Source organism: Quercus lobata, chromosome 10, assembly GCF_001633185.2.
Source record: "Quercus lobata isolate SW786 chromosome 10, ValleyOak3.0 Primary Assembly, whole genome shotgun sequence".
Taxonomy (NCBI): domain Eukaryota; kingdom Viridiplantae; phylum Streptophyta; class Magnoliopsida; order Fagales; family Fagaceae; genus Quercus; species Quercus lobata.
The window spans coordinates 34,423,375-34,567,553 of NC_044913.1; the positions used below are offsets into that span (position 1 = coordinate 34,423,375).

Below are 144,179 nucleotides of genomic sequence, written 5' to 3' on the forward strand. Positions count from 1 at the left end.
TGTAGGGCCCTTCCTGGAAAGACTAATCTTTACCAAAGCACGTGTTTGGAGTATAGGTATGGAGATGAGAAGGTGTTAGGCACCCAACCCCACCCAACCAGTGGATTAGCTTCCACTCATTATGTTCCATGTCTTAATCTCATTAAAGGCATATTTAACATGTTATTCTAACTCACACACATACTAGCATGCATTTAAGAGCAAACAATCATGGCATAATCATCCCAAACTGTTAGGACATATGTGAGTCACTTGTTAGAAACATATGTCACTATTTTATGTAATTGGCTAATCCTTTGACAAAATGCATTTTACTTGTATTTGGATAGATCTAGGATGTGTTTAATACTTCAAGAAACCTTGTTTCAAGATCAAGTGTTAAAGCCATGCAAGTCTGTCCAAGATTCAAGCTGAGAAAGTGTTTGTCATTAAAGGTCGATAGCTAGCATCTATTGAACTTTAAGAGCTGTTCCAGCCCCGTGGCTTGACAGCAACTCGACAAATAGCTATCTGTCAAGGTTTATGAAAAACAGAGTTTCAGTTCTGTTTTGTCTCCAATCCGTGATTATGTGTTTGGGCTTTCTTTTCTCACAACCCTAGACATACAAAAGGATTATTTTAAGAGCCGTCAAAGGTGACACAAGTTGCACAAGTATTGAGTAAAGTTTGTTCAAGTAAATTGTGACCGGAGACAAAATTTGTCCTAGTTCATCTTTCTTGTGAAGAAGTTGTTGTGTTTGTACACCGTAGGGTTTTATGACCAATAATCTTCTCGATCTTCATCGTCTGGATGAACTAAAGAACTTTGCAGCCAATAACCTTCTTTAACTGGTGATGGTCGCGTACTGGGATCCGCGCAATTGGTTAGTCACGTACTGGGAGCCGTGCATCAAAAGGAGAGATTGTCACTACAGAACAAGTCCAATTGGGTATTGGGGTAAGGGTTCAACTGTAGGTTGGTATAAGGTACTGGGATTCTTTTACTTGTAACCATTTGTTTGATAATAATGGATTCTCAGGAGTGGTGACTTTAAAATCACCTGGTGGGGCTTTTGCCATGTTGGTTTTTCCCATTTGTAAACAAATCACCGTATCAATTTAATTTCCGCTGTACTTAGTTTAATTGGTGATTTGTTTGTGCTACCACATGCTTTGCATGTTAATTTGATTAATTAATAAACGTGGCTAATTAATCAATTGATTAATCACAAGGGGCCAATACGTTTTTGGCCTATCTCAAACCTAAACACACATCTATCATGGCATACAAGCATATATCAACAAGGGCAGAGACATAGTTGAATAGATCTAGATAAGCATGTTATCTCATCTAAACAAAAAGAAACCTTAATAAGCATAAAAGAGTTAAAACAAACAAAATTGAACAAAACAAGGTAAACATATATATACAGCTATGAAAACTAGGTTAAACAAAGGCAAAACATATGAATAAAACAAAGGAAAACAAACAGAAAGCAAATTTAGGATTTCTGGGCATGAGTATGCGTGCACATACATAGGGCATGCATGCACATCCCAACTATATGCATACACATACTACAAGTATGCGTACGCATGCAAGCTGCATGAGCACGCATACACACCCGAAACCCTAAACCCAAAAAACCATAACTGAAAACAAAGAAAACACAAAAGAAAGAAGAAATCTAACAACCTAACATGCTTCAAACACAAACATGAAATAAATCTAAGCAAAACAAACATATTAAAGCATTTAAGACACATATATAAACACAAGATCACAAGAAAAATAAAGAAAAGAGAAGAGCCAAAGTTAGAAACTTTATCTCTATACTAGAACTCTTTAGAGCTTGATTTTGACCATTCCCCACGGTCAATCTATTCACAATCAAATAAAAGACAGATTAGTAAACTTAGAATTCAAAGATCATGACCAGAAGAAGTCCCAATCAAACAAAAATGGCTTGAAGATGTTTTGTGAAAAACTCCTTCTCTAGTTCACTAATTTCTAGTGAATCTTATGTGTTTTTACCACTAGAACCCATCCTCTCAGAGAATGTATCTTTATGACTTTATATTGTCGAAAATTAAGGGTTTAGGGCAGCTCCCAGACAATGTGGGATTCGTTCCAAACTAAGTTTGAATGCAGAAAACTTGTCTTTCATAGTTTCTAGAACCCTAGTACGTGTACGCATGCACATGTATGCACACACGTGTATGCATACACATGCATGAAGCATACATACACAGAGCTTGAGCATGCGTACGCATGCCCTAGGTTTTCCATAGCCTTTCTTTCCCAAAAATAGTTTATTTCCTTTAAAAATAAGTTATATTTTTCATAAAAACTTTCCTCAAGTTAATTTTCATCTCATTGGGCCCTAAACCAAACTTGCCTTAGAATTCTAACATCATTAGGGAACGGGGGGTTGTAAGGTGTACAAAATGTGGTGTCTACAGGCACATATTGTGAGTTGGTAGGATGAACTTCGGAAAGTCTTGGCCCGAATGGAGCCTCCATATTCCTTTTCATCACCAACCATGGCAAAGGGAAAAAAGAACCAAGTGAAAGTGTGTGCAAAACAATATTAAACAAGCCTTTATCAAGATTAAGAAAAGAAACACATTGGATTCAAACTCTCTATCCCCAATGGAGTCAAACTGTGGGCGCAAGCACTTGCAACCATCGTCTTTCATAGGAAGGTACGCCTTGGCCTAGGATGGCCCATGGTAGAGGATATAAATGGAGTTGCCACATAGTTTAGGTTTAGGAATCACAAATATAGCACCCTTATGAAAGGACTGATCTTTACCAGAGCATGTGTCTGGAGTTTAGGTATTGGATGGGAAAGTGTTAGGCACCCAACCCCACCCGAACTTTGGGTTGGCCTACACTCATTTTGTTCCAAGTATTAATCTCATTAAAAGAAAATTTAATCATCCCCAACATGGCATAATCATCCACAAGTCTAACATTCATCTATCATGGCATTAAACATACATCACCAAAGGTAGAAGCATCTCAAGGCAGATCTGAACAAAAAGATCTAAACTTAAAAGCATCAAAACTCATGATATTCAATCAAGCATATTAGGCAACTTATATGTTGGAAAAACATAGTTTGTATTGCATACAAAGCACACGCAGCGGAAAATTAACGGATCTACTCCATTCCCAATTGATAACATGTACTATGTAAATTTCAGAATTTAAGAACAAGAGAGCGTACCTCGGTGTGATGAAATTCAAAACCAAATATTAGAAGTACTTAAAAACACTTTTAATCTTCACTCTAATTCCACTTTTTCCTAAGAAGTGTGGTCTCTCAATCAGTTTACACGTATGTGTTCAAGGGAGGATAAGAGAGTGGCTTACACTCACATACACATCATTTCCATACTTCTGAAAATTCTGTATGTTTCTCTCCTTATATATAACTGATTATCTAATTGGGCTAGCCTTTTGGGCCATTTCAATTAGGGTTTAGTATGTGGTTTGGAGTGGGACCAAAAGGGACAAATAAGACACTAGCACCAATGGGTTTTGGGTTTTTCTGTCAACTCTTAACAAGCCCAAAATTACCATTAATTATATTTAATACTACTATATAAATATAATTACACTCTAGGCCTTGTTAATAAATTATATCCCTAGACTTTATTATACATTCAACCCCTTCATTAAAATATTCGTAGTAATACAAAGTCATATATGTTGACTGCCACTTTGAAGATTACTACATCTTAATCCTTGAGTACCCGGTTTAATCCTTTAAGTTATTTATCATATATTTATGAAATCCAATTTCATAAATATATACTTTAGTAACTTCTTACTAAAGTAGTTAGACCTAACATTCTGTATAACCAAACCCATTAAACTTATCTCAAGGGAATATTTTATATATCCGTTAAGAGATTATGAATTTCATCTCGAGAATATATGTTCCTTCAACATTAAATGTGGCTGCCCAACATGCTAAGGTTTTGATTGTGACTTTACATCTCACTCCTAATTTATCAAAGTAACCTACACTTTATGATTAGGATCATTATTCTCTCAGGATTAGGAGTTGATGTAAATAGAAGTCGTGAGTTTATTATTCATTTGACAGTCGTTAGTAGAATAATAAATCCCACAGCGGTTCAATTCAATATGTCTTAACACTTAAAACTTATCAACATATCAACTAGAAGTCTCCACTTCCATGATCAAGACAAATCATCTTAGTTGATATGTTATAGTCTTCGCAGATGAAATGCCCAATTTCATCACCGTCTACGAAGTAAAATTTTGAGTTTACAAAGAACTTGTGATTTATATCTTCTGTGACTAAATCACATACTATACATCTCAGGGACTATATGATAATGTCCAAATATTCATGCTAACATTATTTTAGATAATAAAAAAAAACTTTATTAATCACAACATAATGTCATACATAGTATCATACAATAGGATTTAAAGGAAACATATCCTATCATTATATTCAAACACTCAAATGTATGTTCATACGTTCTATGCATGACTTACCTCACTGCAACATAGCACCTATGCATCAATGCATGTTCATATTCATGTCCATGTTCATAGTATTCAAACAATCTAAAACCCTAATCAACATTAAAAGGATAAAACTAAACAAAATAAAGCAAAGCAAAAAGACAGATACTCAAAGTACGAAAACTAGGTTAAACAAGGGCTAAATAGGTAAAAGAAAACAAAGAAAAACCTAGGCATAAGTATGCGTGCGCATCCCAACTATATGCATACGCATAATTCGAGTATGCATATGCATGCATGAAGCATGTGCACACATGCACGCTCAAAACCCTAACCCAAAAAACATAACAGAAAAACAAAGAGAGTGGGGAAATCTAACAACATAACATACTTCTAATATAAACATGAAGTAAACCTAAACTAAACAAAACATGTTATAAAGACATAAACATATAAACAAACAACAAAACAAAGAAAATGTGAAGAGCCAAAGTTAGAACCTTTACCACAATATAAGACCCTCTAGAGCTTGATTTTGACTATTCCCCTCAATCAATCTATTCACAACCAAATCAAAATGGGTTAGAAAACTTTATAACTAGAAGACCAAGACTAGAAAAGGTTCCAATCAAATAAAACTTGACTTGAGGATGTTTTGTGAAAAATTCCCTCTTTGATTCACTATTTTCAAGTAAATCTTGCCTATCTTCCCATATATTTTCTATGTGTTTGGAAAAGTACCTTTTATGGCTTTATATAGTGGTACAATACGGGTGTGGGGCGACTCCCAGATGATGTGGGATTTGTTCCAAACCAGAATTAAGTGCAAAACGCTTTCCTTACGTAGTTTCTGGAACCCTAGCTACGTACGCATACTCGTGCATGCATGCACATGCCATAAGCATGCGTACACATGGCTTGAGTGTGCGTACATACACATGTATACGTGCGCACACTTAGGGTTTCCTACAGCCTTTCTTTTCCAAAAATAATTTATTTCTTCCAAAAGTAAGTTTATATTTTCCACAAATATTTTCTCAAGTCAATTTTCATTTGATTGTGCCCTAAACCAACCTTAGGCCTTAGAGTACTACTATCAATGGGGAACGGGGGTCCGAGTCATAAGGAGTACAAAATGAGGTATCTATGGGCATTTTTTAGGAACTCAAGTTTTTGAAACTCAAGTTACATGTCAAACTCGAGTTTTAAAAATGTGATTTTTTTTTCTAAATATTTCACAAACAGTGGTAGATTGTTGAATATTTCAACCAAAGATGGTATTTGGCCATTTTGACCAAGTTCAAGAGGCTGATTTAAAAGTTTGTGCTCAAAACCTCCATCAAATTAAATATTTTTTTAGTGCAACTTCCAATAGTGTTTGATTTGCAAATTGACATCATTTGACCCATGTTTGACTAAGGTCAAATTAAAGTCATGAATAGATGCACAACTTGGGTTAGTGTTAAGTTGAAAAGGGGCAAGTTTTTGAAGTTTTAAGGGCTTTGCTAACATGTTGTTTAAGGATTTCTTTAGGGTTCATTTGGTTGGGTGAATTTTAGGAAGGATGGAGAAAATGGGAGAGAAAATAGTTTTAATAGGTATTTGGTTGGAGAGATAAGAGGACAAAAAACTAGTGGGGCTTAAGGTATTTTCTCCTTGGGCCCACCAAAAATCAATCCCCCTCATTTGGAGAGATTTATGAAAAGAAAATTGAAGTGGGAAGGGGGTAGATGGAAAATGACTCATCTACCCCTTTTTGTGCCCATGTTGGTTCAACTTGGTTGGCTTTATTTATTTATTATTATTAATAATCAAACTGTGCACGTTGATTAAACTATCATGCTCTTTCTTGGTTCAACCACAGTAAGACGTTGTTTTGCTTCTTCTTCTTTTTCATATCAAATGACAAATTTTTTTTTCTTTTGCTAGATGTTTTATTAGTTGTGTTAATTTGTAAGTTGTAGTAATTAAAAAAAAAATGTATAAACTATTAAAATAATTGGTTTTTTATGTAAACAAAAAATCTCAAGTTTGAAAATCAAACAATTGAATATGTTTGACAAGTGTTAATTTGTATTGATGAATTTGTAGGTATGATTCTCTATATTTAGATTCTGATTCTCTATATTTAGATTCTAATACAATGGAATAATCCTCTAATTCGATCTACTTAGAAAAGTCTTCAATTCAAGTATTACATCGATAGTCTTCACTTGAACACAAGATGTCCTCCACATGGATTGCAAAGTGGATTGAAAGATCTTTGGAATGAAATTGAGATGGATCTCTGGTTGTGTGCTTGTCAGATATTTCTTGTTTTTTGTGGGTTCTTTGAATGGTCTTCATCTTCAAAGATTTGTGGTGGAAGTTCTTCAGGACTTTAGAGCTTGAATCCGATGAAGCTTCGATGGACCAAAGTCTTTGAAGTTTCTAGAGGCTTTGAACTTTGATTCCAGTGGAACTTTGAGACTTGGAACAATGATTTGGATGAATGTTATTTGTCTTCGAAGATTTGTAGTGAAAGTTCTTTGGGGCTTTGGAGGCTTGGATCCATAGAGCTTCACTAATTTGTAGTATCTTGGTGTTTATGGAGGCTTTTGAGCTTGATTCCAATGAGCTTGGAGATCTAGAAGGATGACTTGAAAGATTTTGCTTCAAATTTTCTTCATATTCGAAGGTTGAAGTTCATGATGTTCTTGGAGGCTTTGGAGCTTGATTCTGGTAGATTTTCTAGACTTCTGAATTTGTATTTGAATCCCCTTCATAAGACTAAGGAGGTTCTCTATTTATAGGAGTCTTGGGGTGGTGTGATCACACATGATTGGCTAATGAGCAGTGACAAATGTCATAATTTAAATGAAGGGACTTTACGTCTTGTTCTCCATGGGACACATGACATTATTTGATTAGCCAAAGTGTTCTAATTTAAAATAACACATGACAGTATTTAATTTGATTACTTATATCATTTAAAATTAAAATATTAACACGTGTCGACATGTGATTGGCCCTTAAGTATTCTTTGCAATTTTATTTAGAAACGCTTGGAATATTTCCATTGGTCTCTAAATAAAGTTAGTGGGACTTTGAGTGTGGTGAGTGAGCGAGTCTCAAAACTTAGATTTTGATGCTTGAAAGCTCTTTATTATCAGACCAAGACACCAATTAGTTTCTAGTGTAAACTAGGATTGAAACTCAGATCTCTTATTCAACAATTAAAGATTTTACCAATTGAGCTACTTAATTAGCATGTCATGCAATTACAAACCTAGTCCATTATATAACTAGAGCCACTTAATTAGGCGGCATCTTTTGCATTAGGGTCGTATAATTTCCTTGAACATCACTTATGAGAGAGACGGCGGTGCCTTTTGCTTCTTTTGCAAGATTTTCTTTTCTTTTCATTTTTTTTAGCCGCCACCTTCTTTTCATTTTTTTTAGCCGCTTGTTATCGTTCTTCTTTGTTTCTTTGTATTTATTTTTTTATTTTTTTGCTGTTGTGAATATCTGTCTTCTCCATGGAACTTCTTCTTCATCTTCTTCTTTTTTTCGTGATTTATTTCTTTCCTTGATTTTGTCTTTTCCATGAAACATTGCCCTATTTTTTTTTTTCAATCGTCCTTCATCCTCTTCAACTTCAGTATTTTTCTTCTCTTTCCCTGTTTTATTGGAACTTCATGCTCTTCCTTGTTTTTTGACAATTGTTTCTTCGGCGTCTTCCTTTGTTTTTTTGGTTTTTGAATGTCCACTTGGGTAGCAAGTTTGTGATCTTCCCATGCTCAAGTGGACAATTTGTTTTAATGTCCCCTTGGGTAGTAGGGTTGTGATCTTCCAATGCTCAAGTGGACAAGATTTTGCTCTCTTTGATAAAATTTTTTTTTCAAGAGTTGTGATTATCTTGTTAACAGACAAGAACAATCATCAATTCTTGAATGTGGATGGCACCATGTTATGTCTTATGAGCTCAATGAATCTTAGACTAAAACCTTCACTTCATCATTAAGGCTCCTTCAGAGATACAAAGTGACATGTGTTGGTAAAACACATATTTGTATCACATACAAAACATACGCAGCGGAAAATTAACGAATCTACTTCATTCGCAATTAATAACATGTACTATGTAAGTTTCACTCCAATTCCAATTATGCCCAAGAAGGGTAGTCTCTCAATCAGTTCATATGTATGTGTTCAATGGAGAATAAGAGAGTCGCTTACATTCACATACACATCATTTCATTCAATTACCAAATTCTATATGTTTCTCTTCTTATATATAACTAATTATCTAATTGGGCTAACCTTTTGAATCATTCCAATTGGGCTTTAGTATGTGGCTTGGAGTGGGACCAAAATGGACAAATAAGACACTAGCTCTAATGGGTTTAGAGCCTTTCTATCAACTCTTGACAAGCCCAAAATTACAATTAATTATATTTAATACCACTATATAAATATAACTGCACTCTAGGCCTTATTAATAAATTATATCTCAAGACTTTATTATACATTCAACTCCTTCATTAAAATATTCGTAGTAATACAAAGTCATAAATGTTGACTGCCACTTTGAAGATTATTACATCTTAATCCTTGAATACCCGGTTTAATCTTTTAAGTTATTCATCATATATTTATGAAATCTAATTTCATAAATATATACTTAAGTAACTCCTTACTAAAGTGATTAGGCCTAACACTCTAAATAACCAAACCCGTTAAACTTATCTCAAGGGAATATTTTATATCTCTATTAAGAGATTATGAATTTCATCTTGAAAATATATGTTCCTTTAACACTAAATGTGGCTGCCCAACATACTGAAGTTTTGATCATGACTTTAGATCTCATTCTTGATATATCAAAACAACCTACACTTCATGATCAAGTTCATTATTCTCTCAAGATTAAGAGTTGATGTAAATAGAAGTCATGAGATTTATTATTCATTTGACAGTCGTTAGTAGAATAATAAATCTCATAGCAGTCCAATTCAATATGTCTTAACACTTAAAACATATCAACATATCAACTAGAAGTCTCTACTTCCATGATCAAGACAAATCATCTTAGTTATGTTATAGTCTTCGCAGATGAAATGCCGAATTTCATCATTGACTACGAACTAAAATTCTAAGTTTACAAAGAACTTGTGATTTATATCTTCTATGACTAAATCACATAAATCAAATACTATGCATCTCATGGATTATATGATAATGTCCAAATATTCATGTTACCATTATTTTAGATAATAATAAAACAACTTTATTACATAGAACATAATGTCATATATGACATCATACAATAGGATTTAAAGGGCACATATCCTAACAACATGTCCAAACTTCGAAGGCACAAGGAGATGCCAACATGACTTTGAAGATGAGAGATGACACGATGAAGAATTTAGAGATGCGAGAAGACGTCACCAAGACTTTGAAGATGAGCGATGCCATCATGACTTTAGAGATGTAAAGAGACACAAATTTGACTTTAAAGATGAGAAGCAACACAGCCCATGCTTTGAAGATGCGAATTGTTGCAATTCAAAAGAGAGGTGATTTAGCGCAAAATTCATAATTGCAAGGCAACAAATCCATACTTCAGAGATGCAAGGCAACACAACTTAGACGGGTGGTGATGCAATTCGGACTTCAGCGATGCGAGGCAATACAACTTTGACAAGTGATGATGCAGTCCAAGCTCTAAAGATGTAAGATGATGCGATACAACATAGAAGAGAGACTATGTAATCCAAATGAGATGCGGTGTAGACTTTAAAAATGCAATGTGATGCAACTTAAATGAGAGGTGGTGTGATAGTAAGCTTTTCCCTTCCAATCAAAGGGCTTTTCAAAGAAAATTGAAAATCTATGGTGGAATCCTTCAATCATGGTGAGTTTTTTTTTTTTTTTTTTTTTTACATGTGACTGAACTTAGCATGAGATACCAAGTTGCCTACGTACTCATGAGAGATCATGCCATCACGTCGTTCAAAAGAAAAGAGTTTTTTTCCCCTAACTTTTGCCATGGTCACCTTTTTCAAGGTTTTCAACCTAACAAGCTCTTTTTTTTTCTTTTTTTCTTTTTTTGTGCTCTAAATTTTGCTTAGGTCACCTTTTTCAAGGTTTCCAACTTCCAACCTAACGAGTTTTTTTTTTTCTTTTTTCTTTTTTCTTTTTTCTTTTTTAGGCGAACACAATCAAAGGTGAGGGGAAGACACCATGCACATTTGAAATGCCAAGGTGGTCAGTTTAAGCTATTACTAAGGAGCAATCTTGAATTTCATGTGTAGAAGCACTTGAGGAACCTCCCATCAATAGGATTGATCCTCAGATCATCACTGTTAGTTATCTAGTAGATTTCTTGTAATTCATCTAGTGTAGTTTGCCCCCTATCTTCCAATGTTGGTGGAGCATTCTCAATTTCTTGTTGATCTTGAACATGCGACTAAGTATTGTATATGATTGTTCACCTTTTAACTTTGAATGAACCTTCTGGAGTAATGCCAAGAGTAGACTTACGCTTCATGCGTGAGGGGATGCGACCGTGAATCTTGCCGACAACACTTTCCTCTTCTTGGTCCTTAGAACAACCAATGATAAATGCTTTCATCATCCCTAACTAATCGAAGGCTGACCTTCGTGCAAGAGCATTTTGGTTTTGTGTTAGGTGAGCAACACTTAACCTTTTGAATGCTAAAATTCATGATGGTGAGAAGCTTGAAGCCTTACTGAGATTAAACACTGCAATTTGTGGTGGGAATTTTGCACCTTCTTGATTCAAGCCATTTGTAGCTTTCTTTGTGTCCTGCTGAGGGTTCGCAATGTCACCTTTTCTTTTGGCCAATTTTAGCACTGAATTTTTAGGCATCTAACTGAGTGGGTTGATATGCCTGAGATTTGGTTTCGAATTCTCTTCCTCATCATGGATTTCATAACAAGAGACCATATGAACGGTTTCCACCGAATCGTTTTGAATGAGCCTTTGTGGGAAGAAGTCTAGCAGAGTGAAATGATTTTTGAACTTTTGAGGCAACGAATGATCACATTGCACCTTGACCTTTATGGTTCCAAACTTCTTGTATTCCTTCTTTGATTTCATATAAGGCTTGTCTTCTGGTCCTCTTGATTTCTGAGCAACTAAATTTGGGGGAAGTGCTCTTTACTTTAGAGTTGGAAGTACATCATTCGGTGACCACATGCAATAGTTGTGTGGTTTGCTTCAACTACTTCATCATAGTCTAGATCAATCCTCTTTTCTTTGGCAAGCTTCATGATGATTTCTTTAAGCACAAAGCACTTTTTGGACTGGGTGGCTAGTGATGTGGTGATATTTGCAATAGTTAGGATTATCAAATTTCTCCATCTCTTGTTTCTCAAAAAAAAAAATTCTCCATCTCTTTTGGCCACTTGCATTCTGGTAATTCGATTACCTTTGTTTGGAGTAATTCAATTATCAACTTTCTGCTCTCTTTCTATAAGAGTTTAATGACATACGTCTTTCTTTTGCCACCCATCAAGTCTATTGTCCTTTGCTTTTGCACCTCCTCTTAAAATCTTGACTAAGACAGTATTAACAACCACTGAATCTTTAGAGGTATCATTCTTCTTCAATTTTTTTTTGTCTTTCGTCTCCTCAAGTGCAAGAGAATTCATGTTGCAATAATTAGTGATACTCAACTCCATATCATGTGCATGAGTCGCTAGTTCTTCGAAAAAAGGATGTAGAGAAGTCCCCAATGCATACCTTGAATGCAAATTGCCACAACAAATATTTCAAAAATCCTATCTGTGCAATCCAAACTTAAGGAGCGCCATCGGTTAATATAATCAACAATGGGCTCATCTGTCCACTGCTTGGTACTAGTAAGCTCTAACATACTCACCATGCGGCGTGTGCTATAGAATCGATTAAGAAACTCTCTTTCAAGTTGCCTTCAACTCTCTATTGACTCAAGCTCCAAGTCTGTGTACCAATCAAAGACACTTTCTTTATGAGAACAAACAAATTTTTTTGTAAGGAGGTCTCCTTGAGTTCCAGTATTTTCACAAGTTTTCACAAAGTGAGCAATGTGATGCTTGGGGTTGCCTTTGCCATCAAACTATCGGAATTTAGGAGGTTGATATCCATTGGGCATTCTCATGTTGTCAATGCGCTTTGAATAGGGTTTAGATTACATAAGAGAAATTGTAGAAGAACCTCCATATTGTGCTCAAATGGTGTTTGTTATCATGTCTTGGAGTTGTTGAATAGATAACAAAACAACTGAAGTAGGTTGTTTTTTGTTGTAGGGTGTCTTTAGTTCCTTTCCCTTTGTATTCCTTCATGGGGATGAAGTCATGTGAGGACTTAGGACCATAGCTTAATTCGCCAGATTCTTTTACTTTTGGCTTTCTCATTAGGGCTGCAATTTAAAGGTCCCTATCTCTAAGTGCTTTTGTGAGAAGGATGATATTTTGCTCCATTTCAACCATCTTTTCCTCTACAGTAAAGGTGTTAGTCATCATGATTGACACGACTTTAGAGGATGATTGAAGAGAAAGCAAATCCATGTGAACCAAGGGAAATTCAGCTCTTGGCCTTCCTATGACATATGAAGAATCATGTGAACAACTTCTTGTGAAGGAAGAAGGGGGTTTGCCCCCAGACTTGAGGTGCTCCAAGTTGGATAGCTCTTTGTTGAAAATCTTCTCGCTTGTAAGAAAATCCTAGGAGATGACTATCTGTACCTTGGCCTCATCATTCGATTGAAATTGAAGTTGATTAAGAGCTTTAAGTCTGCTACGAGCAATTAGACTAGAATAGTTGTCGATGATAGAAGCACTGAGTCTAATTGAACTTGAAGTTGATGAAGCTTGAGTGTTCTTGGTAGAGGCCATTGAAGTTGATAGCAAGATGATGAAGTTTTCTTTTTTCAAAGTAGAAAGAGATGAGAGGTAGAGATGTCCCACCAAGCCTGCCAAATTTGTAAACAAAAAATCTCAAGTTTGAAAATCAAACAATTGAATATGTTTCACAAGTGTAAATTTGTACTGATGAATTTGTAGGTATGATTCTCTATATTTAGATTCTAATACAATAGAATAATCCTCTAATTCGATCTCCTTAGAAAAGTCTTCAATTCAAGTATTTTGTCAATGTAGTCTTCACTCGAACACAAAATGTCCTCTACATTGATTGCAAAATGGATTGAAAGATCTTTGGAATGAAATTGCAAATGATCTCTGACTATGTGCTTGTTAGAGATTTCTTGTTTTTTGTGGGTTCTTTGAATGTTCTTGATCTTTGAAGATTTTGGTGGGAGTTCTTCGGGGCTTTAAAGCTTGAATCTGATGAAGCTTTGATGGACCAAAGTCTTTGAAGTTTCTAGAGGCTTTGAAGTTGATCATAGTGGAACTTTGAGACCTGGAAGAATAATTTAGATGAATGTTCTTCATATTCGAAGGTTTCTTGATTTTCTTGGAGGCTTTGGAGCTTGATTTCGGTAGAGTTCCAAGACTACTAAATGTTTTTCTATTCTCCTCTACAAGATTGAGAAGGGTCTCTAATTTATAAGAGTTTTGAAGAGATTCGAAGGCACGTGATTGGCTCACATTAGTGACACATGTCATGATTTGAATGGAGGGACTTTATGTCTTGTTCTCCAAGGGACACATGACATTATATGATTAGCCAAAATATTCTAATTTAAAAAAGGCGAAAACCACATTTTCGTCCCAACATTTTCACGCGATTCACACTTTGGTCCCTATCTTTTATTTTCACCGCTTTTACTTCCTATCTTGAAAAACGCATCTCGTTTTTGTTCCTGCCGTTACATCAGATACAGAAAATGCACACGTGGCAAACGGAGTGCACTGTTGGCACACTAAAAACTGACGTGGCCATTAAAATAAGAGAAATGATATATCCACAACATTTTCAAAACTTTTTTACAACAAATCCTAAGTGGTAGGTTGTTATTCTTGGGACAAAAAAGTAATCTTAGTGTTAGGTTCAAATTTGAACCTATAACAACTAGCCACCTGCAATTTGTTGTGAAAATGTTGTAAAAATGTTGTAGACGTAGCATCTCTCTTAAAATAATAATAAAAAAATGTTATTTGGCATTAAAAAATGCCACATCAGCATCTAAATTTTAAAAATTTATTTATTAATTTTAACTAAATAAAAAAATCAAAACAAAAATAAAAATCAAAATTCACATGAATTAAGATCTAAAAGTATCTTGAACAAGAACACCAACCTAGACTTAAGATCTCAAAATTGAAAACCAAAAATAATGAATAACTCAAAAAATAAGATCACAAAATTAAACATAAGATCCACATCAAAATAAACATGAAAAAGGAAGAACATGATCAATATTCCAAACTCAAAACAATCTTTCCCGAACTATTAACAAGGATCTAAGCATATAGAACAACACATGAACCTCCTAGCAAAAGCAACAAAATATCAAACCCCAATGGAGCTAAGATTCAAAAATCAAAGCAAAAGAGAGGGTGAGACACGATGAGAGTTAAGAGAGCTGGAGAGAGGAGAGAGAGGTAGACCCACCACCACCCCCACAACCTAACAACAACCCAAACCACAAAACACTCCGGAATCGACCATACCCACGGCTACATCACACCCACATGACCGAGCAGCCACAATACCCACACCTACACTCACACCCACAACAACCCTACATGATGATGCCACCACAAGCCCAACCTTGTGAGGTGGTTCAAGCCCCACCTCAGATGTAGGCCCCTCAAGCACCGACATAGCACCACCTCCACCACCAAACTCAAGCCCAAACCCAACCCACCAGCATCAACGAGGTCTGCACTCTCTGGATCGGAGACCTCTAGTACTAGATGGACAAGAATTATCCCTTCACCCCACATCACTTTTCTACATGATTTTTATTTGTTTTTGGTTTCTGGGTTTTGATCTGTGAGATTGTGTTGTGTGTTTTGTGAGTTTTTTTTTTTTTTTTTTTTTGGTTATGCGGTTTAGGTGTTTGATTTATTGTCTCTGAGACTTCTTTGTCAGAACGATTGTTTTGTTGCATACCCATTTTTTGTTTTTCGATCTTGTTCATGTTTCTGTTATCTTTTGGTCATGAAAGTTTTGTGGGCTTTACATTATGTGGTGCAAGGAGAAGGGTTTCCCATTGTTCTTATCCATGGAATTTGGTGCCTCCACATTTCAGATCTGTGTGTGTGTGTGTGTGTTTTTTTTTTTTTTTTTTTTGGTATGTGTTCTTAGATTTGGGTTTGTGTTATTGCTGTTCATGTTCAAGACACACTTAAATCTTAATTCATGCAATTTTTGGATTTTATTTTTATTTTTAATTTTTTTATTTAGTTAAAATTAATAACTTAATTTTTTTTTATTTAGATGCTGACGTGGCATTTTTTAATGCCAAAATAAAATTTTTTATTATTATTTTAATATTTCCGTCTGCCACCTAGGACTTTGCTGTTAGGGCACTGACAGAAGGGACAAAAACAAGACGCGTTTTTCAGGATAAGGAGTAAAAGCGGTAGAAATAAAAGATAGAGACCAAAATGGGAATCGCATAAAAATATAAGGACGAAAATGTGGTTTTCTCCTTTAAAATAACATATGGCAATATTTAATTTGATTGCTTATGCCATTTTAAATTAAATATCAACATGTGTCAACGTGTGATTGTCCCTTAAGTATTCTTTGCAATTTTATTTAGAAACACTTGGAATATTTCCATTGGTCTCTAAATAATTTCAATGGGACCCACTAAATAGTATTTGGCACTTTGTGATTGGCTGCAAAATTTCCACTTCTACAGTTGTGTTAGTTTGTAAGTTGTAGTAATTAAAATATATAAAATAAAAAATAAAAAGTTTTTTATGTACTAAGGACATGAGAGTAAATTTATACAATCTACATTTTATATTCTCTCATTTTTCCACTCCTTCAATCAAACACATTGAAGGAAAACCTCTTTTTTTTTTTCTTTTTTTTTTATACCCCACTTTTTCATCCCTCCCCATTTTCTATCATTGTACTTTTCCATCCTCCCAACCAAACTGACCCTTAAGGTTTTAGGTATGATAACATTAATAGGGTATTTAGGGGTTGGAAATGAAATGTGAGATGATTGGATAACTGGAACAATGCAAGTGTAACTGCTTCTAGGGGGATTACCTCTTAAAGAAAAGAGAGACTAAGAGAGTGAAAGAGATTAGTTAGATTAGTTAGAAGGTCCAAATGATGGCTATCTTATGTAACAAGACTAACTAGGAATTTAGTTAGGAAGTTAGTTATAGTAGTCAAATGTAGCACATGCATGTAGTTATAGTAGTCAATTGTAGCACATGCACGAGAATTAAGTACATCCTACATATATAGTTTAGTTAGATTAGTTTACGAGCTCATTTAACACATGCTAAAATGGGAATAACCATATTTAACATGTGCTAAATGAACAACCACTAAGAATAGAGCAAGCTCTTGTATAAATACTCAACTTGTAACCACTATTTAATTAATGAATGAAGTATAATCAAGTTGTTGACCATGTGTTTAGTTCTCTCTATTCTTTTCTCTTTTTTGGAGATAAAGATTCCCTAAAAGCAATCTCATTTTGTCTTTCTCAATAATTCTTAACCTTTTAACACCAAATTCTAGCCATTCAGTCATCAAAAACCAAAATCCCTGACCAAGGAACGCTAACCCCAAGTGTGATCCTTGATGATGGGCAAAACAAAAATTCATCTTACATTAAAAATTCACAATAATTTCACAACTCTCAAATTAACCTTCCGCTTTACACATGGGATATTAAAATAAATTTAAATTGCATATTATTATGTGTGAGGTGGTAGTCTAAATTGAGAATGTTGAAATTTTTTTATAAATTTTTGTTGTATCCGTAACTTTATTGAATTACATAAATTGTCATTAAACATTATCATTCTTAATAATAATAAATTTATTGTTTTCTCTTTCTAGAAAAGAATTTTCTTTGGTGTAACCATGTAACACTAAAGAAGATTTTATTGATTGATAAAGGTCAATATGAATGATTTTTGAATTGATAAGTTATACATTCACTTAGGCAATGGGTCTTGAGCCCATAATCTTCCCCCCTCCACTCTACTATTATAAAGGAATATCCTTCTTCTTCTTTTTTCTTTTTTTATAATAATGGTTAGAAATTTTTGTTGTCCCCTGTAGCTTGACTTAACCCTCCCACCTTGGACCCCCATACACTAAGATCCCGTTTGATTGGGGTGATTTTTGGAGATGGAAAAGGGAGAGAGGAAAACAAATAGGGAGATGTTTTGTTTTTTCCCCAAATTAGGGAGAAAAAGGGGAAAGGACTTAGATGGGAATTTACCCATCTACCCCTCCTCCCTCCTCCCTCCATGTTAACTTCCTTTTCTTCCCCCCTTCCCCTAATGTTAACATTCAACATTTTTCTTTTCAACTAAATAAATAAGTTTTTCATCCTTTTTCACTTTTCCACCCCTTAAACCAAATACACATAAAAAAAAACTAAATCCTTGGTCTCTCAATCAAAACAAACATAAGTGCATGCAAATGTACCACTTTGGACAAAGGAATCAAGTTTATAGGATATTACCCCCCCAGCCCCCCACCACGGGGTCCCCCTCCTTTTGGTAATGACACTAATATAAAAACCTCATATGTAATAGGGCAAATTACAATTTGCTCACTTATGACTTGACTGAAATTTAAGTTATCTACTTATGGTTTGAAATTTGACACTTTACTCACATGATGTTTGACCGAAATTTAAACTGCATACTTGTAGTTTAAAATCTTATAAGGCAAGTGTTACATTGGATTACTCTTTATCTTATTTGATCTTGTGTTTTTATGTTTTTTTTTTTTTTTTAATGTTTTTGGAGAAGAGAAACATAAAAGTTGAACAAAATTACATATCAAGCCCTATTTTTAACAGAGGGGTTATAGAGCTAACCTCAAGGAGAGAAATTGTCAAATTTCAAATCACAAGTAGACAACTTAAATTTCAGTTAAACCATAAGTGAATAAGTTGTAATTTGCCATGGCAGTCTATTAGAATATCTTGATAATTTAAATAGAGCAAGGTTATATCCATTATTAATGTGTCGTTATGGTAAACATTCTCCATCTGTTCTAAAACAATGAACTTACTATTGCTGTGATGATTTAAATACGTGTTCGTGTACAAAAGCAACAGATAGGACAATAGCATATTTCATTTCCACAAGACGTTGCAAAACACCTCGTATCAGTACACTGATGGCATAGCAACAAATGTATGAACCATAGTGTATGTACAGTATAGACTAATCATTTGTTTGGTTGGAAGGAGGTGGAAAGATAGGGAAGAGAGGGGTGAAGGGGTGTCAGATGGTACTAAAATTCTGCTCTCTTCCCCCAGGATCTTCCTCCTTCCAAACATTCCCCAAGGAAAATATTGTCAAATTTCAGCGTATCACTAAAGAGCTCAACACGTGCAACTGAAAAAGGGTTTGATGAAAAATAACATTCCAAAAAGTATAGATTGGTCCCCAAATGGTAAAATTTTACAATGCACAATAATTCTCGTAAAATAATGAAATCTATAAAGAATTCAAAACATGAAATTGGAGATGGGCATTTACCTATGATTATTATGACAAAATACTTAAATGCAACTCTCACTAATCATTAACATGTAAGATCTTTTCTATGTTCAATGCTTGCAGATTCAGACGAGTCTTCATACCTGCCAAAAGGAACAAAGAATCAAATATTTAAATAGGAAAAATCATAAGATTAATGCATCAGAGCACTATTTATTTTAAGGCCAGGAAGGAGGGGGGTGGGGGAACAGATACAGCCAGCAAAAATCCATAAAAGGTCCCAAGGTATCAATATCTGCAGCAACTCAAGAAAAGCCTCCCTGTAATAATTCAAACCAATCTAACATATCAGATTGCTTCAATGATTGTCAAGCACTTTGTATAGTAAGTACACAATTATATGAGTACAGTAACATTGATCCTAGGCAGCACTACAAACCAAAAACAGAAGCATAAAATTTTATTGATCATACAAACATTATACAATTCTAGTCTCTAGACGCACCCATCGAATCAAATCAACAATTGACATGGTCTGGTCCCATGATCAAGTAGCATCACACTCGTGCAGGTTCTTGAAATCAAATCACAGTACACACAAGTACCTCAAGGAAATTGGGGTTCCCTGAATAAGATTTGTCACCTGGCAATTTGTCACCTGGCAATAAAATCTTTCAACAATTTGACCATCACCCACAACTTTAATTTGCCAAAGCAAAAAAAAAAAAAAAAAAGTTTACATTGTTCCTAACTGGCCAGGTTCTATAACTCTACATCCCATAGCTCTCTCTCTCTCTCTATATATATATAGTGTTGCTAATAATTTGATAGTTATAACAATTAGATGGGGATTCAAACCTTGATTCTCCTAATAAAGAGGAAAGCAGGTATACCATTGAGCTACAAAGCTCTTGGCCTTAGCATTCTATAATTAAGCATCCAATAACCTGAACAAAAAATAACACCTAAATAGTAGCTTTTGTAGTCGAGGATCATCTTGAGAAAACCATAAGCACCAATTTTATTGATTATAGAGAAATGTCCACAAAGCACTCACTGCACATAAATTAGTCATGGCAATATAGAGAAAGGGGGAAAATTTTATAAAAAGGTACTAGAGATACACCAAGCCAGTAATAAATGTTAATAATCTAAAAAACTCAGCTGGAAACAAGAAATTGAACACTTTCCAAGTCTTTCAAAAGGAATGAATTTAACAGACAATCTCTTGGGCACACATAATCTCTGGACAATTAAATGGCTAGAAGAGACTTATTATAATGCTTATTGTCTACGAACCTAAGAATGTATTAAAAACGAAAACAACACAAAATCTGATGTAGCTACATATTCCGATATCAAGTTTCAGTAATTTCTTTCAAAATCTGACATGTTAAATGGGTGAGAGAGTCAATGAGTCATATCATCTTTAATGACACAGGGAATGAATATATGAACAGCATTGATAATTTGATTGGTGCTCTAGAGCTCCAGCTCCATTTTGGCATTAAACATAATAGTCAAAATAATAGGTAGGTAGGTAAAGAGAATAATCCAGAAGGCAGAGGCCAAGTGCACTCTAAAAGGGTTGCTAGGAACATTAAAATATCTATATTCAAGATTGCAAGGTTCTTCTAAATCCCTAATCTCTTTTAGCTATTCTCTTAGATCTTACAAAGTGTTTGGTTGGAAGTAATCTTTTAGGAAACCTCTTAGATTTTTAGTTTTTTTATTTTTTATTTTTATCGGTTTTTAGGAAACCTCTTTAGAGTCCCAAGCATTACTTTTAAAAGGTGGGTATCTGAATTCTGGACCACCCCTAGGAATCCTCTTAGATTCCCAAGCATTCCTATGCTTGGCTGCAAATAAGTCAAGAGAATCCGGATTCCCATTTTGAGAGTTTATAGATTCACTTTTTAAAAGGTGTATCCACATTTTCATGGATTGGAAAAATTCAATTTTTTTAAGTGACAATTATACCTACAATTTAATACCTTTTGACTAACTAAAATATAACTTTTTTCTAATTAAGTGTTTATACTGTGTATTATTATCATCTTTTGTATATTAATGTCTATTTACATTATTATTAATGAATTGGTACTTTGGCTAGAGATTAGGATATTACACGAAACATGGGTTTAATTTAATACCTTTCAATAAATTGTATGGGTTTGATTGATGAGCATATAAAAGATATATAAAAAATAAAAATATATTTAATAATTAGATAATGTTGTGTCACTAAATCTTACAGATACCAGTATCGGTGCTTCTTAGATAATGTTGTGTCCCAAGGCCACCTGGCAATAATTAGTCGAAGAAGTTGAATTTGAATAAAATTCTGCAGTAGATTAGGATGATGATTAGGATTTAATTTCAATTTGCATTTAAATTTAAATAGGAGTTAAATCTTATGTTTTAGGACTTGGTTGTAATGAGGTTTATCTCCTTACTAGTATTTATGTACGTAGGAATTATGAATGAAGCAAGCAGAAAATTAACCCAAAAAGTCTATTCTCTCTCTAAGTTCAAGAGATTGGTCATCTCGAATTGACTACATTATCTTTTACATTCAATAATTTATCCCAAGTCACATCATTTGGTATCAGAGCAATGATCCATGGAGCTATCAAGATTCAACAGTAGAGATCCCTTTTGGTGGATTCTCAATGTCAATGAATCCTTTGTCTCCACAACACCTCACCACCACATGGTTTTCATTGCTGCTCCTTACTTAGGTATCATAATTTCCTACTCCAAGAATCACCAACAATTCAATAGATTATTATGTTGGAGGGTGCACTTGCTACAAAATTTTCCTTTGAAGATCAAATGATCAACAAATTAGAAAAGATAGATCAAAGGGATCTTCTCGTGATTTCGAATAGGCCTACCTCAATTCCACACACTAAGTTTGTCATTCTCAATGAATTCAAGGATGTGGGAAGCTAGGTATTTATGTTCCTAGTGCTCACAAAAATGGGCGAATAATTGGCGCAAGTATCAAATATCCAAATTCTTATCTTTCAACACTTTAAAATTTGAGGCTATGTATTCTCCAATTGATGTGAGCAAACATCAATTTCCATGTCTTAGAATCTTGAGAACAAGATTCATCTAAATGGGAAAGGAATATTGTGTCCCAAGACCACATGGCAAATAATTATGTAGGAGTCAAAAAAGTTTGAATTTGAATAAAATTCTACTGTAGATTAGGATTAGGATTTCTGCAGTAGATTAGGATGAGGATTAGGGTTTAATTTCAATTTGTATTTAAATTTAAATAGGAGTTGGATCCTATATTTTAGGACTTGGTTGTGATGAGGTTTATCTCCTCACTAGTATTTATGTACATAAAAATTATGCATGAAGCAAGCAGAAAATTAACCCAAAAAGTATATTCTCTCTCTAAGTTCAGGCAAATTGACTACACTATCTTTTACATTCAGTAATTTATTCCGGTCCACATTAGATAACGTCCCTCTACTGCTCTACCTAATAAATGACTCAAAGCCTCAATGACTACAGATAAAAGGGGGATAATGGATCTTGTTGGTCTAGTCCTCTGGAGCTACTAAAAGAACCACTAGGGCTGCCATTAGAGATAAAAGAGAATTGCATCATAGAGATGCAAAACCGGATCCATTTTCACCACTTCTCCCCAAAACCACACCTCTCCAATAAATAAAGCAGGAAATTCCAATTGACACGGTCACAGGCATTCTCCAAGCCCAGTTTGCATAACACTGCAGGCATGACATAGCAAAAGGCTATGATGGCATTCATTTGAGATTAAAAAATAAAAATAAAATTCCAAAATCTGCCTACCTTTGATGAATGCATTCCAAGAATTGGAAAAGAGCTTCCCAAGTACTGATTTCAGCAAGTTTGCCATGACCTTCATCAAATTTTGTACATACTCCGATAAGGCTGATTAGTCTAAAGTCTTTAACATCAACAACCCAACCTTCTTGGGAATAGGTGCAAGAAAATGGACATTCAGGCTTCACTCAAACAAACTAGCATCATGAAAAGAATGAAAATTGCCCATCATGTCCGCTTTCACCACATCCTAGCAGCATTGAAAAAAGGCAATCAAAAATCCATCCAGACCAGGAGCTTTGTCTCCATTCAAAGATTTTATCACCTGAAGAAATTCCTCTTCATCAATAACACTCTCCAACCAATTCACTTCTCCATCATCAATCATGTGGAAAGATAAACCACCAAAATGAGGTTCAAGGTTTCTGGTTCAGAATACAAAAATTCATAGAAATGAACTATTTCCTCGCATATCTCGTCTTGGTCCTCCTTACAACATTGGACATTTTCCTAATGAAATCATTCCTCCAGTGGGAGTTTGCCAAACGATGAAATAATTTTGTGTTTCTGTCAACCTCTTTCAACCGTAGTACTCTGGATTTTTGCCGCCACAAAATTTCCTCCAGAAGCATGGTCTTCCAATTCCACCCTAGCCTCAGCCCTCTTCGATCTTTCTTCCTTTTCATAATCTTTTGTAGGAATTTTCCCACAAGCAGCAGTCCAAGTGAAAGAAACTACTTTTGTAGGAACTTTTACCCTCCAAATGCTAGCAAAAGAAGCTACTTCTGTGGGAACTTTTACCCTCAAAATGCTTTTTACAGGAAAAAGAATGCATACCTCCAGCATAAAACACTCTATAGGGCTTTACATTAGACAACTGCTTCTTGTTGACATCCAAGGTATTTGGTCTTCAGCATTTCTCTATTCTTTGTAGAATAGATGAGATTAAGGAATTTTGTTAGCATATCCCTCTCCCAATTCTGAATGGCTCTAAAAAAGTAATATCCCAATGATGATTGCCTGCATTCCATCTCATAACATCAGCCACAACAGCCTCCTTATTATGAGCAATTCTGTACAAGTCAGAAGATGCCTCCTTAAGAGTCTTGTCCCCACTACCAGTCATGCCAAAAATGAACATTAGTGCCATCACTGACCTAAAATTTAATGAATCTGGAAAATGTACCCCAACCCCTTCTAATATGCTTCCAAAGAGACACTCTGTAAGAACCCCTACCAATCCTCAAGCACCAACCAATTAAGTGCCAAATTTTTATTAACTAAATCCCTCCAAAAAGCATCTTTCTCCGTGGCAAAACGCCAAAGCTATTTACCCAATAAAGATTGGTTGAAAGATACCAAACTTCTTAAACTCATCTCCTAAAACACTCCATAAAAGATCCCTTTCCAACTTCTCAATACGCATAGCAACACTGGAGGGAATAGGAAAAAGAGAGACAATATATAGGCAAAGTTGATAGCATGCTCTTTATTAAGGCGAGCCTACTTCCGTTAAACTAATAAAACTTCTTCCATCTCACTAATCTCCTTTTCATTACCTCAAGTATGGTTTAAATCTAGAGCCCAAAGGCAGCCCCAAGTATCTTAAGGGCATATTAGATACCTTGGACCCTAGATAAGAGCCAAAGCTTCCACATCAGTCATCAGATTCAGTAGAAAATAAAGACTGATCTAAATCCAACAAAATTAATTAACCTTCCATTCTTAATTCAAATATGGACAAGGCTCTGATAGCCAGAAAAATCATTAATTCTAATTGAAAATTTTTGTATTCAACAACCGCAAGGTTTACCAATCCATTGAGCCGGGCAACAGGCCTACTACTTATGTAAGCTCTAAGGCAACTAGGCAAGAGTAAGATTCATATGCTACACACCTACTGTATTATTGGCTTCAAAAGGGGGCCCATAAAATGAGAACAGGCCTACTTACACAAGACCCATTTATGGACAACAGGGTTGCAATAAAATTCACAACAAAATCAAAATGTCCATGAACAATTTAAAGGAAAAATTACATTTTACCACCCTAAACTATACCATTGACTACACTTCGCACCTTAAAATATATTCTTTTTTACAATTTACACCCCGACATTAAGTTTACTGTTAATTTGGATGGAAAATATGGCACCACATGAAAAGACCTAATTGCCCCCTCTTCTCAATGCTTTAAAAACAAAAGATGAATTACACTTTACCACTCTAAACTATACTCCTTATTACACTTTACATCCTAAACTTTGAATTTCCATCCAAATTAACAACAAAGTTAACTCGGAGTGCAAAGTGTAACAAAGGTCATAGTTTAGGATGCAAAACGAGCATTCAAAAAGTTTAGGTTGCAAAATTTAATATGGGGTATAGTTTAGGATGGTAAAGTGTAATTTCCCCCAATAAAAATTCAACAAAATTATCGTTAGCAGCCAAAAAGGAAACAAATCTTAAGCTTTCATGGACTTTAACATGGTTTTGAATGACAGCTTTAACGATCAGGCCTAATTATAAACATTAATCTAAATCATCTCAAAGAGAAACCCTATGGCATTAGATAACTTCTAGGACCTCATATCCACAAAAGCATTTGATGCAGGGAGCCAAGATTTTATGTTTTAATTTGCAATTAATATTTTCTTTGAATTTGGTTATTAATGTTGAGGGTTTTTAGAGATTTAAATTAGATATTTTCCATATTGGTGTAATCTCCTAAACCCTATTTAACTAGTACTCTTGTAATGGTGAAAGACGGTCGAATTTGAATAAGAATAATATTATTATGAGTTGAGAAATGTCTCCTCCCTTGTTTCCCTTTGTTTGGTGGTGATGCCAAACACCCCTAGGTGGTGATGCCTAGGATTTGCAGGCAGATTTTAGGTGGTAAAGCCTAGGGTTTGTTCTGTTGTTACTTTTGTTCCTTTTTATTTGACATTTTCCTATTGTGTGCTACATTGACTTGGTATCAAAGCGTCCGATCCTTTCAAACCCACTCCAAATTTGTCTAAGCATAAACAGCCACCCACACCCACAAACTCCAACCACCACCAAATCTGCTCACCCAAACCAAACCAAAAAAAAAAAAGCAGTCATACTGTTTTCCAGCACCAGAAACCCAGCCATCACACCACTGCCAGAACCAAGTAGATCTCAGCCTCATCAAAAGCCAAAAAATAAAAAAAATACCTTCCACCGCCACTAAAACACCCCACCCACCAATAGCCGAGAACCCCACCAGCCAAACACTCAACCCAAAAATCTCTACCATTAATCCACGACACTGCCAAGCCCACAACCCACTCAACACGGCTGCAACAACGCTGTACCACTCAATCTGAGGCTGACGCTGTCACTTCAGCCTCGCGCCGCGCTGTAATCCCCTCTGTGCCGTTATTTTCACTCCTTGCTTCCTCTTCGATTTTGTCTAGTTCTTTGAAATGTTTATAGACCTGTAAAGGTGCTGTCTTTTTCATCCATAAGTTTGTCACATGTTTTTGATTTTATTCAAAAAATCAAGAGCCAAAGCAAGATTGTTGGGCCTGATTTGCTAGCGTGTGCACCAGCCCATTGGCCTGATATCCTTTTTACTTTTATGCCTCTTCAAGCCTGCAATCCAGGAAGCATCTGGGTTGATCAGACAAGTCCATCCCAGACTCACAATTTGGACAGCAACCAGCAATGTCATCAATACAGGTTTTGCTATAACTCTTCATTAAAATTTATTATTAATCATGGTTATATTAGAAGCACCTTCTTTTGAAAGTCATCAAGATCCAGGGATCTTCAATGAGTGGTTATATGAGATAGATGAGTTTATTGAACATATAGGTTTGTCATATGTGAGAAGGGCTAGGTTTGCCAAGATGAAACTAATAAGTAGAGCTAGAGATTATTGGCAAGATGTTGAAGACCTTCGCGTTAGAAAGGGTAAGCCTCCCATAACTGATTGGGAAGAAATGAAGGAAATACTCATTGAGAGATATATTCCCCCATCCTATGAGCAAAGGAGAGAGAAATATGTTCATCCTATGAGAAAAAAGAGGGAGAAATATGTACCCCCACCTTATCAACAAAAGAGACAAATACAAGATAACAATCTCAATCAATGGGATAGACCTGCACCTGACCATGTATATCAATTTGAAGATGAGATGAATGTTTGAACAATTTCTAGTTCTAAGCCTAATGCGACTTTTTGTTCAAATTCTAGTCCCAAGCTCAAGGTGAATTTTTGTTCAAGTTTTGGTCCTAAGCCCAAGGTGAGCTTTGGTTCAAATTCCAGTCCTAACTTCACTCCAGTGCTATCTTCCATTGAATTAGAACACAAATTCACATAAATAGAACACAAATACACTGCAATAGAAAACAAAGTAGAGAATCTCATGAAATTAGTTCAAGATTACTTTGCAATGCTCAAGAAACCTGAAGTTGGGTGTGATACTGTAGATGCACCACAAGCCCTTAGTTTCAACGGAGGTTGCTTCACTTGTGCGACAAGAAGAACCTACTAAGGAGCCTAAACAACAAGGTGAAATATCTAAACCATGTGTAGCAGACTTAATTCAACCTATTGAAGTGTCAAATACATTACCCATTGTTGAAAATGATGATTCCATTATCCTTGATGAAGAGAAAGTTCTACAAGTGTAACATTAGAGAGTGCACATGATGCGATAGGGGAAATTGATGAATCTGCTTTTGATCAGCCTTCCATGGTGCATAAGACAAACAGTTTGCGAAAGTAGAGAAAGTGGATACCATGGTGCTTCTAATGGATCAAGATAAGATTATATTGATTCCACACATTGATTTTGTTATTCCTAAAGAATTTACTGATGTGATGGAATGTAAAGCTTCGCTATTCTCTGTACTCCCAAAGGTGCCAGAGAGGTTATCTTTAGAGAAGGAGTTCACGAAAGAGGAAGTCTTCCAGGTATTAAGGGAGATGGAGGGTGATAAAGCCCCTGGTCTTTATGGTTTCACCATGGCTTTTTTTCACAAATGTTGGAGTGTGGTGGAAAAGAAAGTCATGGATTTTTTTGTTTACTTTCATCGGCACTATGTGTTTGAACGGTCTATGAATGCTTCGTTTCTCTGTTTAATTCCTAAGAAGTGTAATGCCATTAACATTAAGGACTTTCGCCCCATCAGTTTGGTGGGTAGTGTGTACAAGCTGCTGTCCAAGGTGTTGGCTAATAGGTTGAGGGTGGTTTTGGATAATCTCATCTCTGAGTCTCAAAATTCGTTTGTTGGCGGAAGGCAAATTCTGGATTCAATGCTTATTGCAAATGAATGCCTGGATAGCAAGTTGAAGAGCAGAATACCAGGCGTGGTTTGCAAGCTTGATATTGAAAAAGCTTATGACCATGTGAACTGGGAGGCCTTGTTTTATTTGTTGGGCCGGATGGGTTTTGAGCTGAAATGGAGGGGGTGGATTAAGCCTTGTGTTACGTCGGTCCATTTTTCAGTCCTGGTTAATGGATCCTCTGAAGGTTTTTTAGGAAGCTCTCGTGGGTTGAGACAAGGGGATCCTCTATCCCCACTTTTGTTTCTCTTGATAATGGAGGTTTTAAGTAGACTCTTGAAGAAGACTGAGAAGTGTAATCTTATTTGGGGTTTTCATGTGGGAGCTGTAAACTCTGTTGGTGAGCGTATCTCCCATCTGTTATTTGCTGATGACACTATCTTATTTTGTGATACCTTTAAGGAACAGTTGTTATCCATTAGGTTGGTGTTGTCTTGTTTTCAAGCTTTTACGGGTTTGAAGGTCAATGTCAGGAAAAGTGAGATTGTCCCTGTTGGGGAGGTGAATAATCTAGATGCATTGGCTAATATTCTTCAATGTAGAGTGGGCAGTTTGCCTATGAAATATTTGGGGATGCTGTTGGGAACTTCTTTTAAGAAAGCTTCGATTTGAAGTCCTATTTTGGAGAAAATGGAGAAGAAACTATCTGGGTGGAAGCGTCTCTATTTATCTAAGGGTGGTAGGCTCATGCTAATAAAGAGTACCCTCTCTAATCTCCCAACGTACTTTTTATCTTTTTTTACTATTCCTAAAGCTGTGGCTATTAGATTGGAAAGTATTCAGAGGAATTTTCTATGGGGGTCTTTTGAGGGGAGTTTCAACTATCCTTTCGTGGCTTGGGAAAATGTGTGTTTACCCGTTGAGATGGGTGGTTTGAGGATAAGAAGTGCGGTGTCATTTAATCAAGCTCTATTAGGAAAATGGTTGTGGAGATATGATCATGAAGTTACCCATCTCTAGCGGAGAGTTATCTCCACAATATATGATGAGGGTCAAGGGGGGTGGAGTACTAAAGTCTGCAGGAGGACTCATGGGTGTGGCCTATGGAGAAGCATTAATGAAGGGTGGGAGAGCTTTTCTAAGCATCTGTCTTTTGTAGTGGGTGAAGGCACTTGTATCCGTTTTTGACATGATAGGTGGATTGGTGATAATACTCTAAAAAATCTTTATCCTAAGCTCTATGTGTGTTCAGCGGTCAAGAATGCTTGCATCTCTGAGGTTTTGTGGGTTCCAGAAGGGGACACTGTTAAAGTGTGGAATTTAAGGTTTTATAGAGCTTTTAAAGATTGGGAGTTGGCTGCATCTTATTCTCTGTTTCAACTTATCCAAACTCGTATTCCTCGGGTGAGAGGAGAGATACTCTTTGCTGGCGGCTAAAAGGTGATAGTAAGTTTGACACCCGGTCTTACTATCATGCGATTCAAGGTGCTTCGAATTCTCAGTTTCCTTGGAAGGGGATTTGGAAACCAAAGATTCCTAAGCGCGTGGCGGTCTTTTTGTGGACAGTTGCTCATGGTCGGATCCTCACTTTGGATAATATAATGCTTAAGGGTCGCCCCTTGGCTAATTGGTGTTGTATGTGTTGTCGTGACGGGGAGTCGGCAGACCACCTTCTTCATTGTCCTGTCACTCATTCCCTATGGACTTTTATACTTCAGGCTTTTGGTATTCATTGGGTTATGCCAGGTTTGGTGGCAGGTTTGTTATCTTGTTGGCATCAGTGGCTTAGGAAGTATAATTCGAACATTTGGAATTTGATTCTAGGGTGCTTAATATGGATTGTGTGGTTGGAACGAAATTGCCGATCTTTTGAGGACAAAGAGAAGATGTTGGATGAGTTAAAGGTTTTAAGCCAACGCAATCTTTTGGAGTGGTCAAGTTGTTGGGGTTTTACTAATTGTTCTTCTCTCTCTGAGTTTATGTCTTCCCTTAGCTTAGTTTCCTGATTACCCTCTTTTTGTTGTGCTGTGTGCTCTTTTTTTTTTCTTCTTGTTCATCATCATGAACATCTTATACTTTTCTCTTATTTTTTTATCATTAATATTAACTTTTTGATTACCTATTAAAAAATATATATATATTGAAGCAAGTACTAAGTATTGGAGTTCTAATCCTACTTCACTTCAAAACTCGAGGAAGAGTTGTCTCCAACTAGAGGAGTATGATGCGGGGCCCAAGATTTTATGTATTAATTTGCAATTAATATCGTTTTTGAATTTGGTCATTAATGTTGAGGGTTTTTAGGGATTTAAATTAGATGTTTTCCATATTTGGTGAAATCTCCTAAACCCTATTTAACTTGTACTCCTGTAATGGTGAAAAGAATGGAATTTGAATAAGAATAATATTATTATGAGTTGAAAAATGTATCCTCCCTTGTTTCCCTTTGTTTGGTGGTGATGCCAAATGCCCCTAGGTGGTGATGCCTAGGGTTTGCAGCAGGTTCTAGGTGGTGAAGCCTAGGGTTTATACCGTTGTTACTTTTGTTCCTCTTTTATTGCCCATTTTCCTATTGTGTGCTGCATTAGCATTCCAACTTATCAATTCTTATCATAGTATATTTTATTTAATATTTTTATTTAATTATTTATTTTTTATTATTTTTAAAAATATTGATGATCCAGCAGTAGAAGTTGCAAAGTAGCATAGAAATTTTTAGAGAGGAAAGCAATTAGCAACTTCAATAAAACCCTCATTATGAAATTTATCTACTTGCAGATCAATCAGTAGACAATTTCATCAAATCCCCTATCCAAGAATGGTTTCATGAAAATCCCTATCTAGGGATGCTTCAACTAGTTGCGAATCAAGAAAGGAGTCCACATATCATGTCCTAGACAAACTCATGCTTCCCACACAGTCAGATTTGCTTGGCATATCCAGAAACTCTTCAAACATTTCAAAAGACAATGAAACACCTTTTTTTAATGGCAAGTTACACATTCTCCCCAAGTGCCATTTGAACCAGAGTTCATTGGCCTCTAGTTGAATCCATCTTCGTGGTAGCTACATAGTAATGTATATTGCGGCTTTTATGTAACTTAAATCTCTCATATGTCTTGGGGGTGATAGGATGTCAATGGAAATTGAATAGGAGTTGCACTTTTGATGTTCGATCTTACCATAAGGCTATCCATTGCATCAATGTTCATTCTTTCCCCTGGAAGAGTATTTGGAGTGTTAAGGCCCCAAAGAGGGTGTCATTCTTTTTGTGGCAGCATGGGGTAAGATTCTTACAGTTTATACCTAATCAAGAGAGGTTTACCCCTAGTGAATTGGTGTGGTATGTGTAAGTGTAGTGTGGAAATGGTGGACCATCTTTTGCTCTATTGTGAGGTGGTGTATGCTTTGTGGAGCTAAGTGTTTATGATGTTTGGGACTTAATGGGTGATTCTAGGGATTGTAGAATCTCTTTTATTTGGTTGGCGAAATTGGTTTGGAAAACATTTGTAAGATGTATCGAATTTGGTGTTATCTTGCTTGATGTGGTTAGTGTTAAAGAAGCGGAATAGTTGCACATTTTAAGGACATGGAGAGATCTCTTGATCAATTGAAATCCTTGCTGATTCATACTTTGATTGGTCTCAGGCATGGGATTTTACATATTGTACTTCCAGTTTTGAGTTCCATCACTCTTTTAGATCTTCTATTTGATTTTATTGTAATTTTTAAAGAAATTTTTTGCTTTCATCATCGTGAACATATAGTATTTTCATCCTCAATAAAAATTTTAGGAGAAATTACAGCAAACCTACCTGTGGTTTGACCCATTTGCACTTTACCTACCCGTGGTTTAAAACTTTGTCCACCTGTGCTTCAATCCGTTAGCTCCCCATTACCCACCTCTGTTAAAATCAAGGGTAAAAATGTATTTTACCTTCCCTTTTATGTCTCTCTCCTCCAAAAACAAAAAATAATAGAAAAACTCAAAGGAACAAGATCAAAGAGGGGATTTTGTAGAGAAACAAGATGCGTATCAAAACAACATCAAATGGACAGGCCAACACATTTGGTTCATCATTTCTTTGTCTCACTCCGATCGTCTCTCTCTCTCAAACTCATATTTCTCTCTCTATCTCACCCTCTTCCAGTGGTCTTTATCTCACTCATCCCTTCTCTCTCCGATGATGGCGTTGAGGAGGTTAAGGAGGCCGATTAGCCACCACAATGAAAACCCTTATCAAAAACCTAATTAGCCACCAAGATCGAAAAACCAAGAGCAAAACCCAAGAGCTAGAACCCAGGAGCAAAACCCAAGACCCAGAAGCCACTCATCCCTTCTCTCTCCGATGTGGCTTGCGGTTTTTTGTGGATTGTGGCCATGGTGGTGCTGGGATGTGGGTTATGATAATGGTTGTGGTGGCTGTGGGTGGACTTGGTGGGGGTGAGCTTTCACGATGAAGGTGGGTATGGTGAATTTTGATTTCAAACGGTGAGTACAGAGGGTTTCTTTGTTTGTTGGTTGTTGTGTTTGTGTTTGTTTGTGGGTTTCTTTTTGTTTTTGCTAGTGGGTGTTGCTACTCCATTCACTGCCACCATTGATGATGATGGTTCTCTTTGGTGTTTGCTGGAACCCCATGGCTGCTTTGATTTTCTGCTGCTACCTTCAATCCGAGAAGGAGGTTGGGGTTTGTGTTGAGTTTGGTTTTTTGGGTTTGAAAAATGAGAGGGTTTTCAGAATGGAGTCCAGGGATTTGGGTTAGTTTTTAAAAGGGTTTTGGACATGTGTAACTGAAAATTTTGAACTATATTTACAAAATGTAAGAATTTTTTTTGCATTTAGCATTAATTTTATAACAATTTCATTAGCAGTCATGTTTAAAAAAACAATTTGGGAAAATAGCATTTCGGCTTTTTAAGACTCAAGTTTGGTGAAAAATCGGGCATTTAACACTCAAGTTTTAGTGTGCTGGCACACAGCTAGCGTGGAAAATGTTCCACGTGGAACTCAAGCCTTTTAGGCTCGAGTTTTATAAAGAAAATCTAGGTTTTTACTAGGTTTGGGTTCTTTCTTCATCTTCATGTGGGTTCCTCTTCAGATCTTCTACGAGTTTGGGTTCTTTCTTCTTCTTCTTCATGTGGGTTCTTCTTTAGATCTTCTTCCTGCAAAAGATTTTCGAGTGGTGGTCATTGTTGGGGGGGGAACGAATTTGGTCTTTGCAGAAAGTGAAATTGTGGATTTCATGATGAAAAACTTGGTGGGTCTGGTTTGATTTGGGTTAATTTTGTGGAATTGAATGGTGGGTCGGTTATGATTTTGGGGTTTTGTGTGTAATCATTGGTGGGTTTGGTGGATGATTCTTCTTCTTCCTATGAGTTTTTCCTTCTTCCGTTTCTGGTTGTTCTTCTTTTCCTTCTTTTGTTTCTAGTTCTTCTTCTTCTCCAACGCTTTATGGAACTCAAGTCTTAGAGACTCAAGTTCCACGTGGATTAATTGTCCATGTCAGCTTCACTGAACTTGATCCTTATAGGCTCAAGATGCTATATTCCTAACCAGTTTTAGAGAGATGCTTACTAATGAAGTAGTTTCCTCAAATCATGCTATGTTGCAAATATCCCCACAAATGTAGTGTTCTTGCGTTCTGGGTTTGAAAAAAAACTTGATTTGAGCCATGTTCTAAGAGATGCATATTCCTAGGTTTGAAATAGCGCGTTTTGATCTTATCTTTTTTTTTTTTTTTTTCCTTGTTTTGGGAGGAGAGAGACATAAAATGGGAACAAAAAGACCTATTTACCCATGCTTTTAATAGAGGTGGGTAATGGAGACTAGATGGAGTTAAACATAGGTGGCCAAAGTGTTAAGTTTTAAACCACAGATAGACAAAGTGCAAACGGGCCAAACCATAGATGGGTTTACTGTAATTTCCCCAAAATTTTATTACTTTTCCCCAAAAAAAAAAATCTCATAAGCATTGAATGATTAAGAACGCAGCAATCTATAATATTCAAGCAATGTTGGTAAAAGCGCACTTAAGTGCAAAGTGTGAAGCGCCAAAGCTCCAATGCTTTTCACCTTTAAAGCGAGGCACATTCAAAGAGGCACGCTTTTTTGTGCTTTTTCAAAAAGCTTGAAGTGTGCTTTTTTATATTTTCAAGAAAATAAACCAAACCGAATTGTAGCCATAGGATCTTAACACTATTGATATAAACCAACTAATTGGTATATAAAATTTAATGTTATGATGTGCTGCACTGCTCCTATATACTTCAATAAGACCCATTTGGGACTGCAATCACTCCACAGTCCACCATTGATCTAATATTGACTAATTCTAATAGACTTATATATATATATTAAGTGATTAAATTACTAACTTAGTAAGTAGTCATAGTGCATTCTGACTACCAGGGATTCAAGAAAGGATATTGATGAAAGTACTCGTATCTAGCTGATCCAAAAAAATAAAATGACTTGACTTGCAATTTTTGTGGTGAAATTGCGAAAGGAGGGGCTTATATAAATATTATATGAATTATATAAAATATTTTATTTCAATTTATATGATTTTTTTTTTATCACTTGTTGTTGTACTACCCATTAATAATTATTTTCAAATTTATCAAATCAAATTTTTTTTTTTAAATGTGCACTTCACTTCAATCAGGCGCACGCTTGCACTCTGTGCCTATGCTTCAAGAGACCTTCGTGCTTAAGAGTGCCTGGTGCTTTAACCAACACTACATTCAAGTAAACCATCTCTACGATGTAGAAAAAGTGACAACCTCTCCCTTCTCTCAAAATAGAGTAGCAACTGAAAACTATGTTCTAAAAGTTTCTAAAGTAAATATTGATTGCTTTGGATGTGCCTAGTAGAATGGGAGAGTACCACAAGAAGACAAAATGGCATGTTGCCTTAATCCTGACCAAGCTAAATGAAACACCTTTTTTTAATGGCAAGTTACACATTCTCCCCAAGTGCAATTTGAACCAAAGTTCATTGGCCACTAGTTGAATCCATCTTCATGGTAGGTACATAGTAATGTATATTGCGGCTTTTATGTACCTTAAATCTCTCATATGTCTTGGGGGTGATAGGATGTCAATGGAAATTGAATAGGAGTTGCACTTTTGATGTTCGATCTTACCATAAGGCTATCCATTGCATCAATGTTCATTCTTTCCCCTGGAAGAGTATTTGGAGTGTTAAGGCCCCAAAGAGGGTGTCATTCTTTTTGTGGCAGCATGGGGTAAGATTCTTACAGTTTATACCTAATCAAGAGAGGTTTACCCCTAGTGAATTGGTGTGGTATGTGTAAGTGTAGTGTGGAAATGGTGGACCATCTTTTGCTCTATTGTGAGGTGGTGTATGCTTTGTGGAGCTAAGTGTTTATGATGTTTGGGACTTAATGGGTGATTCTAGGGATTGTAGAATCTCTTTTATTTGGTTGGCGAAATTGGTTTGGAAAACATTTGTAAGATGTATCGAATTTGGTGTTATCTTGCTTGATGTGGTTAGTGTTAAAGAAGCGGAATAGTTGCACATTTGAAGGACATGGAGAGATCTCTTGATCAATCGAAATCCTTGCTGATTCGTACTTTGATTGGTCTCAGGCATGGGATTTTACATATTGTACTTCCAGTTTTGAGTTCCATCACTCTTTTAGATCTTCTATTTGATTTTATTGTAATTTTTAAAGAAATTTTTTGCTTTCATCATCGTGAACATATAGTATTTTCATCCTCAATAAAAATTTTAGGGGAAATTACAGCAAACCTACCTGTGGTTTGACCCATTTGCACTTTGCCTACCCGTGATTTAAAACTTTGTCCACTTGTGCTTCAATCCGTTTGCTCCCCGTTACCCACCTCTGTTAAAATCAGGGGTAAAAATGTATTTTACCTTCCCTTTTATGTCTCTCTCCTCCAAAAACAAAAAATAACAGAAAAACTCAAAGGAACAAGATCAAAGAGGGGATTTTGTAGAGAAACAAGATGCGTATCAAAACAACATCAAATGGACAGGCCAACACATTTGGTTCATCATTTCTTTGTCTCACTCCAATCATCTCTCTCTCTCAAACTCAGATTTCTCTCTCTATCTCACCCTCTTCTGGTGGTCTTTGTCTCACTCATCCCTTCTCTCTCCGATGATGGTGTTGAGGAGGTTGAGGAGGCCGATTAGCCACCACAGTGAAAACCCTTATCGAAAACCTAATTAGCTACCCAGATCGAAAAACCAAGAGCAAAACCCAAGAGTTGGAACCCAAGAGCAAAACCCAAGACCCAGAAGCCACTCATCCCTTCTCTCTCCGCTGTGGCTTGCGGTTTTTTGTGGATTGTGGCCATGGTGGTGCTGGGATGTGGGTTCTGATAATGGTTGTGGTGGCTGTGGGTGGACTTGGTGGGGGTGAGCTTTCACAATGAAGGTGGATATGGTGAGTTTTGATTTCAAACGGTGAGTACAGAGGGTTTCTTTGTTTGTTGGTTGTTGTGTTTGTGTTTGTTTGTGGGTTTCTTTTTGTTTTTGCTAGTGGGAGTTGCTACTCCATTCACTGCCACCATTGATGATGATGGTTCTCTTTGGTGTTTGCTGGAACCCCATGGCTGCTTTGATTTTCTGCTGCTAACTTCAATCCGAGAAGGAGGTTGGGGTTTGTGTTGAGTTTGGTTTTTTGGGTTTGAAAAATGAGAGGGTTTTCAGAATGGAGTCCAGGGATTTGGGTTAGTTTTTAAAAGGGTTTTGGACATGTGTAACTGAAAATTTTGAACTATATTTACAAATGTAAGAATTTTTTTTGCATTTAGCATTAATTTTATAACAATTTCATTAGCGGTCATGTTTAAAAAACGATTTGGGAAAATAGCATCTCTAGTTTTTAAGACTCAAGTTTGGTGAAAAATCGAGCATTTAACACTCGAGTTTTAGTGTGCTGGCACACAGCTAGCATGGAAAATGTTCCACGTGGAACTCAAGCCTTTTAGGCTCAAGTTTTATAAAGAAAATCTAGGTTTTTACTAGGTTTGGGTTCTTTCTTCATCTTCATGTGGGTCCCTCTTCAGATCTTCTACGGATTTGGGTTCTTTCTTCTTCTTCTTTATGTGGGTTCTTCTTCAGATCTTCTTCCTGCAAAAGGTTTTCGTGTGGTGGTCATTGTTGGAGGGGGGAACGAATTTGGTCTTTGCAGAAAGTGAAATTGTGGATTTCACTGTGAAAAACTTGGTGGGTCGGTTATGATTTTGGGGTTTTGTGTGTAATCATCGGTGGGTTTGGTGGATGATTCTTCTTCTTGTGAGTTTTCCCTTCTTCCATTTCTGGTTGTTCTTCTTTTCCTTCTTTTGTTTCTGGCTCTTCTTCTTCTCCAACGCTTTATGGAACTCAAGTCTTAGAGTCTCAAGTTCCACGTGGATTAATTGTCCATGTCAACCTCACTGAATTTGAGCCTCATAGGCTCAAGATGCTATATTCCTAACTAGTTTTAGAGAGATGCTTACTAACGAAGTAGTTTCCTCAAATCATGCTATGTTGCAAATATCCCCACAAATGTAGTGTTCTTGCGTTCTAGGTTTGAAAAAAAATTTGATTTGAGCCATGTTCTAAGAGATGCATATTCCTAGGTTTGAAATAGCACGTTTTGATCTTATCTTTCTTTCTTTTTTTTCCTTGTTTTGGGAGGAGAGAAACATAAAATGGGAACAAAAAGACCTATTTATCCATGTTTTTAACAGAGGTGGGTAATGGAGACTAGATGGAGTTAAACATAGGTGGCCAAAGTGTTAAGTTTTAAACCACAGGTAAGCAAAGTGCAAACGGGCCAAACCACAGATGGGTTTACTGTAATTTCCCCAAAATTTTATTACTTTTCCCAAAAAAAAAAAAAATCTCATATGCATTGAATGATTAAAAAACGCAGCAATCTATAATATTCAAGCAATGTTGGTAAAAGCGCGCTTAAGTGCAAAGTGTGAAGCGCCAAAGCTCCAATGCTTTTCACCTTTAAAGCGAGGCACATTCAAAGAGGCATGCTTTTTTGTGCTTTTTCAAAAAGCTTGAAGTGTGCTTTTTTATATTTTCAAGAAAATAAACCAAACCGAATTGTAGCCATAGGATCTTAACACTATTGATATAAACCAACTAATTGATATATAAAATTTAATGTTATGGTGTGCTGCACTGCTCCTATATACTTCAATAAGACCCATTTGGGACTGCAATCACTCCACAGTCCACCATTGATCTAATATTGACTAATTCTAATAGACTTATATATATTAAGTGATTAAATTACTAACTTAGTAAGTAGTCATAGTGCATTCTGACTACCAGGGATTCAAGAAAGGATATTAATGAAAGTACTCGTATCTAGCTGATCCAAAAAAATAAAATGACTTGACTTGCAATTTTTGTGGTGTAATTGCGAAAGGATTATATAAATATTATATGAATTATATAAAATATTTTATTTCAATTTATATGATTTTTTTTTATCACTTGTTGTTGTACTACCCATTAATAATTATTTTCAAATTTATCAAATCAATTTTTTTTTTAAATGTGCACTTCACTTCAATCAGGCGCACGCTTGCACTTTGTGCCTAGGCTTTAGGAGACCTTCGTGCTTAAGAGTGCCTGGTGCTTTAACCAACACTACATTCAAGTAAACCATCTCTACAATGTAGAAAAAGTGACAACCTCTCCCTTCTCTCAAAATAGAGTAGCAACTGAAAGCTATGTTCTAAAAGTTTCTAAAGTAAATATTGATTGCTTTGGATGTGCCTAGTAGAATGGGAGAGTACCACATGAAGACAAAATGGCATGTTGCCTTAATCCTGACCAACCTATTTTCTACTTTTGAAAGGTTATAATCAATTTAATTAAAGGAATGCACAATGTCCACACACATCACAAAGTCTAACACAACAATCAATTTCCTAGAGCCCCTATAGATCAAAAAACTCATACGTCTAAGAAGTTAGTCAAGCTCCCAACCACAAGAAATTTTTCCATGCATGACAAAGGCTATCAAAGCATATTTATTTTTTTTGGGGGATAAGTAACAAAGGCTACCAAAATACTGAACCTCTTGAAAACACAAACACATCACATCGAAAGGGACTTATAAACACTTAATTCCATAAGAGGAGCATTTATACAAAGCACAAAAACTTCAAAACCAAACAAAGTCAAAAAACTCAAGCTTTGCCTAGCACCATTCACAAAAGCTCTAGAATGCAGAGTATTATATGACATACATAAAATGACAATCAAAGCAAAGTATAAACCATCCAATTTAGAGATATTTGATACTTATGAACATAAGCAATCAGATAAAAGTAATAAAAGAATTGAAAAAAAAGGAGGAAAGTTACGTGCTTACGACAAGAGCATTTGCATTGGTCCTCAATCAAGATCTTCCTGTCTGGTCTCTGATTGGAAGTTGTTATTTCCTCTATTTCCCGAGTTCCCTTCCCCATCATTGCTTCCACTGTTGTTGCCAGTGCCACTCCCACTATTGCTGGTCTCTGCAGGTGACGCCGGTGTCCTACCAAATGGCCATGGAAAGGGCAATGAGATCCTAAATCTCCTCTCCATAGTCCTTGGGGTTGGTGGGTTTTCTCCAGAGCTCCCAGTCTGATTCTGAATTCCACTAGCAATGCCAGTGGCAGCAGAAGCAGAACCACCAATATTCCCACCTGCTGCAGCACCCCAAGTTGAACCAGTCTGAGTCTGAGCCTGATTGCCGGCACCGGCAGACACCGGCCTGGCAGTGGCAACACCACGATTCCTCTGCTCGTAATCAGGATCATCGGTGGGCAACTCATACCGACACACAGGACAAGAATTATGCAATTCCAACCAAGGCAGAATACAGTCAGCATGGTAAATGTGCTTACATGGCATCTGCTTGGCCTCCTCGCGGAGCTCGAAGGAGTCCTTGCAGACGGCACACTGAGATGAATCCGAAGCCAACAAATCCTGAGAAATCTTAATATCCGGCAATGTCTGGACAGCCGATTTGGATGCCGGGGGTGTACCGTATCGGTTAGGGTCGTTCTCAGCCAGCTGTTGGATCAACTGCTCGAGTCCCGGGCCGAAGAAATAGTCGCCGAGATTGACATTAGGGGAGCCGCCAATACCCATACCGGCACGGAAGGGAGAGTCACCGCCTCCAGAATTAATGACGACCTCAACGTTGCCACCTAGGTTTTGGAGGTAGTTCTGAAGGAAAACAAAGGGGTTGAAAGCATCAGGGTCGTCGAAAGGAGAGGGAGAGGGAGAGGGAGATGAGCGAGTGGGAGCCAAACCGGCGTGGGGGTGAGGGTGGGGTCCGAAGAGGGCGGAGAGATCATTGAAGATTGGGGAGGCGGAAGAAGAGGAGGAGGAGGAGGAGAATAATAGGGGAAGCGCGCCTGGTGCAGGAAGGTCGGAAGAAGAAGAAGAATAAAGAAAGGGATTTTGGAAAAAAGGATGAGGATTAGGGTTAGGGTTTTCCAGTTCTTCAAGAAACCCACCATGGCAAGTAGGGCAGGTGAGATCGGAGGTAGGTGAAGGGGTTAAGGTCACCGTATGGTTGCATTCGTGGCAGAAGAACAGTTGAGGTTGAGCCGCCGTTGCTGTGTCTCCTCCTCCTCCTCCTCCTCCTCCTTCTCCGCTTAAGCCGGAAGAAGACATTCTTATCAAACCAACTCAAAAGAGCGAAAAGAGAGATGGAGAACGAAACGACGTAGACCGGAGGGAGAGAGAGAGGACCTTTTTCTTTTTCTTTTTAAGTGAGTCAAATTTTGATTTTGCGTTCAATTCAATTGCAAATTTACAACCACCTGTGGCGTGAAGTTGTTGGCGATACCACGCGCCGATTTAGCAAATGTGTCCAGCCGCCGATTCTTTTGGTTATTTATTTATTTATTATTATATAAGAAATGGGGAAAATTTGTGCTCATCTCTCTTTACTTTTGATTTTTTATAATAATAATAATAATACTACTCACCCTACCTCTAATTTATATATCTATATATCTCTGCATATTAAAAAATTCAGAAAGTTAATTATGATTTTAAAAAATATTAAAAATACCTCTAATTTAATTAGATAATCTTTATTCTTAAAAAATAAAAAATAGGGTTAAAGTTGTAATTCAACAAAATTCAAAAAAAAAAAACTACTAAAAAAACTTTTTTCCTAAAAATTAGCACACTCTCTATTTAAATATATTTTAAGCATATTTAATACATTTTTTTCTTGAAAAAAATCCAATTAGATTTTAATTGAAATCTCAATCTTGCACCACGTGTCTCATTTATTTTTAAATTTTTTGGTAAATGAATTATTAAGTGTAAAAATTGAAGAGTCCAAAACTAATTAAATTTTTGTACATTACAAGGCATGTGAGAATGCTGACATGGTTGGGTCTGAACCCTACACGTGAAATAGCTGTGAGCAAAGGAAAGGAAATGTTGGCTAAAGGAAAGGATCTTTGGCCCGTGCCAATGGGGTAACTCTCTTGGAGAATATTGAGATTTGCATCTGACATGAACACCCAACACTTGCACAAAAGAGAGATAGCATAGGGATGACAATTTTGCCCCTCTCCACTTAACCCGCCCCTCCCGACTTCACCTCACGCAGGTTTTCCCCGCCCCACAAAGGTGGTGGGGCAAGGATATAGTGAGATTATAGCCCCGCACCATAAGGCAAGGTGGGGATGAGTTTAAGTTTTTTAAACCCAATCTGCCCCGCCCCGCATTGATAATGATTAAATTGTAAATTTTTCATACCCTAAAATTCTACAATTTAAACGAACATATTATCTGCTTATTTTATTCTACCCAATAAGGCTTTTTGCCTCTTTTTTTTTTTTTTTCCTCTAGCGAGATTAGAAATAATGTACTAATTTTAACAATTTCTTTTATCTTTATTATAAACAAATTTATGTACTATTGAATCATTGATTTTGTATTATGAGATTTTTGTTTTTGTTGTAATATTGTCTTGTTAAACACTTTAATAATATTATTCAATTTTTGCTAAAAATTAGTTTGATTTGATGGGATAAATTTATTTTTAATTTCAAGTATATTTTTATTAATGAAATAGGTTTTATTAAAAACAATTGTAATAATTGTAGGCAAATTAACAAGAAATAGAGTTTTACGGGGTGAGATGGGGTTTCGCGGGGCCTTAAAGGGTAGGGATGGGGTAAGACAAAACCATGCAGAGCGAGGGCAAAAAACCCATCCTTCGGACCCGCCCCACCCTATTGTCATCCCTAAGATAGCGACCCCCTATGGTCAAATGCTATAAAACACCCCTTATTGGCCGAGCTTATCCTTTTCCTTGTCCAAGGTTTGCTCCCCACGTAGTAGTAGAGCCACCCTCTGTTCCATTACCCTAACATTGGCATGCTTTCTCTCTCTTCTAGCCTTAGTATAGCACAATAGCTGTATTAGGGTTTGAAATGGGTGAATAAGGGTTTGACACCTGTTTTGATGTACCTCACAACATTCCTTGTACTATAAAAGGAATATGTTATTAAGCAATTAGGGCAAGAACCTAGAGAAAAACAAGAAAAAGAGTAGAAAGTTTGTGTAGAAAAGTGAGTTAAAGAAAAGGATTTCTGCTTACATTAACACAAAGCCCTCTTATCTTGAGGAGATGGCCAGGAAACCTTATCCTGCAAACTACACACCTCCTATCTTTCCTAAGTATAATGGTATGATTGGGAATGCTAAAGAGCATATCAAGAGATATGTGGATGCTCTAACAGCTCACTCCCATGACCATGAGCTGAGACTCAGAGACTTTTCCAAGTCCCTGCAAGGTTGAGCCTTCACTTGGTATTCTAGCCTTTTGCTAAGATCGGTTTTGAACTGGAATGACATGGCTACTCAGTTCATAAAGAAGTTCTTCACTTTGGATGAAAAGCTTACTTTATCAGATCTGTTACAAGAAAGGCAGAGGATATTTGAAAGGTTACTGGACTACATCCGTAGGTTCAGGGACCTCTCCTTGATATGCTATGACCCTATAGAGGAGGAAAGATTCGGGGATATTTGTATTGCTAGCACGCTATATGAGTGCCACCCTTACTTGGAGAACTTACAAATCCCAAGTATCACAAGGCTAGTGGAAGCATTTAGGAGGACAAGCATGTCAGTGAGTGTAAACACCTCATTTTGTACTCGGTTAACAAACTTTAGTCTCCGATCCCAATGATGAGCTTGACATATCTACAAAAGATAATTGAAGTTATTTTGATAGTTTGGAAGTAATCACAACTCAAAAGTGATCAAATCGCTTTGAAAATGATACTGAAAAATGACATTTACTCAATGTTTTGGCCATAACTTTTTATCCACAAAGAATTTTTTAGTAATGCTTATCTCATTGGAAAGTAGACATTTTGGACTTTAATTTGAATACAAATTTCACCTAATTTGGACTTAAATTGAGTGAGTTATGACTATTTAGCCTTACAAAATTTGGAAAGTCTAGCCTTAGTTATGAAAAGAAAAAAGAAAAAGAAAGAAAGAAGAAAGGCCCACTAGGTTGAAAACCTGAAAGAATAGCCTACGCAAAAGTTAGGGCACCTTAAAATGAAGTGAAGAGGAGCAACAAGGAAAATGGTGAACTTACTCCAAGATGGGGGCAAATCATGAATGAGAATGACCAAGGAATGAACATACAAGGGAAGATGAGACTAGCTCCAAGCTAAAGCAACCATGATGAAGGGAAAAGTGACCATACATGAGAGATGAGTTAATTTAAGAGAATGCAAGAAAAAAGATATGAGAGAAGTGGGATATGCATGTTCAAATAAGGACAGTGATCGAGTTGACTAGAGATGATCGAATTTTAAATTCATGTTTGGACTAATCAATGAAGATGGTGGGTAATTCATGAAAAACTAGTTTAAAGAGGATATGCAATGATATGCAAAATCATTTGGATCCATGATCCCTTATTTCTTTACCTCCTTTCTTCAACTTCAAACTTTCTTCAAGGTCCTCTTTGTATTCAAATCACGCTGTGCTCTATCATCTCTAAACTCTTGTTGTGTTTGAAACATCTTTGGCCTAGAGTCTCTTCCAACTTGTTGTGTTCATAAATATTCATTGGTCTCAAAACTTGCGTCGTGTTTAGAACTTCATTGATCTAGAGTCTTTCAACTATCTTTGATCTTCATCTAGAGGTGTTAGAAATTCTAGGGAATTGATGATCATCCAAAGGTAAAAGGTTTATAATAATAACAATGAAGTGAATGAATGATGTGTTGAGTAAATATGTGCTCCCATAAAAAGAAAAGAATGCAATGAACCCCTGGTCTAATCAACTCTTCTTTACTAATACTCTAAAGAGAAAATGCTTTTCTTAGAAGTCCAAAAAAAATAGGAAAGAAAATTTATATATATAAAAAAAAATGTGAGATGTTGAAAATAAAGAAGAAAAAAGAAAAAAAAAATGAAAGATGAAAATTCACAAAGAAAATGAGGAATTGGAAAATGAGAGAAGAAAAAGAAAGGATGGAGATGAAGATGAGAAGAGAGAGAATAAAAGAAAAGATGGAAGAAAAAGAAAAGATGAGAAGAGAAAAATAAACGATGAAAAGAAAAAAAATGATGGAAAAAAAGATTTAAAAAAAAATGAAAAGAAGATTAAGAGGAATGATGTGACTTGTTGTGATTGGTTCTGTCCTAATGTGTTCGGACCAAACCTGATGTAAAACGTTGTGATTGGTTCTATCCTGATGTGTTTGGATCAAACCTGATGTGAAGTATTGTGATTGGTTTTGTCCTAATGTGTTTGGATTAAACCTAATGTGACCCATTGTGCTTTGGTTCTGTCTTGATGTGTTTAGACTAAACCTGATATGATCCGTTGTGTTGATATGACCAAATCATTGTGAAAAATTTAAAAGATTCAAAAAATCTCAAAGTTCCAAAGAGGAGTTCAAAACTTCAAGAAGGATGTCACTTAAGAAAAAAAATTCATAGTTCGAAAAAGACTTTCAAAAAAAAATTCAAGTGAGAGATTGACATTTAAGAAGAAGTTATGAATTATTATCAAAAAAAAAAAAAAGTTATGAATTTCAAAAGTTTAAGGAGAATTTCAAAAGAAAGATTTCAAGTTTCAAAAATCCAAGAGAGATTTCAAAAATGGAAGGAAGTTTTCAAATATGGATGGATTTGAATGATGAATTTCTTAAATGCTTTTGATTTCCTTAAATAATGAATTTTTCTGGAGATAAATGATGTGTCTTGAATGATGATAACATGATGTGTGATGTGTGAGTTTATGAATTTTTCTGGAGATAAATGATGTGTGTCTTGAATGATGATAACATGATGTGTTTATGTGTTTCTGTTGGCTTAGGATAGTAGCCACTCTTGTTGTGTCTATGATGTGTTGATGTGTTTTGTTGGCTTAGGATAGTAGTCATTCTTGTTGTGTTCATGATGTTTGTGGGGTATTCTAATCATTTTAGAGGTTTAAAGCAATTTTGGTCATTTTAGAATTTTTAGAGTATTTTTGGTAATTTTAGAGGTTTTGGGTTATTTGTGGTCATTTTAGAAGTTTTGGGTATATTTTGGTCATTTTAAAGGTTTAGGGGTATTTTCATTATTTCATAGGTTTCAAGGTATTTTAGTCATTTTTTAGGTTTCAAGGAGTATTTTGATCATTTTATAGGTTTGGAGGGTATTTTGGTCATTAAATAGGTTTAGGGGTTATTTTGGTCATTTTATGGTTTCAGGGGTATTTCGGTCATTTTATAGGTTTCGGGAGTATTTCATGATTATTTTTTTAATGTTTAGGGGATATTTTGGTTATTTTTTAGGTTTTAGAGGTATTTTGGTCATTTTTTAGTTTTAGGGGGTATTTCAGTCATTATAAAGGTTTCGGGGGTATTTTGGCCATCTTTTAGGTTTCGGGGGTATTTGGTCATTTTTTAGTTTTAGGGGGGTATTTTGGTCATTCTAAGGTTTCAGAGGTATTTTGGTCCTTTTTTAGGTTGGGGAGTAATTTGGTCATTTACTAGGTTTCATGGGTATTTCAGTCATATTTAGGTTTCAAGAATATTTTGGTCATTTTTTAAGTTTCGAGGGTATTTAGGTTATTTTTTTAGGTTTAGGGGGTATTTCGGTCAATTTTTAGGTTTAAGGGGGGTATTTCGGTTATTTTTTTAGGTTTTCGGGGTATTTCGGTCATTTTATAATTCTAAGGGGTATTTCAGTCCTTTATCTAGGTTTTAAGGGGTATTTCGGTCATTTTTTTTTAGGTTTTGGAGGTATTTTGGTCATTTTATTGGCTTGGGAGGGTATTTTGGTAAATTTTAGGTTTTGGGGGTATTTATGTCATTTTCAATTTTAAGGGTATTTCGGTAATTTTCTAGGTTTAATGGGCATTTTAGTTTTTTTAGTGGTTTTGGGGTATTTTAAAGTTAGGTATCTAGTTAAAATTCAATAAACATTAATGTTAATTGGATTAATATCCATTTACCACCGCACACCCTTACTATGGTAGTTACTCCATATGTATAAATACTTGTAGGATGTGGGGAGAAACGGTTGGGGTTCAAATCTCCAAGAGAGTATATTAGGCTTGAGTAGAATTTTTATCTTGTATAAAAAAAATTTAAAAAAAAAAACATTTAACCCAATTTATAATTGGGTGGGTTTGGGTCTTATTTAAGTGAGTGTGTTTGAGTGGGCAAATGGGATTAGGTTAATTTTGCCACCTCTAGGTATTATGTACAATTTGTTTCCTTGATTGATTTGATTCGTTCTTTCTAAAAATTTGACATTTATTTGTTTTTTTATTCGTCATATGAAAATACAGGTTGGCTCAAAACCACCCGTAGATGGGAGTTTTACACACATATACATTTAAATTAAGTTTTAGTAGAATTTTTATCTTGTATTATAAAATAAAATTAAAATAAAAATAAAAAAACCCATTTAACCCAATTAATAATTTGGTGGGTATGGGTCATATTTAAATGGGTATGTTTGGCTGGGCAAATACGTTTATGTTGATTTTGCCACCCCTAGGTATTATGTGCAATTCGTTTCCTTGATTAATTTGATTCATTTTATCTAAAAATTTGGCATTTATTTTTTTCTTTTTTTTTTTGTCATGTGAAAATGCGTGTTGGCCCGAACCCACCTTCAACCTAATTGGCCTGACCCGTTTAAAATAACCCATTTTTTAACCCAGCCTATTTGACATGCAACCCAACCATTTTCCTTTGTCTACCAGGAGGGGAAAAACATAGAATAACGTAGATGAAGTTATTCTCCTTCAAGTTAAAAACTCCATTTTGCACCAACATTTACAATTTGAAATTAATAAGGAATTAAGAAAAAGCTGGGTTTATTTTATACAAGGTGAAAGTATACAACAAGATTTAGTTGTCAACCTGAGAAGGCTTGTAAGTTACATAAGCTACAACAGCCACCACCACAGCAACCGCCAAGATTTTCACGGCCATGTTGTTCCCCAGTTTTAGCTTTGAAATTGATATAAATTTATTGCTGGTTCCATCCAATGAAGCATTTTCTGGAGCCTTGAGCCCATTGCCTTCCCTTTCGTATACTGTAGGTTTTTCAGCCACTTTATTTTCTTTTTCTTTGATTTCTGTTTTTGGCTTTCCAATCTCTTGAGATTCTTTAGCTTGTGAAAGCTGCTGTTCTTGTTGGGCAACAGAAGGAACCTTCTTAGGCATTGTTACAGTAAGAACGCCGTTACCGAACTTTGCGTGAATATCACTTGTAATACAATCCTTTGCTACTTTGATTTCTTTTTGGAAGCGGCTCCATCTAGTTTCATCCAAAGGACGTTCTCCAAAGATTCTTAGGACCATGTTGTTACTTAATTGAGCCTTTAGTTGCTCCTTTTGGAAATCTGCACTTGTAAGAAGAGAAAAATTAATCACTATATACCACCGGTGTGGTAGAGTCAATTTGATTTCAAGGCAGCTAAATTTTATAAAAGCTAAAAGTAAAACCTTTTCTTTTTGGATTAGTTATCCTACCATTCAAGTTAACTAAATTTTAGTTATATGTGACCCGGGACAATTATTCCATTTTTTGTAATTAAGAATCAATCATTGATGTATTAATTCATCTAAATTTAAATCATATATCACCATTGATTAATGTTCAATAAATTTAAGCACAAAAGGACATCAATCATGAAACAAATTTAAAGCATCTTTTCTTAAATATATAACTAGAAATCTAGGTAATTTTTGGTTCTTATTCAACAAAAAAAATTTGGTTCTTACTAAATTAGGATTATATCTAGGTAATTTCTTTCAATAATTGGAGTTGGTCATCTGGCTTGAGTTTCGAAAATAACTGCTTTTAAAAAATGTACTTTTGACAAAGCTTAAGCCAAAAAAGTTATGGGACTTACTCATCTTCTCATGTGGGTCTATATTGGATTGTACTCATCTCCATGACCGAGGAGAATAACACAATACGGTCCTTTGCTCAGAACCATTAAATAAGAAATTGATTTCAAAAGTGTACCCATTTGAACATTAATTGAGAGTAATGAAGGAACATAAGGTGATTCTGTATAGACAACCTTAACCTGTTTATGTACATGATACATCTTCTTTGAATTTATAAGCTTGGATCCCAAATAGTATCACAATTTTTTGGGTAAAACTTATTTGAAGTTTAAATTTTGCTACTAATAAAGCTTTCATAGGTTATCACCCCTAGATTAACGTAAGTAGTTAGAGGCAAAGCCAGGGAAGCAAATAAAAAGTGATCGTGATAGAGAGCAAGATGAAATATGTATTAAGATTCTTTCCATTTGAAATTGAACCATTTCATTGGTTAGATTAAATATTATAAATCTAAAGATGTATTTAGTGTAGAATCATTTAATATTTAAATGATATGATATTTTATACGCTATCAAAAAATGAAATATTAAAAAAATTTAACTTGAAATAGGCTCTCTCGATTTTAGGTGAAATTGGAGGATCATGTGAGAAAAAAAGAGTGATGGGAATGTACCAAAACTAACATATTAATTCCAACTTCCTCCTCATCTACTCTCCTCCCTCATGTCTCCCTTACCAAATGTACCCGAAAAATGCAATACTAGTCCCCTTAAACTTTGGCTTGTTACCAATTACCATGTATGCATAACAATAAGAATACAAATCTACTCATTTGATTAATATACTTATTTTCTGTAATTTAAAAGGTTAAATTCGAATTAATTTGAACTTTTCTATATGTTGAATTTATGACTGAATATAAAAATCTTAGACGATACTGAATATAAATTCTAACAGCTGTTTTACGTTAGCAAATAAACTGTTTTTGTAAATATATTGAAGAATCGGTCTCTCTCTCTCTCAAACAGACTCCAAGCAAACACACAAACGAGGACCAGTTAAAAGGGAATGATATACTTTACCCTGTAGATGGACTTCAAGAATGTTACGTTCCTCGCCTACATGCCATTTGCAGTAGGGTTCAAAATCCTCATATACGCGCTTAACATGAGCACCATTTTTAGTTTCCATTGAAGGCTTCTGCTCTTTTCACTTTGGTTTTGGAGGGATATATGTATTAAGAACTACTTGATTGAATGAAGGAATCCCTGCAATGCTGTTTAGATTTATATTCATTTGACGACCTAAGATGTTTCTTTTTTCATATTGAAAGAGAATCATTCTTTTTTTGGTTTTCTAAGGTTTTCGGGCTTCCTTGTGTCTTCAACCAATATTCCTTGACGTGTAGATGATCTAATCTTGCATGGGCGATACAATATATTCTATTCTTTCCTTTTTCTTTTTCTTTTTTTAATTTATTGTCAAAGGCATGATTCTTGTTTTATTCACACCTAAAAGAAGAGACGTTTCTTTTCTTTTCTTTTTTGTGTGTGTAAATAAGGCCTTTGATTGAAAAGTTACATGCTTGTAGGAAAGAACTTAACATACATGCCCGAACAAAAAAACGACTAATACTAGAAATACTTCTGCAATATAACTAAATTGGAAGTATCCAACGCCACGGGTGAAAATTTTTGGAGGAGGTTCGGTGAAGTGTAACTAAAAAAACTAGGTCTTGGCTGACGTTGATTGCAAAAACTGATGGGCGATGGTTATTTTCACATACATGATTTAAGAAATTTTTTAACATTGTGTTGGTTTAACCAGGAAATTATGTGGGGGTGTTGTACAGTTGAGGCTTCATGGTTTTTTTTCTAGGGACGTCAAGAAGAAGGTGAATTTTGAGTAGGAGATGAATCTTGCAGTCTACGTAATTTTCTTATTATAAATTTGTCCATAGTGTTGACAAAATAACAAAAAATAAACTATAAGTTCATTGTTCGCTTTTCACATGTTAGAATTAGGGTTTATCTCATATTGTCTTTGTTTTAATGCCATGAACACGCATTCAAATATTCATGCATGAATGTCATAGGTGCTGAGTTGCTGCAAGATAAGTAAGGTAAGTCATGCATTTACAACATACATGCATTTATTTGTGATATAATCTTGCTTAGGTTTGATGATATGATTGCATCCTTAATGCTTTGGGTGATAACATGATTTGTTTGCCTTATTCCTGCCTTAATTTGATGTTCACATGCCTCTACCTTGGATATAATATGATGACATAATGATAGCAACATGCTAAGGTTTATGTTATACCATGCTAGATGAATGCTAGATTGGTTTGACATGTATGCTAGATGAATGTTAGGAGATGTCATGCTAGATAAATGCTATGTTGACTTGATACGCATGATTAGATGTATGCTAGGGTTTGTGATGTGACAACAAGCATGATAGATGAATGATTAGAGATGTTTGATGCATGCCATGTTGATTGTTAGATGAATGCTAGTGTGTGTTTGAGAGTTAGAATAACAATATTGAGTGTGACTTTAATAAGGTTAATACATAAGACATAATGAGATGAAGCCAACCTTAGGATTGGGCGTTTTGGGTACCTAACACTTTCCCAAGACCGTATCTTAATTTCGAACACATATCTCTGGTAGTAAGATCAAAATGGTCCTTTCTCGAGAGGACGTTATATATATGGTTCCTAAACCATTGCAAAAACTAGGTGGTAACTCTCCATTGTGTCCACACCACCAAGTTAGAATGCGCCAACAACCTTCAAGGCTCCTGAAGCCCTGGCATGACATCTGCCTCAAATAGGCAATGAAAAATTTATAGGAAAAGGACCCCCAATCATAGGCCTCTATGACGGACACCACTTTCATGTCTGCCGACAACTTACAAGTCAGCACTGACTGGTTATTGCCCAATAGGCAACTACTAATGAAGTAGAAGAAGAATCGCTTAAGAGTGACGTCGTCCACCTCTGCCATCCAAGGAATGTTCTCCTCCAGCCACCGCATATGAATCTAGGGCTCATTAGTAAGCTCGAAGTACCCTCTAATCATCCTGGTAATAGGGTAAGGAATTCCAAAAAGCTTGCTCACCATTGTGAAGCTCACAAATTCAGTCAAAACTGGCTCCCCTCCAAATCTATGATCCAAGATGGCTCCAATCAAAGGGAAGGATTGCATACTCCCCGCAGCTCAAGTAAAAAGTGCCCGTCTCAACATGAAACCATTGCACCAAAGCCTCAAGAAACCCATGCCTCATGGAACAAGGCGGAATGTGAAGAAAGGCCTCGAGTCCCTACTCCATCAGGAAGGTGCGATAGCGCGCATCAGTAGAGGCATGAAATAAGTGAAGGGAAAACGAAAACAATGCCCCTCGGCCGTGAACCCTATCAGTGCCCTGTGCTCAAAATTAAAGAAGGGCTTTCGGTCAACACACATAATATATATATATACACTAAACCAACAAACGAAAGGGAAAGGAAAAGCGTACCTGACCCTTCCATGCCTGAGCAGAAGGATGCCTCTTCAAATCATGTTGTAGATGGGTGTCCTCAATGCTGTCATTAGTCTCTCTAGTATAGGCCTCTGATCCGGCCTAACAAGGTGGGAACCTCGGTCTACAACTCCTGCACTTAGGAGCGTTAGGCCTAGCCCAGCTGTATTATCAGCCTCCAAGTCAGTATCCACATCAAACATGAGCTCGTCTCTAAGCTTGTTGCCCCTTAGGCCTCCTCCCTCCTCGGCCCAGGGGAACTGTGAATAACCTCCTCTTAAACTAGTACAAGACTGAGATGAGGCACTAGTAGTCTCTGTTGAACATCGACTCCTAGTGCGATATGCTATATGTATACCCCCAGGGGGCGTGGGTCATCACCTCCTTGATCAAAGCACCTCTGAAAGGTCCATGCAACTTGCTCTTTAGCCAAAACAGTGTCATCATCACTGTTGGATAAGTCCGCTTAGGATGGAACAATGATGGGAGCCTTCCCACAATCCTTACTAGATCTCGGCCGCCAAGACATAATTTGAAAAAAAAAAAAATCCAAATTTGATTAATAAGCCAAAAACATATGGCAGTGCAAATAAACAGGTAAGTATGTCTAACCCTAATACCTAACACACATCATGTGTAATGTCCCAGTCAGACCCAAAAAAAAAAGCAGGGGGGGGGGTGCAGATTTTTCAGTTCTCACATGCCTCCCAACTACCCCACCTAACCCCCTTCCCCACCACTCATTTCACTCCTCTTATCTCCTCTTTGGCCGGCTCACTTCATTTCTTTTCTTTCTTTTTTCATTTTCTCTCAACACAACACGAACATTTCTCTCATACTCCCTCATTCTCTCCCATAATACCCACTCAAATCAACATCTCTACCATCATTTTTCTGGCAAGATCATCGGAAAATTGTTGAGAACCCATAAGCACCTTCACATCCTTTTTTTGAGGTAAAAATTTCTAATCTTTTCTGTGGGTTTTACACTTTTTCTTGAGGTTATTTTTATCTAAGCTTTAATAATGATACCCATGTGATTTATAAGCATTAGAAGTGATTTTTATATGTTTGTATGTATGGGTTTTGTATTGGTAGAATTATTTGATGAGTGGGTAAATGGTTTGTGCTAATGATGACTACCTAAGGTCTATGTATGGTGGAAAATTTAGAGGTTTTGAGTTATATCATGTGATGGTTGGTAAATCTAATTTTTCCATTGCCATTGGGTTTATTTGGAATTAGTTGAAGTTCTAAAATTTCTTGTCTTGGAGGAAATTTTGATTTTGCTTTCATGGGTCTCTTAATGATGCAGTGCAAATTTTATGGAAGCTAGTCATAATGTTGGAGATGATATTAAATGGGATCAACTTTATAAATTGGAGTTTATGCCTTGTGAATCAATTTGTTGAGAAACTTTGGAAGTGGGATATATTATTTTTGATGAGATTAAATACTAGGCTTGCCTAATTAATTGCTCATTTGGAAATTCTTAAATTGTAGCTAGATAATATTTCAAATTGTATTCTCATTGTGATAGGTTTACTTGATATTGTAATCTCTTTGGAGCTCGGAGAATTAGGCTTTTGCGGTTGCGAGGTAAGTAGTTTTTTAATGAGATTTTTGAAAAATAAACATGTTGCATAAATGATGTTTTTGGGTTAGACACACTTTTGGAAACTACCTATGGAAATTATATTTTCCTAAAACTATTGTGTCATAACCTTAATATATGTATGATTATATATGAAAATGCATCATATCTAGTATTATATTTGGGGAAATGCATGAATTGTTGATATGAAAAAATGAGCATCTTTTATTTAATCTTTGATAAGGAAATCATAGATTTTATGGTATATTATAAAATTTGAAGATGCTTATCTTGTCTTGTTATGTGGAAAATTGATAGTAAAATCTCTTGACAAGAATGAAGTTGAAACCTTACAAACTTTGTGGAAGTTAGATTATTTAAGGTTTTTCTGAAATTACCTAGACATAAATTATGTGTTTCAAAGTAGATGTAACCTATGAGCTTTATATGGTTTTAACACCATGCCATGTGTGATTTCCTGGTGATCACCCGATTTGGTTTTCGTAGTCTTTGTGACAATGAAATCAAATACAGGTTAGTGCCTTTTCACTTTGGATGATGCATTCTTCCCTGCTACCCATGGGGGGAACAGTTTCCTTAATTGTATATGGATAAGGCTGCTGCCCATAGGGCCAAGAGACCACATGCAAGAGAGGTCCTATTTGACGTGCTCTCTCTGCTGCCCATGGGGGGAGAGAAAAACCTTAAGGTTATGGGTGAGGTTGCTGTCCGTGGGGCCAAGAGTCTGCATACTAGAGAGGACAATATCATGTCAGTTGTGAATGGGTGGATCCCTTGATCGGTCTATATGGTAGTGTGGTATATTTGTGATAATTTATCTTATGTTAGATATTATGGTTTTGGAAATTATATTGTGATGCTCACAGATTATAGTATATAGTTTCAAGGTATTTACTTTGAGAAACTTTGTATTTCATTATTAAATCATTTTTGTCATATTATTATTATTGAAGATGAAACTTGCATTTCCCCCACCCCCATTAAATATGCTACTTACTGGGTTCTATCTCATTTCATTATTTTATAAACTTTTTAGAGTAGATAACGATCTTTTGAGACAACTTTTTGATGGCTAATAGTAGTTAGACTAACTACTTATGGAGGCTGAACTTTGTAATGGAGATTTTAGATGTTGTACATCTTAGAATAGGTTTGACTCATTCTTTTGTATATTATAGTAGTTGTGACGTTTTTCCCACTGATGGGACAAGCTGATGATATGTAATTATTTATTCAGACATTTATTCTTTTGTAGCCATTGGTCCTTGTAATTATTGCTTAAAGTTTTGACTTACTCTGAGATTATATTCAATGGAATTATTATGATAATTCTTGATGTTGGTACTGGATATGATTTATGTGGATTGGATGGTCAAAAAGGAAAAAAAATCTATAGGTACTTTGAGATGTCTTTCTCATGCTTTGGACCCTTTGGGGTTTAGGACGTGAATGGTATCAGAGCTTAGGTTATGATTCTGTAGACTTTGAAAATAGGAATTAATTTTGATCTAAGTCAGAGCATTAGGGGTTTGATGAATTCTTTATTTTGTACCTTTGTTTCAGCTTGCACCTGCTATTCATTTTTCCTTATCTATCTTTTCTATGCTAACCTTCTATGTTGCATTGTGATTTACTTGCTTGTTTCTTGGGTATAGGTATAAGTACCTTGGTACACTATGCCTCCTAAAAAAGAAAGCACGTAAAGTACGGCATGTGGATGAGGTTACAACTCCAGAGCATGGCCGTAGGCAATGCCAAAAGCGTGAGAGATCTGTCACTCCTGATGGTGGTGAGATTGATGAGGTAGCAGTGGCAGACAGGATTTATGCTAGGATTGCTAGAGCAGTCCAAGGTGTTGAACGTAGGAGGGAGGGTTACACTTTTGGGGATTTCCATAAGCAAAACCCTCCAACTTTTGATAGGGAGCCTGATCTTGTGGTAGCAAAGAATTGGTTGCTAAAGATAGAAAAATTACCGAGAGCCCTTGAATGAACTGATGCTCAGAAGGTGATGTATACCACTTTTGCTCTTCAATGTTCTGCTAAAAGATGGTGGTCAAGCACTGAGCAATTGTTGAGGATGGAGTTGGGAAGTGACACTCCCATTACTTGGGATAAGTTTAAGGAAGTTTTTAATGGGACATACTTCCCCGATGTAGTGAGGGACTGTAAAGCAAGAGAATTTTCTGATTTGGTTCAGGGGGCTATGACAGTGGAGGAGTATGCTGCTAAGTTTGTTGAGATCTCTCGCTTTGCTCCTTACTTGATTCCGGATGAGTCCAAGAAAGTGAACAGGTTTCAAGAAAAGGCCTTAATGGTAGGATTCGCCCTCTTATTATAGCCTTTGGAGTGGATACTTTTACTAAGGCTATGAAGTGGGCAATGAGTCTTGAAGAAGACTTTAAGTACAACCCCGTTTCCAAGGAGAGTGAAAAGAAGCAAGGGCCTTCTAATTCTCAACATGGTAAGGGTCAAGGGCATAAGAAAGGATTCTTTAAAAAGTTGGGTAATAGAGGACAATCTTCTAGGCATAGCAAGAGTGCCTATCCTCAGTCTGGTGATAAGAAGTCTTGTTCTCGTCGTGGTAAACTTCATGATGGAAAAAATTGTGATGGGGTCAAGATTTGCTTTACTTGTAAGCAACCTAGACACTTTGCTAGAGATTGCCCAAGTTCTAAGGGCTCGGGTTCCTCTTCCTCATCTCAAGTTGCAAAGGATAATGACAATGGGAAGAAGGTGCAAGGTAGAGTGTATGCCTTGACTACTCAGGATGCTCAGGCCACAGATACAGTGGTGGTAGGTATACTTCCTTTGTTCTCCGCACACGCTAAAGTTCTTTTTGATCCTGGTTCCACACATTCTTTTGTTTCTTGTGCATTTGCTAAAAATCATGACAAGAGCCCCAAACTACTTGATTTTGAGTTATCAGTTTCTACTCCTGTTGGTGATACTTTAATGACTAATCTTGTGCTTAAGTCTTGTATTATTTGTGTTGAGGGTAGAGAGTTATTGGCTGATTTGGTGTTGTTAGATATGCATGATTTTGATGTTATTTTGGGCATGGATTGGTTGGCTTCTTACCATGCTAGTGTGCATTGTTTTGAGAAAGAGGTGGTGTTTAGAACTCCAAGTGAATCAAAATTTCTATTTAAGGCTTCATATTTGCCTTTTATGCCTTGTGTGATATCATGCATACAAGCAAACCGCTTACTTAGAAAGGGATGCCAAGGATTCGTTGCTAGTGTAGTGGATTTACAAAGTAGAGAATTGGAGATAGGAGACATTCCCATTGTGAGGGAATTTTTGGATGTTTTTCCTGATGATCTACCTGGGTTACCCCCGGATCGTGAGATTGAGTTCTCTATTGATCTCTTTCCTGGCACTACACCCATTTCTAAGGCACCATATAGAATGGTGCCCACAGAGTTGAAAGAACTTAAGGAGCAATTAGTAGAATTGCTGGATAAGGGGTTTATTCGCCCTAGTGCCTCGCCTTGGGGTGCTCCAATTTTATTTGTCAAGAAAAAGGATGGGTCTATGAGGTTATGTATTGATTATCGTGAGCTTAATAGAGTCACCATAAAGAATAAATATCCTTTGCCTCGTATTGATGACCTATTTGATCATTTGCAAGGAGCACGAGTCTTTTCTAAGATTTATCTTCGTTCTGGTTACCACCGGTTGAAGATTAAGGGTGAGGATATACCAAAGACGGCTTTTCGGACTAGATATGATCATTATGAATTTTTGGTGATGCCATTTGGATTAACTAATGCCCCTGCTGCTTTTATGGATTTGATGAATAGGGTATTTCATGAGTACTTGGATCGATTTGTCATTGTGTTCATTGATGATATTTTGATTTATTCTAAGAGTCAAGAAGAGCATGAAGAACACTTGAGGATTTTTTACAGATTCTAAGAGAAAGGAAGTTGTATGCTAAACTGAAGATGTGTGAATTTTGGTTGAATCAAGTAGTATTCTTGGGCCATGTGATATATAAGGATTTAATTACAGTGGATCCTAATAAGATAGAAGTGGTGGTTAATTGGGATAGGCCTACAAATGTGAGTGAGGTTAGAAGTTTCTTAGGCCTTGCTAGTTACTATAGAAGATTTGTAGAGGGATTTTCCCGCATTGCAGCTCCTTTGACACAATTAACTTAGACGAATGTTAAATTTGAGTGGAAGGAAGAATGTGAGAAAAGCTTCCAAGAGCTAAAGCGATTGATCACAACTCTAGTGTTAACTATCCCTTTAGGTACTGGGGGTTTTGTCATTTATAGTGATGCTTCTCATAAGGGACTTGGCTGTGTGTTGATGCAAAATGGGAAGGTTGTGGCTTATGCCTCTCGTTAGTTGAAAAATTACCCACTCATGACTTGGAGTTTGCTGCAGTTGTTTTTGCTTTGAAAATTTGGAGACATTATTTGTATGGGGAAAGATGCGAGATTTTCACTGATCATAAAAGTTTAAAGTATTCCTTTACCTAGAAGGATTTAAATATGAGGCAACAGAGATGGTTGGAACTGGTTAAGGATTACGATTGTTCTATTAACTATCATCCTGGTAAGGCTAATGTTGTAGCTGATGCTCTTAGTAGAAAGCCTTCAAGTTTTTCAGCTGCTTTGCTAACCACTCGAAAGGAAATTATTCGGGATCTTGAAAGGATGGAGATTGAGGTTGTTATGGGCCATTCTAAGGCCTACCTGGCTAGTTTGAGTGTTCAACCAACTTTGGTGGAAATAATTAAATTGTCATAGGCCGATGACCCACATTTAAAGAAAATCAAGGATGAGGTGTGTAGTGGAAAGAAATCTGATTTTTCTATTTCTAAAGATAGTGCTTTGAGATTTGGGAGTAGACTTTTTGTGCCAAATGATCCATTGATTAAAAAGGAGATTCTAGAGGAGGCTCACTATTCCCCATATACAATACATCTAGGTAGTACAAAGATGTACCGTGATCTTTGTGAAAACTTGGTGGAATAATATGAAAAGGGAGATTGCTCACTTTGTAGAGCAATGTTTGACTTGTCAGCAAGTTAAGCTGTTGCAACAACGACCCTCAGGTTTGTTGCAACCACTTCCTATTCCCCAATGGAAGTGGGAGAAAATCACTATGGATTTCGTTTTAGGATTGCCGAGATCTCCTAAGGGTCATGATGCTATTTGGGTGATTGTTGATAGAAGGACAAAATCAGCTCATTTTCTCCCTATTCGGATGAACTACTCCCTTGATCAGTTAGCTCAGCTCTATGTTGATGAGATTGTGAGACTTCATGGAGTGCTTGCTTGTATTGTTTTAGATAGTGATCCAAGGTTTACTTCTCATTTTTTGGGTGGTGTGCAAAAGGCCTTGGGTACTAGATTGAATTTTAGCATAGCTTTCCACCCTCAAATAGATGGATAGTCTGAAAAGACTATTCAAACTCTAGAAGATATGTTGAGAGCATGTGTTTTGGATTTTAAAGGGAGTTGGGCTAGTCACCTACCTTTGGTGGAGTTTGCTTACAATAATAGTTACCATTCGAGTATCAAAGCAACACCTTATAAGGCTTTGTATGGGAGAAAGTGTAGATCCCTAATTTGTTGGGATGAGGTTGGAGAACGAAAACTCTTGGGGCCAGAGATTATTCAGAGGACTTGTGAAAAGGTAAATATGATTCGTGATCGACTTTGAGCAGCCCAAAGTAGACAAAAGAGCTATTATGACATTAAAAGGAAGGCTTTGGAACTTGAAATTGGAGATAAAGTTTTCCTACGGGTTGCACCTATGAAAGGAGTAATGAGATTTCGCAAAAAGGGTAAGTTAAGCCCTAGGTTTGTAGGGCCTTTTGAGGTCTTGGAGAGAGTGGGCGAAGTTGCATATAGAATTGCCCTACCACTAGCCCTGTCGGGAATTCATAATGTTTTCCATGAGTCTATGTTAAGGAAATACATTCCTAATCCTTCACATGTTTTGAGCTATGAGCCTCTTTAGATTAGAGATGACTTATCATATGAAAAAGTTCCGGTAGAGATTTTGGATCGTAAGGAGCAAGTGCTACGCAATAGAACTATATCTAGGGTAAAGGTGCTTTGGAAGAATCATTCAATGAAAGAGGCATCTTGGGAGCGTGAGGATGATATGTTGTCGAGATACCCAAGCTTTTTCTAGAATCATGGTAAGCAAAATTTCGAGGACGAAATTTCTATAAGAGGGGAAGAATGTAACATCCCAATCAAACCCCAAAAAAAAAATGAGGGGGGGGGGGGGCAGATTTTTTAGTTCCCATGTGCCTCCCAACTACCCCACCTAACCTCCTTCCCCACCACTCATTTCACTCATCTTATCTCCTCTTTGGCTAGCTCACTTACTTCATTTTTTTGCTTTCTTTTTTCATTTCCTCTCAACACAACACAAACATTTCTCTCATACTCCCTCATCCTCTCCCATGGTACCCACTCCAAATCAACATCTCCACCATCATTTTTCCAACAAGATCACCGGAAAATTGTTTAGAACCCATAAGCACCTTCACATCCTTTTTTGGAGGTAAAAATTTCTAATCTTTTTGGTGGGTTTTACAATTTTGCTTGAGGTTATTTTTATCTAAGTTTTAATAATGATACTCATGTGATTTATGAGCATTAGAAGTGATTTTTATGTGTTTGTATATATGGGTTTTGTATTGGTGGAATTATTTGATGAGTGGGTATATGGTTTGTGCTAATGATGACTACCTAAGGTCATGTATGGTGGAAAATTTAGAGGTTTTGAGTTATATCATGTGATGGTTGGTAAATCTAATTTTTCCATTGCCATTGGGTTTATTTGGAGTTAGTTGAAGTTCTAAAATTTCTTGTCTTGGAGGATAATTTGATTTTGCTTTCATGGGTCTCTTAATGATGTAGTGTAAATTTTATGGAAACTAGTCATAATGTTGGAGATGATATTAAATAGGGTCAACTTTATAAATTGGAGTTTATGCCTTGTGAATCAATTCGTTGAGAAACTTTGGAAGTGGGATATATTATTATTGATGAGGTTAAATACTAGGCTTGCCTAATTAAGTGCTCATTTGGCAATTCCTAAATTGTAGCTAGATAATATTTCAAATTCTATTCTCATTGTGGTCGGTTTACTTGATATTGTTTAGGTTCTAGCTAATCTCCTTGGAGCTTGAAGAAGTAGGCTTTTGCGGTTGCGAGGTAAGTAGCTTTTTAATGGGATTTTTGAAAAATAAACATGTTGCATAAATGATGTTTTTAGGTTAGACACACTTTTGGAAAATACCTATGGAAATTACATATTTCCTAAAACTATTGTGTCATAACCTTAATATATGTATGATTATATATGAGAATGCATAATATTTAGTATTATATTTGGGGAGATGCATGAATTGTTAATATGAAAAATGAGCATCTTTTATTTAATCTTTGATAAGGAAATCATGGATTTTATGGTATATTATAAAATTTGAAGATACTTATCTTGTCTTGTTATGTGGGAAATTGATAGAAAAATCTCTTGACAAGAATGAAGTTGAAACCTTACAAACTTTGTAGAAGTTAGATTATTTAAGGTTTTTCTGAAATCACCTAGACATAAATTATGTGTTTCAAAGTATATGTAACCTGTGAGCTTTATGTGATTTTAACACCATACTATGTGTGATTTCCTAGTGATCACCCAATTTGGTTTCGTAGTCTTTGTGACAACAGAATCAAATCCAGGTCAGTGCCCTTTCACTTTGGATGATATGTTCTTCCCTACTGCCCATGGGGAAAAGAGGTTCCTTGATTGTGTATGGGTGAGGTTGCTGCCCATGGGGCCAAGACCACATGCAAGAAAAGTCCTATTTAACACGCTCTCTCTGCTGCCCATGGTGGGAGAGAAAAACCTTGAGAGTATGGGTGAGGCTGCTGTCTATGGGGCCAAGATTCTGCATACTAGAGAGGACAATATCATGCCAGTTGTGAATGGGTGGATCCCCTAACTGGTCTATATGGTAGTATGGTATATTTGTGATAATTTATCTTATGTCAGATATTAAGGCTTTGGAAATTATATTATTGATGCTCACAGATTATAGTATATAGTTTCAAGGTATTTACTTTGAGAAACTTTGTGTTTCATTATTAAATCATTCTTATCATATTATTATTATTGAAGATGAAACTTGCATTTCCCCCACCCCCATTAAATATGCTACTTACTGGGCTCTGTCTCATTCCATTATTTTATAAACTTTTCAGAGTAGGCAACGATCTTTTGAAACAACTTTTTGGTGGCTAATAGTAGTTAGACTAACTACTGATGAAGGCTGAACTTTGTAATGGAGATTTTAGATGTTGTACATCTTAGAATAGGCTTGACTCATTCTTTTGTATATTATAGTGGTTGTGACGTTTTTCCCACTGATGGGACAAGCTGATGATATGTAATTATTTATTCAGATCTCTATTCTTTTGTGGCCATTGGTCCTTATAATTATTACTTAGAGCTCTGACTTACTCTGAGAGTATATTCAATGAAATTATTATGATAATTCTTGATATTTGTACTGTATATGATTTATGTAGATTGGATGGTCAAAAAGGAAAAAAAAAAAAATCTACAAATACTTTGAGATGTCTTTCTCATGCTTTGGACCCTTTAGGGTTTGAGGCGTGACATCATGCATGTTCGACTACAAGAAAAGAGTCTACTAGCGAGGGTAAAATGCCCTCACAAAAATTCAAATATCGTCGCAAAAGGTTATTGGCGAGGGCATATGGCCCTCAAAGGCCGTCGTATTTGCTCTTGTTGCTAAAAGAGATTTTGCGACCATACCTTCGCAAATAGATAATGCCCTCAAAGGCCGTTGTATTTGCTCTTATTGCTAAAAGAGATTTTGCGACCATACCTTCACAAATAGATAATTTATGAGGGTAATCCTCTATCGTTACTAAACAAATCCTTCTTCACAAATATATTACCAAATGACAAGAAAAGTCAACTTATTTTTAGTGAGGGGAAGTAGTCGTCGTTAACAACTATTTGTGAAGACCTTTATACCCTTGCAATTAGTTATTTGCGAATTTCAAATTGATGACATACATTCTAGAGACAAATAATGACGTCGCTAAAATTTATTTGTGAGAGTTTTTAACCCTCACAACTTATTTTTAGCGAGGGAAAGTAGTCGTCGTTAAGCAACTATTGGTGAGGACCTTTATACCCTTGCAATTAGTTATTCGCAAATTTCAAATTAACGAGACATAATGACGTCGCTAAAATTTATTTGTAAGGGATTTTAACCCCTCACAATTAGTGAAGAATAATAATGTCAACATTAAGCTGTTATTTAAAACGTTTTTGCAAGGGTTAAGGGACGTCACTATTCTATAAATTGTAAGAGGGACTTTGTCGTCACTATAAAGTTATTTATGACCAAATTTTTATGTCATTAGTGATAATATTTTATATGATTTTTGAAATATTTTTTTTTTTATTTTAATTTATTTTATATCATTTTTGTTTAACTATCATATTACAATAGTACTATAATCACTAAAAATTGATACAATAGTACAATAATTACGAAAAATTGATCCATCGAAAGATAAAAATTCATATAAGTTCAAACTTTAAAATATAGAATATACAAAGAAATCTTGAAATTAAACCTTGTTTTAAACTTAACCAACTAGAATTATGACAAGATCTATATTAATCTTCCTTTGAGTCACCCTCCAAGCTATTTTCGACCTCCTTGTTATTATTTGAGTTGCCCTCTTCATCTCTGCTAGTACCATCCTTAAAAATAAATAAACAAATAAAAGCATTAAACATGAGTTAAAATGAAACAATTAAAGTGAATTTGTATTTGTATCAATGCTTCAATAAATAAGTACACATATTACTATATCAAATCTAATCATATAATAATATATCATAAACAACAGTAATAACTTTTTTTTTTTAAAATTTAACAACGACAATAACTTAATTTGATTACTTAAACCACTATCAAAATTAAATATAAATTAAAATAATATAACAATTCCGAATTTATATGCAACAGCCAACATGGCCTTCCACACAATCCAAAGCTTGAAGTCAGGAAAAATATATCTTAGCCCTTGAAGTTAACAAAAGTGAAAGTTCAAGTCCAAACCTAGCCACTGGTTACAACAGGTTCGCCCAATGCAAACCTTGGCCAATACTATTAATTATTGTTAACAGTAATTTTGTCCTAAAACTAAAAGATAGGATAGGCCAAACCATCAAACAAGGATGCTTCTATGATGGTCTTGCAAAAGAAAAAAAAACACCAAGCACTTCATGAACATCAGAGAGTGACCCTTAACAGTGCATGAAGACAAGGGTTCAGAGCTGTGGTTTTACTAGTAGAAACAAAACAAGAAGCAATCAATGTAAACATAACTAATTGCGAGGGTATATCATGTAAACATAACTCATGTCAACATGAGTAATATGCTTTTATATATATAAAAGTTAGGTTGGAGTTATTATAAAAGAAAAAAAAAAGTTGGATTAGAGTTATACCATGTGTACTTAGAACCCAAACCATATATATATATATATATATATATATATTGTGTCCTTAGAGTTATTATATTGTTGATTTCTCTGTTTCAAGTTTTATAATTGATATTTAAGGTAAATTCATGTATAGGCATGAAAATCTCAAAAGCATATTATCTCCATAAGATTGATTGGTAAAAAGTTTAACTTGAATACCTTAACTTATCATCTAACACCAATACATGCATCTTACTATATTAAACCTCTATGGAGCACATAGCATACTCTAGTTCCTGCATATGTACCTTATATACAATTCATAAGCCATGCAAAACCAGGCACATGGTCACGACAAGTAATGAAGATGCACACGGTCATATGTTATAGCACTTGTAATGGTTAATATGAACCAACAGCTTCAATCTCAAATAATCCTCCGCCATCGAAGAACTTCTTTCCAACTCAAAATATAATACATTCAAATTACTAATATAACTTGTTACAAACATACAATGTTCGCTTCCGCAATTTCATTCATAGCAGTACCATCACGATGAGAATATGCCACTTCATACATCTCACCTCTCTCTATTTGCTAGCCATTCTTGTTTGCCTACAATGGTCAGTACATTCGGCATATTAAAGCAAGGGTGTCGATTTGATGGTGTCTAATCACATTTATTTCTACTTCAGAACGCAAAATAATATATGCTTTGTTAATTTTTGCATGTTATTAATATATATAATGTTGTTCTTACAATGCTATCCACCGTCTAGGCATAGCTTCTGGATCCTAGCGTATGCAGCTTCGTTTGCTTTGCACGCTGCTCTTTGTTATCTTTAGATAGGTCCTATGAACATTTCAACAAAGTCACTACCAATTACAATAACAAGCTAATATATAATACTCTTGATCCTAGCGTATGCAGCTTCGTTTGCTTTGCACGCCGCTCTTTGTTATCTTTAGACAGGTCCTATGAACATTTCAACAAAGTCACTACCAATTACAATAACAAGCTAATATATAATACTCTTGAGCACGGAGTTTATAAAAGCAAAATATCTATACTACTGTAACTATTACTACCATGCCTTTCTGAGAAAACCAGTACTCCACCAACACATGAAATTGATTGTCATCAACCTCCGGCGATGATAGCTCAAGTAAAGCTTCCTTAGGAATGCCCGGCTTGTAGTAGTTCTCCTTCAACTTTGCTTTGTGGCCCCTCCACAAATTCCCAATACGTGACAATGCCTATTTCCTCTGCTTGGCAGGTGGGATGAGGTCTGCAGGAATTATCCATCGTGCCTACCATGTGTAAAGTTGAATTAACAAGTGTCACATTCCCAACATAATAAAAAACTTAATTTGATTGGTCATGTTACTAGCAAAATAAAAGCACTTTCTAAAACTAAATATAATCAAACCATATATAAAAATACTTATCCCAAAAAAAAAAAAAAAAATCTAATTTTGATATTTGATAAACAACTGTCCATGTATATGGTGTGTTTAGATTAACCCATTCGGACAAATCCACAATCCGACCCACCATCCACAATCTTCCTCACCAAAAAACAGAAACATAAACCCAAAAAAAACACACCATGGCCACCACCCCTCTGCACTTTCCAATGGCCTCTTCACTTCCCTCAGCTTCAACTTCCTTATCACAGTCCCTTAGGAGAAGAAGCACAATGGGTAGTTTCATAATTTTGAGGACAACCGTTTGTGCCATTAATGCCTAAAACAAATCCAAAATCCCCATTCCTCCATTCAACCTTAAGGACCCATTCCTTTCCCAACTCCCAAGAAATGTTTCTTCACAAGCCTGTCAACTCTGATACTCCTCCTTACTTGGATTTGTTTGACTCTCCTAAGCTCATGGCTACAATTGCCTAACTCAGCTCTAATTGCCTAACTCAGCTCTCTCTCTCTTTCTCTCTCTCATCCCCATTATTACTTTTGTATTTTGCAAGTAATATTTTCCTTGAGTATATACCATTTGTAAATTTGAATTAACAAATGTCACATTTTCAACATAATAACAAACTTGCATAAAACTTTAAACAAGTAATAAAGAAACCCCTTTTATCATAGCTTTTTGCCTAATACTTGAATGGCTTCCCAGCACTGATTCTTGTATTGTTGTGGCACTGAAGACCAACGAACATAACTGATTGGGCACATGTCATGCCTTCTTGCTATTGTTCCCAGCCACCTTGCCTAAGACCTAGCATTTTTCCTGACCGGCTGACCCACTTTATTTACTTGCAAGAACAGTTTTTTCCTCGGTGGCATATTCCAAATGTCATCAAACCAGTTAGGCCCACGTTTATTGGGTACATTGTTCGCTCCAGCTACGGGTACGTCCTTGGGATCTATTAAACCATCAACAAGTTGCATCAAATTACAATGAAACACGAAAGAATGAAATGTCAAGAAACTAGCCATTGGGATGCTTAGATATTCCAAAAAAACATATAAGTTTATATTGTATCCTTATTAGTATAAGGATATTTAATGACAATATTAAAATATATTCAGTCATAATCCTCAAAATGTATTACAAGTGATGAGGGTCAAGTGGGTCTAAATCTCAACTCTCCAGCCACATACAAAAATACACCAACCTGGTGGTTGTGTCTCGTCATCACTCCCCTGGGAATGTTGTCTATCATCATCAGTCGGAGGAGCTTGTTGCCGTGATTGTACTTCATTCGACCCTACACGTGAGGAACTCTCTCCAGGCTCAACAAACTCAAGTCGCCGCTTCTTCCCCATTCTTGTGTACAGTACCTAAACAATATAAGCTTGTTAGTTATAAAAAACATAATGTTACATATACATAAATCGTAGGTTAACTGATCTAAATTTCTAGGAAAAGTAGTTCATTACTTAACATATCTCTGGCTAGCAATATTAGCTAGGAGATAGGGCATAACAGTAGACTACATGAGTAAGCTGTAAGCACAGTTTTACAAATTGTCTTAAAATAGTGGAACTTCCTATGTGACCAAAATTCTCTCTATCCTAAGTAAATGCCCTAGTGAGTAATGTGACTTCCGTGGCTAGCTAATCATATTAGACAGTAAGACTTAGCATATATTTTTAATTTTTTTGTTTCAAAAAGTAATTTGAGGGGTGCAGGAAAAGCATTAGAAAAATCATTACCAGAAGCATCAGAATGCCAATCATAAATGAGAAGAAGAATGGAGCAAAGGCTTTAAAACACTGCACCAAAACATCTAAACCACAAGCAAGATAGTTCATTTTAAATCCAAAATGTAATTATAACACCTTCAATCTTCAAAGCAAGTTAAAGAATTGACCATCCTATGTGGCCAATGGTTCCATAATATTGATCCAAGTAAACTTACATTAAGTTCATATAATTGGATTTAAAATCAAAGAGCCTTAAAACTACTTTGACATCAAGACAGACTTATAAGTAAAAGGTAATAGTTGAGGATATTTAACCTCAATGAAGTAAATAGATGCAAGCAGAAGGTGCAAACAATCAATGTGTAGATCCTTCTTGATGTGGAAGGTAATTGTATTGGGAAGCTCTTGCTTATATAAGTTCTTAAAGGATTTCTAGTCAAACTTATCAAGCTGAAAGAGAGAAGCATAAAAAAGCAATTAGGTATGAACCTGGATATCTTACATGTCATATACTTAATAAACATCATAGTGAAACAAAAATTTTCAATCCCAGGCAGCCGACGCATAGAATTTTTTTATTACCTTGTGATTGATGTAAAAAAGTAATCATCTCTCCATAATTGTAGTGCTTATGGATTAAAATATGCTGCTTAGGAAGGTATTGACTTACAAGCACATATGGCAGCAGCTAGGGACGGCTCAATAGGTGATACAATTGACACAATCGTCTAAGCCCCAAATAAAAGAAGGCCCGCTTGTAAAAAAAAAATTTATATACATAAAATATATTTATTTATATATTTTAGTTAAAAAATTTTTTAAGCATTTTATTGGTCAATAAAATGCATTAAAAATGCCTCATTGTATCCTAAAATGCAAAAAATTTAAAAGGAAAAAAATAGTCAAACTTCAGCTAACAAAATTAAATTTTAGGAGACAAATTTATTACCTCCTTCTTAAAATATGCTAAAATCAAAATTAATAGCAGACAAATTTATTAATAATACAACGTAATTGTCTTGAAATATGATAAAATAGAGATTATAAATTTAAAAAACAAAAGAAAAAACTATCATCTCTCTATCTCTCTACCTCTCCATCTATATTCTTACGGTCTTACCTTTCTTTTCTTCATCTTCATCTCGATTCTTGATCTTTTTCCATCAACTCAGTCAGTCAGTCTAGCTTGAAATTTTTCTTTGTTGATTCCAGCGTACCAGTCGGCGATCACAAGAGGTATTCTTCTTCAGTTCTTCCCCTCTTTCTCAGTTTCTCTTTGTCTTTCCAAAAATAAAGACTCAGAGTCTTCTATTTCTTTAACTTAAATTATATATATTTTTAGTTTGTTTCACTCTTTCACTACACTGCACAATTGTTTGATGGGTTGGGACACGTTTTTTGCTATGATGGCTTTTCTAATTCTGCCCCTCTTTGGACCTTTTTTTGCCATGATATTTGATATTGATAGGAATATAGGATGTAGTGGAGTACAGGCTAGATGGTTCTGACTTTTTTTTTTTATAGGAGCACAGCCCACAAACCACAGTTATAACTTACACGATTTGGTCCGACGGTTTCTCACTTTTTTTTTTTTTTTTAATCTGACACTTTATCTATTATTATAAATTATTATACCAATTAATAATTTGATGTGTATCATCTCAGCTCATTTGTATTATAGTGACACTAATTTATTAAATCATGTATTAAATTAATTTTTATTTGTGCATGTTTAAACTTTAAAGTGGTCACGGCTCTAGAAAATTTGTAATAATCAAGTTCTATTGTTCTATACTTTAAATTTTATTTTTAGTTAAATTATCATTTTTAATTATAAATTATGTTTTATTTATCTATAAATATTTTCTCATTATAAATGTCTACTAGAAAATATTTATCCGGATATGAAAAACTTCTAAAAAAGAGAAAAATTGAAAAACAAATTGAATCTCAAATAGGATCTACGGATAAATTTGTTACTAGTATTAAAAAAACACAATAGAAAGTTTGGGTGAAAATATTACAAATGAACAAGAAATTTATCAAAAAGAGTTGGAAGATAATGAAATTATACAACAAAAAGAGAATAATGAAAATAGTCCTAATAATATTCAAACATCTGATAAAAAGGCCCTATTTAAATTTTTCGCCTAAGGTCCCAAAAGTTGTTAAGCCAACCCTGTCAGCAGTTAGGAAACTAGAAGCACATGACCTCACAGTCCTTCAAACTAGAATCTAGCAACTCCAATATGTAAATGATCTTAACACTCTTACCACTATCAAGTATGCAACTCAGTGGTTTACCAATTATTATTATTATTGAAAAGTTCAAATATGTTAACTTAAGCAAACATATATTGTTTCCTCAGAAGATGATCTTATATTATAATGAGTAATATTAAAAAAAATAATCCTGTTAATCAACATGATGAAGTCCGTCGAATATTTTTCAACAGTTGGCCTCTCTTAGAAAAATTCCTGGCTCCGTCATTGAATATAAATTGTAACATCAAGCGAACCAAACACCCCATATTTGAGTACTAGCGACAAGAATGCACCATGAGGTTTCTCAAGGGTTGAACGAGTGCTTTTCCTTTGTTATTAGGACAGATACTTATTATGGATCCGCTATATCCCCATGAACAAAGTGTTTTCATTAATTGTAAAAGATCAGGAATAAAGGCAAGTGAGAAATGCTCCTTTTCCTAGTGTTGAATATGTTGCTTTGATAACCAAGTGAAGCATTCTAGAGGTTGGTGGATAAGTGCCAAAATTTGGTGTTGACATTATTTATAAATAAACTTCCATAATCAGTTTTTTATAGATATTGCACTCCAACGAGAGAAATTCACAAAATCTTCTAATTGTACTACTTGTAAAAAGGTACTTGTCGGTAAAAATCTTAACGAATTATATTAAACATTTAGTAAAAGTCTCCAAGTTGTGTGAACTATGTCATTTTTATTTTTAGGACACGGTACATTTGAATCCAATAAACAAGGTAGGCTAATATTTTATTTGAGGTGATATAAAATAACTTGGTGTTGCAATGTCTTCAATAACTGTTCTTATGGAACCTTTTCTTTTGACCTAAAAAAAAAAGATAGATGAAAACCTCCCATTAAAACACATCAAGTATAATTAAGAAAACTTCTTTAAAGATTAAATGATAATTATCTTACAAGTTTAACCAAGTAGGCGATAGGTTGGCATCGCAAGTAAGTGCTTGGCTCTTGGCATTGATAGCCCAAACTTCTCACTCATGTCCAAGTCATTAGGCAACATGCCATTAGGGAGCACCCAATCAAAACAATGCAGCAACTGAGCGAGAACATAAGTGACGGTTGTAAGACCTAATTGTAATCCAGGGCAGCCTCTGCGACCGGATCCAAATGGGATAAGCTGGAAGTCATGTTCCTTGAGGTCTATATTATTATTTATGAACCTTTCAAGGTAAAATTCTTTCACATTATCCGACCACACATAAGGATCTCGTCCAATAGCCCAATAATTTATCATTACTCGTGATTTCTTGGGTATGTAATATCCATTAATCTCAATGTCCTCCATTGATTCACGTGGGACTAGAAATGGTGCAACAGGATGTAGTCTGAAGCTTTCCTTAATCACCCAACCCAAGTAAGTTAAATTTGCTAAATCTGTTTCCTCCACCATCCTATTCATTCCAATTACACGTTCTAGCTCATCCTGTACATGTTTCATTATCCGTGGATGCCTCAAGAGTTCAGAAATGGTCCATTCAATGCTAATAGCTGAAGTGTCATATTTAGCAGTAATCATGTCTATAATGATAGCCTTGATAACTCTTCGATCAATTTTACATGAATTCTCATCATGGGCATTCATGGGTTGATTCATCAAAGAAAGTAACATGTCTATAAAGTCCTTTTCACAACATTGTGGACCACTAGGAATTTGTTCATGCTCCTGGATAATGTTCTCCAATACTACATCAAGAGTCTTGCCAAGTTTCTTAATGCGCGACGTCAATCCCTGAGGGCAATGAATGGTTAGAACTTAGAAAACTAAGTAAACAATACCATTTCCCGAAACGGAAATCGTTGAGGCAAACGCCGCAAACATCTTGTCTAAAGGATAGAAAGTGTTATAATGTCACCAATTTTGCTAAAAACAAACCTAAGAAACTGATGTGGTAATTATTGATTTTAAACATTTTATTGATGAGATAGTTATTGATTTCCGATTATCTTAAAATTTTGCAAATATAGAGGATATAAAGACAATGTAATCCAAAAGTGAATTTATTGAAATTCGCATCCAATAAAGAAGTAACTTGAGCCATCCAATAAAAAAATTCGCATCCAAAAGTAAGTTAATAAAATTATTTAAAAATTACATGGTGTTTCTCTCTCTCTCTCTCTCTCTCTATATATATATAGAGGAGAGATTTATTATTATTATTATTATTATTGAATGATACAAAAGAGTTGATTTTTTTTTTTTTTAGAACCAAAAATAAAAAGGTTTAAAGTGAAAAGAAAAAGTTAGTTTATTTATGGGTTAAAATTAGATAAGCTTCTTTAGGTTAAAATTATATATATAGTATAAGTTTAAGTAATATTACACCACTTAATAATTTTTTATTAGATGAAAATTTTGATAAATCTATCATTTGATTACATTTTTACTTATGCCCTTTTTGTTAAAAAATTCCTAGATTATCAAGGATTAATAACTATGCCTTTTATCAAAGGATTAAATTTCATTTTTGTATGTTACATATACATACAATATGATTTTATAGATATATAACACTTATTGGTATGAAATAAACCACTTAATAAATTTAATATAGATACCAAATTTCATGACCATCAAATACTATTTAGGGTAAAACACTACAACAAATCTGACTTTTTTCAAGGGTCAAAACCCTTAAAAAAAGTATTAAAAACCCTTGAAAAAAACTATTTTAAGAGTCCAGTTGACCCTTGATAACCTTCGAAACATATACCGTCGAAAAAGAAATTTTAACGGCCTTCGTGGCCCTTAAAACAAGTGCTCTAATCTTATTTTGAGGGTCAAGAGACCCTTAAATAACCTTTTACCAAGATTTAAAAAATTTATATTTACAACCCTTGATAAATAAGGTTATTTAAGGGGTCTCCTGACCCTCAAAATAAGATTTTATTTTATTTATAAAAAAAAAAAAAAAAAAAAACCACAATCATGCACAAATATATATATATATATATATATATATTCACAATTGTTGAAATGATATGCTATGAACATACAATTATTTCATAGCATATTCAGAATTCGGTAGAAATCATTCTCATAAGAGCATAAAAGAAAGAAGAAGAAAAAAAATGCCCATCAATGTTCTAGCAAGGGAATGAGCAAGCTGGTTGCACTCTCTTTTTACATGTTTGAAGCTATATTTATGAAAAATCTCTTACAACATCTAAATCTCTTCAATAACATGACCAAACCATGGTTTTTGATGGCGCCTGGTTGTTGATAGCTGTGACAACTCTTTGACTATCTCCTTCGAACTCTACCTTAGAAATGCAGAGTTCTCTAGCAAAACTTATTGCCCTACTAGCTGTCAAGGCTACTTCATTTTCACCCAATTAACATTAAAAAAGCAATAATGTATTTACACCAAAAGCTTCAATTCTACAAAAGCACGTTACCATGCTAGTCTTTATCAGAAATCTTTTGCTTCTTCCACTTATGTGCAGCTTCCAATATTCTAAGATTAGTCGTCTGAGTTTCCTGGGAACATGTAGTCAATGTATTCCTCATATCTGCCAATTTAAACTTGTTAGCAAAAGCAAACAAGGAAAGCTTACAAAATGTAATGGAACACAATTATATCTCAGACAACATCTGCCTCCTCTTTTTCAGCTTTTTTGGCAGCTTAGCTTGGACTAAACTAATATCATCAAGCTCACCAAAACTGCTTTCTATGTTCATCCACTCTTCCAATGGCTTTGCTCTTTTCTCTTTCAACTCAGGTGTAGATGTTCTGTAGTAGTTGCTGGTTTTCTCAAAAACCCCTGATTCATAGAAAACAAAAGAAAAGTGTTAGAACTTGTTTCATTGGTGATGAAATTTAAAAATAATCAGAATATCCACAGTCTTTTACTCTAGTTTGCAACCAAATTAAGCTGCAAACAAGACATAGGCACTTATGCTTGGCTGAATTGCTTTGAGCACAATGCAAGAAGAACTGCTTCCAGATTTACTTCACACATCCAACTTATCCTAACCACCCTGCATGACAAAGTCATAGTCCTTGATGATTTAGAAGGAAATGTAATATAAGGCTACCATAAAAAGTAAAAACTCTAGATAGTGATTCATATAATCACTTTTGTTCAGCATAGGCTTCTGCTTGAGATTCATCTTCCAAAGCAATGGACAAAAAACACACTTCCAAACCAATGCCCAAATTAGCAATTAGTGTCAAAGCCTAAAGTACTCGAAATTTGACAATACCAGCAAATATTCTTTGATTTCAATGCCTAAAGCATATCATTCACAATTGTTGAAATGATATGCTATGAATTTCACAAGTCGGGACATCTTCACAAATAACTCCCTTCACTTGGTTTCCATCTTGAGAGGCCACAAACTTGACACTCACTTTTGTTGGAATTTTCCTTCCAATACAACATACAATTATTTCTACAAGCATCTATCTTCACATAATCAAAACCCAAATCCCGAATCATCTTCTTTGCCTCATATAATGAATCTGGCAACTCTACAATAACTTTAGAAAGTGCATCATTCAACAATTGAAGCAATAGAGTAAACGATTTGTTTGTCCAACCACTAAGGCATTCATAATAGTATAAGTAAATATCAAATAATGGGAGATCAAGGGATTCTAACAACAAACATCCAAAGTGCATTCATTTACTTATGTAGAAGCCCACAGTCATGTCCTAAAACAGGTATTTATGGATGTAGTGTAAGACATACACACATAGACAAAAACATTGTATATCACAAGAATAGGGATAACTCACCTGCCCAGAATGAAAGAAATAATTCTCACCGGCCAATTTTGTTGGTGTTGACTGATAGAAGTTGTCGCAGGTCCAAGTAAGCTGCAAAAGAAGAAATAATAGAATCTAGTCAACTGCCAAAAGAGTGAACAAAACTAAAAAACAATAAAAGAAAGAAGGGTAGGATACTAGGATGCCCCATGAAGATTAAAAAAAATCCATTTTGTTCGAGAAATTATTATAAGTGAGTTGCATTTCGGGCAGCAGTTAACAATATTTATACAATCTTTCCACATCACTTTAGAAGATAGCATCACTCTAATTGCAACATTAGCTCAGAGAACAGGGTTCTCACTAGGTATGCATTTAATTTAAAAAGAACTAAACCCATCATCAAATTTCCATCACAGTCAAATCACACTCAAAATTTTATAAAACCAAACCAATAATTCACTTTGAAAGACAAATAAACCCAATTCATGCTGTGGATGTACCCAACCAAGACAAATAAACCCCCCTAGGTTCATCCCCTTACCACTAACCTCCACTATCAGTAATCTCCCTCTCAATTTCCACAACCCAAAGCTGAGACCCATGAACCTAACATTCCCATAATCCCAATGCAACACCCAACCAACCACACCCTCAGTCAACCGACTACAACAATCACACACACCACACATTAAACACAAACTGCACACACATACACATGACAACTGAAAAATACAAGAAGCTTACTAAATTTCTCTGATATACAGGCCTCTGATGTAACTAATATTGAATATAGCAATTTGGAGCAGATTCCTCGTCTGTTTCAAATTTCAATTAGCATAACACAACCATTAAATTTCTCGATCTTAAATCTCTAAGATCTAGCAAAAAATTAAATGAGAAATAATTTCCATTTGTTTTAACCAAATTTTACATGGAGTACTCGAAACAGAGTATGAAGTAACAAAAAATAATTCTATGGATTTTCTAAAAGAAAATTGAATCTGATCACATAAACAAGGAAAATATGCTCAGATGTAAATTTCTGCTAAAGAAATTCAAATGCGATTATCCGTAATTGAAGTTGAAAGACAGAAAATCGGAATTCTGATGATGATTACCAGAAGAAGCGAATCCTGCTTAGTGATTTCAGCTTCCTTCTGTGCTACAACCTGAGGAAAACGATTACGTTACAGTGAGATTCTAAAGCGAATGATCAATTAGAAATAGAAATAGGGAAATCGATGATGAGCTCAATTTTCTGAGAAATGTGAAACGAAAATCATGGGGAAATCGATGAAAAAGTGTGGGTAAACCAAAAAAAAAAAAAATCAAAGACGAAATTAGGGTTTGTGATTCGTACCTAACCGGAGCTGAGAAACACAACGCCAAGAGAGAGGAACAGTCACAAAACCAAGATCGTACCTAATCGGAGCTGTGCGATTACGTACCTAATCGATGATCGTCGAGCTCTATGAGATTTCCATGCGCTCTGTGAGATTTCTATGCTCTCTTAGTTTCAGGCTTCAGCGAAAGAGTGATAATAGCTCTGTGTTTGATGGTTACGTTTGGGCTATATTTTAAATTTTGTTGGGCTTTTTCCAGGGATGAAAATTTTGTTGTGGGCTTTTTTCAAGGGCTGAAAAAATTGAATTTTTTTATCAAGGGGTGTGGGCTGAAAAAACTGACGCGTTTTTTTTTTTCACATTTATTTCAAGGTTATTTTAACTTATTTTGAGGGATTAAATAACTTTTGAAATAAAGTGAAGTAATATAGCCTACCGCATTTGTATTTATAGATTATATCGACAGATTTTAGTAAACCCTCGATAAAAGAGGGTTGAAATAACTAAAGTTTGTTGTAGTGAAATGAAGATGTAATTAGCATTTTTTCTTAGTTTGTTGCATTTTTTTTCTACCACTTACAGTCAACTACATTAAAATTGTGGCATAAAAGTTATATCTTAAAATTTTTCATCTATAACACTACATACCAATGTGGCATATAGAGTGGGCAAGGGAGGACCGAGGAATAAATTTTTTCTGCAATAAATATTGCCATAACTCTAACATGACCGAAAAATAGTATGCTCATCTTTTAATACGGTAGGGTCATTATAGATTTGTTTTTTCCAAGAATAATCATTTACTCCGTATACATGCATGGCACAACAGCTAAAACTTGTGGATGGACCCAAAATTATTGAACCAGATGTTGGGACATATGCGTTGTAGAGAAAGTAAATGGTAGGACAAAAATTTAACAATAAGCTTGTTTTGAGTTGTGGTGGGCTATAGTGTATAATCTTTTTCTTTTTTCTTTTTTTTGATTTATGATATGCTAATAACTTAGTTTATTATAAAAGTGTTATGAAATATATATATATATATATATATATATTTGTATCTATGATAGAAATCTCATTCTAACCTAATTTATATGTATGTGTTTGTGTTTTATAAAAGAAAGTGAATGTGTGAAACTCCTATCCCATCCATAAGAATTTTGTGTTTATAAAGTAATCATTACACCAAAGGTGTTCGTTTGTTTATAAGATTTATTATGACCATAGAAAATCTCACACACTATTAATTGCAAATATTGCCTGCCAATGAGGAGTAGGGTGGGGGAGAAGATTAGTTAATTAATTATCAATAAGGGACAAAGAAAATAAATAGTAGTAAGAGAAGTGCTGAGGGAAAGATTAAAGGAAAATTATTAGGTACTTCCAGAGTACCATTAATGCATACTCTCCCCTCTCATATAAATGGTGGGTTTCACCATGAATTTAATTAGTGGGACCCACCATTTATATGAGAGGAGGGAGTACACATTTATGATAATCTGGGAGTATACAATAATTTCCCTAGATTTAAAACAAGAAAATACTAGAAAGAAGAAGGAAATTATAAATAGTAGTAAAATATGTGTTAAAACCAAGGGAGTTAATCTTATATCGTAGGCCGTTCAAGTTTGGCCAAAAGAACGAGATATTTTAATACCGATCAATACTGATGTACGATTTCAAATTTACCGCTATTTTATATATATATATATATATATTCATAACCAAAATTCATATAATTTATTAAAAACTTTAAATTTATAAATCTTTATCTCATTTAATATGATAATCTTTAGTTAAAATTTCAATTAGGTAATATTAATAAGGTTCCGGTTAATATGTGCCCTGAACTATCTATTTTTGAAAACATTTTCTTGAGAATTAAAAAAACTATTAATATTTTTTCAATTTTCAAAAATAATTAATTATTATCTGCCCTTAAAGAATTTATGTGCTACTTCTTTAATAATAATAATAATATCACAGTCAATAAAGATTGACAGATAAGTACAAAAACTTTTTTCACTTATTAAAAGTTAAAATGCCATCTGAAACGTCTTTGCATTAGGAAAGGAAAAAAAAAATCAAATTTGAATTCTCAAAATTTTATAACAATTCACGTGGGTGTGTCAAGAGGGCACACTACCCCCAAGTTACAAACAAAAAGCAAACCTCCTTTACTTTTATTTTTTTACTATTAAAAGTCACAACAAAACAAACAACTAAAGTCTTTAGAAATAAAAACTTAAAAACTAAGAGAGATAGACGGATGGAGGGATGGGCGTGAAGAAGAAGAAGAATGGCTGGTCACTTTCAGAACAGTGCTGGTGACGGCAGTATTATGGGTTACATGGTATTTTCCTTTACTGTTAATCACTTAATTTTCATTTTTCTTGTTTTTCTTTTACCGGCTGGTATTTTTTTTCCAGCTGGTATCCGATTTTTTTTTCTCGATTTTGCCGGTACAAAAAGTGGTACAAAATAGCCGTGTTTCTGTACCGGCTAAGGTATTGGTACGAAAAATTCCGGCCGTACCACGGTATTGACTCCACAAGTTAAAACCTCGTATCTTACTATTTATTAATTAACTAAAACTCACAGTTAAAACACTTATAAAAATTAAAGACTTGTATAATAATAATTCACTACATAATTATATGACTTTCATGGGCTTCCCACTTTGAGATTTAGCTTTTACTATGAAGTTTTAACCGCTACTGAGACACTTTTGGGCCAACAACATTACTCGGTGGACGAAGAAATAGGCATGAAATTTAAAAGAAAAATCGACTGTTTTTAGATTCTCCAAAGAATTAAATCAAAAAAAAAAAAAAAAATCAATGGCTAAGTTTATCAAAGGGAGAATAAAGTTGAAAAGATAAAAACATTGAAAGATATACCTGTAGATCAAGTGCCCCAAGGTAAGGAACATAATCTGCTAGATTGAAAGCTCCCATCAAGTTCAAGGTCTCCGCAATAAGTGCCTTCAAGTCGAATCTATCATGATGACTTCGCCCAAATACCATTCTACGTGTTGATTCCTCAATGAGTTTGCCCACCACCTCACTAAGGTCCACAACCTCATGTGCTACCGCAGCCTTTTTCAGTGACTGTACCAATGATCCTACCAGCTCCTTCCTCATAGGTGCAAATGACTCTATTTTTGAAGCACTCAGAAGCTGCGACGCAACGAGTTTCTTAAGGCTGCGCCAATATGGACCATACTCGGAGAAAGCAATACCTTTGGACATACCAATGATCTTTGAGGCTTGGAATATAGGTCGGCTGGCAAAAACGGTGTCATGGGTCTTTAAAAATAGCTCAGCAGTTTGGGAAGATGAGACCACAATAGTTGGGACATGGCCAAGCCTCAATGACATGATGGGTCCGTATTTTTTGGCTAAGTTTTCGAGGGCACGATGTGGGAGGCTACCCAACATGCAAAAATTACCAATAATGGGTAAAGGCCGGGGACCCGGTGGGAGTACTAGTTTACGTCCTTTTTTGTGCATGAATGTCCAGATGATGGATCCAAGGAGTAGCAGGAAAATGGCTAATGTTAGTGGAGACATTTTGGAAATTGAGTTGGCTGAGGAGGAAAGGCTAGAATGTTGGAGATTGGAAGGTTTTTTTTTTTTCCTAAGTCGGAGATTAATGGAAGGTGTGGGGGATTATAATCATTATATATAAACTTTTGAGAGTAGAAATTCCAAAATATGATAAGATGATATCACTTTTTCTAAAAGGTGTCTATCCAAACTAATTTTGAAGAAAAACTCTTCAATTTGTCTCAATATATTTTTATTAAATGTGAATTTTAAAAATCTATTTCTTAAATTGTATCTTTTTATTATATTCTATATACTTACAAAATTTTAAGAAGATCAAATATTAATAATTATGTCATTAATCAAATATTTGAATTTTAAGTTTTGATAATCTAAAATTATGCATAAAAAATAAGTTTATTAATTAAATATTAATTAACATTCAATTAGGAAGAAATTTGACATATATATTAAAAATATATAATCTAACAATTAGATTTTTAAAATTCACAACTAATAAAAAATTCAAAAAACAATTTGTAAAAAGTATTTTCAAACTAATTTGGAGAGAAATTTTCATCTACATTTTTTTAACACAAGATTTTGAAATGAGATTCGAATGATAAACGTGTAAAGTTTAATCAATAATGTTAAGTTCCCACTAGTCGCACATGCACAGACAACTACAAATTGGCTCGGATTACCACTTCTTATCGCCAAAAGTATGTGGACCTCACCTGTTGGGGAGGATCGGATACTCATCAAAAAAAAAAAAACAGATGCAAAAAAAGTGTCAATTTCGCGCACAAAAAGCACAGGTGACTGGGCATTATTGGCTTTGAGTTTCGTAACTAACATATAGAGGAGGATGTATGATAGAACAATTGTATTCAAACTTTCCTCATAATCTACCGTCTTTTACTTTAAGGGTGTGTTTGTTTTGGGTGAAAATCACTTTCGGAAATGCTTTTCCGGAAATACGGGTGTTTGGTTGGTCCGGAAAATAGAATTTTCCGGAAATCAATTTCAGTTGACCGAAAAAAATACGCTTTGACCACGGAAATGAATTTCCGTTCCTATTTTCACTTCAAATGAATTCCGGAGAGAGAGAGAGAGAGAGAGAGAGAGAGAGAGAGAGAGAGAGAAGAGGTGAACCTCGAGCACCAGTCTAGTCCGACATTCGCCGGCGAACCCCGAGCTCCAGTCCACACCGATCGCACGCACCAGTCGATCTCGCGAGCTCGAGTCCGACGATCACACCACACCGATCGCACCGCGACGATCGCACCGCACCGATCGCACCTTCGATCTCGCCTCCACGCGATCTCACCTTCAACCCACCGATCTCTCTCACTGTGTGATTTTGATTTTTGTTGTTGTTGTGGTGGTGGTGTTTTGGTGGTTGTGGCTTTTGATTGCCGGAGTTTGCTGCCGTGGGTTGAATTGCCGTGTGAAAAATTTGTAGGAAAATAGCATTTTCAACCATACAACCAAACACCAGAAAATATTTTTCACAACATTTTCTGAAATGCAACCAAACACTTAAAAATATTTTCCTTTCCGGAAAATAGCATTTCCGGAAAATAAGTATTTTCCGGAAAATCACTTACATAAAACAAACACAGCCTAAGATTTTTTTTCCCCGACCCTTGTTTCGTGGTGGCCAATCAGTCGAGTAAAAGGAGGAAACAAAAAATCTATAAAATAATTTCAACCATTGTACTCAGTTTCAATCATTTGACACATGTACTCTCTCCCTCTATGTGAAAAAAATTAATTATTGCCAAAGAAAAAAACGAATGCAATCTACAGATAACAGATCTACCCATTAACACTAGAAATTTGTAATTCTTTGACATAAAGAAAACAATTTTGATTATGAGGATGGCAAAATGAAGAAATTTTGTAGTAATGCGCAACTTGGCATAATCATAGATCATGGATAATAAGTTCTTGTTTTTATATATGAGTAATGTTATATACCCAAAAAAAAAAATGACAATTATTTTAATAACTGTTAAATTGGTAAATTTTCACTGGTTCTTATCTAATATTAGTAGTAAGTCTAAACTTACTACAAATATATATATATATATATATATTTTATTTACCACTAATAATTTATCATACTAGTAAGTATTAATTTTTTTTAACAAATAGAACTCACAGTCACTGCAATTAGGAGACTTTTTTTGCTCTCGTACAGTGTATTCTCAAGGTTTTCAACCAAATACTAATCACTGTTCACGCCGGGTGGGCCCACGAAGGGGTAAAGCGCTGGCCCAAGAAATTCTTTTCAAAGTGCAGGTATCAAGACTCGAACTGGGGAGCACACCCAATCGAACCTAGAACAAGCACCTTGAAATCGAGAACTCAACCAACTCGGCCAACCCCCAAGGTTGCAATTAGGAGACTTGTAACCAGCAGATACAGTTTGACATTTATCTATCAAACTAATGGTTTTTTCTAAAATCTTTATGGGGGGTGTTGTTGGAGGTTCTTCAAAGTAGTAGGCATTAATGGGATTCTGGAAAGGTGGGTGAAAGAGAAGGTTTTAACAGAGAAAATAAGTAGGTTTTTTGAAGTTGTAACGTTGTTTGGTGATATTAATAAGTAGCCACGTTGTTTAATTTTAAAGGACATTCTAAGATACACGATATAAGCAGTGGCGTAGCTAGGATTTCAGTTAAGAGGGAGCAAATTTTATATATGATACACGCACTTACACACATTATGTGAATATATAATATTTGAGATCAATTTGAAAAATTAAAAGCTATTCATTTAAATACTAAGTGATATTTAATGTAATTATACCAAAAAAAAAAAATCTACAAAAAAGGCTTATTCATAATATTATATTTATCTATTGAAATATTTCTCACATGAATTATCTATTTTTAATTTTTTTTTAGAGCCAAAATCAAGAGAGTTAATATCGTACCGGAGGCTATACCAGTTTGACAAAAAAAGAGATATTTCAATATCAATTAATACCAGTATACCATTTTTGGATTTACCGTTATATTATATATATATATATATATATACATATTCATAACCAAAATTCATATAATTTATTAAAAAGTTTAAATTTATAAATCTTTATCTCATTTAATATGATAATCTCTAGTTAGAATTTCAACTAAGTAATATTAATAATAATAATAATAGGGAATTTATGTTCCTACTTCTTTAATAATAATAATAACTAGTCGCTAACCCGTGCGATGCACGGGATAGTTTTTTAAAAACATATATATTTACTTTGCTTAGAGAAATAATCACTTGAAACAAATAAGAATTCACCTCTACTTACTATGGCTCAAAACACACTATGTAAGTATAATTTTATTTGAAATGTAATCAAACATTAAAGGAAAATAAACAATTGTATACCAATTATTGCAAAATATCTAGATGCACAAAAAATATATAATAAATGAATGCTTAGGCAAATATCCCATTTAATATTTTTTGTTTATTCATCTTTTGACTTATTTAAAAAATATATTCCTTATACTTTGTAATCTAGAAGAGTAGATGATACAAATATTCTACATGAGCACAATATAAAGGAAGAAACTCATAACAAACTTTAGGGATAATATAAAGGAAGAAACTCATAACAAACTTTAGGGATAATAATTTAATAATTTAACTATTTTTAGAGATAATTTTATAACTGAATTACATACAAATAAGTTATAAACACTCCCTCTCTCTAAAACTTTATAAAAACTACCATTCAAGCATAAGTAAATAAAGATACAACAACAACCAAAATAGCTTTGACATAAATATTTTGAAATTCCCAAGGTCTTTATACACAAAGGCAAAACAAATCTCCAGTGTACAACTCCTAATTTCCACTTGAAAATTTTATCTGCAAAATAAGAGAATTCATACCTAAAAAATAATTCATTTAGAAGGAAATAAAAGGAATCAATATATATTTTCTACTATTAATGGAGGCTTGCAATTAGTATGCACTTCCCTCCCTTTACCACTCATTTGAAACAATGGGAAGAATATTTTACATAAATCCATTAACTGCTTATACTCAGGAGATAAAGCAATTATGAAAGATACCATTTATTTCAACCAAAAAAAGAATAATCATAATGAATCGAAAAGAGTACTATATGGATGGCTTAGGGATGATGATCCAATATGTTTTGAAAATATTGAACATCAATGCAAGAACCTATACGCGACTTTTATTAAACATTACATTTATCACGAATTCTATCCAACACATGCTAGAAACTTTTAATTCAAAAACTTTTCATAACTAAAGAAAATCAAATATGACTACAAACGATGTGAAAAAAAAATTTAAAACATTATTAGCAAAATATATTAAAAAACAAACATAGACCAAATACAATAGAAACTAATAAGGAACTTCATTAGCACAACTTTCCAATCAAAGCACAAAAGCGTATGAAAATAAAGAAAATGCTAAATGTACTACTAATTTTACAACAAAAGGCTTAGACAACTTACTTCAATGAACAATTGAAGGAGTGACATTTCATAACTTTGTACAAATGAGCCATTCTATCCACTACAATGACAACTTCAAATTCTAAAACATCATCCAAGATGTTGGATTTGTGAATGTAGTACTATACAAAATATGAATGATTCCAATTCATGGGCAACTAAAAAGGCCTAATAGATGCGTCTAATGAGGGAAACATGAAAAGAACTTGCCTTAGTCAAATGAGTTCGATGTTGTTCTAGACAAAGAAAATTTCAAAGGATGTTACAAACACCAAGAAATTGCACATTGGAGATGGTGAATTTTTAAAAAATAATGTATGATATAGGTGGAACATTTTGAACAATGAATTTCATGATTTTACCTTCTCATATACTTTGTTCAGCGAAAAAAATTATTGCTCTACATGCATAGGAGGGATGTGGTGTTTTCCTTCATTGGTAAAGGAACAATGTTAGCACTGAATCACCTAGATCTGGAAAGAGCAATCTTTAAGTTGCAGAGTCCCACTCCATGGTCAGAAACTCTGTGCATAAACCCGCTATTGGATATAACTATCAAACTAATGGTTAAAAATGCCTATCAAACTAATGATCAAATAGAGACAAATAGAAATGTATATCATTAGTTAATATAAAGGCATAATACATAAGCTAAGACATAGGTAGTAGGAACATTAAAAAATCTTATCAGATTAATATGAAATTGAAGTATTCTAAACATAATATACAAAGTTTTAGAAAAATGATTTGGCAATTAAAATTTTCTCCTATCTTAAAGCCAAAAACAGTTCCAATTATAAGATATCACATTAAGGAATCATGGATTAAAAGAAAAGATACCAAGTGTCAGATTAATTTGAAGATAACTATTATAAAAATAAAAAATAAAAACAAAAAACAAAAGAGTCAGCAGTGAAGTTGGATAAAGAAAATTAAGGGCCCGTTTGGTAGAGGAGTTTGGATAGTGTTGTTTGTAGTTTTTTGAAATATGTGTGGGTAAAAATTTGTGTGAAAATGTGTGTAATGCTGTTTAAAAGCTGAAAATATATTGTTTAACAACTCTACCAAATAGGGCCTAAACATCTTAGACTTCTAAAGTGATCAAGTAGAGGAGGCAACCAATTCATATTCATTTGTAGGCCCAAAATGTCCTAACTATAAATGAAGCAAGGAGAAGGTGACTGTTGCTACCATTTTGAAATAAAAAAGGTAATAATTTCAGTTGCTCAAGTCTTTGCAAACAATTTGTAATTCTCATGCCTATAGTGGTTCTTTTTTAAGAGAACCATCTATAGCTCACAATATCAATGGAATAAGAATAACAAATTCTAAAAAAATATAAATTATGCTGTAAACAAAGAAGGCACCAGATTACCAATCAAAGTAAGTATTGGCTTTGCAATGCCCCAATTTATACTATCTTCCCTTTGCCCTGCTCTTCTTCATTTATTGGCCAACAATCTCTTCTTTTTTTCTTTTTCTTTTTCTATATCAATTAACACATGTCAGAACAAAGAAAAAACAACAAAATTGAATTTTATGTGATATCCCAAAACATTAATAATGAAACCCAAACAAATCCAAATATTTTATTAATAGTGAAACTAAAACAAACCCAAATATTTAATTAGACTGTAAAAAGGGGAAACTCAATACAGATCAAACCAAAAAAATCCATCTTTGTTTCTCATAAAAGACCTTAAAACACAACAAATTTTTCCAACATACTCAAAATATGTCTTTACCTGCACATCACAGGGTCCAATTGTATCCTTATGGCCTACAAAATCTTGGTGAGTAATGCCTCCCTAAAATCCAAAAAACCCCATTTTAATTTCTTTACAATTAAACCTGATAATAATCAAGTAATTGAATAGCTTTGTGACAAAGTGTACCTGTAACATGTATGTGACAGTCAAAGAACCTGGAAAAACAGAATAGATATCACAATATAAACTGTCTGCTATACAAAACATATGTACGCACATTTATGTTACCAATATCAACATGTAATACAAAGTTTAAAGAAAATCAAACCAACCCATCAAAAAAAAGTAAATAATCGCTATGTTACAGTTTATAATCCAACCTAGATTGATTCTGATGTGGGGTTAATTCTGATGCCAAAACCCATATCCCAAGCCACATAAGCAGCTTGCCCTTCCCCCTTTTATTATTTCAATTTTGTAGTAAAATTTGATACATTGAAAGGAACCAAAATTGAGGGAGAACCTATATTAGGGTTTTGAGTATTGATAAAAATCAATTCTAAATCAAAACAAAATCTGAACCAATTTCTTAAATCAAAACCAAAACAAATAGCCGAACCTAAATCCTATTAAAGATTTTACCTATAGCCGTTCCAGCAGTCTGATGTTGGTTGGTTGTGAGGCGAAGCATTTGTGGCATAGTTGAATTCGGTTACTGTCGCAGAGGAAGAGAGCATTTGTGGCGTAGTTGAATTCGGTTACCGTCGCAGGGGAAGAGAGAAAGATCTGCGACTGGCTTCTCTGTTTTTGGGTTCCTGCGTATGGGTCCTGCAGTGTTTGAAGGAGAGACAGAGATAGAAATAGGTTTTAGCAGGTTTGTTTTGGGGAGAAATAGTTTTGCGTTTGAAGGAGAGACAGAGATAGAAATAGGTTTTATCGGGTTGGTTTTGGGGAGGAATAGTTATTGGCTAGAAATAATTATGGTCTTTAGGGTTTTATTTATTTTTTAATAGTTTTATTTTTTTAAATGATGTGGAAATTTTTTTAATAGTTTTATTTTTTTTAAATAATGAATAATGCTGATGTGGAAAAATGTGGAAGCTTCAAAAGCTTCGGTTTTATATATATATATAGATAATAATATCACAATCAGTAAAGTTTGACAGATAAGTACAAAAACTTTTTTCATTTATTAAAAGTTAAAATGCCGTTTGAAATTTCTTTGCATTAGAAAAAAAAAATTTTGAATTCTCAAAATTTTATAACAATTCACGTGGGTGTGTCAGAAGGGCACACTGCCCCAAGTTAAAAACAAAAAGCAGACCTCCCTTACTTTTAGTTTTTTACTATTAAAAGTTACAACAAAACAAACAACTGTCGTTTTCACGTGGGTGTGTCAGAAGGGCACACTGCCCCAAGTTAAAAACAAAAAGCAGACCTCCCTTACTTTTAGTTTTTTACTATTAAAAGTTACAACAAAATAAACAATTGTCGTTTGAAATTTCTTTGCATTAGAAAAAAAAAAAATCAAATTTGAATTCTAAAAATTTTATAACAATTCATGTGGGTGTGTCAAGAGGGCACACTGCCCCAAACAAAAAGCAGACCTCCTTTACTTTTAGTTTTTTACTATTAAAAGTTACAACAAAACAAACAACTAAAGCCTTTAGAAATAAAAACTTAAAAACTAAGAGAGGTAGACAGATGGAGGGATGGGTGTGAAGGAGAAGAAGATGGCTGGTCAATGGTCACTTTTGGAATAGTGCTGGCCACAACAGTATTATGGGTTACATGTGATGGAAATATGCATGTATGCAGCGGAAAAAATAACGGATCTACTTCATTCGCTATAGATAACATGTACTATGTAAATTTCAGAATATGAGAACAAGAGAATGTACTTTGATATGGTAAATTTCAAAAAAAGAAAAGATTGTAAGCACTTGGAAATACTTTTAATCTTCACTCCAATTCCACTAACGCCCAAGATGTGTGGTCTCTCAATCAGTTATACGAATTTGTTCAAGAGAGAAATTAGAATGTGTCCAACACTCACATACACCATTTCATGCAAGTTGTTTGTTTTAAAAATCTAAATGTTTCTCCCTTAATAACTGATTATCTAATTGGGCTAGCCTTTTGGACCTTTCCAATTGGGCTCTAGTATATGGCTTGGAGTGGAACCAAAAGGGACCAATAAGACACTAGCTTCAATGGGCCTTGAACTTTTCTGTCAACTTTTGACAAGTCCAAAGTTACCATTAACTATATTTAATACCACTATATAAATATAGTTGCACTCTAAGCCTTATCTATAAATTATATCCCAAGACTTTATTGTACATGCAACTCCTTCATAAAATATTCGTAGTAGTACAAAGTCATAAATGTAGACTACCACTTTGTAGATTACTACATCTTTATCCTTGAGTACCCGGTTTAATCCTTTTAAGTTATTCACCATATATTTATGAAATCCAATTTCACAAATATATACTTTAGTAATTTCTTACTAAAGTGGTTAGGCCTAACTCTCTGAATAACTAAGCTCATTAAACTTATCTCAAGAGAATATTTTATATCTCCATTAGGAAACTATGAATTCCATCTTAAGAATATATGTTCCATCAACACTAAATGTGACTGCCCAACATACTGAGGTTTTGACTGTTACTTTAGATCTCACTCCTGATATATCAAAGCAACCTACATTCCATGATCAGGTCCATTATTCTCTAAGGATTAAGAGTTCATTTTAATATAAGTTGTGAGATTTATTATTCAATTAACAGTCGTTACGAGAATAATAAAACTCACAGCGGTCCAGTTCAATATGTCTTAACTCTTAAAACATATCAATATATCAACTAGAAATCACCACTTCCATGATCAAGACAAATCATCTTAGTTGATATGTTATAATCTTCGCAGATGAAACACCCAATTTCATCACCGACTACGAACTATATTCTGAGTTTACAAAGAACTTGTGATTTATATTTTCTGTGACTTTTCACATAAACCACATACTATGCATCTCATGGACTATATGATAATGTCTGAATATTCATGTTACCATTATTTCAGATAATAATAAAGCAGCTTTATTAATTATAATATTAAGTCATACATATGTCATACACAATGTCATACATAATATTACATATAGCATCAAACAATAGGATTTAAGGGCACTAATTCTAACAACATGGTATTTTCTTTTACCGTTAATCATTTAATTTTCTCTTCTTCTTTTTTTTTTTTTACCGGCCAGTATTCTTTTTCTGGCTGGTATCCGATCTTTTTCTCGGTTTTGCCAGTACAACTCGGCAAACTCCGGTACAAAAAGCGGTACGAAATAGCCGTGTTTCTGTATCGACTAAGGTGTCGGTATGGAAAATTCCGACTGTACTAGTCGGTACGGTACAGTATTGACTCCATTGGCCAAAATTCAAGTTATGAAAGAAACTATTAGTAGTTAGATAAATATTGAGTGTAATATATGTGAATTTCTATTATTTTGGTTAACGTAAACCTAGAAAAGGTTCAAATTATAATATGGTAGGGATAAACTAAAAAATTCAATGCAAGACATGCTAATAGAGGACTTAAGGTTCCTCAGTGGTTCGTTTAGAAATTGTGCTCTATTTCAAGACCAAAGAAACAGAGTGGTATTTAATAAACCCAAAAACAAAAAGTAGGCAGGAGTATTTAATAAGTATTAGCTATAATAACTAAGGGTATTTTTTGGGTGGGCTAGGGGGGCAACTGCCCCCCCTCAACCCCCCCTAACTCCTCCCCTGGATATAAACTGTAGGAGCTCTCCCCCTCATGTACCTACGAGAATTCTCCCTCCCTTAGGTTTACTAAGGGTCTAACTTTTTCTTTTCTTTTTGCAAAATGGCAGAAGATGTGATTAATAGTCTAGAGAATATGAAGCTTACCACGGATAAAGAAGAAGTGATAGTTATTTTGGAGGATGGTTGGAAGGAAGAAATAGAGAGTTGTGCTCAAAGTTTGATTGAGAATTTTCTCACATGCAAGCCTTTTAATAAGAGAGCAGCTCAGAATATGTTGAGGAAAGCATGGGGAATAAATGAAGGACTGTAGATAGTTGAAGTCAGGTCAAATTTGTTCCAATTCAAGTTTAATATAGAGTTTGATATGGAATGAGTAATAAGAGAGGGTCTATGGATGTTTGATAATCAAGCTCTGATGTTGCGTCGTTGGCAATCAGGAATGTCTACAAAAAAAAGTAAAATTTGACTCAGTTACTCTATGGGTGTAGATATGGGGTGCCCCATTTGTTATGGCCTGTCCTTAAGTAGCAACAAAAGTTAAAGGTCGATTGGGTATGGTGGTAGAGGTGGAAAGGAGGCGTAGACAGAATATGCTGAATTTATTCATGAGAGTCAAAATGGCTCTTCCCATTTCAAAGCCCATCAGACGTGGGGGTTTTCTCTCGGGTTTAGATGGATAGAAAAATTAGGCTACCTTCAAGTAAGAGAGATTGCCTTTGTTCTGTCATTATTGTGGATTACTGGGCAATGATCTTAAGTATTGTGATACTTATTTTGCTCTCACGAAAAATGGAGAGGAAGTCAATTTTCACTATGAGGGGTGGTTGCGAGCTAGTGGTGGTTGTCCTTGGTTGCCGTCTAGGTGTGATTCAAATCGACCATGTACTTCAAAAAGTGAGCAAGAAACGGATATAGGGCATAGACACGATAAGGATTTGAGTGAGAAGGAGGTGGTGGCTCAAACCAACTTAGCAAGCCTTACGGTGCATGGCAGACGTGAGGAAGGACGGTCCGATATGTTAGGGATTGTTTCGGGTGGTGGGGAGGATTTTTCTGAGAAGGAAGGAAGGATTGAGATAGGTGGGGAAGTTATGTTTGAAATAGAAGGGAGGATAGAGACAGATATAGATTGGCTAGACTCGAGTTGGATAGGGAGCAAATCTTTTAATTTGAATTCAAAGGATGAGAGTAACATGGATGACTCAAATTCAAAAAAGGATGGTGCTAAGCTAAATTTAGTTGTTAAGCACGCTGAGAATTTGAAATTAGATGGGCTTCTGTCACTTAAAATTCGGCCCATTTGGAAAAGATTGGCTCGTATGGTTTTTGTGCCGGATGGTTAAGCAACAATTGAGTTACCTACTCTAGGTAAACATGGAGTGCAACAAAAGGAAATTAGCATGGAATTGACCGTTGATGGAAATCTAAGGAAACGTGAGAAGGTTGAGGAGTTTTCATAAATGACCACAACGGCGAGAGGAATAGGGGGGGGGGGGGGGGGGGGTGGTAGAACCACCCTTGCTGATTGCAATGAGGTTCTTAAGTTGAAACTACCAAGGGCTTGGGAACCCTTGAACAGTTCGTAGCCTTCGCAAAATGGTGAGGGAGCAAGTACCCACGGTATGTTTTTTAATACAAACACGTTTGGATAAGGAAGGATTTGACAGACACTGTAGAGAATTGCCTTTTAGGAACAAGCTTATTATCAAGAAACCAAATTCAAGGGGAGGCCAAGCTTTACTTTGGAAACCAGGGGTGAAGCTTGATGTGATAAATTACACAAAGAACCATATTCTAGCTACAGTGGAGGAAGAAGATGGTTTTCAGTGGAATTTAACATGCTTCTATGGTTGGACTAAGGCTAGCCAGAAAGCATGATCATGGGATCTCCTTTCTCATTTGTCTATGCTGGTAAAAGGTCCTTGGTGTTGTATTGGAGATTTTAACGCAATATTGCATGCAGGAGAAAAACTAAGTGCTCATCCACCACCTTTTAAGCAAAAGGCAGAGTTTGGCTCGGGACTAGATTAGTGTGGCTTACTTGATTTGGGATTTCATGGTTATCCTTTCACATGGAATAATAAAAATTGGGGAGAGCAAATACAAGGCAACGATAGAGTAGTGAGTAATATTGGGTGGAGGTAGAAATTTCCAACTACTACGATAACACATCTGGTGTCACACACTTCAAACCACCTACCTTTGATCCTGCGGACCAGATCAGATAGAGGGTTTTGTGTCAATGGAGCATGGGGTTTCCAATTGAAGAACCGTGGTTGTTTTGGGATGATTATGAGATGATAGTGGATGCTACATGGAGCTCAATGAGTGGGGCAGGTTCAGCCATGTAAGCAATAAAGGAGAAAATCAAGGGTTGTGGGGAAAGTTTGTTTGCATAGGGTGCTTCGAAGACCCATCTTGATACAGAAGAGATCAAGAAGCTGTAGGAACAGGTTGAGATTTTAAATTCAAGTGCATCGACTGAGGAGAATAAGGCCGAGTTCTTGAATGTTAGCAAGAGATTGGATGATCTTCTCATCAAGCAAGAGATATATTGGCATCAATGTTCTAGAGTTTCTTGGATGAAAAATGAGTATAAAAACACAAAGTTTTTCCATTCTAAGGCCTCCCAACAACGATGCCGAAATTTCATTCAAGGGATAAGAAATCAACAATAGATTTTGGTAGAAGATATGGACGATATTGTTGGGGTGGCGACAAATTATTTTGAGTCTATTTTTATTTCAGGTGGATGTGACCAAATGGAAGAATGTGTTAACACAATACCTCACAAAGTGACCTCAGACATGCTAGATGTATTGTCCAGTGAATATAGTGTAGAAGAAATCAAAGCGGCATTGTTCCAAATGGGACCAACATAGGCTCCTGGACCTAATGGTATGAATGCTCTCTTTTATCAAAAATTTTGGCATATTGTGGGTGATGATGTAAGTGTTGTTGTATTAGATTTTTTGAATAATGGAACCACGTTGCCTGGTATTAATTATACTCATATAGTTCTTATTCCTAAAGTTAAGTTGCCTGAAAGAATGACTGATTACAGACCTATCAGCCTTTGTAATGTTATATATAAAATTATTTCTAAGGTGTTGGCTAATAGATTAGAGCTCATTCTCTCTCGACTGATATCTCCCACCCAAAGTGCTTTTGTTCCTAGTCGTTTGATTACTGATAATGTGTTAGTGGCATATGAGACTTTGCATACTATGCACAGTAGAAGATTGGGCAGACGAGGTTCTTTGGCACTAAAATTGGACATTAGCAAAGCATATGACCGGGTTAAATGGTCTTTTCTGAAGGGCATTATGGCCAAATTGGGTCTACTTAAAGCATGGATTGATAGAGTCATAAGCTGTGTGACAACGCCTACCTTCTCAGTTCGCATTAATGGAAAGGCTTATGGTAATATTCTACCCTCTAAAGGGCTTCGACAAGGAGATCCCCTTATCGCCTTATCTGTTTTTGTTGTGTGTAGAGGGCTTTTCATCTTTGTTAGTAAAGGCAGAAGCAGAAGGGAGGATTCATGGTGTATCTGTTTGTAGGAGAGCACCTCCTTTATCCCATTTGTTATTCGCAGATGATTCACTGCTATTTTTCCGGGCTAACCAAGAGGAAGTGTAAGCTACTACTGAAGTACTACAGACATATGCGGCTTCGTTGGGCCAATGCATTAATCTTGAAAAATCATCTGTATACTTTAGTACCAATACAGAGGGTGAACAAAGGGAGAGGATTAAGACAGCACTGGGAATCAGGGAGGTTGAACGTTTGAGTCCTATCTCGAGCTGCCCACCCTTGTGGGCTGATCAAAATACTAAACTTTTTCTTTTCTGAAGGATAGATTTTGGAAGAAAAATTAGGGATGGAAAGGATAATTACTGTCTAGAGCAAGCAAGGAAATACTCATCAAAGCAGTGGCACAATCTATTCCTACAAATAAGATGGGAGTCTTCCTGCTACCAGCAAAGCTTTGTAATGATCTAAATGCCATGTGTGCTATATTTGGGTGGGGACAAGTTAACAATGAAAGAACGATTCATTGGAAAAATTGGAAGGTGCTAACTCAACCAAAAAGAGAGGGAGGCATCGGCTTTAGAGATAAATGAAGCTTTAATCTTGCTATGCTAGCAAAGCAAGGATGGAGTAGTTTTTTGGAAGCCACTGATGCTTCGAATAGCTCCTTTGTTTGGAAAATCTTACTTGTAGCTCAACCAATTCTAAAAAAAAGGTGTTGTTGGAGAGTAGGGGATGGTTCTTTAATTTGGGTTACTCAAGATAGTTGGATTCCTAATTATCCCACAAATAAAATTTTACACCCACCATTGGCTGAAGAGCAGGATTGGAGAGTTTCAGATCTCATTAATTAGGAAACTCATGATTGGGATCGAGGTTTCCTTGCTGTAAATTTCCATAGGAAGGACGTTGATTCAATTGTTCGGCTAGAAAGCACCGACGTGGCTCTAAGGTCGCTATATCGGAGTTCAACGCGGCGTTCGACGTCCGACTCGCTGACTCTCCCCCTTTTTTTTTTGGATTCGCGCTGATTCAAGCCGACTCGGCCTAATTTGAGCCGATTCGGGCCAAAATGGGCCGATTCCTATGGAAACGGGAACCAATACAGCCAAAACAGCCACCGAAACATGCTGATATGGTCAATTTCGGCCGAAACGGCCACCAAGACAGGCCGATTCCAGTCAAAACGGCCACTGAAATAGGCCAATACGGCTGATTCCGGCCGAAACAACCGCCGAAACAGGCTGAAATGGGAAGCGGCTGCCATTCTTCTGCCGTATGTGGCCTTGTGAGAGGAAAAAAAAAAAAGAGAAGGAAGAAGAAGATGAGAAGGCACAAAAAAATGGATGGAAGAAGAATAAAGGTACGTAACAAAAGAATATAAATTAAGTAGGTGGGAAAGTCAATTATTTAATGTGGGTGGGCTTGGGAATTGGAAAATGAGTAAAGGAACCTACTTGAAATGTTGTTTTTTTGTTTACAAGTACCAAAAGTATTGATTTTATTAAAAACAAATCATAAATAATTGTTTTTTAATAATAAATTCTACCATTTATTTGAATTTTTTTATATAAAAATATTAAATTCACTATATAAAAATATTTTTAATAATTTTTTAATTGCCGAGTCTCGAAATGCACCCGTGCTTCATAGTTTTTTGGGTTCCTTTGAGTAGAAGATATATTTCTGATGTTATAATGTGGCTACTCAACAAAAGAGGGGAGTACATGATGAAATCGGGTTACCACCTAGAAAGCACCGACGCGGCTCCAAGGTCGCTGTACCAGAGTCCAATGCGGCGTTCGACGTCCAACTCGCCGACTCTCCCCTTTTTTTTTTGGATTCGTGCTGACTCGACAAGATTTGCGCCGATTCGGGCCAAAACAAGCCGATTTCAGCGGAAACAGGAACCGATACGGCCGAAACGGCCACCGAAACAGGCCGATTTCGGTCGAAACAACCGTCGAAACAGGCCAAAATGGGAAGCGGCTACCATTCTTCTACTTCATGTGGCCTTGTGAGAGGGAAAAAAAAAAGAGAAGGAAGAAGAAGATGAAAAGACACAAAAAAAAAAAAAAAAAAAAAAAAAAAAAAAAAAAAACAAGGATGGAAGAAGGAATAAATGTACATAACAAAAGAATATAAATTAAGTAGGTGGGAAAGTCAATTATTTAATGTGGGTGGGCTTGGGAATTGGAAAATGAGTAAAGGAACCTACTTGAAATGTGGTTTTTTGTTTACAATTACCAAAAGTATTGATTTTGTTGAAAACAAATCATAAATAATTGTTTTTTAATAATAAATTCTACCATTTATTTGAATTTTTTTATATAAAAATATTTTTAATAATTTTTTAATTGCCGAGTCCCGCCGCACCCGCACCCACCTTTTTCAAAAATTGCCGAGTCCCGCACCCGCATCCACACCCGAGTCTCGAAACGCACTCGTGCTTCATAGTTGTTCGGGCTCCTTTGAATAGAAGATATATTTCTGATGTTATACTGTGGCTACTCAACAAAAGAGGGGAGTACACAATGAAATTGGGTTACCACCTAGAAAGCACCAACGCGGCTCCAAGGTCGTTGTATCGGAGTCCGATGCGGCGTTCGGCATCTGACTCACCGACTCTCCTCTTTTTTTTCTTTTTTCTTTTTTTTCTTTTTTGTTTTTGGATTCGCACTGATTCGGCCAGATTTGCACAGATTCCGGCCAAAACGAGCCGATTCCAGTGGAAACAGGAACCGATTCTGGCCAAAATGGCCATCGAAACAGGCCGATTCCGGCCAAAACAACCATCGAAACAGGCTGAAATGGGAAGTGGCTGCCATTCTTCTGCTTCATGTGGCCTTGTGAGAGGGAAAAAAAAAAAAAGAAGGAAGAAGAAGATGAGAAGACACAAAAAAAAATGGATGGAAGAAGAATAAAGGTACGTAGCAAAAGAATATAAATTAAGTAGGTGGGAAAGTCAATTATTTAATGTGGGTGGGATTGGAAATTGGAAAATGAGTAAAGGAACCTACTTGAAATGTGGTTTTTTGTTTACAATTACCAAAAGTATTGATTTTATTAAAAACAAATCATAAATAATTGTTTTTTAATAATAAATTCTACCATTTATTTGAATTTTTTATATAAAAATATTAAATTCACTATATAAAAATATTTTTAATAATTTTTTAATTGCTGAGTCCCGTCGCACCCGCACCCACCTTTTTCAAAAATTGCCGAGTCCTGAAACGCACCCGTGCTTCATAGGTTACCACACGGCAAGATTGATTTTAAAGGAGGACAATTCATACCAAGATGTCATGTTTTCTTAGAATATCAAAATTTTCAAAATACCTCTCTTAGGATTTAGATTCAGCAGCAACCATTTAATCCTATCTATTTTTATCTCAAAATGTCAAAGTTTTCAAGATACCTCTCTTGGGATTTTGATTTGGCAACGACCATTTAATCCTATCTCTTTTACCTCAAAAGTATATCAAGATTTTCAAAATACCTCTTTGAGGATTCAGATTCGGCAATGACCATTTAATCCTATCTTTTTTGCCTCAAAAGTATTCCAAGTTTTCAAGATACCCCTCATCAGGATTCAAATTCGGCTGCAACCGTTTAATCCTATGCCTTCTTCGAGATTCAGACTCGACAGCGACCATTTAGTCTCATAGTGATTCAAATTCGACAATGACTGTTTAATCCTATGCCTTCTTCGAGATTCAGATTTGGCAGCAACCGTTTAGTCTCATTATGATTCATATTCGGTAACGACCATTTAATCCTATGCCTTCTTCGAGATTCAAATTCGCAGCAACCATTTAGTCTCATCGGCATTCAGATTCGGTAGCGACCGTTTAATCCTATGTCTTCCTTGAGATTCATATTTTGCAAGGACCATTTAGTCTCATCGGAATTCAAATTTGGTAGTGATTGTTTAATCCTATGTTTTCCAAAAGTACCATTACTCAAAATTGCATTGTTCTCACGTTTTCAATCTCCCAAAATTTTTCATTTTTATCATGCATAGTTTCTCATATCTACCTTGCCTTAGTTTTCATAGTGTTTCATGTGTTTTCATAGCATTCAACATATGCAAGTTCGCCTATGCTACTTAAACATGTGAACAGATATTTTTTCCAACATCATTATGGCATAAATAATAAAAATAAAAATAAAAATAAAACTTATATGAAAAAATACCAAGTATAAAATAAGTGCTAGGATGCTTTCCTAGTTGCATTGCTACTAACATATTTGCTGGAGGAAAAAAAAAAGGATAGAGTTTTTACCTAGTACTAAGAAGCTGAACCAGAAGAAATTTTTCTTAGACCAGTTGCATCAGCTTAACCTTATCAAGGTAAGATCGGTTCCAACCCATGAACAATGTAGTTGTCGCATGCCATTTTGGGGCAACAAAATGCAGAATTACATTCCTCATCCAACACCTCTCATTACACTCGAGATGTCAGATAAAGAAAGGGTTGATGTAGATGCCATATTTTTTCTGCCCTTGATTTGCGTGCTAGACCCTAAAAATTCCAAAAATGTTAACATTTCTCTAAGGGGTTGCAGAAACATCTAGATTGACGTGACACAACCCGTTCGAGCATCAGAGTACTCAAAATGCCTTTTAGGTCAAATTGAACAAAATGCCCATAGTCATCCTAAGGTTGACTGAAGGTTAAAATTGGTCAAAACCACTCTAGAAAAACATTTCTCATGCTTTTACATCAAACCTGTGCTATTCGGAGATTTTCGTCAACTTTGATCAAGTTTGTTCCGAAGTTGACCCTCGAAGGCATCAAAAACCCTAATTTTGATCTAACCATCGGAACAAGTTAAGACCAGTGTCATTGCAAATAATATTGAATTCCTTTTCCAACAATTATTCATGGGTCGAAATCGGAGTCAAAACGGTTAAGATATCTTGAAAACTGTGCAAAACGTACTAGCTCATTTCCCAAGGCCATAACTTTTGATCCGACCATTGGATTTCCAAGTTCCTTAGCTTTCCAGGAACTACACATCCAGACCTTCCCAGAGACACCAAGATCAACCCAATCCAACCTTGGGAAGGCCTTCATTAGGCCATTCCAAGTCGGCGGCGGCACAAACTCCTTATAAATACCCCCAGACCCCCCTTGGTTTTAAAAAAAAAAAAAACAAAAAAAACAAAAAAAACAAAACAAAACAAAACAAAAAATGGGCAAATTAGGAGCTTTTTCTAGGCAGATTCTCTCTCTTTTCCTCTATAAATTCTCTCCCAAACATATCAAGAAACTTTTGATTTCTCTCTTCTCTCAACAATCAAGAGGTAGTGTTTTTGCCCTATTTTTCCTCTCCTTGGTCTTTGGACCTTAGGTTTGAGGTTTAAAGGGTGCATTTATAGTTTTTTAGCTACAATCTACACTCTTTGCTTTATCTTGCTTTATAATATGCTTCATTGTTTTTCCTAGCATGTTCTTTGCTTTATCTTGCTTCCTAGCATGTTCTATAGCATTCTCCTTTCTTTTTGCCATGTTTTAATGCTTTGATGATGTTGGCCTAGCCTTCTTGGGCTAGGATATGCCTAAATTCCATCTTTGTGCTTAGATCCATGTGCCTAGGTGACTTTTAGCATACTTATGCTTAGATCTACTTGTTTATGTGGCTTTTAGCATGCTTATGATCAGATCTACTTATTTCCATGCTTTTTGCCATGTTTATGCCTATATCTACTTGCTTATGTGCTCCTTGCCATGTTCATGTTTAGATTTGTATCTTTTTGTGCTCCATGCCATGTTCATGTGTCTAAATCTACATGTTGGTTGCTATGCCATGTGTTTCTAAAGCCTTTTTATCTCTTGCTATCCTTTTTTCTTGTGTTTTGGCCCTTTAGGTAGGGTGTAGATCTAGCTCTTGTGGTCTAGGCCTACATCCATACACCTAGGCCTATATCAAAGAGTTCAGATCATTTCCTTTATGAATGTCTATGTTTGCTTGCTTACTTCTATGCTTTATATACATGTTTGTCTGTCTAGATCTAGGCCTTGCCATACTTTGTGCCCTCCGTGGGCCTGTGCTTGTTGGTCTTTGAGGCCACTTGCTTGTGTGGTTGCATCTGTCCCTCTTGTGGATTGTTTGGATGTTACCACTTATGATATACACCTTTGTGGTGTCGTTTTGCTTGATGCATACCCTTTTTGCACTCCATGCGATGTTGATATGCTTGTCTTGCTTGATTTGTACCACCTGTTTGGCTTTCTTCACTTCTTTGCATCTTTGCACACTTGCCTACATGTTCATGTATAAGTCTATGTGTCATCCATACTCCGATCTAATGGAACTATGGGCACCCGATCCAAACCTACATTGGTCCTCCTAGGACACTCTCTTTTGCCTAATAACATGTTTGTTTGCCCTTGTTTGGCGTCACTTGCTAGCTTGCCTTTCAGTGCGCTTTCCTTTTATTTGTTTCTTTGCCTATCTACAAGCTTTTCTCTTTTTGTCATTGCATGTATACACATGGAGCATGGACACTTGGAGTAAGGATGTGACCTCCTAGGTGCAAGCAAAAAAAGGACAAGGATACAAGCCCAAAAAGGGCAATGTTCAGTAGATTAGGGGGCCTAGCCCCTCCTGAGTGGTTTTCTCTTTCCCTCTCTCTCTATGCCTCTTCTCTAGAGCATGTATTAAGATTCCCCCTCTCCTTGTACCCTTTGCTTTTTCTGCTCTTTGCTTAAGCCACGTTCCCTAGGTATGGCAATGTCTGTTTTACACTTTTTGTACCTTGCTGGGCCATACCTTTTGAACGTTGGTAATGTCTGTTTTACTTTCCTGCTTTGTGTGATAGCATTGTGCATGATGTGTGTATATATATATATATATATATATATATATTCCTGCGCATGTGTGGGTGATCGTGCACTTTGTATGATGAACTCTCATGGCTACATGAGTGACCCTCTCTAGCCATATGTACTTTGGACCTTGTGACATGAGTATGTGCTCAAGGCGATTATTGTAGGTGCATATTCATGTCATACTGTGTGCATAGTTGCCGCGGTGTGACCGTCCTGATCCATGTCACCAAGTGACATCGGTTTCCCTATGTATGTGACATGTATTAACGTGCTTAATGCTTTGAGGGGCTCCGGCTCATCCTGGCACGAGCATGTTGGCGCATGCCGTATACACATGCATGAAACCCTGTCAGTGTGCCATAGCGCACCAAACACGAAACTCTACTAGATTTTTGCCATGAAAATAGGGCATTTTCATTGTCATATTCTCACGACGAAAACTTGGTGAGAATAGTGTTTTGTGTGCTATAACACACCTGAGGCGAAGCGCCACTAAATTTTTGCCACATTTTCGCTGTGGAAATTTAGCAACGATTCCAAACACACTCAAGAAGCATCGATTGAGACCACACCCTTTCCGAATCCAAACCTCAAAACCTAATTCGCTTAAAGCCCTAAAAGCTAATGCCAATAGCTCATTTTCAATTGCCAATGTCCTTAAATTATGATTTTACCAAAACAAAGGACTATCTACAGACAGGCGTTGTAAGGTACCTAACATCTTCTCCACACGTAACCAGACTTTAGAACTTAAGAATCAAGATTTTTTTTCCCATCTGCATTAAATTAGGTAAAATGACCATTTTCTCAGCCTAGGATCGATAATAAAATCAAATAGAGTCAGGTGAACAATCACACCTTAGAAGAAAAAAAAAAAAAAAAAAACCCAATGATTGGTGGCAACTTCACTTACCCTTGGTCATTTCTTCCGAACTTAAGAATCAAGATTCTTTTCCCATCTGCATTAAATTAGGTAAAACGACCTTTTTCTCAACCTAGGATCGGTAATAAAATCAAATAGAGTCAGGTGAGTAATTACACCTTAGAAAAAAAAACTCAATGGTTGGTGGTAATTTCACTTACCCTTGGTCATTTCCTTAAAATTGACTCATATTCCAATCACACACCTGAGGTACAACATTCCTCCACAGCACTCAAGCTCCGAGTTTGTATGCACATGCATACCCCCTCCTCCTGAAAAGGAGAAGCACGCAAGCGTCGCTCAATGGGTGGCCAAACAACAACGAGGTGTCAACACATAGGATTCTTTCCCTCTCTTGGTCAAAGGTATGTGCTACATTGTTACTTGTATTGGCAAGCTCATATTTAGAAACTAAAAAAAAAAGTATAATAGGCCTAGATTCTTAAAAAAAAAAAAAAAAAAAAAAAAAGCCCAATCATTTTTTTTTTCTCTCCTAAAAGGTCGTTGTAAAGTTGTGATTTACAACTATGTTTTATGTTGGCATTAATTCCATGTCAAATTTGATTGTAATTCTATTCAATCATTTCCTTATATTTTTATAGGATTTAATGTAAGGGTTGTGCGTGAGAGTTTGGTGATGGACTTGTGAAGATGAGGATTTCATGACTAGCTCATGAAACAAGCCACATGAGAAGCACATGCTGGAATTTGAAGAGTCTTTAACAAGTTGGATTTTGTGAGTCATTTGCGACTCAGGCCGAGTCGTGAGTGGCCCGCGAAACTCTCTGTCTAATTATTTTTGAGTGTGTCTTTTCTCATTTCTTTACCAACACTATATACACCCTCATTACCCACGAAATGTAACATGCCGAATGAGTATTCACAAGAAACTTTTGAAAGAGAAAACCCTTGGCAAACACTTGAGAGTTAGAGATTGTTTACCCACAATCCTCTACATCATTTCCCTAGAGTTTCCATTTACTCCTACCTTTCCATCTACACATCCTTGAGAGGTTCTTAGCCCAAATACTTACCTCACCCATTCTCAGTATTGAGAGAAGTTTTGGTGACTATGGGAAGCATTGGAAGGAGCCATTAAGTGGCGGATGCAATCTAGTGGAATTGCGGGATCCGAATTACTAGTGAAGACAAGACTTCGAGAAGTCCGTTGGTAGCTGGAGCTTGGAGAGTTCAAATACATTGGGTAGATTAGGTTTGGAGGGTCTTTTTGATATTCATGTACTCCAACATATTCACTAATGGATTGATTTCGGCTTGGAGTGCCGTGGAGAGATTTTTTGCCGATTAATTTGGTTTCCTCTTCAATAACACATCTCGATGTTATCTTGTATTTTCATCTCTCTTCCTTGCTCTTTAAGCTTTACATTTATCGCTTATTGTACTTACTTTTACTTTAGAGTAGTGTTCCAGTTTATTGGACTTCTTGCTCTTGTTCCGCATTTAGATAATTTAGAATAAAAGCAATTAAGCCGTAATTTAAATTTGGGGGTTTAAACAAGCATTAGTGTTTTCACACTAATTGTTATTTCAATTGGTATCAGAGTAGGTACACTTTTTGGATTTCATTATCCATCTTAGACCCCTCCTTGCTATGGAAATGGAAAAGGCTAACATGAATTGTGGTTCATGTGTTTGTGATAATGACTCGATGAGCATCTTTGGAGATTGTCCTAGTAATGAGCTTATAGAGTTATTAAAATTGAAGATGCATGCTAGAATCTTCTTACACATGCTAAAATGTTTAGTGTAGGAATCACATGCTTCATAAAAGTTTGTGTGAGTCAAATTCATTGATTGAAAAATATAAGAGAAGGAATTGACACTTGTGTGATAAGCTTGATAGTTTGAAAGGAAAACTTCACTCATCCGATCACAATAAAAAGGAAGATGAACCTTGTTTTGAAAATCAAGAATGCTTATCTCATGCTTGCCTTTATGTACATACCGCATTGAAAGTGTTTAACTCATGTTTGTGGTATCTAGAAAGTGGATTCTCAAGGCATATGACAGGTGATAAATCTCTCTTCAAGAGTCTTAAAGAAAAGGAAGATGGATATGTCACGTTTAGAGATGGTAGTCATTCTCAAGTTCTTGGAAAATGAATGATTGAAATTCCGGCGCTACCATTGTTGACCAGTGTATTGTACATCAAGGGTCTTAAGGCAAACTTGTTGAGCATCACTTAAATTTGTGATGAGGATTTTTTTGGTTTAGTTCTCAAATAAAGGGTGTGTCATCCTTAGTAAAGATGGTGTTCAAGTGTTGAAAGGACTTAGAACTACTGACAATTGTTATGGTGTGGGACCCATTAAATCAAATGTGTCATGTCGAAGTGCTTGAGTCAACTTGTTGGAGCTATGGCATCAATGATTTGGGAAAACAAACCATGTCAAGTCATCATAAGGTGAATGTCATCGCTACATCTCAACCTTTAGAGTTACTTCATGTTGATCTAATGGGTCCTACAAGAACGGAAAGCTTGGGAAGCTTGGGTGGCAAGAGATACATTATGGTTGTAGTTAATGATTTCTCAAGATACTCTTGGGTGGAATTTCTGAGAAAAATCACAAGCATGTGAGAAGATGGGGAAACTTTGTAAGAGGCTTCAAAATGAAAAGGGGGCTCCCATCATCAAAACAAAAAGTGATAATGGGAAGGAATTTGAGAATGCAAAGTTTGAAGCATTTTGCAATGAAACTGGAATAAATAAGGAATTTTCGGCTCCAAAGACACCTCAAAAAAATGGAGTTGTTAAAAGGAAGAATCACGTTATACAAGAAATGGCAAGGGTAATGCTTTTCAACAAGGATATCCCTCAAAAATTTTGGGGTGAAGCCGTGAACACATCATGTCATATTGGGAATAGAATCTTTTTTCGAATGGGTACCAAGAAAACATCTTATGAGATATGGAATGAAAAGAAGCCTAAAATGAAATACTTTTGGGTATTTGGTAGCAAATGTTTCATTCTCAATGATAGAGAAAGTCTTGGGAAGTTTGATGCCAAAAGTGGTGAAGGAATTTTTCTTGGATACTCTGTGAATAGCTGAGCATATAGAGTTTTACAACAAAAGAACCAAGACGATTATGGAGTCAATAAATGTGGTCATAGATGATGCCATTCTGGAAAAGAGTGTTGAAGAAAGTGGAGATGCTTCAAGCCTTAAGAAGAATGATGATGATGACAATTCCTCTCAAAATAGTGATGTTGAAATACAATCACCGGAAAAGGAAACTAGTCCCAAGAAGAGAAACTAGGTCGTCCCAAGTGCCATCAAGTCCGCTCACTCCACTGGAAATGCAACCTCCAATATGCCGTGATAATGAGCCTTATATGTCAAAGAAACCATCGTCAAGAATGAGTTTAAATAATTCCAAAAGCAATATAATTAGAGATCTGGATGAGTGCCTTCGTTTGAGAAGAGGACCTAGCTACATTGTAAATCATGTGAATTATCACTGTTATCTTGCTCAATTTGAACTGAAGAAGGTGGAAGAAGCTTTGCAAGATGAAAATTGGGTAGATTCCATGCACCAAGAACTACATCAATTTGTTAGGAATGATGTGTGGGAATTGGTCCTAAGACTAAAGGACACTCATATGATTGGTACCAAATGGATCTTCAAGAACAAGACCGATGAGGATGGTGAGGCTGTGAGAAATAAATCAAGATTAGTGGTTCAAGGATATACTCAAGTTAAAGGTACAAATTTTGATGAGTCGTTTGCTTTGGTAGCAAGACTTGAGTCCATTTGGATTCTTCTATCCATAGCTTGTATTATGAATTTCAAGCTTTACCAAATGGATGTGAAGAGCGCATTTTTAAATGGGCTTCTCCAAGAAGAAGTATTTGTGGAACAACCAAAAGGGTTTCAAGATCCTCATTTTTCGGACCATGTTCTCCGATTGTTGAAGGCTCTATATGGTTTGAAACAAGCACCAAGGACAGGGTATGATCATTTAACGACATATCTTTTGGATCGTGGTTTCAAAAGAGGTTATGCCAACTTAACTCTCTTTGTCAAACGAGATGAGAAATCTCTTCTTGTAGCTTAAGTTTATGCTGATGACATTGTGTTTGATTCATCAATTAATTCACTCGCTCAAGAATTTTCGGAAGAAATGAAGAAAGAATTTGAAATGAGCATGGTGGGTGAGCTAAACTATTTCCTTGGTCTTCAAGTGAAGCAACGAAAAGATGGGATTTTCATATCTCAAGAGAAGTATGCTAAAAATCTAGTCAAGAGATTTAGATTGAATTCAAAGAAACATGCATCCACTCTAATGAGCTCTTCTGCCAAACTTAGCTTAGATCCAGCTGGTGTGGAAGTTGATCCAACCCTATATAGGAGCATTATTAGCAGCCTCTTGTATCTCACTGCAAGTATAACAGACGTATCATTTAATGTTGGAGTCTGTGCACGATTTTAAGTAGCACCAAAGGAGTCTCATATGACAGCAGTTAAAAGAATCATTCGATATGTCAATGGAACATCTGACTATGGTATTTGGTACTCAAGAGATTCAAATGATTGCCTAGCCAGTTACTTGAATGCTGATTGGGCCGGATGTGTTGATGACAGAAAATCCACATCGGGAGGATGTTTTTATCTTGAAAACAATTTGGTGTCATGGATGAGCAAGAAGCAAAACTCAATGTCATTATTGACTGCTAAAGCTGAGTACATTGTTGCGGGTAGTTGTTATGCCCAACTCTTATGGATGAAGAAACTTCTTCATGATTATGGGATTTCACAAGACACCATTTGTGTTTTATGTGATAATACAAGCACCATTAACCTATCCAAGAATCCTGTTCAACACTCAATGTCAAAACATATCGAAATTCGATATCACTTCATTCGTGACTTGGTGGAGGGGAAAGTGGAATGGCTGGAATTCATCAACACCGAAAACCAAAAGGCTGACATCTTTACTAAACCCCTTGATGGTCCTCGGTTTGGTCTCTTCGTAAGACCATCGACATTGGTATCATTCCTTGACTCATCTCTTTGGTGTGACCCTCACATTTCTATCATTAGTTCATTCATGTAAATAGGGTCACTCATTTCATTATGATGTTTCTTTTAATGCTTTTTGTTTAATTAGTTGCTTTGTTTGTTGATCTTGCTTTTGTTTTGAGTGAGTAAAAATCCAAAAATTCATAAAATGTAAAAAATATTAAAAGGTTTGATCGCTTGTGTTGTGCCATATCACATGTTGACTTTGACCTAGTACCTTTGTACTAATGGCATGGTATATTTATGAGCTTAGCTTGTTATGTATGCATATATTAAGTGTAAGTGAAATCTAGAAATTTATGTTTGATTGCTATAAATAGATCTTCAAGCTTGTCATGAATGTCTAGCCAATAGTCTAGATTGATCTTGATACATGCGTAGACTTAATCCTATATATCTCCTCACATTTATTTTTTTTATGTCCAAAAGCTCTTCAAACATCAATCTCTAAAAGGAGAAAGAGCTGAAAAAGTTTTGCTTCAAAAACTAGTTTGACTAGGAAAAGGTGGAGCAAAAATGTGTTCAAAATCTATGATGCCAAAGCCAAAGGTCTTCAAAGAAATATTAAAAATTTCATGGCATTGTTACTCAAAAATTGAGTTGTATTGATCAAAAAGTATGAAAAATGGAAACCAAATAAAAAGCTTTCAATCATTGTAAACACTTTGGTGAGGAGTCATATATGTTCATTTTTACTAGTGAGATAGGTCACTTGACTTCGTGCTATTTGTGCATTACTTTATTAAATTGATCATTGAAGTTTCATCTTAGACTATGTACTAATTCATACTTGATACCCACACACAACACACAAGTCTAATGTTCAATAAATATCTATTTCATTTGTGTGATTGTATGTGTTCAAATGTGATGTATGTATGCTCAATTGCTTAATGATAAAACTCAAAAAGATTTTTGAATATTTTATTTGTTTCTGGAAGTGATTTTTTGTCACTTTGGTCTTGAAAGTTTTTCTCATTTTGTCAAATTCTTTGTGTTGAAAAATTTTGTGTTTGGCCATTTCATGACTGCCTTCACGAGTGGTCTCAAGTTGCGAAATTCTTAGGAAATTCCAATTTCTTAAAAAATTTAGGCAGAGAGCGGTTCGTGACTCAAACTTGACCTGCGAAAATCTACCCGATGCCTCTACACATTTCATGAGTAGGCTCGCAACTAGTTTACGAGTCACTGACTTGTGAAATGCAAAAAAGACAGTTTTTAAAGGCACGAAATTTCAGTTTTCAAAATACTTTGTCTTTTTGCACTCTACGACTCCCACCCTCCAAAACTCAAATTTTCTTCCAAAACTCATCAAAACCCTCTTGGATTTCTATTCTAAGACTTCTCCAAGGTATTTTTAATCTCTTTTAATCTTTCAATTCCTTAATTTTGTCTTAGATTTCCTAAAACCTAGGGTTGGGGATTTTTTTTTTTTTTTTTTTTTTTGTGTTAGGTTGGGAAAACTTCATTTCTTGCAAATTTTTTCAATTTTGTTGATTGGGCTTAGTCCCATTTTGTTTGTTGTTGATTATCTTGGCCCCATGTGGCATTTGAACATGTATTTAAGGTATATTTCATCATGTTCATGCATTGATCATCATATAGGATTAGTTCATGCATGCTAAGTGTTCGATGAAATGCTCCTTAGGCATTTTTGCACTCATTTGGACTCCGATGAGTACCAAACTTTAGGGTTTGCCATGTTTACTTTATTGTAACATGTTTCTACCATTGCTTGTGTGTTTTACACACTTTGCCCCATGAGTTCTTGTTTATGCATTAGTCATGCATTGCACATGCACACTTAATGCACGCACCCTATCACAAGTGACATGTCATGAATATTGTAATGCTCTTTGTCTAATTAGACTTCTAGCATTGTTTTCATGTCTTTGTGTCCTATTGTATGCTCTTTTAGTTAGTTTAAGAGTTGGTTACTTGTTTTTGAACTAACTTGTATTTAATCAAATTTGTTTCCATTTTTGTGTATGGTTTGTGTTTGTTTCTTTTGTAGATGTCTTGGAGTTTTATAAGGATGAAGTCATTATTGTGGAGAGAGAGGTGGCTTTTGGGTCTCTTGAGGGCACTTTCATTCCTGATGTGTTTAGAGATCGCACTTGGGCTCCTCTTCTCATATGCTCAGTGGATGTGCATCATATCTTAATTCGGGAGTTCTTCTCGAATGCCATTGTGGAGGGAGATCACCTCAACTGTTGGGTGAGAGGGAAGGAGTTCACTATCTCAGCCATGTCTATCTAGAACTTCCTACAGATTAGACTAGTGATCTTGGAGTCTTCTCTTCATCATGACAAGATTACAACATCGGTATCGATAATAGCTCCAAATATAGGGGTAGAACGGAAGAGACAATCCTTACTCACTACTAGCTTCTCTCTTGCTATGAGGACACTAGCATATATTATGATCGTCGACCTCTATCCAATGAGAAATCTAACAAATTTCTCTCAACAAGATCCAAGAGCTTGTTGGCTCCCTTCAAACTTATGAGCTCGGATTACCCTCTCACATGTCTAGCAAATCACTTGCTCTCAAAACCATAATGAGAGAATCGGTGACTCCTCGGATAAGGATGATGTTGAGAAAGAGGTAGCATATCTTGCAAAGAACTTCCGAAAGTTTCTAAAGATGAAGAACAATGGGAAGCCGTTTGGCAAAGGAAAATTCTCATCCTCCAAGATTGACAAAAAAGACTTCAAGAAGAAGGATGTAAAAGACTCATCACAACCCCAAGGGATTGTTTGCTATGAATGCAATGGTCACGGGCATTTGAAAGAGTGTCAGAACTATTTGAGAGGAAAGGGTAAAATGTTAACAACTACTCTCAGTGACTCAGAGAGCTCAAATTCTAATTCAAAAGAAGAATGTGATGGTGATGGTAATTATTCAACATTTATGGCAATTACCTCGATTGATTCCAAAGATGAATTGAGTGATTTGGTTGAAGAACTTGAAGTTCACTCTGAGGTTGAAGAATATGAAGTTTCGGATGATGAGGATGTGTACCTCAATGAAGGTGATAAGAAACTTCAAGATGTGTATGAAGCATTGCTTGAGAATTGTGGCAAATATGCTAAAGTTGCTAAGAGTGTAATTAAGAAGATGAAGAAAATTGAAGAAGAACACAAATCTACTATTGCACAACTTAAAGATGCCAAGTGTGAAGTTGAAGAGTTGAAAGAGGAGCTGTTGAATGCTTACTTAAAGATCAAGTTTCTCAAACTTGAAGTGATTCAAGCCAATGTCAAAGTGGAGTGCATCACAACCAAGAAGCTTGATAGTGTACTTTCATCTCAAAAGCCTTTCACGGATAAAACCGGATTGGGCTACACCGGTGAAGGAAGTTCAAGTGGTGAACTAAGAAGGGAGATGAAGTTTGTATTGGCAAAGGATGTAGAGAAGCCCAAGATTGAGATCCTTATCATTGAGAAGAAGGACATTAGGCCAAAATCAAAGGCAAAAGGGAATTCATGGCCTAAGAATCAAAGGGGACCCCAAGTGAAGCATTTTTATCATCCTTTTGGCATTTAAGGGCATACAAGACCAAATTGCTTCAAGCTTATACTCTCAAAAGGGCTGATTCTTTGCATGCTCAAGGAAATCAAACTAAGGGAGAAAATGATGGTCAACTCATTGGAGATGTCATAGCAATTCTTAAGAACATCTCATCTTGCCTAGCTAGTTTCACCCCGAGGTTTGAGAGTTATGTTGGTCGTACCCCTCTGTCTAAGGACCTCACCTAAAGCACCAATGCGATGCGGGTAAAGAAGGGTACTCATGCATGATTATTCACTGTCTCCATTCATTAATACTACCAATGTATTAGGATCATAGCTTCATGCATCATGTCATATGTATTCTTCTTACTTCAATGCTTCCTTCCTACCATGTTTCTTTCACTATTTTTGTTTTGTTTGCTTTGTTTTGTTGATCTTACTTTATTGCTTTGTTTTGAGTGAGTAAAAAAAATCCAAAAACTCATAAAAAAGTATAAAATCTCAAAATATTTGATCGCTTGTGTTGTGTCATATCACATGTTGAGTTTTGTCTAATACCTTCATACTAATGGCATAGTGTATTTATGAGCTTAGCTTGTTTTGTATGCACATTTTAAGTATGAGAAATATCTTGAAACCTATTTTTGATTGTTGTAAATAGATCTTCAAGCTTGTCATGAATATCTAACCAATAGTCATGTTTGATCTTAATACATTCTATATATCTCCTCACAATTATTTTTATGTCAAAAACCTCTTCAAACATCAATCTCTAAAAAGAGAAAGAGCTGAAAAAGCCTTACTTTGAAAACGAGTTTGACTAGGAAAAGGTGGAGCAAAATATATTCAGAATGTATGATGCCAAAGCCAAAGGTTTATTCTTTAAAGAAATATAAATAATTTCATGGCATCGTTACTCAAAAATTGAGTTGTATTGATCAAAAATATGAAACATGGAAGCCAAATGAAAAGTTTTCATTCTATGTAAACACTTTAGTGGGGGGTTATATATGTTCATTTCCACTAGTGAGATAGGTCACTTGACTTCGTGCTATTTGTGTATGACTTGATTGAATTGATCATTAAAATTTCATACTAGACTATGGACTAGTTCATACTTGATTCCCACACACAACACACAAGTCTATTGTTCAATGAATGCCTATTTTATTTGTGTGATTGTACGTGTTCAAATGTGATTTGTGTATGCTCAATTGCTTGATGATCAAACCCAAAAAGATTTTTTAGTGTTTCATGTGTTTCTAGAAGTGATTTTTGTCACTAAGGTTCTTAAAGTTTTTCTCAAAAGTCCAAAAACTCATAAAAAAGTATCAAATCTCAAAAAGTTTGATCACTTGTGTTGTGTCATATCACATGTTGAGTTTGGCCTAGTACCTTTGTACTAATGGCGTAATGTATTTACGAGCTTAGTTTGTTATGTATGCACATTTTAAGTGTGAGAAATATCTGGAAATCTATCTTTGATTGTTATAAATAGATCTTCAAGTTTGTCATGATTATCTAGCCAATAGTCATGTTTGATCTTGATACATGCGTAGACTTGATCCTATATATCTCCTCACATTTATTTTTATGTCAAAAAGCTCTTCAAACATCAATCTCTAAAAAGAGAAAAAGTTAAAAAAGTCTTGCTTCAAAAACTAGTTTGACTAGGAAAAGGTGAAGCAAAATGTATTCAAAATGTATGATGCCAAAGCCAAAGGTTTATTCTTCAAGTAAATATAAATAATTTCATGGCATTATTGCTCAAAAATTAAGTTGTATTGATCAAAAAATATGAAACATGGAAGCCAAATGAAAAGATTTCAATCTATGTAAACCCTTTAGTGGGGGGGTCATATATGTTCATTTCCACTAGTGAGATAGGTCACTTGACTTCATGCTATTTGTGTATGACTTGATTAAATTGATCATTGAAGCTTCATATTAGACTAAGAACTAGTTCATACTTGATTCCCACACACAACACACAAGTCTATTGTTCAATGAGTGCCTATTTTATTTGATTGTACGTGTTCAAATGTGATTTGTGTATGCTTAATTGCATGATGATCAAACCAAAAAATATTTTTTAGTGTTTCATGTGTTTATAGAAGTGATTTTTATCACTAGGGTTCTTAAAGTTTTTCTCAAAAATGTCAAATTTTTTGTGTTGAAAAACAATGCTTTTGGCCATTTCGTGTTTGCTTTCAAAATTCTTCAGAAATTTTAATTTCTTAAAAATTTCAGGTAAAGAGTTTCGTGAGTCCCTCGAGAGTGCTTTGTGACTTAGACTTGAACTGAGAGATTCTACCCTGTGCATCTGCACATTTCACGAGTAGGCTCACAACTGGCTTACGAGTCACTGACTCGCAAAATGTAGAAAAAGACAATTTTTAAAGTGCTCGAAATGTCAATTTTCAAAATCCTTGTCTTTTTGCACTCCGGGACTCCCACACACAAAAACTCACATTTTCCTTCAAAACTCAACCAAACTTCATTGGATTTCATCTCTAAGACTTCATTAAGGTAATTTTTAACCTTTTTCATCTTTTAAATCCATTGATTTTGTCTTAGATTTCTTGAAACCTAGGGTTGGGTTTATTTGTGTGTTTGGGTTGGGAAAACTTAATTTTAGCAAAAATTTTCCATTTTGTTGATTAGGCTTAGTCCCATTTTGTTTATTGTTGATTGTGTTAGCCCCATGTGGCATTTTAACATGTATTTAGGCAAGTTTTTCACATGTTCATGCCTTGTTCATCATATGTGTATAGTGTGTGCATACTAGGTGTTTGATTAAATGTCTTTATGGTATTTTTTTACTCTTTTGGACTCCGATGAGTACCAAATTTTGGGTTTTACCATTTTTATTCATGTTTAACATGTTTTGATAATTGGTTGTGTGTTTTACACACTTTTCCCCATGAGTGCTTGCTTATGCATTGATTATGCATTGCACATGCACACTTGATGCACCCTTGATGCACACACCCTATCACTTGACATATTTTGCATACATTCATACTAGTTAAGCCTTTTTAGACCTTTTAGCACATATTACATGTTCATGTGTCTTTCTTATGATCGTTTGATCTTATTTTAGGGCATTTTCTTCTATTTTTGCTTATAATTGGACTAACTTGTATCTAATCAAGTTTGTTACCATTTTTGTGTATGGTTTGTGCATGTATGGCTATTTTGTAGATGCCTCATCTATCTTCACGAGGTAAAGAACCTTTGATTGATCTCACATCATCTCCGATATCAAAGAGGACCTGCCAATTGTCGGTGAACTTTGATAACAAGAGATTCAAGACTTTTCTGGACTCTCAATCCTTCAACAACAATTTCAAGAATGCTTCAACCATGGTAGAAAGGATTGTGAGGTTTGATAAATTGGGATCAACTTTCACCCCTAAAATCTTTGCTGACAAATATTAGGCTAGCTTGTTTGGTGGCTTTGAATATCCTATTGAAGAGTTGGTCAAAGAATTCTACTCTAACGCATGGTTCACTAAAGTTGAACTGAAATGTTGGGTTCGTGGAAAAGACTTTGTCATCACTCCGAACTATTTAGCAAAGATCCGTCACATAAATCATCCGGAAAATGTGGATACATCCCCTTATGATGACAAATTGGCTCCCATTGTTGAAATTCTTGAAACATTAGGAACACACCAGGAAGTCTTCTCCATAGGTATATCAATTGGCACTTCAATATTCAAGCCGAAAATGAAGAATCTTACCATGATTATGCATTTAAACTTGTACCCTTTGATCAATACGGGTTTCATTAACCTTGGAAGAGACAAATTCCTATGCGATCTCATTAATGGAGCTCAAATCAATATTTGTGCTCACATCTTTCAGATTTCGGGAAGAATTGCGGGGCGATTAGCTATAAGGACATGTCTACCTTTCTACAGCCTAATCATAAAGATCATGACTCTCAAGGGCATCCATCCTCCTAAAGATGGAATGGTCTTGCTTAGTCAAGGTCCAATTTCCTTGTATTCTCTCTAGAGCAGCAAGGTTCACTTCTCTATTGAAAGAGCAAAGAAGAGCCCCTCCAAGCCACCGAAGAGTGGATCCTCCTCTCATGCCTCTCCCACTGGGAAAAGCTCAGCTGCTCCTAGTGTTTCCAAACTTCCTGAGACATCTCCTCCTCACACTCCGAAGCCTTAACCTTCCAGCACTGACTTTTAGCCTAGATCATCTAATCCTCACATGGATAGGATGATGACTTTGATGGAGGGTCTACATGAACGCATTTGTGGACTTGCAAATATCAAGCTTTCTCACAACAATCATGTTCAGCTTCACTTAATCACCATTGAGACACAGTTGAATGAGATTCAGCGTAAACCTGAGACGGACCATTAGCTATTCGTGCCAAAAAGGGGGAGAAAGCTTATTGTGAAATAATGAATATACCATAGAGTAAGGGGGAAGGCATCACAGAGCAAGGGGGAGTGCATATAGAAAGGGGGAGCACAATGGGTTCAAAAGAAGGAAGCTAACCTACAGCCACACAACTTAGAAGTTCTAACATATGTTTTGCCTAATATGTTTCTATTTACATTGCTTTACTTTAAAGCTTTCAATACTCTAGTTTACTTTAGTTTAAAACTTAGTTAACTTTAGTACTATGTGTACCTTGGTTATTTTAGCTGTTTCTTGATGCTTTTAGTTATTTATTGCTTCTTACCTTAGTTTCTTTAATGCATCATGTGCTTGTTGGACATGCAATTAATTTTTGCACTGCTCTTAATTGCTTGCGTGTCCGGATAATCATTTACTTGTTAAATGTTCATTGTGGTCATTTCTTAATGATTGTTTATGTTTGATCAAGTTATGCTATATATTCTTATATCTTTTGTTTACTTGATCGCATTTTATTTGTTACATTAGACTTGTTCTTTTATTACTTGCTTTACCTTTAGAGTCTAATATGTTTTGTGCAAGTGTTTCAGGTTATAGGTATTGTGTTCCAAGTTAATTACAAGTTTTAGATTTAGGTGTGAGTGAGTTTTGTCATTGTTCCTAAACTCACATTAATGTCTAGAGTATGTTATAGGGAGTTTTTGTCACAAAAATAGCCAATGAGGGAGATTGTTAAGTTATGGTTTTTCACATAACATTTGTACTGGCTTTATTCCATGATAAAAAGTATTGTAATTGCATTAATTTATTTCATTGTATTTTGTGGGATTTATTGTAATGAGTTTAGTATTAAATTGGTGAAGATTGCTCAAGAAGTTGATCTCACGAGTGGTGTAACCCGCGAAAGTCACATCAGAAGCACATGTTGGATGCGGAAGAGTCAAGTGCCAAGCTGTATTTCGTAAGTCACTTCCCGACTCAAGCCAAGTTGAGAGCGACCGGTGAAACTCTTTGCTTGGAGGATTTTAAGTGTGACTTTTATATCTTTCACCCATACTATATATACCATCATTACCCACAAAAGTGTAAGGAGGTTATTCAAAGAAAAACCCTAGAGAGGTTTCTACAACACACCCACTTTTTAGAGAGAAAGAGCTACTCATCCTTTAGTGAGAAATCATTGTAGTCTCTTCTCCTTCGCTCTCCCATTGTTATACTTTGAAAGGAGATTTGTATCCAAATACAACTCACACCTATTCAAAGTGTAGAGAGTGTTTTGGAACTTGGGAAGCATTTGGGATTTGCCAAAAGAAGCTGGTGAGGTTTGGCAGATGCAATCAGACGGTATTATGAGATCTAGATAACTAGTGAAAACAAGACTCTAAGAAGTCCGTTAGTAGCTGGAGCTTGAAAGGCTCAAGTACATTGGGTAGATTAGGCTTAGTGGGTCTTTTTGATATTAGTGTACTCCAACTTATTCACTAGTGGATTGATTTCAACTTGGAGGGTTGCGGAGAAGTTTTTTGCCATTTTCTTCGTTTCCTCTTCAATAACACGTCTCGGTGTTATCTTGCGTTTGCATCTCTCTTCCCTTACTCTTTAAGTTTTATATTTATTGTTACTTGCTTGTGATTATAGCTTAAAGAGTAGTTTCGGTTATTGTGTATCATTTACTCTTGTTCCGCACTTAGATAGGTTAGAGTAAAAGTAATCAAGCCGTAATTTAAAATTCGGGGTTTAAACAAGCATTAGTGTTTTCTCACTAATTGAGCTTTCAAAAACCCTAGCCAAACACTTAAGAGTTAGATATTGTTTACCCACAATCTTTTACATCATTTCTCTGCAATAATTCGGTTTTCTCTTCGATAACACGTCTCGCTTTTATCTTATGTTTGCATCTCTCTTTCCTACTCTTTAAGCTTTACATTTATCGCTTATTGTACTTGCTTTCTCTTTAGAGTAGTGTTCCGGTTTATTGCGCTTCATTTACTTTTGTTCTACACTTAGATAAGTTAGAATGAAATCAACTAAACTGTAATTTAAATTTGGGGGTCTAAACAAGTATTAGTGTTTTCGCACTAATAGTGTTTTTGTACTAATTGTGCTTTCAATTGTAATACTTTTTTTTAAAGAAAATTACAACATTTTGCTAATTTTGCAACTACAACATTTTCCTTCTTTGATGCTCAAATATTTTGTGCATAAATGACATAATCATCAATCTTTCACTCAAGAACTGTAACTTCATTTTTTTTGTTGGATCGGGCAAATCATACATTTCTAATCAGTCCAAAAAACCAACTGAGCCCTGGTAAATTTTTATTTTATTTTATTCTTTTTTAAAAAGAAGAGCAACTAAGACTCGAAGTTGAAAACAATTCTGTATTTTACCAAAAAACCAAAAAAAAGAAAAAAAAGAAAAAGAAAAAAGAAGCAATTCTGTAAGTTTAATGGGCCTAAAAAGTTATGAAGTACAACTAACTTTGTATGACGCCCAGAGGCCTTACAGTCCAATTATAACAACATTACAAAAATGCCTCTCATTTTATTTTCTTTTTGTTTCTCTCCTAAAGGTTGGTACACAATTTATTCTTTTCTAAGATAATTAATTACAATATCATCTAATTCCACAATTTGAACTATTTTTCCCTTAGACCTGTAAGTATTTTTGTGAATGGGGGCCAATTATGTTATAAAGCTTTTGGCACATAATTGTTAACTTTTCACACAATAACTATAATTGTGTCACTGGGCTTCACTAACTTTATATTCATGTTTTTTCAATCAATTAAACAGTTTCTTTCTCTTATAATTAAAAAAAAAAAAAAAAAAAAATCCCATCTTCATGCACTAAATGTGAATATAAAAAAAAAATTAAAATAAACTTCAATCATTGCGGTATCGTACTATTTGGGAAGAAAGAATATATGTACGTAAACCACATTAAACATGGTAGTCTAGGTCAAAAATGATATTTATCCATAGAATTATATAGCATTAAAAAGGGAAATCTATCGATAGATTTCCCTTTTTATTGCTATATAATTCTATTTTTCATATAGGTCAGTTTATTGAATTGTACCTTTTAAAATAATGATGGTGATAAGCTCATATAAAAATAATTGTTAGTTCATGAATTATTATTTATCATTTTAACGCAGTAGATCACCTGTCAAAAATTTTAGAGGGAGAGCTCCAACTACATACAAACCTTCTTGTTCCAAAAGGTGGGAAAGGAGATAGTTCAATAAAATAAGGTGATTAATATAAGCGTATAAGGATTCTGGTAGCAAAACATTAGTGTATCTCTAACGAAAGTAGCCGAAATATGAACCAAATAACGCCTAATTGCGCAGAAAGTTGCAAAGAGAAATGTCATCCACACGGCAGTTGGGTCCCAAATTAACCTAGATCGTCTGGTCAAAGTAATGCATGACGTGGCAATCATGATCAACAAAAATTTAAGACAGAACTGGAAAAATATGGCATCATTAATTGCATTCTCATGCGTAAAGATAGTTGGGGGGAAGTAACAAAAGATTAGAGAATAAACAATCATATACAAATTAAAGAAAGAATAGCAGAATATATGCAGAATGAATATGAAATTAAAGGCAATCATTTTAAGGATTAAGTCACTCGGGCGGGGGTGGGGGACTATTATTTCTTCAACTGTCAAGTAAAATAGTGTACAAGTAAGAGAGTATTAACAAGAGCACACATGAGATGAGATGAGGTGAGAGACATTGAAAGAGTGAGCGAGAGGGTCACCAAAATGATCAAGAGTAGACAAAGTGAATGAGATCATGCATACATGGACGTAGGAGATAGAGGCAGCATTATGAACTCAGCAACAACAGCAGCGGTAGCGTAGTAATGAAGGGGAAGCATGAGCACCAGTTGATGAGGGAGCGAGATGAATTCACATGGCAGCACGCAGCAGCAGAAGAAGAAGAATTAGAATTAATAGGCGACAGAGGCGAGGTTGATGATGAGCTGGGTTGAGGAGGAGGAGGATTTTCATGAGCAGATGGTCCAGCAGCAGGAGCAATAGTAGCAGTAGTAGTGTTGAGACTTGGAAGAACTTGGAGTTGAAGTTTGAGGCCCATGTCGCAGTATCCATGTCGCCCGCAAATGAAGTACCTGCTGCCTTCCGAGCTCAGCGAGATCACCGTCTCTCCGTCGCGGTACGCATTCAATGGATGTGATACGCGACACATTTCGAAATCCGATTTCCCCACTTCCAACACATCGTGGACCGGCGTGTATATGAACACTGCTTATATTTACCCAACCAACCAATCAATAATTATATTTTTATTATTTCAAGCACCTCAACTACAACTATTACTCCATTCTCAAAAAAAAAAAAAAAAAACTACAAATATTACTCAATTACATACATATATATATATACATACATAATTTATTATTTTATATAAAATATAGAGTAAACTCAATTGGTAATCTGTTAAGTACTTTCGATAGCGCTTTGAGTTGAATGGATATCATCAACTACAGTTAATTTGCGTTAGTCAACATTTTTCCGATGTTCCAAAAATGCCCTTAATTAAACAAACTGCGAGTTTGCACTAGTACGTACTAGATTCAAGGTTGATTTTAGACTAATTGATTAGATCAGTGACCACAGCCTAAGACCCAAGCGCACTTTTTCGTCCGAGAAAATCACACAGCAAGATAGTTAGCGTTTGGTTTCCGAGAAAATTAAAAAAGAAAAAAGAAAAAAGAAAAGAGAGAGACAAATTAATTTGTACGAAACTCATAAACCAGATTTTCTGTTGATTCGTAAAAGAATTTATTTTCAGTTTATTAAATGGTTAGATCTAGATATAATAGAATTGTGAAAATCAACCTAAAATGTAGTTAGGTACGCACCGAGAAAGTCACCGACGTGAAAGGTAGTGGCAGAAGACCAGGCTTGGAGATTGGAAGCCAAATCCCAACCGGAAGATCCACCGACGGTGTGGTTGGTTGCGGAGACGCAACGGATCAAAATGGATGTGATGATTATCACTAAGATCGCCTTCACTGCCCATCCTGGTCTCATTTTGATCTAATAATTTCCTTCCAAATTATTTTCCCTCCTGCATGCATGCTCAACCATAATATATACACGCAAATTCAGATCGAGTTATATATATTCAACATTCAAGATCGAGGCATTTATATATATATATATATACACACACGCAACTCAACTCACTCAACAATCACTTTTCAATATATATATAAATATATATATATATATATATATATATACGCACACGTTGAATTGAAATATATCACCAACTAAAGGATTCTTTTTAACTATCAAAAATCAAAGGTGAAGTAAATATTACCAAAACAATAGGTGATTCTTGTCCCTGCTGAGAGAGAGAGAGAGAGAGAGAGAGAGAGATTATGCAAGCTACGATTGGTTGAAGAAGATGAATGAGAGAGAGAGAGAGAGAGAGAGAGAGCAGTTAAAGAAAAATATATGGAGTGACTGACCGATATATATATACTTGTGCGTGTGTGTGGGCATGAATGAGCAGTGCAATCAGTTTTTTCCCGCCTTTTGGAGAGAGAGAGAGAGAGAGAGAGAGTTGTTACGTGGTTTGTTACACTTTGTGCAATTAGAAGAATTAGTTATAGCTAGCAGCAAGTACCCATCGTTTTACAGGGCGCGTTTATATACTCTCTATCTCCTCTTAAGATTTTTCTAGCTCCATACTATTTTATTTATTATTATAATTATTATTATTATTATTATTTTATGGGCTTACTAGTATATATAGTCCCCTACAAGGCTACTGATCAGTTCATCATATGAAGATGAGGTCAATTTTACCATAAAGAAGGTCTGACACTCTTATCTTTACTTCATCAGATTTTACCGTTGAAATTGATTATAGGAAATTCTTATTTGACTCAGATAATTGATATATATTTTGTTAAAAACTTAAAATGATTATGAAACAACTTAAAATATCGTGCTTTCTATACCAATACAATCTACCATCCCAATGATAAGCTTGATATACTTGCAAAAGGTAATTGAAATTATTTTAATAGTTTAGAAGTAATCACAATATAAAAGTGCTGAAATTGCTTGAAAACGATACTGAAAATGACATTTACTCATTGTTTTGACCATAAATTTTGATCTACAACGAATTTTTGAGTGCAATTTGTTTCATTGAAAATCAAACATCCTGAGCTTCAATTTGAACATAAGTTTTGTCTAATCTAGATTTATATTGAGTAAGTTATTACTGTTTAAAGTTGGGCTAACAGAGTATTCGAAATTAGGGTTTTTTAGGGAGCATGCATACGCATGAATCAAGTATGCGTATGTATGCCCGAGCATGCGTATGCTCACTCATTTCCAAAACCTTAGAACATCAATTTTTAGGGTCCAAAGTCTCCCTCCTTAATGGACCCCAGCCCCTAGAACCTTGGGAATGTCCAAAACCATCTAAATGAGTATGAAAACCCTAGTTTTAACATATAAATATAACTTTATGCCTCTAAATTCAAACCCTAGCTAGAGAGAGTGGATTTTTTACCTAAACTCTTCCAAAAACTCTTTCTTTTCTCTGCATCTTCTGCACTCACAGGTTATGAACATTTTTTTGTTCTTCAAAACATTTCTCTATTACTCATTAGGGCAGAAACTATTGATCTCATTCCAAGAAACATTTTTCAAACATTCTTTCTAAAACTTTTTCAAGAATTTTTATTTATTTATTTTGAGTTGTGATTACCTATAAATTATTAAATCCTTTGATTTCCTTGATATCTCATTGAATCTTGTTGTGTAGGCACTGAGAGACTGGTTAAATATCATTCAAGTTGTGTTCCATAAGTAAGGTGAGTCTCTCTTCACAGTTTTTCCTTAATTTGGATTTTTATAACTTGTGTTCACGTTGTTATTAATTTGATTTATTTGTTATACATGCTTAGAAATATGTTTTTCTTTGTTTGATTTTGTTTTGTTGTGTCTTACCATGTTTTGAATGAAGGGTTGAATTAAATATTAGAAGCATGCTACATTTTGTTTGATTGTTATTTGATTGTGCTTTAAAACTATGTTTCTAAGCGTGTATGTGTGCACATGCTTTATGCACATGTACGCATACTTGAGGCATGTGTATGCATATTTCATGTATGCAAACTCATAATCGTGCCCTAGAAATGCAAATTTAGGGTTCTTGCTTTTTGTTTGTTTAGATTAGTTTTAATCATATGTTTATGTCTTGTTGAGTCTAGTTTTCACATGTTTAGAATTAGGGTTAGTATAATAACTTGTTTCACATGCTTGGATTGATAGATTAATAATTAGTGCTTATGTCTTGGTTGAATCACATGAACATTTATGAGAACTTGAATATACATTGATGCATAGGTGCTGAGGTGTTCTGGTGTAGTGAGGTAAGTGAGGTAAGTCATGCATATGAATAGGAACATGCATCTTTGAATATGATGATTGGTCTCCTTTTTTTGATGAATATCATGATGCTATATTTGAATGATTGAATATGCTTGATTAAATGCCTTGTTAATGCCACCGCCTTGGATATGCTTACTGCCCTTGAATATATTTTGCTAAATGAATGGTAAAGTTATACTATGGATGAGGGGGGGGGGGGACATTTGTCATGTTTGGATGTTAGATGCATGTTAGTGTGTGTGATTTTAAAATAACATATTAGAGGACCCTTTGATGGAAATAGGATTTGGAACACAATGAGTGGAGGTTGACCTACGGGTCGGTGGGGTTGGGAGCCTAACACCTTCCCATCCCCATACCTAAACACCTGACACGTGCTCCGCTAAAGATCAATCCTTCCACAAGGGCACTACATTTATGATTCCTAGACCTAATCTAAGTGATGACTCCATTTACACCCTCTGTCATGGTCCATCCTAGGCCAAGGCGTACTTCCCACAAATTTGGAGAAGCCCAAACTCGTCATGGTCCCTTGCGCCCACAATGGCGACTTTGCTGGGGATGGAGAAGTTTGGCTCCAATGTGTTCCATTTCTTAATCCTAACTATAGATACTGTATTTTATCCGCCCTCGATTTGCATGCTGGACCCCAAAAATTTCAAAAATATTAACTTTTCTCCATGGGGCCACAAAAACATCTAGATTAACATGGCGCAACTCGTTTGGACATTGAAGAACTCGAAGTGTCATTTCAAGTCAAATTGACTAAAATACCCCAGGTTAACCCTGGGCTAACCGAAAGTTAAAGTTAGTCAAAATCATGCCAAAACAACATTTTTCATGCTTTTACATCAAACCCGAGCTACTCGGAGATTTTCATCAATTTTGACAAAGTTTGACTCGAGGTTGACTCTCGAAGACACCAAAAACCATAATTTTGATCCGTCTGTTAGAATGGGTTGGGGACAACGTCATTGTGAAGATTATTGAAATCCTTTTCTAATGACTATTCATGAGTTGAAATCAGAGTTAAAACGGTTGAGATATCTTAAAAATTGGTTGGAGCGTGTCAGCACATTGTGAACATGTCACATCTAGCATGCATGTCACATCATCCTAGCATTCATTTAGCATGGCATAACATAAACCCTAGTATGCCACTACCATCTTGTCATCATATCCCATCCAAGGTAGAAGCATATGAACATCAAATCAAGGTAGAAACAAGACAAATCATGTTATCACCCAAAGCATTAAGAACATAATTGTATCATCAACCTAACTAGACCATGCATGTACATTGTGAATGCATGGCTTACCTTTACTTACCTTGCAGCAACTCAGCACCTATGGCATCATACATGAACATGTGAATGAATGGCAAAGCATCAAAGCAAGAAACTTTAAGAGAAATCCCTAATCTAGCATACAATAACAAACAAACATGTAAACAGAGAAAATGAGAACTCAAAAGCATACAAGAAGGTTAAAACAAAGGCATATGATGTAAAATAAAAGAAGAAACAAAAGCATAAAACTTGAATTAGGATTTCTGAGTATGAGTATGCATGTGCATACATAGGCCTGCATACGCGGGCTAGTTGTATGCATATGCATACTTCGAGCCTGCATACTTATGCAAGAAGCACGCGCACGCAAACACACTGTAAACCCTAACCCAAAAACAGAAAAGCAGAAAAAGACTTAAAAACTTAAATATAACATCCTATCATGCTCAAAACAAAGGGAAAGCAAATCCCTAATCTAAACAAACATGTTATAACATAATAAAAAATAATAATAATAATAATAATAATAAAATAAAAAAGAAGATCAAAAAAAAAATCAAAAGCAAAAATAAAAGAGAAAGCTTGAAAAGAATACCTCAAAGCAAAAAGCTCGTAGGCTTGATTTTTTACCATTCCCTTTAGTCAAATTTATTCACAAATCAATAAAAATGTGATTAGTAGTCTTAAAATTCAAAGATCAAGGCTAAAAAATGCCTTAATCAAATAAAATTGACTTGAGAATGTTTTGTGAAAAACTCCCTCTTTAATTCACTATTTCTAGTGAATCTTAGTATTTTTCCCATGGGATTTATGTATGTTTTGAAAATGTACCATGTATGGCTATTTATATTATGAAAATAGGGGTTTAGAACAGCTCCTAAACGATGGAGGATTCGTTCCAATTCTCAATCTTTTATGTAGAAAACTTGTCTTTCATAGGTTTCTGAAACCCTACCTGTATGCACAAGCTTATGCCTGTGTACGCAGGCTTCAAGGGTGTGTATGTAGGCTGAGGATTTCCTTTGGCCGTTATTTTCCAAAAATACATTTTTTGCTCATTAAAAAGTTATATTCTCCATTTTAACACATCTTAAGTCAATTTGTAATCTGATTAGGTCCTAAACCAACCTTGGGTCTTTGAATTTCAGCATCATTAGGGAACGGGGGCCCGAGTCGTAAGGGGTACAAAATGAGATATCTATAGGAAACCCAAAGCCCATTGTAGGCACTTGCGTCCACAACTACCACTTGGCCATTTAAGCTTGCCTAACTCCCCCAAGTGGATCAAGGCCCCAAAATATTTCATAATAGGGATATTTATATACCTATAAGATTGTTAATAATTAAATACTATCTAGAACATACAAAAAAAAAAAAAATTAAATGAATAATGTTAGGGACAAAAAAAATGTCATAATAATTTCACAAGATTCTTATAATAATATGTATAGGCGCAAGTACCCGCGATAAGTGGTTTCCTCGTCCGAAGTATGCCTTGGCCTGGAGTTGACTGGGCTGAGGGTGAAGATGGAGTTGCCACCAATATTAGTTCTAGGAACTATATATATATAACGTCCTTGTGGAATGATTGATCTTTACTAGAGCACGTGTCCGAAGTTTGGGTATGAGGATGGGAAGGTATTAGGCACCCAACCCCATCCGACCTGTGGGTCGGCCTTCACTTATTATGTTTCCAAATCCTAATCTCATCAAAGGGTCCTTTAATATGTTTATTCTACACACAAACATGCATCTAATGCCCAATTACTGTCCCACATTCAAACATGGCATAAGACCCTATCATTCGTCTAGCTTAACATATATTTAAGGGTAGCACAACATCATAAGGCAGCAACACATCACAAACATTTACAAGGCAAAAGGCATCTCAAGCATATTTGTTATGGTATTTAAACAAGCATGTTCAATCACTCAAGCACGGCATCATAATATTCATCCAAGCATGCTCATCATGTTATTCAATCATCTCATGTTAATCAACTAAATACATGTTCATGTTCATATGCATGGCTTGCCTCATGTACCTCACTGCACCACACCTGCACCACACCACCTATGCATCAATGCATATTCATGTTTTATGCATGTTCATGTTATTCTTTAAAGAACATAAAACCTAATCATTCATCTAATAATAAAGCAAATAAAACATGTTATCTCAGTTACCTAATGACCTAAACATGCAAAACTAAACCAAATAGAACCTAAACATGTGATAAAAACTAAATAAAGCAAGCAAAACATGAAGAACCCTAAATCTAGGTTTCTAGGCACGAGCATGCATGCACATCCACTAGCAATGGGGAAGAGGATGAGCGGTAGTGGAAAGGCAACGATGGATGGTGAAATCCGATCTAACTTGGATCTCCATTGATTGAATGACTATTCTCTTTTTTGAGATTTGGTTTATCTCTACCAACCTTTGCAAAGGTCCTTAGCTTGAGTGAGGCAAGTTCTCTCTCTCTCTCTCTCTCTCTCTCTCTCTCTCTCTCTCAAGAATAAAAGGGTTTGTGGAAAAAAAATGAATGACCTATATGTAATTGGAATAAAACGTATGGATATCATTCTTATTTTATTAAAAAAATTAACGATAAGTTTTATTTAAGAAAAATTGGTTATAAGTTGATGAATAATGATAACAATAATCCCTTAAATTAAGCTTATTTAAGTTTTTTTTTTTTCTAGGAAATTGATTATAATTTAATGAATAATAAGAAAAAAGAGAATAGTCTTAATGTGTGTAGTTTTTTTTTTTTTTTTTTTTTTTTTTTTTTTATGATGAGTATGGTAAGTTGTTTTAAAAAGAAATTAATTATAAATTAATGAATAAAAAAAATGAATGGTCTAAATATGTGGTGGACTTTTTTTTAATGATAAGTATGGTAAGTTTTGTTTTAAGGAAATTAATTATAGGTTAATGAATAATAAGAATAAAAATCCCTTAAGAAATATTACCATTTGTTTTTTTTTAGAATGAACAAATTACCATCTGAGAAATATGACTATTGAAAAATATGTTATTGCTATGCAATTTAAAAATATAGACTTTAAAAATTTTGAAAATATAGTAGTTGAGAATGAATAAAAGAAGAATAAAGAAAGATTAAAAAAATAATAAAGAAAGATTAAAGAAATAATAAAGAATGAATGAAAAAATAATAAAGAATGAATGAAGAAATAATATTTTAATGAGATAGAGAAATTATAGAGAGTTTGTTGAAAAGTGCATTTGAAAAAGTAAATAGGTAAAAGGTAAATATGATTGTTCACTCTCCATATAGTACATGTTAGGTTCTAAAGACTTAGGTTTTTATGTATTTAGAACTCTAATGTGTATTGTTGGTAAACCCTGATCAAAACAAGTTGGTTAGTCATGTTTAGACTTACTCAAAGTTGGTTCTTTTATGTAAAGTTGGATTAAGCTGTTGCAGGATTCATTTATACTTCTCGGCCTGGTTCGATCGATCGAAACTTAGGCTCAATCAATCGAAAATCGGGTCAGAGACGTTTTTCTGCAGAATTCCACCTCAGCCCTAGTTTGTTTAAAACGTTTGGGGTTTTCTAATTTGCCCTAGGTATAAAAGGCAAACCCTAGCCACGTTTTAGTGTTGCTCATATTACTGTTTGTGTAAATCTCTTATGAGATCTGTGAGGAGTTTTCCTTTACACAAGTTTAGGATTATCAAGAAGGTGATTTCTTCAAGAGCTTGATGATCATTCAGTTGCTGCCATAAGAACTTAAAGAAACACAAGCGGGTGTACTTGTATTTGCAGGAGAATCCAAGAAAGAAGGAGTCCGTGGTTTCGGAATTTGCACGTGGTCGTGTCAGTAAGTTTCTACTGGTGGGTAGCGATAGGATGTTAGTGGTCTAAGTCTTGTTGAACAATTTCGATTCTTTCATAGTGAATTTAGGTTTACCTTGAGAATAGTTAAGTTAAATTCTCCCCAAGTTTTTATCGGTTTGGTTTCCTGGGTGATCATATCTTTGTGTTATTTATCTTTCTGCTGCTTTGCATGATATGATTGTTTTGATTGTGATAACCTAGATTTGTTAAATTGGACTAAGTAACAACTTGGCTAATTACCTAGGTTATTGCAATTGTGTTTTTAAGGGGTCTAAAAACTATCAAGTGGTATCAGAGCAGGTTGCTTTCTTGTTGTTGATCTTTTGATCACTAAGCTAATCCTTGACCCCTGTTGTTATGGATTCTTGGAAAATCTTTTTGCTTATTTATCAACTTGCTTACTTGTTGTATCTGTCTCTTGTTGCTTTTGTTAAATCTTTCCTTGAACTTTTTGGTCTTATCACATGTGATAATAATTACTTGTGTTATACTGCCTTAACCGCCTTAAAGGCACGTGATTCTTGTCTTTGGTATTTGGATAGTGGTTGTTCCAGGCATATGATAGGAAACAAAGGATTATTCAAGACTCTTTTTGAAGGAAAGATTGGAACAGTCACTTTTGGAGACGGAAGCAAATCTATGATCAGAGGCATTGGAACTGTGGACATTCCAGGGTTGCCGGTCTTTGAAGATGTTTGGTATGTTGATGGACTGAAAGCAAATTTACTCAGCATCAGTCAGATTTGCGACAATGGATTGAATGTTCTCTTCACTAAGTATGAATGTGAGATACTTGATGGAGGAGGTGATTGTATGTGTGTTGGTCTAAGGACAGCTGACAACTGTTATGGCCTAACACCTAGTATAAGCAACAAGTGCTTTAGTGCAAAGATTGATCAAGTTGATTTGTGGCATCAACGATTGAGGCATGCAAGTCATAAGTAGTTAGAAAAGATTTCCAAATGTGATGCAGTTGTTGGTTTACCTAAGTTTGAGAAGATAGATAAGTGCATATGTGGTCCATGTCAGATAGGTAAACAGATAAAATTTAAACATCCGTCTGTAGCAAGTGTTCAAACTTTAAGACCTCTAGAGTTATTGCACATTGATCTTATGGGTCTTACCAGAGTTCAGAGTTTAGGTGGAAAGAAATATATTCTAGTGGTTGTGGATGACTTTACTAGATATACTTGGGTTGTGCTTTTGAAAAATAAAGCTGAGGCTCCTGAGAAAATGATACATCTGTGCAAGAAATTGCAGATTGAGAAAGATACTGTGATAGCGAGAATCAGAAGTGACTATGGAAGAGAATTTGAGAATACCAAACTGACTACTTTCTGCAATGAACAAGGCACACACTAAGAGTTCTTTTCACCCAAGACACCTCAACAGAACGGAATAGTGGATCGGAAAAATAGGGTTGTTCAGGAGATGGCACGTGTCATGCTACATAATAAAAAGTTGCCAAAATCCTTCTGGGGAGAAGCAGTTAACACTGCTTGTCATACACTCAACCGGGTGTATTTCAGACCTGATTCCAAGAAGACTCCGTATGAACTCTAGAGAGGAAAGAAACCGGTTGTTAATTATTTCAGGATATTTGGTAGTGATTGTTACATTCTACGTGATAAAGAGAACCTAGAAAAATTTGATGTAAAGAGTGACAAGGGATATTTTCTAAGGTACTCCTCTACTAGTAGAGCATATAGAGTGTATAATCTGAAAACCAAAACAGTCATGGAATCGTCAAATGTTGTGATCAATGATGAAGTATGTCCAGAAGCATATTTAGAAAGTACTGCTTTGGTTCAAGATAAGCCTATGGAGGTTGATGACTCACTTCCTATTGATTATGTTGGGAAGCATAGTGGATGAAGAGTTAATGGTGCTGAATGATGCAATTTCTGTGTCTTCAAGTCCGGAACCATCCACTCCGGTTCATGAGACTCAACAGGCTCAACATGAGTTTAGTCCTTCATCAGAACAGAAAGGTACCTCCACATCTTTAGTTAAAGGTCCTTCTAGAGTAAGGCTAAATCATCCCTCCACAAACATATTGGGAAGTCTGAATGATAACATGAGATTAAGATCAAAAATCTTAAGTGTAATTACACACTCATGCTATCTGTCCCAATTCGAACCGAAAAAGGTAGATGAGGCACTTCAAGATGCTGATTGGGTAAACTCTATGCATGAAGAACTTCATCAATTTGTTTGAATTTATGTGTGGGAATTAGTTCCTAGACCAAAGAGTGTAAATGTAATTGGAACTAAATGGATCTTTAAGAACAAGTCAGATGAACATGACACTGTTATCAGAAATAAATCAAGACTTGTTGTTAAAGGGTACACACAAGTGGAAGGGATTGACTTCGATGAGACCTTTGCACCAGTAGCAAGATTGGAATCCATTAGGATACTGTTGGCTATAACTAGTCACCTAAATTTCAAGTTATATCAAATGGATGTCAAAAGTGCTTTCTTAAATGGAATGTTGCAAGAAGAGGTATATGTTGAACAACTGAAAGGCTTTGTTGATCCTCATAGACCTGATGATGTTTATAAATTGAAGAGAGCTCTGTATGGTTTGAAACAAGCTCCACGGGCTTGGTATGATAGATTGACTGCATATCTCACTGAGCATGGATTCAAAAAGGGATCTACAAACACTACTCTTTTCATAAGAAATGATAAGAATAGTTTTATTGTAGCTTAAATTTATGTTGATGATATTGTTTTTGGTGCTACTAATGACTCTCTTGCTCATTCTTTTACAGATGAAATGAAGGCTATGTTCGAAATGAAGGCTATGTTCGAAATGAGTATGGTTGGTGAACTAACTTATTTCTTGGGATTACAGGTGAAGCAAACGGATTCAGAAATCTACATCAACTAAGCAAAATATGTAAGGAATCTAGTCAAGAGATTTTGACTGGACAATACTGCACATGCTAGAATACCTATGGCTGCCAATGTAAAATTAACAAATGATTCGTCAGGTGAGTTTGTTGATGTTACATTATACAGAAGTATGATTGGATGTCTTTTGTATTTGATTGCTAGTCGGCCTGATATTGCCTTTAGTGTTGGTATTTGTTCTAGATTTCAATCTAATCCTAAAGTTCACACTTGAATGTTATCAAAAGAATCATTAAATATGTTGGTGAAACTTGTGACTATGAATTATTTTATAGTAAAGAGTCTAATCTGTCTCTTGCTGGTTTCTCTGATTCTGATTGGGTTGGTAATGCTGATGATAGAAAAAGCACCACTGGTGGGTGTTTTTATGTAGGAGCCAATCTTGTTACTTGGATGAGTAAAAAAAAAAATTATGTGTCTTTGTCAACTGCAAAGGCAGAATATATTGCTGCTGGAAGTTGTTGCTCATAATTTCTTTGGATGAAAAATGTTTTAACTGATTATGGGATATCCCAAGATACCATGGTTGTTTACTGTGATAACTTTAGTGCTATTGATATATCTAAGAACCTTGTTCAACATTCTAAGACTAAGCACATAGAGATTAGGTATCATTTCATTAGGGATCTTGTTAAAAGAAAGATTGTGTCTTGAGTATATCCCTACTGAACGTCAGAATGCCGATATTTTCACCAAACCCCTTGATAGAAGTAAGTTTGAGACACTTTGTCAAGTAATTGGTGTGATTTTATGTCCCTGATCTGTCTTGGCTTTCATGGTCCTTGTGTTTCATTGCTATTCTTTGTGACCATTGTTCATTGGTTTTTGTTTTCTCTGTTTCTAGGATTTGCATTATATAACATTTATGCATTTCATTCTAGGTTTTTTTTAATTAAAAAAAAAGGGAAAAAGGAACCAAATTATGTTTTGCACTATTTTCTTGATTTTTGAAAATAAGGTTGGTCAATTTATTTTCACATAACATGTCTTTTGTACCTTATTTAGTTTGGATGAGCTTATTTATAGCACTTTACTAGTTTGAGTTTTATAGTGTATATTGTGTGGGAAAGATGTTTATGGTTTTGATCACTTTGTCTTAATCTTGAAGTCACATGTCTTTGACTGTCGGACTTGAACCTTTAGAGAAAGACATAAATAACCATCTCACCACTGTTCACTAGTCAATCATGAACACCGTAGTGCATATCGTAAGATTTTGTGCTCGAGAAAGTGTAGCACATGCACAAAAAGATCATAAGGTGTAGCCTCAGTTTAAATACTAAAATTGGTGTGTGCATTATTGGACTTAATGTTAAATCTATCAAATAAAATTGGTGTGTACATTATTCCAGCTATTTTTAATAAGTTTCTGAATAATTAAAATTTATGTGTACAATATGAGGCAAATCAAGAAATTTACATAATTGTAAACTTATGATCTAGGAGATGTAGGAGTTATATGATGTAATTCTTTAAGTGATGGTCTCTTTCAAATTCTATATGATGAATTTTGTAGACTTTGTGTTTAATTGCTATACACATATCACCTCACATGTAACTCAAGTTTTTGCTAGTTGCACATACTACACAAGTTACTCTTTGCTAAACATTGTACATGTTATTGTGTGTGTCTTTGGTCTGACCAACCAAGTTTGCAAATACTTTGAGTTTTGTGCAAAGCTGATTTGATGCTTGAAAATTTATGGAGAATGTAAGAAATTTTAACTTTGGGAAAATTGGGCTTAATTCTTTGTTTTTGAAAATCTTATCATCACATACTCATGCATTTTGTTCATCAATTTCAATGCTTTGAGTTGTTCCTAAATTTTTTTTTTCTTTCCTCAAATTTTTGTGAGCCTCTGCCAGTTTCAATTGATCCAATCTGTTTTTCGATCAATTGAAATTGTTTTAAATTGTTTAAGGAAGTCTCTATCTATTTCGATTGATCCAACCTGTTTTTCGATCAATCGAAAGTGTCTTTGAAATTGTTTTGAAATTTTTTAAGAAGCCTCTGTTTGTTTCGATCAATTGAAACTGTTTTTCGATTAATCGAAACTTGTGAATCAGGTTTTAAAAAAATCAGATTTGACTTGTTCAAACCACTTTTTCAAAACTTTTTCAAAACTTTCTCTCTCTCTCCAACTCGGCAAGGCTCCACAGAGAATTTTTTGTCGTTTTCCTCTAAATTTTTTGCTAAGTTTCTCTCTCCCTAAGCCGGTATGTCTATATTACCCTTCCTTTTGCATTGATTTTCACATTTTCATGCATTATCTCATGGTTTTTGGGTAATTTTCGAACTATGCACTATTTATGATTTTTGATTAATCAAGCCTTGTTTTATGAATTTGATCAATGGGTTTTGTTGCTACAATGATATATTCATGATCTATGTTGGTTAATTTGATCGATTTGGGGATTTATGAAAAATCAAAAATTCTAGGGCTTGTATTGAACCCGAATTGGGCTTTTTGTTCAAATTGGTTTCAATTGATAAAATTGGCTTGTTGAATTGATGAAATTGGTCATTATTTTCTGAAATCTATCTTGTATGATGATCAATTGGTTAATTTGTACAAATTAATCAAGTGGTTTTTCAAATATTTTGGGGTTTTTGTTAGAAACTCTATGCTCAAGCCAAATTTTGTGAACTTGATCTAAATTTGAACTTAATTTCACTGCATTAGGGCATGCATCATGTCATTTAATCTGTTCATGCATCATATAGATTTCTGTTCTATATTTTTTTTGTGCTAACTTGCAGTCTGCCCTTGGTTTTTGTTTTATCTTGCTTTGTGTCTTTGTCCTTATCCTAGCACTATGCCTAGGAAAACTAGAGCCCATAGGACCCCCTCCACTTTCTCTGAGTCTCCCTCTAGGAGTGAGGTGTTTAGGAATGACAAAAGCAGAGAGGCCTTTGAGAAACTGAACTGTAAGCGTAAGATATGGGCTGAGCGTTCTGTGGTTTTAGATGAGGTTGATTCAGCCATTAGGGCAAGCCTTGAGTCTAGAGGTTGGTTGTCCCTATTAGAGATAGATCATCCACCCCTGACCACCTTGATTAGAGAGTTTTTCTCGAATCTCTCTTACCACGTCTATGATTCCAACACCCTTGTTAGGATTTGGATACGAGGTATTGAGTTCACCATTACTCATCGGGTAGTGGCTGATGCTCTTGGGGTTCCAGTCGTCAGGGAGCCTGACTATCCTTATGATGAGTCTCCACCCTTAGATGTCGTCATGTCATACATCATTGGGTCTTCAATCTAGTGGGGTTCTAATCCTCGGATCACGTTTGCTGAGCTTACCGAGATTGCTTATCTTTTCTTTAGGATAGCGTGTCATTCTTTGTGGCCTATTTCTCATCTCCACACCATCCCTCTTGAGCGATGTGTGTTTTTGTACGCTTTTGTGTCTGGTGCGTCTATCAGCTTTCCACATCTGTTTCTTCATTCTTTGAATGAAGTTCATAGGAGTTCTGCCGTAGGGCATGCACTTATTCATCCTATTTCATTCATAGGATTTTGTTGTATCTTGGTTTAGATAGTTTCCCTTCTAGTGAGCCCGTTTATGTTGTAGCTCCCATAGGTGCCACCTTCCTTAAGCAGAGGGCTACTCACTTGAAAGTTGATCCTACGCGTCCTAGAGGTGTGTCATCTAGTGTTGTTCCCCCTCCTCCCTCTTCTACAAGTGTTGATACTGCTGAGGCGTCTGCTGCTGCTACTGCTGATGCTGATGTTCCTCCACCGACTACTTCGGATGATTCAAACATTCGGCGTACATTGGATCATGTCTTGACCATTCAGGCGGCTCATGGACAGATTTTGGTGGACGTGCTCGATGAGATCCGTGCTTTGCGTGCAGAGTTGGCACAGTTTCAACGATCTTCACTGCCACCTCCTTTTGATGATGGATTTTGATTGCCCTTTGGCATTCCGTCACAAAAATGGGGAGTACATATTTTGAGCACTTGTAGAGTTTTATTTTCAGGAGGAGAGTATTTTTGTTGGTTGGAGCTTGTGGAGTTTAGATTGTATCTAGGTGCTTCACATTTTTTTTTTAAAATCTTTTTAGCTCTTGCCATATTTTTGTTGGGATATTCATGTTAGGAGGAGATATTTTTTTTGTTTTATATGTTTCTTGTTTCAACTGCTTATTAATTTATATTTATGAGTTTTTCATTGATATATGTCTTTATTGTGTGTTGTTTGAAATCAAGAATTTATTTTGTTTACTTGTATTTTCCACACATGCAGTTATGCATTTTGTTTAGTGTTTTAGGAAATATACAGGTTGATTTAATTGAGTTGCTGTTTATACTTGCAACTGATGAATAGTAGTTAGGATTGAATTTGTTTTTATGAGCAAAGAGCTTTTCTTTGTAATCTTTGAGTTTTTAGTTGTGTTTTGTCACAGATTGCCAAATGGGGAGTTTGTTAGGTTCTAAAGACTTAGGCTTTTATGTATTTAGAACTCTAATATGTATTGTTGGCAAACCATGATCAAAACAAATTGGTTAGTCGTGTTTAGACTTGCTCAAAGTTGGTTCTTTTATGTAAAGTTGGATTAAGTTATTGCAGGATTCATTTATGCTTCTCGGCCTGGTTCGATCGATTGAAACTTAGGCTTAATCAATCGAAAATCAGGTCAGAGGCGTTTTTCTGCAGAATTCCAACTCAGCCCTAGTTTGTTTAAAACGTTTAGGGTTTTCCAATTTGCCCTAGGTATAAAGGCAAACCCTAGCCAGGTTTTAGTGTTGCTCATATTGCTGTTTGTGTAAATCTCTTGTGAGATCTGTGAGGAGCTTTCCTTTACACAAGCTTAGGATTATCAAGAAGGTGATTTCTTCAAGAGCTTGATGATCATTCAGTTGCTGCCATAAAAACTTAAAGAAACACAAGCGGGTGTACTTGTACTTGTTGGAGAATCCAAGAAAGAATAAGTCCGTGGTTTCGGAGCTTGCACGTGGTCGTGTCAGTAAGTTTCTACTGGTGGGTAGCGATAGGATGTTAATGGTCTAAGTCCTGTTGAACAATTTCGATTCTTTCATAGTGGATTCAGGTTTACCTTGAGAATAGCTAGGTTAAATCCTCCCCAGGTTTTTACCGATTTGGTTTCCTGGGTGATCATATCTTTGTGTTATTTATCTTTCCGCTACTTTGCATGATATGATTGCTTTGATTGTGATAACTTAGATTTGTTAAATTGGACTAAGTAACAACTTGGCTAATTACCTAGGTTAATGCAATTGTGTTTTTAAGGGGTTTAAAAACTATCAGTACAAAAATTTGGAGACCTCCAAGACTAAATGGTTTGAAGACAAACTTCGGCAGTACAGTGTTTTTAGATTCAAACGAGGTGGGAATCGGGGTAATTGTTCAAAATGAGAAGGGTGAGGTGCTTGTAGCTCTGTTAGAAAAAATAATGGTATATTTGGTAACTATTTTTTTCCCTTATTTTCTATTTTCAAAAATAATTTTCTATTTTTGAAACTAAAAAACTTGTTTGGCAACTCAAAATGGACAACAAAAATTGTTCTCAAAACTCAATTTGTGAAAGAAACTGAAAACATGCAAAATGCTGTGTTTCAGTTTTTAATTTTCAAAAGTAAAAAAAAAAAAAAATACGCATTTGATTTAATGAATCTATCTCATTTAATGAGTTAGTATTAGAGTTCAAATCCTAATAACAACATATTTTAGTATTTTTAAATTTTTTTTCCAAAAAACTATTTTTTTTTTAATTTCAACTAACCAAACATGTTTTTGATTTCAAAAATACAAGAAAATTGTTTTTTTTTTTTCTTTATATTCCCAAAAACAAGTTTTTAAAAATAGAAAACGAAAACCTTTACCAAACATAACCTAACTTTTCTTGGTTCAGTTGAGCTGCTGGAGCTATTAGAGCATCTCCAATGGTATAGCTAAACCCAAAATTCTCTCTATAATAGAGAATGAAACCATAATTCATTGCTCCAATAGCCTCTCTACTTCTCAAAAAGTTTTTTACTCATGAACAGTAACTCATCAAGTTTGATGAGTTACTGTAGATTAGCAAAAGAATTTATCACATTAAAAAATTCTAGAGCTAACTTTTTTGTGCCAACATGAGTAAAAGAAGAATTAAAAAAAATATTGAAGAAATAATAAAGAAATAATATTTTAATAGAACAGAGAAAATATAGAGAATCTGTTGGAAAATGTATTTTATAAAGTGGATAGATAAAAGGTAAAAGTCACTGTTCACTCACCAAATAGTACAAAAATTTGAAAAATTTGCTGGAGATGCTCTTTGTTGCTAAGATGGCCTATCAATTTATCCGAGAGCTAGGGCTAACTTACTTTATCTTTGAAGGTGATTCAGAGCTAGTCATTGAGTCTTTGTCAAAGGGGGTCTTGTCTTTAGCTCCTTTGGGTCATTTTATAAAAGACATCAAGTCTATTTTGAGTGCTTTAAGTTCTCATTCTCTTTTATGTTAGGCGGCAGGGCAATTATATGGCTCCTCCTTTTAGGTAGGAGAACAAGATTTTCTTTTTCTTTGTTAGTTTGGATGGAGGATGTTCCACCAAACATTTTTGTTTATTGCTGTGTTTGTTTCGGGTGTAAATGGAATTAGGAAAATATTTTACATCCTGATGCATGTTTGGGTGCACATGTAAAATAAAGTCAAATTGAAAATAATAAAATTTGACCATAAAATAAGCCTTTTGAACTATAAAATGTTTTACTCTTCTCATTTACCTTCAAATCATTTTCTAGACTCACACACTCAGAGAGAGAGAGAGAGAGAGAGAGAGAGAGAGATCTTGAACCAAGGACAATCTCATCGTAGTCGCCGGCTGATAGTTGCCACCTAAAGCTCATCGTCATCGCCATCTAGATTGGAGCTTTGTCATCTTGTTCTTGTTGACGCTGCCTTGTAGCTCGTCTCTTCCACCTCTCTTGATCTCATTGCCATTGCCCTCTAGATCGACCCACCCATGACCGATCTCATTGTCACCTCTAAAGATCGTCGTCATCGCCTCTAGTTCGACCCCCCCTTGACTTGATTTCTATCTCTTTCTCGATCTACCTCTCTCTTTCTCTCAATCTCTTACTCTTTCTTCCTCCCTCTCTCAGTTTGACCGAGTTTGAGAGTTTAATGAATGGTTTTATTTTGATTTTTGTTTCTTTAAGTTTATATATTGAAAATTTTCTATTATAAAATTTATTTGGAAGTTGAGAAAGTGTGAGAAATTAGTAGAAAATTTACATTTTCAGAATGTTACCAACCATCAGAAAATATTTTATAATATAATTTTCAGAATGCAACTAAACACTAAAAAATATTTTCATCTAAAAATATTTTTCACACAGAAAATAATTTACATGTTGCCAAACACAGCCTTGTATCCTCATATTCTTCTGAATTTAATTTATAGGCCTAGGCCGGATTCTATAAATAAATAAATAAATAAATATATATATATATATATATATATATATAGGCCGGATTCTATAAATATATATATATATATCATTTTATCATATTATATATAATAAAAGTTGGGCTTAGACGCTGTGACTGCGCCACATGGCTTTACCAAATTGCAGAAATTTTAATAGATTTTTGAAAAATAAATATAATTTTTAATAGATTTTTAAAAAATAGATATATTTTTTTTTCTTATCTTCTTCTCCTATAATTTTCTAATTTTTTTTTTTTTTAATTTTAGCTTCATTCTTCCATAAATTTTTACTACATGTAAAAAAATTGAAGAATTTTGTTTAGATTTTAAAAATTGCAATATTTTGGATAAAATAGGTTGCGTCACATGACTTCACAAAATTGCAGAAATTTTAATAGATTTTTGAAAAATAAATATAATTTTTTTATGCTCTTATCTTTTTCTCCTATAATTTCTAAGTTGATAAAAATTTTAATTTAAAATCACTTCTTTAGATAAAGTTTGATAGACACAAAAACTCAATAATTTAATATCAACTTAACTTCTTCTCATCCATTAAGAAAAAAAATATATATATATATATTTATATATATATATATATTTTTTTTTTTCTTAAGCTTCACACTTTCATAATTTTTTATAGATATATATATATATATATATATTGTTCTTATCTTCTTAAATTGCAGGATTTTTTTTTTAGATTTTTAAAAAATAGATATATATTTTTTGTTTTTATCTTCTTCTCCTATAATTTTCTATTTTTTTTTAAAAAAAAAATTCAGCTTCACACTTTCATAAATTTTTACTACACGAAAAAAAATTGAAGAATTTTGTTTAGATTTTAAAAATTGCAATATTTTGGATAAAATAGAAGTTTAGTTATTATTATCAACTTAAACTCTAATCCTAAATCAATATTTAGGATGTACAGAAATCTTAATCAATCATTAAATGTTTATCAATTTTATTTAAATTACCATTCATTTGTAGTTTTGTACTTTAATTCATTAAAATAAAAACGTCTATCCTTATTAGTACTTTCTTTCTTTATACTAATATGAAATTCTATCCATATTTATCCAATAAAAATGATCGAAGGAGATTTAGTTTAAGTATAAATCATCTAAATTCAAACTTTATCGGATTAAGAAGTTACCTCCTTATAAAAACAAAGATTTAAAATCTTATCTCACTCTAAAATACAATACAAGTATTATTTTGCTTAGCCGTGTTTGTCTCTTTACTTTTGTTTTTTTTTTTTTTGGGCTTTAACAATGTTGGTGTGGTAATGCTTTTCATGAGTACTTATTTTTGATGTTGCAGCTTTCATAATAGAAAAGTGCTACGTTATTCCTCTCTGCCCTACCTACAACCTTGCAGGTAATTTTTTTTTCTTTCATCAAATTGAATAGATTTTGTGTATTTGTTGTCTTTTTATTATATATAATATGATTTTTATCAACAAGTTTTATAGATAGGCTGAAATTCTATGTTTGATCACACAACATTTTAGTGTTTTTATTAGAAGTCAATATAACAAGCAATATATTTGTATTTTTTAATTTCTTATTACATGATTATTTGTTGTTGACATCAATATTTTATAATGGATTTAATTTGTTATGGCTTTTGTTTGGTGCTTTGTTCCATGTAATCTATATTCTTTAATTAAAAGCAAAATTTGCTGTCAAACATGAAATTGGATACAAGAGAATCTATCCGTCCAAATTTCTATGTAAGTCTATCTTTACTTAACTCCGTTTTTTTTTTTTTTTTTTTTTTTTTTTTAAGCTCAAAAATTTGGATATTTTTTCATTAATGAATTGAAGTTTTGGCTTAGTTTTGTTTTCAACCGCTTCAATTATTGAATTCATTATTTTTTCATGTGTAATATTAGTATCTGTGTTTTTTTTATAATAAAAAAAAATAATATATGTGTTCTTAAAGGCTAAAACACAATACAATTACAAATATTACTTTAAGTTAGGGTGTTATATTTATTTATTAGTAAGTTGTAATGTTACATTAAGTTAGAGTATTATATTTTTATTTATTATTAATTTAGAATGTTACATATGGATACATGTGCTGGTTTAGGGTTGATATAACTTATAACCATTTGAATGAAATCAACACTAAAACAAATTATTTAAATATCAAAATAAGAAATAAAAATTAAATTTATTTTAAATGTACAAGTACAATTTATTTTTTAATCTTAAATTTTAAATTAATTCTTTTTTTGATTTTATTTATTATTAAATTTAATTATATTATCAAAATATTTTTTATTAAGCCGTATCACACGGCCATATACTGGTACATATATATAAATTTGGAGATACTATGGAGATGGTTTGAGTCTGACCACTCTCTAGTCATTCCCACCGCATCCGATTCCAATCAAAGCATTAATAATGTGGTTTTAGAATAGTAGCCATAAACTAAAAATGATCGGTAAATGGTCAACGCAGCAGTGAGCTGAGCCTACAGAGAGAGAGAGAGAGTTATAGTTTCTAGTTTCGATGGCAACGAAGCGGAAGCAGAAAAAGAAAGAGGGTTTGGGATGGATAGAATGGTTGAGAGGTTGGATGTATTTGATATACGAAATGCTGTTCCAGAGGATCTCGGCAAGCCACTTGCACAACCCCATGCCTTTGCCTCCCGGGCTCAACGATCTCACCTGCATAGTCACCGGCTCCACCAGCGGCATTGGCCGTGAAACCGCTAGGCAATTGGCGGAGGCAGGGGCACACGTCATCATGGCTGTCAGGAACACTAAGGCCGCTCACCAATTGATCCTCGATTGGCAAAACCAATGGTCCCTTTCCGGAGGCGGATTGGCTCTCCCTCTCAATATTGAGGTCCTGCTCAATTCAATCCTCTCTCTCTCTCATAAATTTGCATCCTCTTATGCTTTTTATTTATTTTATTTTTGAAGGTTATGGAACTCGATCTTCTCTCATTGGATTCCGTCGCCAGATTCGCCCAAGCATGGAATGCACGTTTAGGACCTTTACATGTTCTTATTAACAATGCCGGAATATTTTCCATCGGAGGTACCTTCTTCTTTTAAATGTTAATCCTCCTCTTTTTACAGCACTATTTTAGTAGTTATTTTGGAACACATGTAATCTATGATTACTTTGACTAAATTACTTTGAATCCTAGTAAGATGACAGTGTTTATTTTTGCCGGTTTGGTAATTCTAGACCATTAACATAATTTCTAGGCAATAAAAATACTGAATTATTCGTAATTCAGTATTTTTGGGGCTTTGATTTCATAGTTTGACAAAGATGTTGATTTATTCCTCGGTAATTACATGTGTGTGTGTGTGAGAGAGAGAGAGAGAGAGTTGTGACTGTGATCCATGAATTGGGTACTCAAGTTTCTTGTTGACACACTTTGGATGAAAATGCCCAAAGTTCAAACATGGTTAATTCAAGCTGAGCTCACTGAACATTGGTAACCTAAACTCGACTTGAGTTTGAGAGGTAAGCTTGAAGTAACCAAGTGCTGGTCATTGCAACAGGATATCTAACTTCTCTATAGGGTGGGAAACCTTCTAGAGAGTGCCGGTCATTCAAAGAGATTGAGTATTATCTATAGATTGTGTGCAACATAGAGAGGCACCTGCTATAAAAATGTTAAATTCAGTTTTTAGTGATGGTGCAGCATTTTTTAAAACTCTAGGCAGTGGTGATGGTTGAGGAACATGATCCAATAACAAAAACCAAACCTTAGTCCCAAAAGTAAATACACTAGTCGGGTTTACCACGTCTTTTCTGTCATTCTATTCTATTCAAAGTTGTACTCTCTTGTACTTCCTTAATTGACATGTCATTTTTTAACTACTTCTATTTATGTTATTTTTGGTATTCCTCTACCAAGTGGATTTACTCATAATGAATCCTATCTTTCCTCTGACTTAAAGAACCTGATCCATTGACTCAAAATTTGTCCAAGATTTGATTGGGCTCTGAATTCCTATTCCCCTGTCCTAAATCTACCCTAAATATAGAACAGTAAGGAAACCAATTTAAGTTGCATTGTTGTGATCCCTTCTGGCTGTACTACAGGGCAGTTCATAATGTGGACTGTACTATACAGGCCAGTTAATATCGTGGCACCAGACCTTCTTGGTGATAAGAGCCTATTGATGCCAGACTAACAAAGGTGTAAAAAAACAAAGGATTACTGGTTATTTTTCATGCTACTATTTTTGGTACTGTTCAAGATGCTGCAGTGTGAACAACTGGTTACTAATCAGTTCCTAAAAATCATCTATAAACTTCTTGGTTTCTGGTGGATAGGGTGTTTCTCCTCTCTTGCACTCTATACAAGTTTGCAAACCAACACATGGACAACTCTGCATCTTTTCCTCTCCTTACCAAATTGGCCTGCTTTAAGGAATTTGTTAATCTTTCTATTTTTGGGATTGTGATTGACCAGCTCCTCTTTTAAATGACACCTGATGAATGTCTTCATAATCTTTGGAGAATATATATGTTTTTGATCATGTAAAATTAATCATATCCCCATCTCACAATTTTCATAATTCATATCTTTATTGGTAGTGCAATTTTGTTAATTATCCAAGAAAAAAAAAAGGTTAGGGAAGGTGTCTTGGTTGTTATGAAACTTAGCTGAGTGAAATCTCGTATATTCTATTGCATGTGGTGCTTGTTTTAGATTGGTTTTTGAAGGGAAACCTTTATTGGGCACAAAAACTTGTAAAGTTGGTTGTATTTTATGTTGAATTTCTAAGGTTTCATATGTAATGCCATACTTCTATGTCTTATGTGGAGTCTTGTTGGACCTCTGGATCTATTTTGTTTTATATTTCACTCCTTTTTAAAGTTGATAAAAATGAAAAACTTGAAGGTAGCTCAATAGCTTGTCTAGTGCCCTCAACTACACTAATAAGTCCAAACATGATACATCTTTAGAAGATTTTTAAAGTTGGGTAAACTCTCATTAACTTGCTAAGAGCCTTGTAGCTCAATGGCACTATCTGGTGTCCTTTAACCAAAGTTCAAATCCCCCCACCTCCACTTGTTGTATTGGATTATTAGAAAAAATAAACTGCCCCCAGTAGCTTATGATGCTGTACTTTTCTTTAATTTTGATGCACTGCTAGTGCACTTCCTGTGTACCAGGTGTTGTTTTCATATTTTGACTTTAAAAAAAACTTATGATGAATCAAGCCTAAAAAATAATCTTAGATGAGTTAGGTCACTACCTCTTTTTTGCCCCTCCCTCTGGAAATAACAATCTTTGAATGAAATAATAAAAAGGCAATTCCTTGGACAGCAGGTCTAAAGCTCTGCAGATTCCTAAAATTTCTTTTCCACCTTGTTGTAGTTTCCCAACCATTTGAGAAATTCTGGCTTTGTTTCTCATTACGTGAAGTTGTCTTGCCATTTCCCTCAATGCGCATGATTGGGATCTTATGTTGTTACTCATTTCCTGCTTTGATATGTTGCTCTGGCAAGAAGAAATTGTTGTATCTGTATAAGTTTTCTGCCATCTGGCATTTCATTGGGTGCTTTAGCATTGAGTGGTCCAGTAAAAACATTTTAATATTAGCTATTGAAGTTGAATATGTTTGTCATTTTTGTTTCATTCAATACATGATGCTCATTGTCTATTTTGTATCCAGAGCCTCAAAAATTTTCGAAAGATGGGTATGAAGAACACATGCAAGTAAATCATCTGGCTCCAGCTTTGCTTTCAGTATTGCTTTTGCCATCTCTTATCAGAGGCTCTCCAAGTCGAATTATTAATGTGAATTCTGTTGTAAGTTCCACAGTCATTGTTCATATAAATACAAATGCATGTTGCATTACCATTAATTGAATAAATGTAAGAGGACCCTTCGTACCTTGTTGAATGACTGATACATACAATAGACACAATCTTTATCAACAATCTTCCTTTTGGCAATAGCGATGAAGCCATAAAATGTTGATGTGTTCTCACTTTTCAAATTTGCCTATTGAATAATGATTTAATGGGGTCCACCTATGAAGTCCATTGAAGTAAAATTTGCATGAAGTCCATTGTAGGGTTAAAATGGTTTTGTAATTGAGTTTTTATTTTATTAGTGATGGTTATTTTTGTAGTCAGGGGCAAATATGTAATTTTTTAAGATTTCTACAAAATAAGGGTATTTGGTAGTTTAATTGAGTCTAGAATTTTCTTGGAGATTCTAAGTATCTTAGGTTTTATTTTCTTTAAGTCCAAGTTAGTCTTTTATTAGGCTTTAGTTTACTACTTAAACTAGGAGCCCTAATACTACTAGTACAAGAGTTTTTATTTATATTTTTTGTGCTTAATGTAATCAATAGAATTGGTTTTGATAAATATAAGATTGTTGAGTATTTTGAGCATTGATGCTTGTTGGTTTTGGTGTTTTCTTTTCTTGTCTTCTCTTTCTTGTGGTACGCTTCATAGGTACTGTTCATACATCCCCTGAACAACATAAAATTCTCTTTTTTCTTTTTTCCTTACAACCCTCTAAATTCCCACAAACTTTCTTCTATCAAATAGGCATCAAATAACTCATTGAAGCACCTTTTAATTCCGATCACAATCTCATAACCCTTTTGTCTTCAAAAATTCTAAACCCATCCACAGATTCTCCTAATTCTAAACTCACTATTAATCAAACTCTCTCTCTCTCTCATCTTTTTCTGTTTCTTTTAAGGCTCCCAAAAGTAATGATCCTGGGTCCTCCCCTACACAATTTTTTAATATTTATTAAATTATATATAACCGATAAAGATATGGATGCAACAAAACAAGCAGATATATGAACTTACATTGGGAATCACCTACAAGAATTCTCTAAGATAGGGCAATGCAGGAGTCCAAATTGCTTTATTTTTTTTAAATGCATAATGCATTGAGTGTCAACTTGTTGGGTAATAAAAGTTGCTGCCTTGCAATGGTTGCCCATTAATAACCAATAGCAAACTTGGATTGGAATAGAGCAGTTTGGAATCCCATCATTGAGAAGGTGGAAAGGAGGTTAGCAGGATAGAAAAGATTGTATCTATCCAAAGGGGGGAGACTTACTCTCATAAAAAGTACTTTATCCAATTTACCTACTTATCTCCTTTCCCCTTTCCCAATTCCGGCAGATATAGCATATCGTATAGAACAACTTCAACGAAATTTTCTTTAGGGTGGTCTGGGAGATGATTCTAAACGTCACTTGGTGAATTGGTCCAAGGTATGCTCTCCTATCCAGTCTGGGGGTCTAGCAATTTGAAATTTGAGATACTTTAATGAAGCACTATTGGGAAAATGGTTGTGGAGATTTGGGTAAGAGAGAGAAGCGCTATGGAGAAGGGTTATAAGGGCTAAATATGCAGTTGAGGAGGGAGATTGGTGCTCTAATCTTGTTCCAGGCTCCTATGGGGTGAGTTTATGGAAAACTATTAGTAGTGGTTGGTCTACTTTTTCTCACTACATTCAATTTCAAATTGGAGATGGGACCAGAGTGAAATTTTGGCATGATGTTTGGTGTGGGGATAATCCTTTGAGTACGTGTTTTCTAGATTTATTCAGAATCAGTAATGATAAGGAGGCTTATATGGTTGATCTCATGTAGTTTTCTAAAGGGGTTCTTTTTTGGGACTTAGAATTCCTGCAAGAAATTCATGATAGGGAATCAGAT

The 144,179-nt window shown here is 35.2% G+C and overlaps 5 protein-coding genes and 3 long non-coding RNA genes across 14 annotated transcripts in view; 2 read left to right on the forward strand and 6 right to left on the reverse strand.

Moving 5' to 3' along the window:
* Nucleotides 1-19,004: 19,004 nt before the first annotated feature.
* Nucleotides 19,005-41,051, reverse strand: LOC115962639 (E3 ubiquitin-protein ligase RING1). 4 transcript variants are annotated; one of them, XM_031081524.1, is made up of 2 exons: nt 39,561-41,051; nt 19,005-19,251 (listed from the first exon to the last, which is right to left on the reverse strand). In XM_031081524.1, the coding sequence occupies exon 1, from the start codon at nt 40,861-40,863 to the stop codon at nt 39,592-39,594; it is 1,272 nt and encodes a 423-aa protein (XP_030937384.1). In that variant the 5' UTR covers nt 40,864-41,051; the 3' UTR covers nt 19,005-19,251; nt 39,561-39,591. The 4 variants fall into 4 exon arrangements, with proteins under 4 accessions (XP_030937384.1, XP_030937383.1, XP_030937385.1 ...); XM_031081523.1 differs by having other exon boundaries at nt 39,569-41,050; XM_031081525.1 differs by lacking the exon at nt 19,005-19,251 and adding an exon at nt 19,290-19,428 and having other exon boundaries at nt 39,569-41,051.
* Nucleotides 41,052-47,487: 6,436 nt separating this feature from the next.
* Nucleotides 47,488-49,810, reverse strand: LOC115965949 (inactive protein RESTRICTED TEV MOVEMENT 2-like). Its single transcript, XM_031085269.1, has 2 exons — nt 49,628-49,810; nt 47,488-48,091 (listed from the first exon to the last, which is right to left on the reverse strand). The coding sequence occupies exons 1-2, from the start codon at nt 49,734-49,736 to the stop codon at nt 47,595-47,597; spliced, it is 606 nt and encodes a 201-aa protein (XP_030941129.1). The 5' UTR covers nt 49,737-49,810; the 3' UTR covers nt 47,488-47,594.
* Nucleotides 49,811-59,931: 10,121 nt separating this feature from the next.
* LOC115962823 lies at nt 59,932-61,753 on the forward strand. Of its 2 annotated transcripts, none has more exons than XR_004085617.1 (3): nt 59,932-60,223; nt 60,828-60,879; nt 61,357-61,753. It is a non-coding gene; the product is annotated as an uncharacterized LOC115962823 (long non-coding RNA). The 2 variants fall into 2 exon arrangements; XR_004085618.1 differs by having other exon boundaries at nt 61,381-61,753.
* Nucleotides 61,754-70,254: 8,501 nt separating this feature from the next.
* On the reverse strand, nt 70,255-79,344 carry LOC115963795 (cytochrome P450 CYP736A12-like). The gene is made up of 3 exons (XM_031082962.1): nt 78,612-79,344; nt 70,553-71,384; nt 70,255-70,460 (listed from the first exon to the last, which is right to left on the reverse strand). Exons 1-2 carry the CDS (start codon nt 79,281-79,283, stop codon nt 70,557-70,559), a joined length of 1,500 nt encoding a protein of 499 aa, XP_030938822.1. The 5' UTR covers nt 79,284-79,344; the 3' UTR covers nt 70,255-70,460; nt 70,553-70,556.
* LOC115963796 lies at nt 72,707-75,927 on the reverse strand. Of its 3 annotated transcripts, none has more exons than XR_004085914.1 (5): nt 75,729-75,927; nt 75,487-75,537; nt 75,113-75,183; nt 74,396-74,476; nt 72,707-73,634 (listed from the first exon to the last, which is right to left on the reverse strand). It is a non-coding gene; the product is annotated as an uncharacterized LOC115963796 (long non-coding RNA). The 3 variants fall into 3 exon arrangements; XR_004085915.1 differs by having other exon boundaries at nt 72,707-73,165; nt 73,313-74,476; XR_004085913.1 differs by having other exon boundaries at nt 72,707-74,476.
* Nucleotides 79,345-85,513: 6,169 nt separating the features above from the next.
* LOC115963129 lies at nt 85,514-86,379 on the reverse strand. The gene is made up of 3 exons (XR_004085710.1): nt 86,120-86,379; nt 85,664-85,692; nt 85,514-85,576 (listed from the first exon to the last, which is right to left on the reverse strand). It is a non-coding gene; the product is annotated as an uncharacterized LOC115963129 (long non-coding RNA).
* A 30,736-nt stretch (nt 86,380-117,115) lies between these two features.
* Nucleotides 117,116-119,163, reverse strand: LOC115962650 (uclacyanin 1-like). The gene is made up of 4 exons (XM_031081542.1): nt 119,028-119,163; nt 118,877-118,900; nt 118,413-118,621; nt 117,116-117,792 (listed from the first exon to the last, which is right to left on the reverse strand). Exons 3-4 carry the CDS (start codon nt 118,582-118,584, stop codon nt 117,356-117,358), a joined length of 609 nt encoding a protein of 202 aa, XP_030937402.1. The 5' UTR covers nt 118,585-118,621; nt 118,877-118,900; nt 119,028-119,163; the 3' UTR covers nt 117,116-117,355.
* Nucleotides 119,164-138,833: 19,670 nt separating this feature from the next.
* Nucleotides 138,834-144,179, forward strand: part of LOC115963483 (dehydrogenase/reductase SDR family member FEY-like) — a 26,238-nt gene continuing 20,892 nt past the window's right edge. Inside the window, exons 1-3 of the mRNA XM_031082483.1 lie at nt 138,834-139,356; nt 139,434-139,551; nt 142,158-142,294. Coding sequence (XP_030938343.1) covers nt 139,018-139,356; nt 139,434-139,551; nt 142,158-142,294 — 594 coding nt within the window. The 5' untranslated portion in view covers nt 138,834-139,017. The remainder of the gene's footprint in view (nt 139,357-139,433; nt 139,552-142,157; nt 142,295-144,179) is intronic.

Excerpts from the sequence above, each read along its gene's own strand:
- LOC115962639 (XM_031081524.1), bottom strand. The coding sequence starts at position 40,863 with ATGTCTTCTTCCGGCTTAAGCGGAGAAGGAGGAGGAGGAGGAGGAGGA.
- LOC115965949 (XM_031085269.1), bottom strand. The coding sequence starts at position 49,736 with ATGGAAACTAAAAATGGTGCTCATGTTAAGCGCGTATATGAGGATTTT. Across the intron at positions 48,092-49,627 it reads TCTTGAAGTCCATCTACAGG|ATTTCCAAAAGGAGCAACTA; the intron begins GTAAAGTATATC and ends TTACAAGTGCAG.
- LOC115963795 (XM_031082962.1), bottom strand. The coding sequence starts at position 79,283 with ATGTCTCCACTAACATTAGCCATTTTCCTGCTACTCCTTGGATCCATC. Across the intron at positions 71,385-78,611 it reads TTGGGGCACTTGATCTACAG|GGATTGACGTCGCGCATTAA; the intron begins GTATATCTTTCA and ends CATTGCCCTCAG.
- LOC115962650 (XM_031081542.1), bottom strand. The coding sequence starts at position 118,584 with ATGAGACCAGGATGGGCAGTGAAGGCGATCTTAGTGATAATCATCACA. Across the intron at positions 117,793-118,412 it reads TCACGTCGGTGACTTTCTCG|TGTTCATATACACGCCGGTC; the intron begins GTGCGTACCTAA and ends AAATATAAGCAG.